This window comes from Thamnophis sirtalis, unplaced genomic scaffold (assembly GCF_051295495.1).
Source record: "Thamnophis sirtalis isolate CommonGarterSnake01/CBP01778 unplaced genomic scaffold, rThaSir2_p1.2 scaffold_2, whole genome shotgun sequence".
Lineage (NCBI taxonomy): Eukaryota > Metazoa > Chordata > Lepidosauria > Squamata > Natricidae > Thamnophis > Thamnophis sirtalis.
In genome coordinates, this window is record NW_028261382.1 from 27,771,286 (window position 1) to 27,893,181 (window position 121,896).

General features: G+C 45.4%; 2 protein-coding genes across 5 annotated transcripts; one reads left to right on the forward strand and one right to left on the reverse strand.

Annotated features, from left to right (window-relative positions):
- Nucleotides 1–8,710: 8,710 nt before the first annotated feature.
- PSMB7 (proteasome 20S subunit beta 7) lies at nt 8,711–42,388 on the forward strand. The gene is made up of 8 exons (XM_087704571.1): nt 8,711–8,843; nt 9,946–10,039; nt 10,136–10,233; nt 11,192–11,332; nt 12,581–12,696; nt 25,028–25,086; nt 40,699–40,850; nt 42,162–42,388. The coding sequence occupies exons 1-8, from the start codon at nt 8,770–8,772 to the stop codon at nt 42,271–42,273; spliced, it is 846 nt and encodes a 281-aa protein (XP_087560697.1). The 5' UTR covers nt 8,711–8,769; the 3' UTR covers nt 42,274–42,388.
- Nucleotides 42,389–44,176: 1,788 nt separating this feature from the next.
- Nucleotides 44,177–120,472, reverse strand: NEK6 (NIMA related kinase 6). Of its 4 annotated transcripts, none has more exons than XM_087704569.1 (10): nt 120,338–120,472; nt 88,487–88,605; nt 81,648–81,776; nt 79,295–79,357; nt 70,576–70,686; nt 65,200–65,308; nt 63,997–64,104; nt 60,904–60,998; nt 52,087–52,200; nt 44,177–45,014 (listed from the first exon to the last, which is right to left on the reverse strand). In XM_087704569.1, the coding sequence occupies exons 2-10, from the start codon at nt 88,571–88,573 to the stop codon at nt 44,904–44,906; spliced, it is 927 nt and encodes a 308-aa protein (XP_087560695.1). In that variant the 5' UTR covers nt 88,574–88,605; nt 120,338–120,472; the 3' UTR covers nt 44,177–44,903. The 4 variants fall into 4 exon arrangements, with proteins under 4 accessions (XP_087560695.1, XP_087560693.1, XP_087560696.1 ...); XM_087704567.1 differs by having other exon boundaries at nt 81,648–81,779; XM_087704570.1 differs by having other exon boundaries at nt 88,487–88,600; nt 120,338–120,471.
- Between the last annotated feature and the right edge of the window lie 1,424 nt (nt 120,473–121,896).

Below are 121,896 nucleotides of genomic sequence, written 5' to 3' on the forward strand. Positions count from 1 at the left end.
TCACGGGAGCCCACTCCGTTACGCGGAGCTCGGGATTCGAACCGCCGAACTGCCAGCTTTTCTGATCGACAAGCTCAGCATCTTAGCCACTGAGCCACTCAAAATGGAAAAGCCAATCCTCAATCCTGCTTTTAGCCATGAAGGCCAGCTAGGTGACTTTGGGCCAGTCACCAGGAGATGTGAGTTCTAGTCTCACCTCAGCCATGAAAGCCAGCTGGTTGATTTTGGACTAATCACCAGGAAAGATGAGTTCTAGTCCCACTTTAGACATGAAAGCCAGGTGAGTGACGGGGTCAGTCACCAGGAGATGGTGAGTTCTAGTTCTGCCTTAGGCATAAAAGCCTGCTGTCTCCTGGTGGGGCCAACCACCAGGAGACAGTGAGTTCTAGTCCCGCATTAGACATGAAAGCCAGCTGGGTGACTTAGGGCCGATCACAAGGAGACGCCAAGTTCTAATTCTGCCTTAGGCATGAAAGTTGGCAGGATGCCTTTGGGCCAGGCCCTCTCTTATTAGCCCAACCCACCTCACAGGGCTATTGTTGTAGGGAAAAGAGGAGCAGGAAGGAATATTGGATATGTTCATTTGCTTGAGTTATTGGTAAAAATAATACAAGTAGTGCTTAACTTACAACAGTTCATTTAATGACATTTTGAAATGACGGCAAATCAGTGACGGAAAAAGTGACTTCTGGCTATTTTTCACAAGCACCCCCATGGTCACTCGGTCAAAATTCAGACACTTAGCAACTGACTCATACTTACGACGGTTGCTATTTCCCAAGGTCATGTGACCCCCCCGACACACGGAGTCAAGGGGAGAATCCTGATTCTCTTAACAACCATGTGACTAACTGAACAGCAGCAGTGTTTCACTTAACAAATGTGGCAACGAAGGTCGTACAAGGGAGCAAAATTAAATTAACCACAGTCTCGCTTAGCAACAGAAATTCGGTGCTCGCTTGTGGTCGTACGGGCCGCACTCCAGAGTGCTGCTGGAGATCAGGGAGGTAGAAAATGGGCCACACGTGGCTCATTTGTCAGCGTTCCAAATATCAAGCAGAATTAAATCAGAATCCAAGGCAGAGCTATCCTTAAAGTTCAAATTTAATAAGACAGACATGTTGGCACAACTGTGGAATTCCAATTCTGCAAGTTACCCACCCAGTTGAAAGTTCATGATCTTGTCCCCACACCCACAAATCCATCACATGGTCCAATCTTCTTCAGCCACGCTGGCATTTCCACCCAGCTGGTTCCGGTCAGGTGCAGAGATGCAGAGTCAAAAGTTGACCTGGGCTTCTAGAAAAGAATGACAACAACACATTCCACAATTCTACTCCTTTCTATTCCCCCCTCCCAACTACTACATTAATGAAACAGCATAATGAAATAAGAGAGAGTGCGGCAGGCCAAAGATCCTAAAAGGAATATAACTGCAGGCCTGACATCATTTTTGGCCCATTTTAAGCCCGTTTTCGGCCAGCAGAGTACTGCAGAAGGCTATGGAGGGTGAAAACGAGGTGGGGGGATCTCCCTCGTGGCCATCCGCATGGCTCCCTGTGCTCCATTTTGGCCGCTAAAGTGCTGCAGGAGGCTGTTATAGCTGAAAACAGGCCAGAGGGAGCCATACACGGCTCCCCGGCGCCCCATTTTGGCCGGCAGGGTGCTGCAAGAGGTGTCCGTCCCATCTGCCCAGCACCACGCTTCGCCACGCCGGCCCACGGAGGAGAACTACAATGCTGATCTGGCCTTCAAAGAAATCCAGTTTGTCACCTGATTCCGGGGTAAAAGTCAGCAGGTTCTGACAGTTTCTGGAGAACCGATAGTGGAAATTTTGAGTAATTTGGAGTACCGGCAAATACCACCTCTGGCTGGCCCAAGAGTGGTGAGGGAATGGGGATTTTGCACTATCCTTCCCCTGGAGTGGGGAAGGAATGGGGATTTTGCAATATCATTCCCCCTGGAGTGAGGAGGGAATGGGGATTTTGCAATATCCTTCCCCTGCCATGCCCACCAAGCTACGACCACAGAACCGGTAGTAAAAAAATATTGAATTTCACCACAGCCTCGGTTGAATCGATAAAACCCCAAAATCAAAGTTTCATTCTTTCTCGCTGCAAGCACCAAGTTCAGAAGTGGTTTCCGCGTAGAAACAAAAGGATTTCTAGTCTTTTCTTTGACCAAAACAGTCAATTTTGCCATTTCGGCCAAACTCCCATCAACCTCTGCAGCCGTTTCATCCGTGCTAGGAATCGAAGGGCCCTTCCATTTCTGCAACAGTGCAAAAGTTTTGCTGCCAACGCAGAGTCTGTTTGTGAGGGCGTGTTTCACGGCTTGCCATGGGCGAGCAAGGGGGCAGCAGGGGGCGCTCTTGCCCAGCCGGGGAGCAGGCACATCCTTTACCTGCCCATCTGTTGGAAAGCATCCTTCCTCCTACCTGGGAGGATAGGAAGGGAGGTGAAATAATAATCCACCGGCATCTGCTTCCTTCTCCTGGACCAAGAGGGAAATAAAAGCCGTCATCCCTTCCAGCGAAAACCTGCTGTTTCTCTCTTCCCCTCCGGGGGTCTTGCCACCAACTGCTCAAATGTTTTGGATGCCAAGCTCTATCTGGTGCCCCTCGATCACCCCCAGGAGACGGCAGTTTAACTTCATCAAGTGAACCCCCCCCAAAAAAGAGGGTGGGTGGGTGGTGGGTGGGAGAGGAAGACGGTGAAAACACAGCACCATGTCAAAAAGAAAACGGTGTAAAAACCGGACAGCTTCTCGCCCAGCTGCATCTCCTCTGCTGAACTGGAGGTTTTTAAGAGGAGACTGGACAGTTGCTTGTCTGAAATGGTGTAGGTTCTCCTGCTTGAGCAGAGGGCTGGACTAGAAGACCTCTAAGGCCCCTTCCAGCTCCTATCCTATTCTATTCTCATTCTATTCTTATTCTACTCTACTCTACATTCCATTATTCTCTTCTCTTCTGTTCTAAATTCTTCATTCCATTATTCTCTTCTCTCGTTCTCTTCTGATTTATCTTCTCTTCCGATTCATCTTCTCTTCTCTCCTCTCTTCTACATTCCATTATTCTGTTCTGTTCTGTTCTAAATTCTTCATTCCATTATTCTCTTCTCATTTCTTTCTTTTCTTCTCTTCTCTTCTACATTCCATTATTCTATTCTATACTGTTCTGTTCATTCCATTATTCTCTCTTCTCTCTTCTTCTCTTCTACATTCCATTATTCTATTCTATTCTGAATTCTTCATTCCATTATTCTCTCTTCTCTTCTCTTTTCTTCTCTTCTACATTCCATTATTCTATTCTATTCTGAATTCTTCATTCCATTATTTTCTCTTCTCTTCTTCTCTTCTACATTCCATTATTCTATTCTATTCTGTTCTGAATTCTTCATTCCATTATTCTCTCTTCTCCTCTTCTACATTCCATTATTCTATTCTATTCTGTTCTGAATTCTTCATTCCATTAGTTTCTCTTTTCTTCTCTCTTCTACATTCCATTATTCTATTCTATTCTGTGCTAAATTCTTCATTCCATTATTCTCTTCTCTTGTATTTTTCGTGTGTCTAAAATACCTGCCCTTGGGCGAGGATAAGGGTGGGGGGGGGGGTAATTTCAGGAAAGAACTGGACAGGGGGCACAACCCCAGAGGCACCCCACCCCACCCCAAAAGGCAAAACCACCCATTGCAGCAGGATTGGCGTCCGGATTTAAGAAAAATGAAACGGCCCATTCTGGCAAGGTCAAAACCCACTGTGGCTCCTAGTTGTGAGCTCCTAATTCCAGAGCCCAGGGGTGACTTCCTGGGCAACCCCAGACCCCTCCCCCCCAGCTGCTACCGGTCAGCCAATCAAGGAAACACCAAAGCGACATTTCTGGAAAAAATATCCCATAATGCAAGACGGAGCTAGGCAGCTGCAAAACACACACACACACACACACACACACACTGAGCAATGCACTCCATTGCTCAGCGCCTGCCCGGGGTCCCTGTGGCTAAGAGAACTTCATCTCAATTAGGGAGGCTTTGCTATGTAATAAGCCGTGGTATTTCGAAGCCTTCGGCAAAGTAATTTAGCGGAGTAGCTGCTGATTTTGCAACCCACCCCAGTTATTCCCTGGGAATAGCTGAAAAAGCACTTGATTGAGCCTAGAATGTTCCGGTTGGTTCTTTGCCACCTGTCAAAAAGGCTTGGGTCAGAATCTGGGTCAGTCCCATTCCTGCCCCAAAGCACCAAGTTTGGGGGAAAGAATTAAAAGACACTTCTTTGTTGTTGATGATGTGTGTGTATATATATTGTATTACATGTTTGCTGATAAATAAATGAAGGGAGACTAGTATAGATCTATTTCAAGCTATCTAGCTCTCATCAGCTAGCTATACCCTTGCTGGGATTCAAACTTGGGCTGTTTTTACATATTAGGCAGTTGTATTAACCTCTAAGCCACAAGCTCTCCTCCCTTATCAGCTGAGCCAGGGGAATGATTTAGTGTGTTTTCTTTTGTCAAAGTACCTGGTGTGCCCAAATATGGGTGGGAACATACTGCTTCCTTTCCCCATTCCCCCCCCACGTGTGTGTGTGTGTGTGTGTGTGTGTGTGTGTGTGTAAAGGTACAGGTTCCCCTTGCACATATGTGCTAGTCATTCCTGACTCTAGGGGGCGGTGCTCATCTCCATTTCAAAGCTGAAGAGCCAGCACTGGCCGAAGACGTCTCCGTAGTCATGTGGCCAGTATGACTCAACGCCGAAGGCGCACGGAACGCTGTTCCCTTCCCACCAAAGGTGGCTCCTATTTTTCTACTTGCATTTTTAATGTGCTTTCAGACTGCTAAGTTGGCAGAAGCTGGGAGAAGTCATGGGAGCTCACTCAGTTACACGGCGCTAGGGACTTGAACCGCTGAACTGCCGACCTTTTTGATCGACAAGCTCAGCGTCTTAGCCACTGAGCCACCGTGTGCCTATATATATATATATATTCTTTATTTCCAAGGTTAAAATAAAGAATTAAAACTACAAGACCTCCACGCTCCCTTCCTGTTCAATTTGGGGACTTACAAACCTCTTCTTTCTACAGTTACAAGGAGCAGAACTTGACTTAAAAGTTTATATTTAAGTATTTATTTCATTTATCCTGCCATTGCATGAAAAAAGCCAACTGTAATGTGAAAGGTAATTATAATAAATATAATTTATTTACCAGGAATCTAGTAGCATTCCCCCCCTAAACAAACCCATGTTAATTTTTTAAAAAACAAAGATAGAAATCTGCTTCCAATGAAATCAGATTCCAACTGTAAAAGGCCCAGCTAGCTTTGACTCAGATTGTTCTGGGATGAAAAAAAAGTGGTGATGAATAGTACGATAGAGTTGGAAGGGATTTTGGAGGTCTTCTAGTCGAACCCCCTGCTCATGCAGGAGACTTTATACTATTTCAGACAGGAAGGAAAGGAGGGAGGGAGGAAGGAATGGAAGGGAAGGAAAGAAGGAAGGAATGGAAACAAAGGAAACAAAAGAAACAAAGGAAGGAAGGAAGAAAGGAAAAGAAAGGAAGGAAAGGAAAAAGTTGGAAGGGACCTTGGAGGTCATTTAATTCAACCCTCTGTTCAAGCAAGAGACTTTATATCATTTCAGACAGGAAGGGAGAGTGGAAGGAGGGAAGGAAAAAGGAATGGAAAGGAAAGGAAGGAAGGAAGGAAAGGAAAGAAGGAAAGGAAAGGAAAGGAAAGGAAGGAAAAGAAAAAAGGAAAGGAAAAAAGGAAAGGAAAGGAAAGAATTGGATGGGACCTTGGAGGTCTTCTAGTCCAGCCCCCTGCTGAAGCAGGAGACTTTACAGTATTTCGGACAGGAAGGAAGGGAGGGAGGAAGGAATGGAAAAGAAAGAAAGGAAGGGAAAGGAAGGGAAAGGAAGGGAAGGAATAGAAGGGAAGGAATGAAAGGGAATGAAAGGAAAGAAGGAAAGAACGAATGGAAATGAAAGGAAAGGAAGGAAAGAACGAATGGAAAGGAAGGAAGGAAAAGAAAAAAGGAAAGGAAAGAAGGAAAGGAAAGAATTGGATGGGACCTTGGAGGTCTTCTAGTCCAGCCCCCTGCTGAAGCAGGAGACTTTACACTATTTCGGACAGGAAGGAAGGGAGGGAGGAAGGAATGGAAAAGAAAGAAAGGAAGGGAAAGGAAGGGAAGGAATGAAAGGGAAGGAAAGGAGGGAGGGAAGGGAAGGAAAAGACAAAGTTGGAAGGGATCTTGGAGGTCTTCTAATCCACCCCCCACAGATATACTGTGCATATATGTACACACACATACCTCGCCTCCCTCCTGGATTAGTTCAGTTCCCATTCCAGTGAGAACGTCCATCTCCTCAGATACGGTCTGTGTGGCTTTAAAAAAAAACTGTCTGTCTGTCTGTCTGTCTGTCTGTCTGTCTGTCTGTCTGTCTGTCTGTCTATCTATCTATCTATCTATCTATCTATCTATCTATCTATCATCTTAGTGTTTCTCAACCTTGGCAACTTGAAGATGTCTGGACTTCAACTCCCAAAGTTGCCAAGGTTGAGAAACACTGATCTATCTATCATCTATCTACCTATCTACCTATCTATCTATCTATCTATCTATCTATCTATCTATCTATCTATCTATCATCTATCTATCTATCTATCTATCTATCTATCTATCTATCTATCTATCTATCATCTATCTATCTATCTATCTATCTATCTATCTATCTATCTATCTATCTATCTATCTATCTATCTATCTATCTTTTTTGCAGTAATAGATTTCTCAGGGAGCCAGACAATCGTTCCCAGCCTTGGTCAAATCCCAGAAGAGGCGGGAGGCCAACGCCAGTAGAAGTTGTGGCTATCTCTCTCTCTCTTTCTCTCTCTCTCTCTCTGGACGTTCCCTTCAGCCAATTAAAGCCTGGCTCGCCGTGGGCTGCGGTGGCGCTGAGGGCCCTGTGCTTGTGGCCATTCCTCAGGTGGGAAGACTTCAAGGGTCTCTGTCTCAGCCACCCGGTTGGACCCCATGCAAGATTTATGATCCGGTTTTCCGCCTGAAGAGGCAGCTGTCACTCACGCCCGAGCATTAAAGATGGTGCATAACTTGATCAGATAGAAAAGTCAAGTTAGTTTTGCCAATTGAAGACATCTCACTAAGGGCACGAAGGCGCCAGGTTCCCTCGGCCGAGACTGGAGAATTTAGAACAGAAGAGAAGAAGAGGATAGAGAAATAGAGTGGAATGGAATGGGATGGGATGGGACAGAAGAAGGGATAGAATAGAATGGAATGGAATAAGGGATAGAATAGAATAGTAGAGTAAGAATAGAACAGAAAGTAGAATAGAATAGAGAGTATTATCAGAATAGAATAGAAACGGAATAGAATATGAAATAGAATATAACAGAACAGAATATAAACAGAATAAGAATAGAATAGAGTAGAATAAGAATAGAACAGAAACAATAGACTAATAGAAGGTTAAAATTAGAATAGAAGAGAAGAGAAGAGTAGAATAGAATAGAGAAGATAATGTAGAGTAGAGTAGTGCAGAGTAGAATAGGGAATAGAATAGAATAGAATAGAATAGAAGAGTAGAATAGAATAGAGTAAAATAGAATAGAGAATGTAGAGTAGTGCAGAATAGAATAGAGAATAGAATAGAATAGAATAGCAGCCACCTGGATTTCCAGGTTCAAATGGAGGGGCAATTTGGGGTCCTTTTCCGAAATGAAGAGGTCCAGAGGCCAGCTGGTCTCACCAATCTGAGGGTTCTTTGGATGGGAACTTTGGCAGGAGTTGGGGATGATGGGAGTCCTGCTCTCTCTTCCCTTCGCCCAACATGGCCTTCGTCAGAAGAGGGCATTGCAGTTGAACACTTTCTCCAACCTGCTGCCTTCCCTTAGTGTGAGACAACAAGGTCCCTCCTCCCCAGCCAAGGACAGGAAGAATGTATTTGGGCTGGAGCTAATGGGAGTTGGAGAACTCTGTCTCAATCCTACCAAGCTTGGCCTTTCTCTAATCTGTCCTGGTCCAGTTCTTGTGGCTGGGGATGATGGAAACCTGGTCCAGCACCATTCCTTTCCCTGGACTCCTTGGGACTTGCTGAGGGAGCAGCTCCTTCCAATGGGGCTGGGGAGGATGGGCACTGAATGCAACAGCACCGTGGAAATACCCAATAGTACAACCCGCTCCTCTTGCGGATGGGGATGATGGATGTCCTGATGCTCCTTCTGTCATAAGGGGACATCTTAACCATGGGATGCTAGCAATGCAGCACCTGCAGCTGGGGATGATGGGCCCTTGCCCTACATGAGGTTGTGACACTCTCAGGTCCGGCTGGGGATGATGGCACTTCTTGCACTGCACGGGGCTGTGCGACAGCTCAGCTTTGCCTGGGGATGATGGGCCCTTGGCCTACATGAGGTTGTGACACTCCCAGACCCAGCTGGGGATGATGGATCCTTTGCCAATCCTCCCAGCATTGGCTGGGGATAATAGGATTCTTTGCCCTGCACGGGGCTGTGCGACAGACCAGCATCGGCTGGGGATGATGGGCCCTTGCCCCGCAGAGGTTGTGTCACTCCCAGCTCAGGCTGGGGATGATGGGGTTTAACACCCTGCACAATCTCCGCCCTTGGATCCGCCTTCCCAAACGGCCCACGTGCGCAGCTGGGGGAGAGGGGGCGTGGCCCGCCGCCACCAAGGGCGTGGCTAAGGGCGTGGCCCGCCGTCACGCTCGCCCCCGCCTTCTCCACAACCGGTCAAGATGGCGTCGCTGTCGCTGCTGAAGGAGGCCTCGATGCCGGCGACCGGCGGCTTCTCCTTCCACAACTGCGCCCGGTGAGGCCGGGGAGGCGGCGGGGAAGCGGGCTGGAGGCCCGAGGGAGGTGGCGGAGGGGCCGGGAGGAGGCGGAGGGGCCCTGCAGGCCCAGGCGGGCCAGGCCCAGGCGGCCGTGACTCAGGAGCCCGGCTCCCCTCGGCCAAGCGGGCCCGCAGCTGCACGGCCGGCCGGACGCCGCTTCCTGCCGCCCGGGAAAAGCCCCTCTCGCTGCTCCCCGGCCGGTTGGGCCAGTTGCCGGCGGCGGAGGGGCCGGGGCTTCCCCGGGCCCGCTCGGGACTACTACTCCCAGAGGCCCCCGCCCTTGGGGGCCACGCTGAGGCATGCTGGGAGTTGGAGTCCTGGAAGGGAAGGCGGGGAATGGGCATCGCACCCGGGGGACGGGAGGATTCCAGGATAGCCCCACCCCTCCAAATCCAGCCCCCCCTTGAGTTGATCTTGGGTTGCACCCCGCTTTTCCAGCCCCAGGTGGGGAGGGGGGCAGCGTGGATTTCATTTAAATTAAGTCGATTTAAACCATGATTAAAATCACAGTTTAAATCACTAGTAAAAAGGCTTGATTTAAATCAACTTCATTTAAAGCACGATTTAAAGCACCAGTAAAAAGCCTTGATTTAAATCAACTCGATTTAAACCACGATTTAAAGCACCAGTAAAAAGGCTTGATTAAATCATCTAAATCACGATTTAAAGCACTAGTAAAGAGGCTTGATTTAAATCAACTCCATTTAAACCACGATTTAAAGCACTAGTAAAAAGGCTTGATTTAAATCAACTCTATTTAAATCATCATTAGTGAAGAGCCACTGTCATCCCTGTCCTTCAGTGACCCACTGTTGATTCATCAACAGACCCAATGTTATAGAATATACAGTCTCATGCTACATAACTAAGCTCCATTTCATGCTGAGTTAACTAAATTATGAATGGATCTTCAATAGAAAATCATATTTTTTTTACTCCAAAAACATTTTATTTACAAAAATGTAATAAAAATACAAAAAAAATCTGATTTTTTACAAAAATCATTGATTCTTATCCATCCATCAATTTATTATTTGGGGATGCTAGCAGTGTCTCATGTTGGCTTCTCTTCCGCTGAAGGAATGCCCAGCTGGAATCAGAGGGGGCCCAGAAGGGTCTTCGGCTGCCCACTGCTCGCAAGACAGGCACCACCATAGCTGGCATCGTGTACAAGGTAAGGCTGGTGCTGCAGCTCTTGGGGGGGGGGGGAGAGAAATCTCCCTTGGTTTCGTGCCAAGATGCAACCTGAATCCTTTTTCTCATCCCCTAGGATGGTATTGTGCTGGGGGCAGACACCCGAGCCACCGAAGGGATGGTGGTTGCCGACAAGAACTGTTCCAAGATCCATTTCATCGCTCCCAACATCTAGTAAGTGGGGAGGGCTGGGGATTGTGCATCAGGCCGCCTCGTTGAAGGAGAAGATGTGTGTGAATTGTGTGGCAAGAGACACGTGATGACATGCTCACTATCCTCTCGAATGCTTTCGGATATTACAGAAGGCAAGAATCAGTTCTGTCATCTTTTGTCTTGCTGGCATCCTGCCATCAAAGGCTAGGAAGGAGGCGGCAACAAATGGGCAATGATGTATGGGGATGTGATGGGGAAAATAGGAAGGGGGAGAAATGACAGTTTGTTGAAGACCAGAGAAGCACGGAACCAGTTTGTGCTAGCATTCAAAGTCCCTGTGAATGGAATGTGGACTGCCGCAAACATCTCGGGGATTCTCAAAACTCTTTTCTGGCTCTTCATTGGCTGATGATGAACTGATCCTGCGGGGAGGGCTGGGACGAGGGGAAAAATTTGTAACATTTCATACGGGATACAAAATATAGCCTGACTTTACCACAGCCAGCAACTGTCAAGTTTCCGAAAGATGCCCTAATTGATTCACGAGTCTCGAGTTTCAAAAGATAACTACAGTAGCCATTTATTAGGAGCACCATTTTGGCAAAGAACTTTTTGCAGTTAGAACTGAGCCTCATTTGAATTATAGCTGAACTTTACCCATTCCTTCCCTCCCCTCTGTGTCATAAATCATATTTCCCCAATGAGGTGCACCCCTCCCAAGCCTGCTGCAGTAATCTGAGATCTGACTCTAGCGTAAAGTATGCGTGGAATGCGCTCCCCCCCCTTTCCTCACCATGACAACTTTATGAGTTGACAGCAACCTTCAGTAAAAGAACATCATTTCACTCCAGTGGAGTCGAGGGTCTTTCTTTCTTAAGAGCCCCGGCTCGGCAGGTCTGACAGTAAGGTTCCTTGGGTTGGAAGAGGCTGATCAGTGGGACGCAGAGACGCATAACATGACACTGTTTTACTCTTCTAGCTGCTGTGGGGCTGGAACGGCTGCGGACACCGAAATGACAACTCAAATGATCTCTTCCAACATGGAGCTTCACTCCCTTTCGACTGGCCGACTTCCGAGGGTCGTGACGGCGAACCGGATGCTCAAGCAAATGCTTTTCAGGTACCTAATTGTCGCCTGGGGGCGGGATTGTTAGCAGGGCGAGAAGGCTTCCCTCCACCCCTTTCAGTGGGGAGGAGTCAAAATATTCAAGATGGCAACTGTGAGTGCAATTTATGCCAGGGGCAAAAAAAAGGGGGGCAGGGTTTCAACTGCATAGTTGAACTGGAGGATACACGGAACTCACAGCTCTGTATGAAAAACGAAGGCAGCTTTTTTATTTATCCTTTTAGTTTTCCTTATTTAATTTATGTACAGCTAGTCCTCGACTTTACAACAGTTCCTCTAGTGACCTGTCAAACTTAACGTGGAGGGACAGGGTGGCTCAGTGGCTAAGAGGCTGAGCTTTTCGATCAGAAAGGTCAGCAATTCGGCGGTTCGAATCTCTAGCGCCGCGTAACGGAATGAGCTCCCGTGACTTGTCCCAGCTTCTGCCAACATAGCAGTTCGAAAGCAGGTCAAAAATGCAAGTGGAAAAATGGGAACCACCTTTGATGGGAAGGGAACAGCATTCCGTGTGCCTTCGGCGTTGAGTCATGCCGGCCACATGACCACGGAGACGTCTTCGGACAGCGCTGGCTCTTCGGCTTTGAAACAGAGATGAGCACCGCCCTCTAGAGTCGGGAACGACTGGCACAGATGTGCGAGGGGAACCTTTACCTCTATCTAAAGTTAACGGCACTGAATAAAGTGATTCATGACTCCTCCCATTGGAACATCCCCATAGTCACGTGTTCAAAATTCAGACGCTTTGGCAAATTGACTTGTACTTATGACGGTCCTGGAGTCACATGTTCCTTTTTTCTGACAAGCAAAGTCAGTGGGGAAGACAGATTCACTGAGCAACGGCGGTGATTTGCTTAATAACTGCAGCAACCACGATGCTAAAACTCACTCTAACCAATGTCTCACTTACAGCTGCAGAAATGTTGGACTCAACTGCAGTCGTAAGTCGAGGATTTACCCGTAGCCGCCCAATTCACACACTGGGCAGCGTGCAGCATGAAAAACCCACAGTGAAAAAAACCCCACATTTTGCCCCCTTGGAGGTCTTCTAGTCCAGCCCCCCGCTTAGGCAGGAAACCCTATCCCACTTCAGACAAATGGATCTCCCAACATCATCTTCAAAACTTCCAGTCTTGCAGCACTCACAACTTCTGGAGGCAACAATTGTTCCACTGCTTAATTGTTCTCACTTGTCAGGAAAAGGAATTTATCCAGTTTCTTTATTTGATTGATTTATGCTATCAGGTACCAGGGATACATTGGTGCCGCTTTGGTTCTTGGTGGTGTGGACATCACTGGGCCTCACCTGTACAGCATTTATCCTCACGGCTCGACCGACAAGCTGCCTTACGTCACAATGGGTGAGTCACGCTCCTTTGCACAACCGGCGTTGAAATGTCTGCGCTGCCCCCTAGTGGGCGACCCGGGGCATTTAATCTCCCCCCCCCACCCCGGCCCACGTGCGTCCTTCCGATGATTCAGCTAATAGGGCAGAAAAAGAAAGCGAAAATTCGCAGCTGCTTTAATGCTGCCTTTGATCCCCTCTGGAGACTCCTGAAAAGAATTGGAGGAAGCTGGAAAGGGGGATTTCCTCACTCAGATTGGAATTGTTTTATTTTCCAGTGTGGGGAAAAAACCCCTCAAAACACGATTTGTGGGCCAGCTTTCTAAAACGCTGACGGCAAACTTTTTTTAGCAGCGAGTAGCACGCCGTGTGCTCATCAGGGCTGTGCTCCGGAAAAGCCGAACTTCTAGGTTCTGGCGCGCAAGCGCACCCAACGATCAGCTGGCCAACACGCATGCGCAGAGTGCTTTGGTGACTCCATCCAGCCACCTCCTTCTCTGTCGTCCCCTTCTTCTTCTTTTGCCCTCTATCTTTCCCAGCATGAGGCTCTTCTCCAGGGAGTCCTCCTTCTCCTTAGGTGGCCAAAGCACTTGAGTTTCCTCTTCAGGATCTGGCCTTCAGGGTTGATCTCTAGAACTAGCTCTATTCTGATTGATTGACTGACTGACTGACTGGTTGGATGGCCTTGCAGTCCAAGGGACTCAATGCAGGAGTCTTCTCCAGCACCAGAGTCCAAAGGCCTCCATTCTTTGGTGCTCAGCCTTCCTTATGGTCCAACCTTCACAGCCATCCATGGCAACTGGGGAAACTATAACCTTGACTAGACCAGGGTTTTTCAACCTTGGCAACTTGAAGTCCACAGGACTTCAAGTTGACAAGGTTGAGAAACCCTGGTCTAGACACACGTTTGATTGGCAGGTTGATGTCTCTGCTTTTTAGTCTGCTGTCTAGATTTGCCATCGCTTTCCTCCCCAGGAGCAAACATCTTTTAATTTCTTGGCTGCCGTCCACATCTGCGGTGAACTTGGAGCCCAGGAAAATAAAATCTGTCCTTACCTTCATTTCTTCCCCATCTATTTGCCAGGAATTGAGAGGGCCGGATGCCCTGATCTTAGTTTTCTTAATGTTGAGTTTCAAGCCAACTTTTGCACTCTCCTCCTTCACCCGCATCCAGAGGCTCTTTAGTTCCTCTCTACTTTCTGCCATTAGAGTGGTATATCCTTAATTTCTTTAAAAAGTGTTGCCCAAGTGGGCACCAGGAAAAAGCCCCCCCTCATGTATGATCAGAAATAATATGCTCCAGTTATAAATAGAAATGATGATTGGATAATTGGATGGCGGACTATTTTCCACCTCTCGCCTTGTACAAAATTCAGATTTTGTTTGGACAAAGTCTTATCATCCCAAACCGGGGTGCCAAAAGATTCCACACAGGTGGTCCTTGACTTACAACAGTTCATTTAGTGACCGTTTCAAAGTTACAACGGCACTTGGAAAACACAACTCGTGGCCGTTTTCACACTTAACGACCGTTGCAGCATCCCCATCAAAATTCACATACTTGGCCACTGACTCACATTGATGATGGTCGCAGCGTCCTGGGGGAGTAACATGATCGCCCCCCCCTTTTGCGACCTTCTGAGAAGCCCACGAGGAAGACAGGTTCACTTAACAACCACATCAGTAACTGAACAACGGAGACGATTCACTTAACAACTATGGCAAGGAAAGGGTGTAAAATGGGGGCAGAAGTGACTTTTCAGAAATATTTCAGAAACACTACATACTCCCTAAAATTTAGAGTAGAATAACAGAGTTGGAAGGGACCTTGGAGGTCTTCTAGTCCAACCGCCTGCTTAGTCAATGTCTCATTGAGCAACAGAACTTTTGGGCTCAGTTGAGGTCGTAAGTCAAGGACCAACGACAGTGGCAGAATTCCTTTTTTCTGTGTGTTCTTTCAAGCAAGCGCAGGGATTGATAGCAACCACAGACAACAACTGCAGATCTGAGGTTTAATTGAGCGAGACCATTTTCAGGCCAATAGATGGTGCCATGATACCCTACAAAGTGTGACATTATTTATTCTGTGTGTAACGTCTCTCTCTCTCTCTCTCTCTCTCTCTCTCTCTCTCTCTCTCTCTCTCTCTCACACACACACACACACACACACACACACACACTCAGACATTTTTGAAAGAATGTTATTATAGGATTTATGATGTAATATTCTATTCTGCTTCTTATACGGATTAACATAAAAGATGAAATTGGATTAATATTTATAAATGTTGCCCTGAAACATATAAATTATTAAGCCGCTGAACCATAAATTACCTTGCTCTGTTTGTGTGTGTGTGTGTGTGTGTGTGTGTGTGTGTGTGTGTGTGTGTGAAGAGAGAGTAGGATGAGTGTACATAGTGATTAGTGAACCAAAACAGCAAAGATCTTGTCCATGGAGCTCTGGGTGTAGTTTTTTTTTTTTAATGGTTTTGAATCTAGCAAGACAAAACAAACTGTTTGAGAAAGGTTCTCGGGAGGGAACCGGCATCTCCTCCGCCTCCTAAGAATTCCCCTTGTGTCCATTGGCCTCTTTTTACCCAGCCATGCAAATCCTTTTAGCTTCCTTTTCTTTTCCTTCCTTCCTTCCTTCCTTCCTTCCTTCCTTCCTTCCTTCCTTCCTTCCTTCCTTCCTTCCTTCCTTCCTTCCTTCCTCCCTCCCTCCCTCCCTCCCTCCCTCCCTCCCTCCCTTCTTTCTTTCTTTCTTTCTTTCTTTCCTTTTAAAGGAACTTAAATGAGGTCTTTGAACTCCTTGTAATATCTGAGCAAAGGTATTCAGGTTGGGTGTGCTAGCTTTCCACCTTGTGCAAAGGGTTGGATGAAATGGACCAGCCCAAACCAGTTTGCCAACATATACATTCGAAGTAGGCTGTGAAGTTTCTCTGGGTCCCATAGGTGGGTGTATGTGGGTGTAGGCATAAGGGTTATCCTTTGAGAACTGAAGGCAGTGGAATTTCCTTTTAATGTGTGCTGATTAGTGTACATTTAAAGTGACAATAAAGTTCTATTTGGTTCCGTTCTATTATTCTATTCTATTCTATTCTATTCTATTCTACTCTACTTCACTCCACTGCACTCCATTTTCTATTCTGTTCTATCCTACTATACTCTATATTCTATTCTACTCTATTCTATTCTACTACTCTACTCTACTCTACTCTACTCTACTCCAGTGTTTTTCAACCACTGTGCCGCGGCACACTAGTGTGCCGTGACATAGTGTAAGGTGTGCAGTGGGAAAATTACTTTATATATAGTCAATATAGGCACAGAGTTAAATTTTTTTAACATTTTCTAATGGTGGTGTGCCTCATGATTTTTTTCATGAAAAAAGTGTGCCTTTGCACAAAAAGGTTGAAAAACACTGCTCTACTCTATATTCTATTCTACTCTATTCCACTCCACTCCATTTTCTATTCTATTCTATTCTATATTCTATTCTACTCTACTCTATTATACCCTACTCTACTCCACTCCACTCCATTCCATTTTCTATCCTATCCTATCCTATCCTACTATATATATTCTATTCTATTCCATTCCATTCTATTCTATTCTATTGTTTTCTGTTCTACTCGACTTGACTCTACTCTTTCCTATTCTATTCTACTCCATTTCACTCCATTCCATTCTATTCTATTCATAATTTTCATAGAGGTGGCCTTTGATTTACAACAATTCATGTAGTGACCGTTCAAAGTTACAACAGTACTGAAAAAAGTGACATGACCAGTTTTCATACTTACGACCATAGTAGCCTCCCCATGGTCACATGATCAAAGTTCAGCCATGTGGAAGTTGGGAAATACGGATTTAAAAGCCTGAAAAAGTTTAACGACACATGGAAAAAATGGATTGAGATCACCCAGGATAGCCATCCCTTAGTTCATTGTAATCCTACCCCAATGGGGGGAATTCTTGAAATAGAGCCAGAATTCCTGGAGAGTTACAAGTTGGGAAGGACTGGATTGGTGAGAGGACTTTTTCTCCTCTGTATCCAGAGATCTCTTTTCACTTCCTCATTACTGACCTGCTGAGAGATGATGATGTTGAAGAGAAGGACCAGGGGAGACAGGATAGCAGTCTTCTTATATTTGAGGGGCTGCCACAGAGAGGAGGGGGTGTGTCAAACTATTCTCCAAAGCACCTGAAGGCCAGACAAGGAACAATGGATGGAAATTAACCAAGGAGAGATTCAACCTGGAAATAAGGAGGAATTTCCTGACAGGGAGAACAATCAACCCATGGAACAGAAGTTGCCTTCAAAGGTTGTGGGAGCTTCATCCCTGGAGGCGTCCAAGAAGAGACTGGACTGCCCTCTGTTAGAAATGGTGTAGGGTCTCCTGCTTGAGCAGGGGGTTGGACTAGATGACCTATAAGTCCCTTCCAATTTCCAACTACTTCTGTTAATGATGCAGAACCAGAATGCAAACCGATAGCACGCGTGGCCTTTCCTGTTTGTCATCTGGATTTTAGGCACGTGAGCACGCATGATGATTGGCTGTCCTATGCACACAGGCCAGTGCCAAAAAGTGGCCTGCACATGTGTGCTGGCCAGCTGATTATCAGGTGCACATCAGGTGCCCCAGAACCCAGAAGTTTGGCTTTTCCGGAGCGTGATTCCTTCGCTTGCGCAGCAGTGCCGAAAACCAGCTGGCATATCATTGGGCATGCATGCGCGCTAGGAGCCGGAAGTTCAGCTTTTCCAAAGTGTGGCTCCGACGAGCGCATGGGCGACGTTTCCCTGCGACCTTTTTGGCACTCTTCGCCATCACTGATATAGAATGTTCCCCCCCCCTTTTTTTTTTTAAAGCAAAAAGCACTTAAAGAGTCCAAGTCTCTTGATTTTTTTTTTAAAAAAACCCTATTTTTGAAAACGCTTCCAAGCATTTGCGTTGCTCTTGTTACGATGATATTCTAAAGCATACGGATATTTAGATGATATTCTAAAGTAAAAGAGTTCAGACTGAAACGATGCTAGGGATCCTTCGTTTAGTTTCCCAGGGAGTTGCTTTCGAGGAATGCTGACTCAAAAGCCCAAGGAGGAAAAGTGAAATGCTACTTTTTTTTTAAAAACACGGTGTCATTAAAAACCAGTTTCCCCAAAGCTCATCGCAGCTCGTTTCAAAACCGCAATGCTGTTTAGTCCCAAATTTTGCCTTTTGCCTTTTCGAATTTCTGGGAAGACGGTCTTTGTGTGAGGCAACACGAAACCAGAGAGAAGTTTTCAGGCATTGATTGTGAAAAACCTGCCTATTTATTTCCAGGATCGGCAGAAAAATTCAGTACCACGGAGAGCAATCTCGCAGCAAAATTAATGACTTGTTATCTCTGCTTTGTTTTAAAGTGTTTGGCCAGGAAAATCCTTCGATTCCCAGATTTGCTATCCGTTTCCTTAAAGAGCCCGCATCCTTTAGCTTTTTCAGAGAATAGAGATCTGAGTAGTAAATGTGTCGGGTTCGTTCTTAGCAAAAAAAATTAGCTGCATTTCCCTAGAATTTGTGGGGTTCCAGAACTGCGGGGAACAGATGTCTGGAAAAGAATGGAAGCTGTTTTCTTCTTCTTAACACTGTTGTTGTCAGCTGAGGGGGCTGATAAATCTCTTGTGTATTGAAGTACACAACCAATCTCCCAAAGGTACTTTTTCCCCACCCAGAAGGCAACTGGACTTGGTTTTTCTTTGAAGACATTTCACTTCTCACCCAAGAAGCTTCTTCAGTTCTTCAGAAGGCAACTGGACTTGGGTGTATTTTTCCTTGAAGAAGTTTAGCTTCTCATCCAAGGAGCTGGAGAACTGAAGAAGCTTCTTGGGTGAGAATCCAAACATCTTCAAGGAAAAACTAAGTCCAGTTGCCTTCTGAAGATCTGAAGATGCTTCTTGGGTGAGAAGCGAAAGGTCTTCAAAGAAAAACTAAGTCCAATTGCCTTCTGAAGATCTGAAGATGCTTCTTGAATGAGAAGCGAAACGTCTTCAAAGAAAAACCAAGTCCAATTGTCTTCTGAAGATCCGAAGAAGCTTATTGGGTGAGAATCGAAACGTCTTCAAAGAAAAACAAAGTCCAGTTGCCTTCTGAAGATGCTTCTTGGGTGAGAATCCAACGTCTTCAAAGAAAAAAAACTCCTGAAAAATAGCACCTTTGGGACAACCATGACCAGGATGACTGAAAATCTCCATGGACATTTACACAACAAGTATTTTGTTACATCTGTGGTAGACGTGTGTGAGACCCGCATCTTTTGTTGGCACAGAAGCAGCGAGGGGGGTTGGCCTTGGTGGTTCCAGAGACTGCTTTTCTGGAAACCTGGAAACCTTCGACATACCAGGCATCCGTGTGACGAGATGCTAAATGCCAAACGTACGGATTTCCTGCTAATGATTTTCCAGCCGCCTTAGAAGCAGGATGCTAATTGCCTGCTTTCCTTTCCCGCGCTGTGCAAATCGTTCCAAGGTGCCCGGCGTGCATTTTATTCCTCGCTGAGTAAACTGGGCGTCCAAATTCCAAGCGCCTCGGAGAGGGCAGCCCGTCGCGCCCGTTCTCAAGAAGCAGCTTAAAACCTACTCGGTGCTTACCCAGGAGTGAAAACATCAAATTAAGGTGTTTATGCTGACAAAGGACAAATGTAGATTTCAGCAAATGAGGCAAGATCGTCTGATTGCGGGGCTGCCTAGCGGAAGCTCCCGGCCACATCTCCGTAATGAAATGCGTGCATAAAATTACGGCGCTTGGAAGTCTGGATTTGAGGCCTCGGGAAGCGGCGAGAGACTCTCTCGGGCGGCTCAGCCTGGTCTCTGGGCACTGCCGAGTCTCGTTTCATATTCATAAATCTCCCCTCCCTCCTTCCCTCCATTTGGCAATGGCTGTCTGCGAAAGAGCCAGTGCCACCAGGAGACCGGGCCTCTCCTTCAAGCAACTGGAGTGAAAAATGATACCGATCAATGGGTCTGCGGAGAGCCCCCGACTCGTATCGGGGAAGAGCTGAAAAATTGAATAACAATGAGGTCAGGTGAAGAAGTGCCTTGTCAGGCACGGCTGACACTGATGGATTAGACAAATCGCAGCCGCCTTACTCTTTCCGCGCGGCTGCGGATCCCAAGCGTGCAGACACTCCTGCGAACAGGTTCTCGGGGAGTTGAGGGCGCTGGGGTGTCTGTTTGGGGTGGGGGGAATAGATGGACCAGGAAATCCAGTTCTCTTAAGTGACTTTCCCTCAAAAATGAGAATTTTTCTTCCCAAGGAGCCGTGGAGATTTCAGGAAGGGGTTTAACGTAAGAGAGCGGAAGGATCCGAGGAAGAGGTTCTGACCTAGGCTTCCCAAAAACACGAAGCCGATTCCTCATCCCGATAAAACCCTTTTTATTTAGGTTAAAGGGAATTCCTCTCCAGCAAAGTTCCAGCCAACATTCTCTTGAGATTTCACAACTACAGACCTTTAGCAGGCTTGGAGAGCTGCCAGGCCGATATCTTCCAAACTCCACGCTGTAGCAGCAACTCGTTGGCTAGAAGTCAGGAACAGATCTTCATCCTCATGAATTGAACTAATGGTCTCCTGCAAACTCCCCTCCCCTTTCGCTCCTCTTTATTTTCTCTGGGAGGGGCCATTCACCGTCCCCTTGTGGCTTTACTCCCAAGTCGGCCCTTGTTCCTTAGCTGTTCCCTTCTCCTGGCAGCTCGGCCCATGCGCCAATTGGGAACAAGCTCCAGTTGTTGTTCTGCCCCACTGATCTCTGATTCCGAAAGCAGTTGATAACTAGCATAGGGCTCTGTCCCCCCCCTCTGCCTCCGACACAGAGCCCTCCTCAGAGCCTTCCCCAGACTCCAGGACTGGCCCAGGTTCCTCCCCAACCTCCTCACTGAGTCTCCCACCAGCTCCTCTGGCCGCTGGTGGGTCACAACAGAAGACTCTTGGCAAGGAAGCTCATCCTGTTGTCTCTGGAAAGGAGATACCTTAGGAACTTGATCCTTCCTTTCTTTGTCCCTGCATCCAAAACACAATTTTGTGTGACTTCTGTGTGTACTTCTAGACTGTTCTTTAAATCAGTCCCCAACCTTTGCGATCTCAGGGACAACTAAATTCATAATTTTAAATCCCGCGGACCACTAATATGATCTGCCTAACGACTGGCTTGATGAGCGTGGCAAGGTGGTCATGTGACTGGGTGGGCGTGGCCAACTCGATGTCACTCACTTCGAGGGGCACCTTGCCAGCCTCTACTCGCCCCCTCCTCCCAGCCCCTCCTCGCCTGCCCACCCGGGCTCCTTAGGGCCCCAACAGGAAGCCGTTGCTGGAGCTGAGCAGCCGCCAGGAGAAAGAGTTGGCAAAAGAGCTCAGCTCAAATTGGATCTGACCGAGAAGGAGGCCCAGCAGAAGCACCTCACTGAGGACTAGGAGCATGGGCTTTCCAAGCTGAGGGAAGATCTGCAGGAGTGCAAGGCCAGGTGCCGGTGCCTGGAGGCTCAGTGGGGTGAGATGGTCAGCAAGTTCCAGGCCACGATGCCGTCCCACTGGAACGAAGCCCTCTGGCTCTTAGCCACCAGCGGCTCTTCCCTCCAGCCTTCGCTCAAAGCCCCCCACCAGGAAGCTGAAGCAGACCCCAAGTTGGAATTTCTGCCCCCCTCCGACCTGCACAAAAAGACCCTGAAGGGGAGACTCTCTGCAGCAACACAAGCGTCCATTGCACATATCCGTCCCAGGGGCCATAGTTTGAGGACTCCTGATTTAGTGCAATATAAAAAATGCAAATAATTTTTCTGCAGACCACCAAAATTTTATCACCGACCCCCAGTTGTTGACCGCTGCTTTAAATGGAGTTACAAGATTGCTTTTTTCCCCTTCAAACTTAACTGATGGACCTTGGGACTTTAGGACACGGATAAAAGGTCCTTTGATCAGTGGCTTCAAACCAGATCAGAATTTCCTTGTTTCCAGGAAAGCATTTTTAGGGCATTCACAGGGTGGCCCAGCTCCATCCATGAATGGACACCCTGAACCATCTCCCCATCTTGTCCTAGTTAAGACAGGAGCAATAAAGGCATTGCACCTGGGCGGGTGTCAAGTTGGCTGGGCACCAGGTTGCCATTTTCTACCTGTACGATAGTGTCTTGTATTGCTCCCGACAAAAATCACATAGAAGTTTTTGCTCATATGTGAATGGAAAAGTTTCACTTTCACTTTCCTAATTTTTTCCTACCTCCTTAAGCTTAAAACTCCTAGTATATTTTCCCTGTTTCTCCCTCCTCTTTCCCATCTTTTGAATGGAACAGAACATAGAACAGAAGAGAGTAGAGATAGAATAGAAATAAAATTAGAATAGAATAGAATGGAACAGAATAGAATAGAACGGAACAGAACAGAACATAGAAGAGAAGAGAGATAGAAGAGAAGAGAAGAGAATGGAAGAGAACATAGAAGAGAGATAGAATAGAATTAGAATAGAATAGAACGGAACATAGAAGAGAAGAAAGTAGAGATAGAATAGAAATAGAATTAGAATAAAATTGAATAGAATAGAATAGAACGGAACAGAACAGAATATAGAAGAGAAGAGGGATGGAATAGAAATAGAATTAGAATAGAATGGAATGGAACAGAACATAGAAGAGAGTAGAGATAGAATGGAATAGAATTAAAATTAGAGTAGAATAGAATAGAACGTAGAAGAGAAGAGAGTAGAGATAGAATAGAAATCAAATTAGAATAGAACAGAACAGAACATAGAAAAGAGTAGAGATAGAATAGAAATAGAATTAGAATAGAATTTGGAATAGAATAGAATGGATTAGAATAGAATATAATTCTTTATTGGCCAAGTGTGATTGGACACCCAAGGAATTTGTCTTTGGTGCATAAGCTCTCGGTGTACATAAAGAAAAATAGAATACATTCATCAAGAATCATAAGATACAACACTTAGTGATAGTCATAGGTTACTAATCAAATCATATTAGGAAACATATAGAACAATATAAATTGAAAGAGACAAGCAACATGGTTATAGTTACAAGTGGGAAGAGATAGGGACTAGGAAGGAAGAGAAGAATAATAGTAATACATTCTTAGTAAATAGGTTGACAGTATTGTGGGAATTATTTGTTTAGCAGAGTGATAGCATTTTGGGGGAAACTGTCCTTGTGCCTAGTTGTTCTGTGTGCAGTGCCCTATAGTGTCGTTTTGAGGGTAGGAGTTGAAACAATTTATGTCCATTTTTAAAGGTTTTTTTTAAAAAAAAACCTCGCTAAAGAGATTATAGGGTGCTTTATCTCCCCCCCTCCCCGATAAACATTATCCCCAAGCCTTAATTCCCTCCATCTTCTCCCTTTAAAACTTCAGACACTGGACACCACCCCCCCTTCCTAGGGACGTTGCCATCCCTTTAAATAAAACAACCTTTTTAATTTCCCTGAACCCAACCGCCACTCTGTGCCCAAAGGGTGAAAAGATGCTTTGGGCTCCCCTCGACTTACAAAACTGGTGTGTTTGGTTTCCTGTAAAAGGTAATGGTGCTTAGCCACGCCAGCCTTGTATAATGGGAGATTCTGTCACATTTCCTGGGATTACTGTGTCCCTTGATTGGTGTCTGTAAAATCTGCTGCTCTCCTCTTTGAAACCTGATCTATAATTGGGCTCCCTTAAATGCTGGAGATAAGATTTTCTCCTCGCAGTGTCACTCTCAGCCCGCCTGCCTTTTCATTATGCATTCAGCAGACGTGTTGAAATCAGCGGGTCCCCTCATTTGAAACGGGTTTAATCGCCGTCTTTTTTCCTTTTTCCTTTTTTTAAAGCCCACCGTTGAGGTGGTCAAGCGATGTACACAAATCATTTTAAATAGAGAAGAGCGAGCTGACCCAGTTAAAACAGAAAGCCGGTATGCAAAACCAGTTAAAAAAAAAAGAGAAGTCATAAATGCCAAAAAACGTATCTCCTAATTGGGGGTAAAAAATTGCCAGTAACTTTGTTTTTTCCCCCCTCCCCTCCCTAAAAAACCCATGAAACGGGCTGAAAAATTGGCAAGAGGGCCAGCACACAAGACAGAATCACTTTGGGGGGGGTGGGGGTTGTGTGTGTGTGTGGGGGGGAACGAAGCAGGATTAAGGTGGTTGAAGGATTCTTTGCTGATTTTTTAAAATGTATGTTTGCTGGTGTGGACTTGCTGGAAAGAGAGAGGGGTGGCTTTTTTGGGGCCATTTTAAAGTTTTTGGGAGCTGGGTGTAGTCCATCCTTATCCAGTGTGTCTTCTCTGTTTTGTGGCTCAAAAGAGCAAAGGGTGAAGCTACCTAACCTCAACCTCCTGACCGCTTCGTGGGCCTGGAGTGTTGTGTCTTCTGCTGGTGTAGATGTGTTTAAAAGTCTGCGCTTAACTTATCTCAAAAGCTTCTAGCAATGGGGTTTTTTAATGCTACCTACCTGTAAAACCCCAAATTGTGACCCCAGAAACGACCAAAAACAAACCTAGATAGAGGGAGGGAGGGAGGGAGGGAGGGAGGGAGAGAGAGAAAGAGAGAGAGAGAGAGAGAGAGAGAGAGAGAGAGAGAGAGAGAGAGAGAGAGAGAGAGAGAGAGAGAGAGAGAGATGATTGATAGATGATGATAGATGAGAGAGGATGGATGGATGGATGGATGGATGGATGGATGGATGGATGGATGGATGATGATAGATGAGAGATGATAGATGATTGATAGATGGATCATGATAGATGAGAGAGTAGATAGATAGATAGATAGATAGATAGATAGATAGATAGATAGATAGATAGATAGATAGATAGATAGATAGATAGATAGATAGATAGATAGATAGATAGACAGACAGACAGACAGACAGACAGATAGACAGATAGATAGATAGATAGAGCTAAGATACAGGATAGATGATGATACATGAGAGAAGATAAATGATTGATAGATGGATCATGATAGATAGATGTAGATAATAGATAAAGATAATACAGGAGAGAGAGAATATACAGGATAGATAGATAATATATAATAGATATAGATAATTCATACAGGATAGATAGATGATGTAGATAGAGATAATATATAGATAGATATAGATAATACAGGAGAGAGAGAGAATAGATACAGGATGGATGGATAGATATATGTATATAGATATAGATAATATATGATAGATAAATAATAGATACAGGATAGATGATAGATAGATAATAGATAGATAGATAATGATGGGTGGATGGATAGATGATTGATTGATTGAAAGAGAGATTGAGATTGAAGAATAAGGGGGGAAACTACAAATTTATGGTCCTTCTCTCCTTTGGTGGGTTTCAGGGTCTGGATCCTTGGCGGCTATGGCGGTCTTCGAGGACAAGTTCAAACCTGACATGGAGGTAAATCCCCCCCACCCTTCCCCTCCACCCTTCCCCCCCACCCTTCCCCCCCCCCCACAAAAAAACCCTTTCTTTGTGTAACTCTAAAGCCCTTCATGGTGGCCAGTTTTCTACCTGATAAGGTAAACAGAATTTCCCAGCCTTGGGAGGGGAGCATCTTCTGGGACCTTCCACACCATCTCAAAGCAGAGCCCCCTCGGGTTCTTGATCCCCTCCCCACCCCACCTCACTCCCCAAATTGGTCACTGGGTGGTATGGTGGGAGAAGGCTTAAGACCTGCTTCCGTGAAAGCCGATGCAAAACCAGATCTCTACATTCGGTCCAGACGGAGCCCGGCTTTTTGCCCCCCCCTCCCCCCTTGCTAATTGTCAGGCGGTTTGGGTTAGCGCTCCGAAGCCCTCTTCTAAAGTCCATCACATCAGAGCCAGCGACTCAAAGGCGATTCAAAGGCTCACCGTCCCGCACCCTCTGGTTTCGACTCGCAAATTAGCATCTGGAATCTAATTAAAACAAGCTTAATGAAAGCCGCAGCTGAAGATTGCTGGAAAAGACAATCAACCCCCCCCTCCCCCCCACCCCCCCACCCCCCCCCAGTTCCCTCTGATATGTATTCCCTGCTCCTGAAGCCGCTCAGCAGAAGAAAAAAAAGAGAGCCTTCTGCGTTAAAAGAAATTAGCATTTATTTGAAGGCGAGGAAAGTGTGGGCTTCTCCCCCCCCTCTCCCCCCTTTCTTTGCTATGCTTTTGGCCTCCTCCTCCTCCTCCCCAGAGAGCCGTGCCACAGCAACCGAGCGCACAATATTTATAAAATCGGTGACAGGCAATAATAGCCAGTTGAAATTTTTTTTTTTCCTCTCTTTTCGGCGGAATTTCCCGTCGAGGGCTGCCAAGAGCTGAAAGGATCAAACCTAGCCTGGCAGCTTTGGGGTGGCCTACAGGGCGAAGAGCAGGGTATTTTTTTTGAAGGCGGCCGGCTGAAAAGAAAACGCAGGGCGGGTTGGGCTAAGCCAAGGCTGGCAGCTTTCGCCAGCCCTGGCGCTCTGCCGCTGCGTGAGAAGTTGTCGGAGTTTCTTTTTCTGCCTTGGGCAAGCTCACACACTGGCAAGGCCCAGGCTCCCCCATTCCTCCTCCCACCAAATCTGGAGTTTTGAGAACCAAGCGACTTGGCTGGTGCCAGGCCTGACAATCACACAGTCCCGAGGCTAGGAGGCAGCGAAACGCCCGTCTTCCTCCATCAGCTTCCCTTCCTGCAAAGATGGAGACGAAAGCATCTCCAGCAGAACGGTTGAGATGTTGCCAAAAACAGGCTCCCTCGGAGCTTCGGAAGAGAAGGATGCACACCTGCTTGCCGGAAGGCAGAAAAGGGCTACCTGGGAGATCCCTGAACGTCTCCGGAAACAGAGGTCCAGCTTTTCGATTTCTCCCCCTTGCTAGCGGGAGAAAACACGCCACCCCCCCCCCCCCAATATTAGTTTTCTTTTCCCTGCATCCCTTCAGTGGGCCGACGTCTTGTTCACCGAGGCTCTGCTTGGGGCGCGGGGAGAGGGTCCTCACAGCCGCCAGCTGGGAGGAGGCCAGAAACCCCTTCCCCAGCAACCCCCAAATAATTTTGGGAAGCCGGTTGTCTTCTCCATCTCGATCGAGACCTGTCAAGTCATCAATCTCATTTAGGCGATCCGGGGCTGCCAAGCGACACCCAGGAACGCTGACAAGCTGCATATGAATCCTGCCTTCATTAGTAGCGGGGGCTGATCAAAATGCCCCCCCGTCCCCACCAACGGGGGGCTCAGGTGTTGGGTGTCCTCTGCCTTAATCTCCGCAGCTGACACTCGCGTTTTAATGACTCCGCGGGAAGGTGGGAGGCTTGCTGGGAAGGCAGCCAGGAGACAGCCGAGATTAAGGGAGACTGTCCGCGTTAAGCTGGAGAGCTGCCTTCGGTAACGCACCGCCATTGGCAGCGGGCAGAGCTTAGGCAAATGCTGGAGGGAGGGGGGGTGCGGGTGCACTGCAAAAAACCCCTTTGTCCAAAAAACGTCCAGGTTTTATTTGTCTGCCTGGGTCAATTCTTGATTTTTCTCCACTTTTTAAGTTTTTCTGGGACAGCTTCTCCCCTCCCCCCCCCGGCCAAATTTGTGGGGGAAGCAGATTATTATTAATATATTTTTTTTTACTCTTGGCAAGTCAAACCAAAAATTCACCTTATTAACACTTTTAGTCATCTTTTAAAAGCTCTTCCGGCATTGGTCTCAGATTTGCACACTGACCCCTGCTTTTGTCTTGGTCTCTTGCACTTTTTTCACGTCGACCCGGAACTCACTCTTAGCTGGGGGGGGCTAAAGAGATGAGGGGAAAAACATGTTCCTGCACTGGGTTCTAATATTTGCGTTATTGGAATTTTATTTCTGCAAGGAGAAAGAATAATAAGAGTTGGAAGGGACCTTGGAGGTCTTCTAGCCCAGCCTCCTGCTCGAGCAGGAGACCTTATACCATCCCAGACAAATGATTATCCAACATCTTCTTAAAAACTTCCAGTATTGGAGCATTCACAACTTCTGGGGGCAAATTGTTCCACTGATTAATTGTTCTCACTGTCAGGAAATTTCTTCTTAGTTCTTTTCTCTCTATGGTTAGTTTCCAGCCGTGCTTTGGAAAATAGTTTGACCTCCTCGTCGTCTTTGTAGGAGCCCCTAAAATATTGGAAGACCGCTATCAGATCTTCCCTAGTCCTTCTTTTCACTAGACAGAATTGTTCTTTGTATGTTTTAGCCTCCAAAACGAACGCTCAACCTTGGCCATTTCTATGACTGTGAAAGTCCGAGCATTTTTCCAGAAAATAACAAAAGGAACACGTGAAATGTACATCCACCCCCTATAGGGATTGAACGGGAGTTTGATTTTTTTGACTGATAGAAGATAGAAAGGTAGTTTTGCCAATAAGAGAGCAAGAGACAAAATCAAAGGCGTTCGTGGGACTGAGCAGGAATTCCAGAATCACACATCGTTGCCTTGGCAGGTAATTTGCTATAAATTGTTAATATAAATTCAGGTTAGTAGAGAGGATTCCCCCCCTCTCTTTTTTTTTTACTCACCTCCCGCCCTCCCCGAAAAAAAAGAGAGACAGATAAACTGCTGATTAATTCAGTATAGAACTCAATTACAAATTGAAAGAGCCACAGCGGGATTCCCGAACCCTAAAGACAACAGATGTTGAATTGATACTCCAGCATATTTTACACCGGTATGAAATATTAACATGGTTTATTATACACTGGTATTGGAGGTTAGGAGAAAGGAGAGGTTTTTAGTCTTTCGAAAATAGCAGAGTCTCTGCCAATGGCAAGTGAGGGCTGTGGAAGATGGGTATTTTAAGTCTCTAGCAAGTTCTTTAGGTCTTTCTTTTTTTGTTACAGGCTGTCGAACATGCGGAAGGCGCTACCGTGTTTCCCCCAAAATAAGACTGAGCCTTATATTAATTTTTGCTCCAAAAGATGCATTAGAGCTCATTTTCCGATTAGGTCTTACTTTCAGGGAAATACAGTACTAAATGCATCCGTCTGGCTGATGAACTTAATTGGGCCTTATTTTGGAGGTAGGGCTTATATTATGAGCATCCTGAAAAATGCTAGGGTTTATTTTTCGGTTAGTGTCAGGCGTATGCAGAGACGGTTGGCCTTGACCAAACCCAACCACAAGCCTTCAGCATGCGCAGAAGAGGGTGAGAACAAAACTCCCTCTTTCGAGATGTCTCCACCAGCACGATTCCCCTCCCAAATACCATGAACCCCCTCCCTTCCCGTTAACCATGGCAGCTGATAGCAAGCAAGCGATATAGAGGCTGACATTCGGCCCTCCTGCAGAAACGATGTTATCCCTGAAGGGAGAGAAAACATAGAAAAACAGTAAGAACGAAAACATTTATACAACATATTTAGGGTTTATCAGGGTATATAGAATGAAACTTCTGCAAAGGTTTAGGAGCCCTGATATCAGACTTATTCATCCACTCAGAGTGGGAAGGAGGGAAATGTTTCCAAGCCACTAAATACTGTATTTTCCCTCTATGTTTCCTGGAATCAAGGATCTCCTTGACTACAAAATGCTGTTCTCTCTCAATGAGGGCCTATTTTCAAGAAAATACGGTACTAAATGTATCCGTGTGGTTGATGAACTTAATTGGGGCTTATTTTAGGCAATAGGGCTTATATTACGAGCATCCTAAAAAATGCTATTGCTTATTTTCCACTTAGTTCTTATATTTTCAGGGAAACTGGGTAGAGTCTTCATTTCGTAATGTTTGAAGAGAGGAATGCTGAGCCCAGAATCATGGTTTGCTTTTCATTGCGGGGTGAACTGGTATCTTCACTTCCAAATTAAAAGGATGAGTGTGAGTGGTTTCTCTCAGATCATTTAGGAAGCGAGATACTATCTCACCCTGACATGAGGGGTAGAACATGCATCTGAGTAAAGGAACCCAAACAGATTTTTCTGAAGAACTACCGTACCAGGAGACACAAAGCCCAGCGCTGAGGCCGCCATGTTTGAATGGTGATCCCTCTGCAGCTGTGGACAACGCAAAATACCAGCAGGCAAAGTCTTATGTGTAAATATGTTTTATTTCCATTTCATTTCGTACAGTCACATATATACTGTGCATAACTGGGGCATATAACATTGAACAATAAACACAGCCCTCCCTCTTGTCAACAATACCCCCCAAAATAGAAACCCAATATACCACTTCGACCCTCCAAACACCCTTTCTTTCGCCCCCCTCCAACTTTCGTTCTTCCTTCCAACATTCCCCTCTACCCTACTTCCCCCCCCTCTATCACTCCTCTCTCCCAATATACTCCCTCCCTTCCTTCTCCTCCTCTCTCCAATCCTCTCTCCCACCCTCTCTACCCCTCTTTCTTCTTTCCCTCTACTCCTCCCTTCGGTGTATTTCTACTATCTATCAATATATTCAGCTTGTCCTATTTTTACACTAAAATTAAAGAGCAACAGTCAGCAGGCAAAGTCTTAAAAGTGTGAAGTTCGTGGCAGAATTAAATCTATTCCGTGGATGTGAAGTGATGGGCAAGTCATTTCCTCAAGGGAGAAGTCAGCGTGTGTTATTGGGACTCCTCAGTTGCCTGGGGGTCATGCAACACTTCCTTGCAACTTTCTTCTTGGTGTGGAACCCTCCCCACGTAAGAAAAGTATTGACTAAGTTAATGTGAGAGGGCAGAACTCTCCGATAGTAATAGAATAGAAGAGACGAGCATTTGTGCGCTGGCCAGCTGACTTCGGCCTTCTTTTGAGGCCATTTTTCACCCTCCGGAATCCAGTTTGTCCGTAGGGCCGTTTTTAATCCTCCAGAGGCTTCAGGGAAGCCTCTGAAGGCTCCAGAGGGCACAAACCGGAAGTCCGTTCCCAAACTTCCGGTTTGCCTGATAGGCCAGTTTTTCATGCTCCGGAGGCTTCAGGGAAGCTCCCGAAGCCTCCGGAGGGCCTCTGGGGGTGCGGGGGAGGCTCTTTTCGCTCTTCCCAGGCTCCTATAAAGCCTCTGGTGCCTGGGGAGGGCAAAAAAAGCACGCCAAAAAAGCATGCGTGCCAAAAAAGGTTCTCCATCACTGGACTAGAGAATAAAATAGAATAGAATAGAAAATAGAGTAGAGTAGTAGAATAGAACAGAATAGAATAGAAAATAGAGTAGAGTAGTAGAATAGAAAAAAATAGAATAGAATAAACTAAAAAATAGTAGAGTAGAATAGAATAGAATAAAAAGTAGAGTAGAATAGAATAAGAAATAGAATAGAACAGTGGTAGTCAACCTGGTCCCTACCGCCCACTAGTGGATGTTCCAGCTTTCATGGTGGGCGGTAGCTGTAACTCTGCTTTATAAATTTTATAAAGTAAAGTTACTTCCCTATTTTATAAATCACCATTACTGTGGAACCGGTGGGCGGTTAGGAAATTTTACTACTAATAGAGATACAAAAGTGGGTGGTAGGTATAAAAAGGTTGACTACCCCTGGAATAGAATAATAGAGTAGAATAGAATAGGTAAAAGAATAGAATATGGAACGGAATAGAATAACAAAAGTTGGAAGGGACTTTAAGAGTCTAGTCCAACCTCTTTCTTAGGCAGGAGACCCTACACCACTTCAGACAAATGGTTGTCCAATCTCTTCTTAAAAACTTCCAGCGTTGGAGCATTCACAACTTCTGGAGGCAGGTTCTTCCACTGGTTACTTGTTCTCACTATCAGGAATTTTTTTCCCCTAGTTCTAGGTTGCTTCTCTCCTTGATTAGTTCCCATCCGTTGCTTCTTGTCCTGTCCTCCTTGTCAAAGTTAGTGGACAGCGAGTCTAGGAAAAACCTTCTCACCAAAATCCAGATGGAAAAATGGGACTTGAGAAGGTCAGCTCTCCTTCAGATGCACCTATGAGTCTCCTGGGTTTCTTGGGAGCCTCCAAAAAGATCTTGCTTAGCTCAAAAAGAAAAGCTTAGCTCATGTAGACCTCAAAACACCTCTTGGTGAGCTCTCCTTTTAGATCAGCAGAAAGAAATGTGACTCTTGGGGTTACCTTAGGATAGACGAACAGATTTGGAAGGAACCTTGGAGGTCTTCTAGTCCAACCCCTTTCTTAGGCAGGAAACCCTACACCACTTCAGACAAATGGATATCCAATTTCTTCTTTAAAACTTCCAGTATTGGAGCATTCACAACTTCTGGAGGCAAGTTGTTCCACTGATTAATTGTTCTCACTGTCAGAAAAGTTCTCCTTAGTTTTAGGTTGCTTCTCTCCTTGATTAGTTTCCACCCATTGCTTCTTGTCCTGCTCCCAGGTGCTTTGGAGAATAGCTTGACTCCCTCTTCTTTTTGGCAGCTCCTGAGATATTGGAAGACTCCTATCCTGTCTCCCCTAGTCCTTCTTTTCATTAAACGAGACATTCCCAGTTCCTGCAACCGTCCTTCATATGTTTTAGCCTCCAGTCCCCTAATCTTCATTCTTCTTATTTGATTCTACCTTTCTTAAGAAAGCTGGAAAGAACATTTGGGCAGGTAAAGTGGTTTGACTTCCCGCATTCCCCTTTCTAACCTATTTTATTTCCCCCCCTTTTTTTGGGGGGGGGGGCGCAAAGAAATGACCGAAAGGATCTTTTGGAGAAAGAAATGAAAATTGCTTTGATTTTTAGTCTATGTGTCGGGTCGGTTCTCCTTTGAACTTCCCAGCAGATTTAGCCCTTGCTCTCAGTTACATATTGATTCGCGCACAATTTCTCCCGGAAGACGGGTGTATCCACATTATTCTTCCACGCTTTAATTATCCTGCCCTGGGTTTATTTAGCCTTCAACAACGATCATTTTCCTAGTCTCGAATCCCCTTCTCTATAGATTTTTACAGCTGGCCTGACCTCCCTCACGCTGCCCTTTCTCCAACCCAGTTATTTCTCTCAGATTCCTGCTTAAAAAGTAATTTGTCTTTTTATCTCTCCTTTTTGCCTTTATTTATCCCCCCCACACACACACACAACTTTTCTCCCCTTCCCCGATTTTGTAAGAACTGGCCGGTCTGTTTGGAAAAAGTCATAAATAAGGATATCTTTTTTTTAAAAAAAAAAAAAGCAAGTTGTGGATACAATCCTTATCACAGCCGGTGAATTGATAGGCCTTCTTTTGAAAAGCGGGAATTGCTTCCTGACAGTTTTGCGTTTTAAAAAGAAAGAAAGAAAAAAATAATAATGTCGAATTATGTGTTCTCAAAGGATTTCATATAAGGGAAAGGCTACGGAGAAATAGAACTCAATAAAGGAGAATATTTGGAGCTCGGGGTTGAAATGAGGTGTCCTTAGTGCTCTCTGAGCTTGGTAGTTTTCTTGCAGGCTTTTGATGGCCCAAATCAGGTAACATTAACAGATTAACAGAGTTGGGAGGGACCTTGTAGATCATCTAGTCCAACCCCCTTCCCAAGCAGGTACCACCATTTCTGATATATGGCAGTCCAATCTCTTCTTGAAAGCTTCCAGTGATGAAGCTCCCACAACCTCTGTTCCATTGGTTGATTGTTCTCACTGTCAGAAAATTCTTCCTTATTTCCAGATTGAATATCTCCTTGGTCAGTTTCCATCCATTGTCCCTTGTTTGGCCTTCAGGTGCTTTGGACAATAGCTTGACCCCCTCCTCTCTGGGTCAGCCCCTCAAATATTGGAAGACTCCTATCCTGTCTCCCCTGGTCCTTCCCTTCACTAGACCAGCCATGCCCAGTTCCCGTAACCGTTCTTCATGTTTTAGTCTCCAGATCTTTGATCATCTTAGATAGATTCAGTTTAACAGAGGTGGAAGGGACCTTCTAGGTCATCTAGTCCAACCCCCAACCCCAGCTCCTCAAGTTTTGGAAAGCTGCTATTCTGTCTCCCCTGGTCCTTCTCTTCACTAGACTTGCCATGCCCAGTTCCTGCAACTGTTCATCGTAGGTTTTAGCCTCCAGTCCCCTCATCATCCTGGTTGCTCTTCTCTGTCCTCTTTCTAGAGTCTCAACCTCTTTTTTATAGCATGGTAATCAAAACTGGGTGCAGTATCCTAGGTGTGGCTTTATAGAGCGGTATTAGTACCTCCCTTGATCTTGATTGTATCCCTCCATTAATGCAGCTTAGGATTGCATTGGCTTTTTTGGCTGCCGCCGCACACGGCTAGCTCCTATTTAGCTGGTTGTCCACTAAGACTCCAAGATCCCTCTCAGAGTCACAGCTATTAAGCCTGGTTTCACCCAGTCTATATGTGTCCTTTGGGTTTTCTTACCTAAGTGCATGATTTTACTTTTGATGAGATCAACATCAGATGACAAGCATCGATAACATTACCTAATTTGGGCCATGAAATGTCTTCAGGAAAACCTCCAAGCTCAATGCAAGCTTTCTCCAGCTTGGCAACCTGAAGATGGGTGGACTTCCAATGCCCAGAATTCCCTAGTCAGCATGGAATTCTGGGCGTTGAAGTCCACCCGTCTTCAAATTTGCTGAGCTGGAGAAATGTAAAAGGTGGTTACTGTCTTGACCTTGTCCAGCGTAGAAGCGAAGCTGGGTCAGATCTGGTTAGCACTTGCTTGACAGGATATTCCAGCTTTGTGTCTCCAGCTGGTTAAGCTGGAAAAACATCTGGAAGGAAGAGGATGTGGACAGGCCATTTCTATATCATGTCCAGGAAAATCAGATGGTGTTGGACTTGAGTTGGGTCAAGTGTTCTGACCCAGGCTTAACAGAATCATGAAACACACCCCTTGTCCCGAAAACACCCCCCCTCTTATTTGGTTAAGAAAAGTCCCAGCAATAAGCCTTTCAAGGTATAATTGCAACAACCGACCTTATCAGGCTTTGGATATTTGCTAGATCGAGAACTTCCAGTCACAATGCTGTACAAGGAAATGCTTGGCAAGGACTCTCTGTGAGCCCGGAACTCAGATAAGCAAATCTTCACAATAATAAGTGAACTAATTGCCTCCTGCAGACTCCACTCCCCTTTCGCTCCTCTTTTATCTCCTATGGGAGGGGCCATTCACCGTCCACCTGTGGCCTTACTCCCAAGTCGACCCCTGTTTTTTTAGCTCTTCCCTTTGTCTGGCAATTCTCCGTATGCGCACACTGGGAACAGGCTCCAGCTGTTCTTATGCCTCACTGATGTCTGACTCTGAAGGCAGCTGAAAACTGTTGGATGGCCCTGGCCCCCTCTCTGCCTCTGACACAGAGCCCTCATCAGAGCCTTCCCCAGACTCCAGGACTGGCCCAGGTTCCTCCCCAACTTCCTCACTGTCTGAGTCTGTCGCCACTGGTGGGCCACAACAAATTCTTTGCTTCTTGGAAGAGGAAGGACTCACCAGCTCAGGACCATTGCAAGTTGTTTGGGGTTCCTGAGGTGCTCCAAGCTTGGTGGGTTTTCCTACAGTGCTCTGATGAGGTTGCCTAAGGCTGGTCACCAAGCATCTGCAGGAGAGCCCATCAAGGTCAGAGAACATCACGAAGGATTCAATCTATTCTCTTGTAGGGAAGCTATGGGTTTCTCCCTCCCAAAAATGCTCTTTTTTTTTCCCCAAGAGGCAACGGGACTTTCTGGTTTTCGTTTGAAGACACTTCGCTTCTCATCCGGGCAGCGTCTTCAGCTCACTCGCTTCTCTAAATGTCTTCGGCGAAAAACCAAGGAAGTCCTGTTGCCTCCTGAAAAAAGCACCTTTGGGACAACCATGACCTGGAGCACTGAGAATCTCTACAGACTTTTAGCTATGCAATTTGGGATGGAGACTCTTGGAATGGGGTGGAAGAAGGAATCCTCTTTTATTTCCTCTGGGAGGGGCCATTCATCGTCCACCTGTGGCCTTACTCCCAAGTCGACCCTGTTCTTTAGCTCTTCCCTTCGTCTGGCAGCTCTGCACATGTGCACACTGGGAACAGGCTCCAGCTGTTCTTCTGCCTCACTGATGTTTGACTATGAAGGCAGCTGATAACTGGCATATGGCCCTGGCCCCCTCTCTGCCTCTGACACAGAGCCCTCCTCAGAGCCTTTCCCAGACTCCAGGACTGGCCCACGATTGTCCCCAACCTCCTCACTGTCTGAGTCTGCCGCCAGCTCTGCTGGCAGCTGGCGGGCCACAAGAGCCGGTGGTTACCGTATTTTTCAGGGTATAAGACGCACCTTCCCCTTCCTAAAAGAGTGTGGAAATGTTGGTGCATCTTATACAGCCATTTTAGCCTCCTGAAGCCCTGCCCCCGGGGGCATTTTTGCCTTTTCCCAGCCCTGCTGAAACCTGCTGGGGGCTGAGGGAAGGCAAAAACTTTTTTTTTCTTACTTACCATATTTTTCGGAGTATAAGACGCAGCAAGATTTTGAAGAGGCAAATTTAAAAAAAAAGTTTTTTGCACTCTGCAGACCTCCCAAAAGAGGCCTGTTTTTTGCCAAAACGAGCCCATTTTTTGTCAAAAAAAAAATGGCATGCATAGCCTTTAGGAGTGCTCCTAGGGGCTGGGGGGGAGGCAAAAATGAGCAATAAATGGGCCATTTTTTGCTCATTTTTGCCTTCCCCAGCCCCCAGGAGCACTCTGGAAGCCTCCTAAAGGCTGTGCACGGCCATTTTTCCGAAGGGGGGGTCAGGGTTTCAGGAGGCCAAAAATGCTGTATTCAGTGTATAAGACGCACCCAGATTTTCATCCTCTTTTTTGCGGGGGAAAGGTACGTCGTCTTCTCCAAAAAATACGGTACCTCTTCAAAATCTTGATGTGTCTTATACACTGGTGCGTCTTATCATTGAAAAAATATGTTAAGTTTGGCCCTTGCATTTTTTTTTCTTCTGAAAATCCTGAGTTGGCCGTTCTCCTGCCCTCCTTCCCTCCCCGGCCAGATTGACCCCACATCTCCAAGACAAAGGCAGAAACGTTTGAGTGGGGGAAAGGAGGAGACTCCCAACCGTTTGGGCCTCTTGTCATTAGAGCTGGAAGGAGGCAATATATCAAGTTTTGGCGCGGCAACTCTCCCGACAGCGGGTTTAAAGTCAAGATTTAATACGGGCCTCTCCACGATGATGCTTGCAGTGACACTTTTAAAACCCGCTCTTTAAATCTCAGCAGACTTTATAGCCAACAGAGGGCCAATATAGAGTTTAATGGCATTACAAGACATAAATCATATTTTAAAGATGCTACCAGTGGCTCCAAAATTAAATGCAGGCAATCTCTTCCGCGATAAATAATTTATCAAACACCATTTCGGACGAGCTCTCCGCGACGCGTTATTTATTTTAGCCTTTACCGCTCAATTCCTCCGGCGCCCTTTCGCGGATCCATTACTGGTCAGTTTTAATGAACTCGGGGAGCTCTGGCGTGGCCTCTTCCCGCCGCTTGGCACAGCTGCGGTGACCATTAGGCGGCTGGCCCGGTCCTCTTTGTGCCTTTTAACGAGCACGGCCCATTTGTCTTGCGCCGGTAAATGACGGAGCACATCGGAGCCCGGGGACACATTACGCGATATAGCAACGCCGCGCAAGCCCGCCCGCCCGCCCTGGAAAGAGTGTCTTGTCGCAGCTGACTTCAAACGCAGTACATCACTCTTACTGTATCATCTCATTTATGGGATATCTCTGGGGAGGGGTGGGGGAGGTGGGGAGGGCTGACTTCCCAGGTAGCTTAGATCCTGCAGCCTTCAGGGTGGATCTCCTCTCTTTGGCGTGATCCCAAACTTTTAGGAGACTTTTCTCTCCCCCCCTGCCACCCCCAATCCCAATTATAACGCCACCTCCTTGGCAGTACCGTCGTTAAATCTGTATTTTGAGTTTTTCATAGACGGGCAGTCAGCATTTTCCCATTCCTTAAAACTTTTGGTGGGGCTAAGTCGGTCTGGAAGACTTCACCCCCAGGTGGGTTTTTCCTCCCAAGGAGGTTTGGGGCAGGGTTGTCTGAATTGATATCCCGGGTCTGGATCGTGTTCCTGCCGTGTAGCTTGCCTTGTGGATCTGCTGGAAGGATTTAAGAAAGGAGAGGGTTGAAATACCCCCACCGTCTGATTAGGGCTGGGGTTAGCCACTTGGAAGATCTGTGGAGTTCCAACTCCCCACGAGAATGGTATATAGGGCCTCCTGCATGAGCAGGGGGTTGGACTAGAAGACCTCTGGGGTCCCGTCCTACTTTTGTTATGCTGAGTTTGCTGCCTGGGGAATTCTGGGAGTTGAAGTCCACCCAGAATTGGCCCAGTGGCCAAGTTTGCAAAACATTGGCTTGGTAGAATTAGGTTGGGCGTATTTGATCTGACAAGCCAGGTCCTGAATTGAGAGCCAGCTCGGTGTGTGAGAGAGAGAAAGAAACAGAGAGAAACAAAGAGAAAGAAAGAAACACAGAGAAAGAGAAAGAGAGAAAGAAACAGAGAAAGAGAGAAAGAAAGAGAGAAAAAGAGAGAGAGAGAGAGACAAAGACAGATGAAATTAGGAGTAACCAGGTTCCTGTAAATGAGCAAACAGGCCATTTGCACGGAGGAGATTTGGAGCCGAAATAATTGAGCTGTGAAAATCCGGGCCTCTTGTGTGGAGGGTCTCTGGAGGGTCTTGAACATGTGCTGGGAACAGGCTCAATTGCCCCATTGGGGTCCTCTTGAGCGCCACGCATGGCAGCTGCTGCTGGGGAAAAAATTGGGAGAACCTTTAGGGTAAAAGAGGTGGGTCTGTTTTTCAAACCACACTTTGACAATGAGGATGAGGAGCGCGCCTTCCCCCCCTCACTCAGCCTTGTAGAGTGAGAGGCTCTGGGGTGGTCTAGGTGGTCTGGATGGGGTCTACGAGACAGGGAGGGCGAGAGGTGCTGAAATCCATACAGTTCTTCTAAGATTTGGTCCTTGGACTGTCATTTTTCTCTCCAATTTCATATCTGACATGGCATTCTTTCAAGGCCCCCTGCCTAAATTCAGGCTTTCTCTCTTTTCTTTTAAGAAATTTTTATTAATTTTCTATTAATTATATTCCTTACATCTTTACATTCTTACTCTCCACCCCTTTTCCCCAACCACCGATAAAGTAGATTCCGTGTTTGTTTGATAATATTCGGTGCCTTCTTTCTGTTTGATTTTCGATGTCCGCCTATCCATTTCGGAACAGTCTTAGCATCTTCTTAATTACCTCTTCATCTCGCTGCATTTCTTTATTTTTCCAATATTGTGCAAAGATAATCCTGGCTGCTGTTAAAACGGCTTCTTCTCTTCTTCTTGTGCCATATCCATCATCGGACCTTGGAGATCATGTTGGCAATCCAATTTTTGTCAGCAGCCGCATGAAAAAAATATTACTTAGTTTTGTCTAAACCAGTCCCTTAGATTTTGAAGCCACGGTGTCCTTCTTCTCCCTGGACCTCATTTGCCTTCAATTTTTCCCTGCAGGATTAAGTAAAGGATGGCGTGTTTTTCTCGGTGTCGCATCCCATGTCCAAAATATTCTAAGTTTTGCTTTTTAATGGCTTTTATTATTTCCCTTTGCTTTACCAGGTGGCTGTTAAGACATGTAATATTGCCACGTTTCCCCGAAAATAAGACGGGGTCTTATTTTCTTTTGACCCCCGAAATAAGCGCTTGGCCTTATTTTCAGGGATGTCTCATTATTTTTGAGGTGCAGGAGGCGGCGAGTGTGGTCACCTCATGGCTGCTGCTGTGTTGCGGTATTTTTGGGGTGGGTTTATTTTCAAGGGAGGGCTTATTTTAGCACATGGATCAAAAGCCTGATTGGGCTTATTTTCCAGAGAAACAGAGTATCTATCTATCTATCTATCTATCTATCTATCTATCTATCTATCTATCTATCTATCTATCTATCTATCTATCTATCTATCTAATCTATCTATCTATCTTATCTATCTATCTATCTTATCTATCTATCTATCTTATCTATCTATCTATCATCTATCTATCTATCTATCATCTATCTAATCTATCTAATCTATCTATCTAATCTATCTATCTATCTTATCTATCTATCTTATCTATCTATCTATCTATCTATCTATCTTATCTATCTATCTATCATCTATCTATCTATCTATCTTATCTATCTATCTATCATCTATCTATCTATCTATCTATCTATCTATCTATCTATCTATCTATCTATCTATCTATCTATCTATCATCTATCTAATCTATCTAAGAGCCGAGGTGGCGCAGTGGTTAAATGCAGCACTGCAGGCTACTGCTAGATCAGCAGTTCAGCGGTTCAAATCTCACCGGCTCAGGGTTGACTCAGCCTTCCATCCTTCCGAGGTGGGTAAAATGAGGACCCAGATTGTTGGGGGCAATATGCTGACTCTCTGTAAACCGCTTAGAGAGGCCTGAAAGGCCTATGAAGCGGTATATAAGTCTACTGCTATTGCTATTGCTATTGCTATATTGCTATCTAATCTATCTATCTAATCTATCTATCTTATCTATCTATCTTATCTATCTATCTATCTTATCTATCTATCTATCTATCATCTATCTAATCTATCTAATCTATCTATCTAATCTATCTATCTTATCTATCTATCTTATCTATCTATCTTATCTATCTATCTATCATCTATCTATCTATCTATCTATCTTATCTATCTATCTATCATCTATCTATCTATCTATCTATCTTATCTATCTATCTATCTATCTATCATCTATCTATCTATCTATCTATCTTATCTATCTATCTATCTATCTATCTATCTATCATCTATCTATCTATCTATCTATCTATCTTATCTATCTATCTATCTATCATCTATCTATCTATCTATCTATCTATCTATCTATCTATCTATCTATCTATCTATCTATCTATCTATCTATCTATCATCTATCATCTATCATCTATCTAGTCATCTGCCATAGAAGCACTGTGGTTAGACTGCAGCATTGCAGGCTAATTCTGCCCACTGCCAGCAGTTTTATTCTGACCAGCTCAAGGTTGACTCAGTCCTTCTATCCTTCCGTTGTGGGTCAAATGAGGACCCAGATTGTTGGGACAAGAGGCTGACTATGTAAACCACTTAGAGAGGGCTGTAAAACACTGTAAAGCAGTATATAAGTCTAAGGGATATTGCTATTTTTTCCCCTCTCCTCCTTCCCCCTCCCTCCCCCCAGGAAGAAGAGGCCAAACAGCTTGTGAGAGACGCTATTGCAGCCGGCATCTTTAATGACCTGGGCTCGGGCAGTAATATTGATATCTGTGTCATTAGCAAGAACAAGCTGGACTTCCTCCGTCCGTTCAACACACCCAACAAAAAGGGGGAAAGGTGAGATGTGTGTGTGTGTTTGTGTGAACCAGAAGGGTTTCTTTTGCTTAGGGTTGCAATGGATGTGCAAAAGGCCTCCTTGGGGACAGTGGTCTGGAGGCCTTGCAAACGGGGGTGAAAAACCTTGGAGCACAATAATAACCAAAGGTAGTTCTCGACTTACAACATTTCAGTGACCGAAGTTAGAACGGCACAGAAAAAAGTGACTTACAACCGTTTTTTCCCCACACTTAAGACGGTTGCGGCATCCTCGTGACCAAAACTCAGATTGTTGGCACCTGACTTGTATTTACGACAGTTGCATTGTGTCAGAGGTCGTGTGATCCGCTTTTGCGACCTTCAGACAATGAGGAAGCCAGATTCACTTAACAACTATGTTCCTAACTTAATTACAGCGATTCGCTTAACAATGGTGGCAAGGGAAGTCGTACAATGGGGCAAAACTCACTGAACCCATGCCTCGCTTAGCAACACCCATGTCGGGCTCAATTGTGGTTGTAACTCAAGGACTTGCTGTCTAAGGTAGCCTGCAAATGTCTACGGAGATTCTCGGTCATCCGAGAATTTCGAGAGGCGACTGAACTTCTTTGTGCGTCCTTGAAGACCTTTTGCTTCTCAGTTTCTTCAGTTCTGACTGAACATAAATCCTTCAGTCAGAACTGAAGAAGCTTCTTGGATGAGAAGCGAACTCTTCAAAGAAAAACAAAGTCCAATCGACTCTTGGAAAAAAAAGCACCTGTGGGATAGTCTGCAAACGATTAATCGATGCATCGACTTCATTGCTCAAAGGCTGCCACGGAGGAATTCAGGCTATGGGACACGAGGCTGAGTGGGCCACGCGAAGGTTTCAGCTCCTGTCCAGGATGCGGCCTGAAAACTTTTGCAGTGGTATCAACATGCCCTTTTTTTCACGACCCACCTTGCAAAATCTGGCAGAGGAACTTTCTTCGTTTTTGCTTGAAGATGTTTCGCTTATCATCCCAGAAGCTTTCTCAGTTCTGGCTGAACGGTTGGGGGCGTGGGAAAGTTCATGTTCCGTCAGAACTGAAGCTTCTCGCATGAGAAGCGAAACGTCCTCAAGGGGGGGGGAAGCCTTTTGGGAGGGGGGGGAAAGCCTTTTGGGAGGGGGGGAAAGCACCTTGGGGATAACCACAAGCCCATGGAGAATCTCCCCAGGCACAAGAAGTCCACACGTGGTTATAGTCCTCAAGATTCCCTAAATTCTCAGGGGGGAAAAGTCTTGCTTGCCAGCCTGGTAAGTTACTCAGACCCGCAAAGCTTTTGTGACGGTGCCTTTTTACTCCTCGACAGGCAAGGAAAATACCGTTGTGAGAAGGGCACGACGGGGGTCCTGTCGGAAAAGGTGATCCGTCTGGAACTGGAAGTGGCTGAGGAGACGGTGCAGACCATGGACACATCCTGATTCCCCGCCGGAGAGTCCGGTGACACGGTTAGGGGACCGAGAGTATTCCTTCGAAGTCGAAATCATTTTTTGAGAATGTTACAATTAACCAAACGAATAAAACAAATAATGAGAACAGGATGGGTTGGTTCTTGCAATTTGGAGGAGGGCAGGGAAGAGTGTCCAAGCCCATCATCCTCTACCTGTTGTGATGTAAGCTTTAGGGGTTTGAATACAGGGGGGTCCTCCTTGACTTACAACTTTCGCTTAGTGACTTTTCCAAGTTGGGTTATTGTTCTGACCAAGGCTTCCCAAGAGCATGAAGCAAACTCCTGGGCCCGACAAAAACCCCTTTAATTAATTTATTGTGAATTCTGCTCATTCACATCCAGCAAAGTCTTTCAAGGGAGGATTTACGGTCACAAACCTTATCTGGCTTGGAGAGCTGCCAGGCAGAACTTGGCAAGGAGTCTCAGAAGGTCACAAACCCATTAAGCAAACTAATGGTCTCAGCAGCCAGAGAGGTAATTATTTTAACGGCCTGGACTTATGACGGTTTCAGGATCCTGGAGGTCACATGACGGGCCCAAGACAACGGGGAAGCCAGATTCACTTTACAACTGTGTCACTCACTTAACCCACTGTAGTGATTCATTAACCAACGGTGGCAAGAAAAGTCGTAAAAAAGGGGACAAAGCTCCCTTAACTGAAAAAGGCTCCCTTCGCCACCATCTTTGCTTAGCAACGTAAAATTTGGGCTCCATTGTGGTCGTAAGTCAGAGAACTACCTGGCTTTAACTATGCTCTCCGACCGAGCAAAGTAGACTGTGAAAGGTGCTAGTTTTAAGCCCCTCGTCGACACCAACTCAATGCCGGGGACCGTTTTCTTTTTACGAAGGAAACTTTTATTTGGTAAATCATTTTAAATCTTGCCTAAAAATTTACAATTGCCTCCCCCCCCCCCCCTTTCGCCAAAAGGATGACAACTTAAGCACAAGAGGAGGCCTTAATGGAACACGAGAAAGAAAGCAAGAGAGAAAGAGCACATAGTCAGGTGGAGTCGAAATCCCCCAACAGCCTAAAACTTTTCCAGAGTTGTTACCCCCAAGGCTAGGTAGCATCCCCCCACCCCACCCCCAAATATCACCTGCAGATATCTACAGTTGGGAGCCGGTTTGCAAGGTCTTCACGAATAAACTTTTCCTGGGCCTTTGGTCATCCCCACATCCCACCTGCCCTACCTCTCAGTTTGGCCCTTCTTAAAACCCTTCGTTCCAAACCGGTGGCTTAAGTTTGCTTTTTTCAAAGAACCCAGAGATGCAAAAAAAAAAAAAAAAACCTGCCGGTAGGAGGTATCTTTAATCATCTTTCCAGAAGAAAAAAAACTTTTCTGCCTCTTCCTCCTGCTCTAATAAAGTGGCCTGCAGAAAGCAGCTTAAGACTACCCCTTCCCCCCCAATGGTTGCATGGTATGGTGATCCCAGAGGTAAGGCTCCGTCAAATTTTTAAAAAAACTTAAGCCGTACATCTCCGGAACGCTTACATCTGGATATTTTTTTTCCCGTTTTGTTTTCCTTCAGATCAGCTTGCTTAAAAAGTATTCACATTGGTAAATGAGTTTTCACAGTAAAAAAAAAAAAAAATAGCAGGCCACACCGCTCTGGGTATTCAGCATCATTTTGCTTCAGACTTACACTTGGTTCCGAGGCCCTTAGGGGGGTGGGGGGAGTGCCCTGAATTTTATTTAGGGGTTCAACCCTGGCGGGAGATGGGCTTTAGAAAACGGTATCCCCAGCGGCTGTAGTCAGATCGCTCCCCGGCCGCAGCGATCTTGAACCGGGAAAAAAAACGGTGACAAAACGCAATGACATTCCCTTTGGTTTGAAAGTCCGCCTGGTCTCAGCTGACGACACACGCTGCAAAATAAATCATTCTAGGGTTTATTGGAAAATAAAAATTCAGTCTTCTCCTCCTCCGTCATACCGTTCTCTTGCAACGGAGAGAAATAACGAACGAAAATTAAAAACGCAGGTCGGATGTCTTGTTTGGTGTTTTTTTTAAAAAAAAAAATACACGAACTTAAAATCTGAACTTGCTAATAACCACTGCTAGAAGAAGCAAAGGAGCAGTTATACACATTACGCCTCCCCCCTTCCCCGAAAAAAAAAAATCTATTGCAATTCTTAACGTTAGGATTAAAGTGATTTTCCCAAAGGGATTCATTGCCCCAATATTTCACATTCGTTAAAAGATACACAAGGGGTACGTCAAAAATACACCAACCAGAAAACCTTTGTTTTACAAAGCCTAACTTAGATTACACACAAAACAGTTTGAAGAAAGGATCTTTTAAAAAAACAACAACAAAACAAAACACGAGATCTACATCGGTAACATGTTATCCGTTTTCGGAAGAGGCAACGCAACTCATGCTGGCTGCCGCACTGTACAGCCTGTGGCTGGGATCAGATCCACCCGCTGGGCGCCTGTACAGAAATGGTGGAAGGATCTCCCTAAATTGGCGGCTCGACTCCACTCAAAAGCCGCTTGTTTTGAGTTCGATGAGGCACCGCTTGGTTTTCGTCTGAGACAAGAAGTTAAGTAAGACTACGCCGGGAACGGTTCTCCTCGCGGGACGCCGGAGCCGCGCTTCAAGTGCTGGACGTCCAGAGGTGCATCTGTTTCGCTAACTGGTGCACGTAACCAATATCGGGCCTCTGGTCTGGATCCGGGTAGATACACATGCTGACCAGCTCCCGCAACTGTGAGGAAAGAAAGAAGGGGGGGGGGGGTGAACACACAATTCGCTCAAGTTTCCATCTGGACCAGGGGTGTCAAACAACGCTTGCGGGCCGGACCCAGTCGGCTGGTAGGGCTGACCCGCGGTACCTCTGCTGCCAAAAACAGGCTGAAAATGGGCTGTGTATCTATATCTATCTATTAATCTATCATCTATCTATCATATAGCTAGCTATCCCCCCATTTCTCCTATCTATATCTATCTATCTATCTATCTATCATCTATCTATCTATCTATCTATCATCTATCTATCTATCATCTATCTATCTAATACATCTAGCTATCATCATCTATCATATAGCTAGCTAGCCTCCCTCCCTCCCTATGTATTATCTATCTATCATATAGCTATCATCATCATCTATCTCATATAGCTAGCTATCCTCCCTCCCTCCCTCCCTATCAGCTATCTACCATATAGCTAGCTATCCCTCTATCGATCGATTGATCGATCTATCATCTATCTATCTAATCCATCTATAGCTATCATCATCATCTATCATATAGTTAGCTATCCTCCCTCCCTCCCTATCTATCATCTATCATATAGCTAGCTATCCCATCCATCTATCTATCTATCTATCTATCTATCTATCTATCTATCTATCTATCTCCATCCATCCATCATTATCTCTCCATCTCTCTCTCTCTCTCTCTCTCTCTCTCTCTCTCTCTCTCTCTCTCTCTCTCTCTCTCTCTCTCTCTCTCTCTCTCTATCTATCTATCTATCTATCTATCTATCATCTATCTTCTGTATCAGGGACCAGCAACTTGTGGCTCTGGAGCTGCTCTCTGGTGGGGAACCGGACATCCAGTCGGCTTCAGAATTGAATGGGGGGCTTCCGGTTAGGACCTTTGTGGCTCTGAGTGTTTAAGGTTGCCAACCCCTGCTCTTTCTATATATGAGAATTTCCAGGAGGGAGCCCAGAATGCTTGGAGAACACCCAACGGAGGTCCTCCAACCCAAGGAATACTTGGCTGGCATTTCTGTCGGGATTTTGGGCCATTTTCCAGAGAGTTATTGGGCCGGAGCCATGCGGTGGGATGGTAAGAAGAAGAGAGATGTTTCACCAGCATCTTCTTCTGACGGAGCCCAACTTGTTCTCCAGAAACTTCTTCCTGCCGAGAGCTTTGCTTTCTGGCCCAGGGAAGCTCCTTGAGATGGACAACCTGCCCCATGGTGAACCACTTGCTCCTTTGCTCGCATCATCAGCGGGCCACTCGACCCCCTCCGACGCTTTTCATTTCACACTTGAAAGACCGGGCGCTTTTAATTACAAGCCCCGGGAAGCGGTGCGTATACCCTGTGGCACCGAGGAAAAAGAGTCATCGACCGCTTGATCTTCTATCTCGCCCTCCCCCCCTCAGCAGCCAGAGAGGTAATTATTTTAACGGTAATTAGAAGGATGGTTGTCCCACATCCAGGAGTGGTGGATGGAGCAATGCTTTCCAGGGAGTGGTCAATGGCCTGGGAGGGCCGAGAGCAGGGGGGGGGGGGAAGGCTCAACCCAGGGTAATTTTTTTTTTTTTTAAAATTTTTAATTTTAAACACTTAAAACACATCAACCAAGACACGTAACGTTAAACAACTCGGGAACTAAAAGTTCCGTCTTATAGCAGTTACCGCATTTTTCGGACTATAAGACGCACCGGTGTATAAGACGCACCAAGATTTCGAAGACATAAGTAAGAAAAAAAAGTTTTTGCCTCCCCCCCTCCAGCCCCGAGGAGCACTCTGCTGGCTTAAGCAGGGCTGGGGGAAGGCAAAAACGCCCCCGTTTTTCACCCAAATGGGGGATTTTTATCTTCCCCTAGCCCTGCTGAAGCCTGCAGAGTACTTCTGCAGGGTGGAGGGAGGCAAAAACTCCTGGTTTGGTGAAAAAAACGGCCCATTTTTTGCAAAAAAATGGAGCCTCGGGAGGCCAAAAATGGCTGTATTTGGTGTATAAGACACACCAACATTTCCACACTGTTTTGGGGGGGGGGAACGGTGCGTCTTATATTCCAAAAAAAAAGGTACATATCGGTGAGTCTTTGCAGTTATTGTTCCCCTTTGTATACATTTTAATTTTATATTTGTGGCCACCTTGTTTCTTACTCTTTTTCATGTCCAAGTCCTTAGTTATTCATATTTAGCCGTTTATATCAGACAATCATATTGCCTATGTCATACCGTATATACTTTTCTTACATTAATATATCTTAACTTATCTTTCCTACTCCCTATCTTATCTCTATAACTTAGTTGATCTACTATACTTTAATTTTACATTTTCCCAATTTCTTTCTTTCAATTTCTTTTCTTGTTTTAAAATATATTTTTATTGTTTTTGCATTTTTGCATTTAAAATAATGCAATGCAGTGAAGCTGTTGTGGCCACACAGATAGTATCAGTGGTGGGTTTCACCTACTCTGTGGGTGTGGCCTCCTTTGTGGGAGTGGCTTGCCAGCCATGTATTCTCTCTTTCTCTCTCTCTCTCTCCTTCCTTTTGTCTCTCTGTCCCTTTTTCCTTTTTTCCTTTCATCTCTCTCACTTTTTCTTTCTTTTTTTCTTTCTTTCTTTTTCTTTCTCTTTCTCTGTGTGAGTCTGTGTGTGTGTGTGTGTGTGTGTCTGTGTGTGTGTCAGTGGTGGGTTTCAAAAATTTTTGGAACCTCTTCTGTAGGTGTGGCCTGCTTTCTGGTGGAACCTCTTCTAACCGGTTCGGTAGATTTGATGAACCGGTTCTAACGAACTGGTGCGAACTGGTAGGAACCCACCTCTGGATAGTATATACCAGTGGTGAGATTCAAATAATTTAACAACCAGTTCTCTGACCTAATGATTTTTTCCAGCAACCAGTTCACCAAACTGTTCAGAAAGTTAACAACCGGTTCTCCCGAAGTGGTGTGAACTGGCTGAATCCCACCACTGGTATATACACATAACCTCAACCATTAGTTGTCAATCTACTTAGTACATTATCCATCCTTTTATCCAATCACATTATTTACAATTTGTTCCAGTCTCATCATCTTGTCTTATACCAATAATAAAATCTGTTCCCAAATTCATAATATTCCAACTGTTTTTTAATTCTCAGGTGAGCCTATCTGCTTCGGCGCAGGCCAAAATTTTTCTAGTTATATCTAACTCTGATGGGATACGTTCTTTTTTTCCAATGCTACGAATAGATTATTCGTGCCGCAGTCAATGCATGGATAACTAAATAAAGCACATCTTTCTTATACCCCTCTCTGGTATTATGCCTAGGAGGAAAATTTCTGGTTTCCACAGAATTTGATCTCCCACCATTTGTTCCAGCCATAATTGTACCATTCTCCAGTATCTTTTTGCCTCCTTGCTGTCTACCACATATAGGAAAAAGTGCCTGGTGTTTTTTTACACTTCCAACACTTCTTCTTTCTATCATCTAGCCAGTTGTACCATTTCCCCCAAACTAAGTCGTAATCTGATACCTCCTTTCCTTGTATTTCCGTTGTCAACTTACTCATCTCTGCACATTCTAAGATCTTCCTTAGCAACTTCATCTTCCTTTGTGTACTGTGTTGCTTTCCCATTTTTGTGCGTATCTTATTCTGCCCGCAGTTGTAATATATAGGATTAGGTATAATATTTCTCTACTGTATTTTGTGGTGGTTAGCCCTAATAAAGGTTTCCAATCAAGGCAAGTTCCCCGTTATTTCTTCAAACCGCTTTTTGAATTCTGGTCCAATAAATTGCCCAGGGCAATTTGGATGGAGCTGTGAAGAGGTTCAACGGGATGCCGGATTCTACGCCTGCGCTCCAGTTCCTTGGATTTGAAGGCATGGAATCCAGATGGTGTGAAGTATTAATACCTCTTGATTAAAAAAAAAAACACCTGGAATCCTGCAACCCATTTTCATCACCACAAAAAAGGATGTGGTGACTTTGGAGAAAGTGCAGAGAAGAGCAACCAAGGGGACTAAAACATATGAAGGACGGCTGCAGGATTTGGGGTTGGATAGTTTAAAGAAAAGCATTAGCAGTATTCCAGTGTTTGTGGGGCTGCCCCAAAGAGGGGCGGGGTCAAGGAGAGAAGAAACTTGGAATGAAGGAGAAACTTCCTTCATTAACCCGTGGAACAGCTTGACACCGAAAACTGTGGGCGCTCAATTGTGAGCCAAAACACTGGGGAGTTTAGCATGCTTCACAGCAAAGATTCTGGTCCTTCCTGGCCAGAGATGAGCAGTTCTGGAGAACGGACTAGATTAGAACAGAACAGAACTTATCTAAGATAGAATTGAATAATATGAATGGAATAGAAACTAGAATAGAATAGAGAGTAGAGTAGACAACTCTGACAGTTAGAACAATGAATCAGTGGAGCAGAATTTTCCTCCAGAAGTTGTGAATGCCCCAACACTGGAAGTCTTTAAGAAGATGTTGGATAGCCATTTGTCTGAAACAGTATAGGGTTTCCTGCCTAGGCAGGGGGTTGGACTAGAAGACCTCCAAGGTCCCTTCCAACTCTGCTATTGTATTAGGTTGTATTAGGAATAGAATAAATAATTTGAATAGAATAATATGAATAGAATAGAGTTGGAAGGGACCTTGGAGGTCCTCTAGTCCAGCCTCCTGCTCAAGCAGGAGATCTTATACCATTTCAGACAGAAAATCAGTGAGGGAGGGAGGGAGGAAGGAAGAAAGGGAGCTTGAAGGTCTTCTAGTCCAACCCTCTGCTCAGGAGATACTATTTCAAGACAAGGGGCCACTCAGTCTCTTCTTAAAAACCTCCAGTGATGGGAGTGCTCACAATTTCTGGTGGCAAGATGTTCCACTGGTTAACTGTCCTAGCTATTAGGAAGTTTCTCCTTAATTCCAGGTTGCTTCTCTCTTTAATTAGTTTCCATCCATTGCTTCTTGTCCTGCCCTCTGCTGCTTTGGAGAATAAGTTGGCCCCATCGTTACTATCTTTTCTCTTTCCTCCAGAGACAAGGTGGGCAAGGATAGTTGATGCGCAAAATATACATTGCAACGCTTATTGCAAAGCCTCTCAACTATCAAACGACAACCCGGCCTTCACGTGGTGCCCCCCATTCCCACCAATCGGGCTCTGTCGACCCTTGGGACTGGCGTCCCCTTGGGTATATCCAGCCGAAACAGCTTCCATGGATCGCCGTATCCACAGTGGCGTCAAATTTCCATGGAAGTCGCCTATACCCACGATGGGTGAAGAGGCGTCAAGTACAAATACAGAGACAACCTGCATTTTGCCTCGGGTCCCCTCGCAGAGCCAGGTTCTCCTAATGGGCCAGGTCTATCCAAGAGGAACAGATGGGTATAGGTTCGAATCCCTAGCGCTGCGTAACGGAGTGAGCTCCCGTGACTTTGTCCCAGCTTCTGCCCACCTAGAAGTTCAAAAGCAGGTAAAAAACGCAAGTAGAAAAATAGGAGCCACTTTTGGTGGGAAGGGAATAGCGTTCTATGCACCTTCGGCGTTGAGTCATGCCGGCCACATGACCACGGAGACGTCTTCAGACAGTGCTGGCTCTTCGGCTTTGAAATGGGAGATGAGCACTGCCCCCTAGAGTTGGGAACGAGCAGCACATCTGTTCGAGGGGAACCTTTGCCTTTATTTTTTTGTTGTGTGTTTCCTGGGCACGGAGAAGAAGCTGACAGGCAGCCAATTCCCAAGCGTGACCTCCCCGCATTCCCTTTTCACCTGGTACATTTCACAAGCGATTAAGATCAAGCAAAGCTGGGCTCTTTGAACTCCCTTAACAAAGCCATTCCTGCCTTGAAATGACCCAAAAAACTTAACGAGATTATGTTAGATATCAAAACTCCCTGGACCGTGAGCGGCTGGGGCCAGCCACGCTAGGCAAAACACCCGGGGGGAAAAAACCCGTTAGGAGTCCCCCGATTGGGGTACTTCAAAAGGCTTTCAAGAAGAGACTGGACTGCCATCTGTCAGAAATGGTATAGGGTCTCCTGCTTGGGCAGGGGGTTGGACTAGATGACCTACAAGGTCCCTTCCAACTCTAATTTATCTAAGATGATTAGAGGACTGGAGGCTAAAACACACGAAGAATGGTTGTAGGAAGTGGACATGGCTGGTCTAGGGAAGAGAAGGACCGGGGGAGACAAGAGAGCATCTTCCAATATTTGTGGGGCTGCCACAGAGAGGAGGGTGTCAAGCTATTTTCCAAAGCACCTGAAGGCCGGACAAGGAATAATGGATGGAAACTGACCAAGGAGAGATTCAACCTAGAAATAAGGAGAAACTTTCTGACAGGGAGAAAAATCCACCCATGGAACAGAAGTTGCTTTCAGAAGTTGTGGGAGCTTCGTCCCTGGAGGCTTTCAAGAAGACACTGGACTGCCATCTGTCAGAAATGGTGTAGGGTCTCCTGCGTGGGCAGGGGGTTGGACTAGATGACCTACAAAGTCCCTTCCAACTCTAATTTATCTAAGACGATTAAAGGACTGGAGGCTGAAACACACAAAGAATGGTTGCAGGAACTGGGCATGGCTAGTCTAGGGAAGAGAAGGACCAGGGGAGACAGGATAGCAGCCTTCCAATATTTGAGGGGCTGCCCCAGAGAGGAGGGGGTCAAGCTATTTTCCAAAGCACCTGAAGGCCAGACAAGGAATAATGGATGGAAACTGATCATTCAACCTGGAAATAAGAAGGAATTTTCTGACAGGGAGAACAATCAACCCATGGAACAGAAGTTGCCTTCAGATGTTTCACCATTGGAAGCTTTCAAGAAGAGACTGGACTACCATCTGTCAGAAATGGTGTAGGGTCTCCTGCTTGGTGGTGTTGAACTAGATGATCTACAAGGTCCCTTCCAACTCTTTTCATCTGAAGTCCCCCTACCCTCCTTCTCTCCCTGGCATCCTCGAAAACCTCCTGCTTTCAAAGACCCCCCAATCCAGCCCACAATTTGGACCCAATATGAAAATCCAACAGGAAATCATTTTTTTTCCCCTAGCGTGACTTTGCAAGCTTCTTCCTGCCCCCCCACCCCATCGAGCAGAAGTTCTGCACTTCAGCCAGGTTCTTACCTTCTCGGAGTAATGTTCGGTGGGCAGAGGTGGGTAATCACACTGCTCGATCTTCTGGCAGAGGGAGAAGAGGTTCATTTTATCGCCGTAGAAGGGGCTCTGAAGAGCTGCCATCTGGAACGAAAGCATTTGAAGAGTGAGGGGGGGGGCTTCAAAATGTAGAGATTTTGTATATATATCCGGACCAAAATGTCTCTTGATCTGTGTCTGGGCCAGGGGTCAGCCACTTGCAGCTCTGGAGCCGCAAGTGGCTCTTTCCTACCTTGGCTGCGGCTCCCTGTTGCTCAAAATATGTGTCATAATCGCCAATGGATAAATGGATAAATCCAAGAAATGAAAAGTTTCAGAAGAAAGGTAAAAGGTTCCCCCCGCACATCTGTGCCAGTCGTTCCGACTCTAGGGGGTGGTGCTCATCTCCCTTTCAAAGCCAAAGAGCCAGCGCTGTCCGAAGACGTCTCCGTGGCCATGTGGCCAGCATGACTCAACGCCAAAGGCCCACGGAACGCTGTTCCCTTCCCACCAAAGATGGTTCCTATTTCTCTACTTGCATTTTTTTTTTAATGTGCTTTCGAACTGCTAGGTTGGCAGAAGCTGGGACAAGTCACGGGAGCTCCCTCCACTACGCAGTGCTAGGGATTCGAACCGCCCAACTGCTGACCTTTCTGATCAACAAGCTCCGCATCTTTGCCACTGAGCCACCATGTCCCCCCGCCCTTTTCCAAATACATATGCTAGTTTTGTGGGCGCCCAGAAAATAGCCAGGCACGGGAAGGGTTTTGTCGCTCCCGGTGTTTTTTTTTCACTGGGAAATGGGTCCAAACGGCTCTTTAAGTGTTTAAGGTTGCCGACTCGGGTCTGGGCACGAGCAAATGGGTGCCAAGATCGAGAGACAGTTCAGTCGGGGCATTGAGCTAACAAAATCTCCACGTTTTTGAAGTCTGGCTGGAACGGATCCCCTTGCTGGGATCCACATTGGGACCCATTTTAAGCCTGCTGCCCCTTGGAGACAAAATCGAGAGATTGAAGCAGGAAAAGGCACTCAGCGTACAACTGTAATGGAGTCCACAATTTCTGATTGTTATAAGTGAGACCTTTGCTAAGCAAGTTTTGCCTTTTAAGTGAATCGCTGCAGATGGCAAGTTAGTAACTCACTTGTGAAGTGGATCTGGCTGTACCCTGGCTTGTCAGAAGGTCGTAAAATGGGACCATGTCACCCTGGGACACAGTAGCAGTCATAAAAGGATTAGGGGACTGGAGACTAAAACCTATGAAGAACGGTTGCAGGAACTGGGTATGTCTAGTTTAATGAAGAGAAGGACCAGGGGAGACATGATAGCAGTCTTCCAATATCTCAGGGGTTGCCACAAAGAAGAGGGAGTCAAGCTATTCTCCAGGGCACCTGAGGGCAGGACAAGAAGCAATGGGTGGAAACTAATCAAGGAGAGAAGCAACTTAGAACTGAGGAGGAATTTCCAGACAGTGAGAACAATTAATCAGTGGAACAGAAGTTGCCCCAGAAGTTGTGAATGCTCCAACACTGGAAGTTTTTAAGATGAAGTTGGATAGCCATTTTTCTGAATGTTATCTGCCTAAGCAGAGGGTTGGACTAGAAGATCTCCAAGGTCCCTTCCAACTCTGTTATTCTATTCTATTCCATATTCTATTCTATTCCATATTCTATTCTATTCCATATTCTATTCTATTCCATATTCTATTCTATTCCATATTCTATTCTATTCCATATTCTATTCTATTCCATATTCTATTCTATTCCATATTCTATTCTATTCTATTCTATTCTATTCTATGCAACTGGAGGCTAAAACATATGAAGAACGGTTGCAGGAATTGGGTTATGTCTGGTTTAATAAAAAGAAGGACTAGGGGAGACATGATAGCAGTCTTCCAATATCTCTGGGGCTGCCACAAAGAAGAGGGAGTCAAGCTATTCTCCAGGGCACCTGAGGGCAGGACAAGAAGCAATGGGTGGAAACTAATCAAGGAGAGAAGCAACTTAGAACTAAGGAGAAATTTCCTGACAGTGAGAACAATTCATCAGTGGAACGACTTGCCTCCAGAAGCGGTCTCTCCTTCAACCCAACCCAGCAAAGGAGGCAATGGCCAGCTCTCTCTCTCTTCCCTCTCTTAGGTCTGGGTTCAAAGCGAATGCCGCAAAGCCACACCAAGCTCAGTGGGTGAAGCAGCCCCCACCCCACCCCCATCTCCTCAGCAGACCCAGTGGCTTATTAATCCTTAATGCCATTCAAGGGCTCCCTGTCAGCCTTGCTATCCTACGCTGCCCCAGACAATGAAAGGCCCCCTCCTCCCCCCTCCTCCTTATTAAGCACTAATGGATAATTGTGGGTATTATCCACTCTGGCTGGATAATCCTTTTTGCCCCGACGCATTTTGAGGCCAGGCGGGACAAATCGGGGACCTTTGTCTCCTTCTGCGCTCCCGGCTATTAATTAAGCATTTTGATCGTGGTCAAGTCATCGTCAGTTCAACCACTGAGCTACAAAGGATCCTCTTCTATTGAAAGGTTAAATTTTGGGGGAGAAAAGGGGGATTTCCAACCCCGCAAAGCCTCGCTTGATATCCACTCCAGGTGTTGTGGCCCACCAGCGGCAAGCAGGGTCAGACAGTGAGGAGGTTGGGGAGGAAGATGGGCCAGTCCTGGAGTCTGGGGAAGGCTCTGTGTCGGAGGCAGAGAGGGGGCCAGGGCCGCCTGACAGTTATCAGCTACCTTTGGATTTGGAGATCAGTGAGGCAGAAGAACAGCTGGAGCCTGTTCCCGATATGTGCATGCGCAGAGCTGCCAGAAGAAGGCAACAGCTAAGGAACAAGGGCCGACTCAGGAGTAAAGGGATAGGTGGATGGTGAATGGCCCCTCCCATAGGGAATAAGAGAGGAGTTTGCAGGAGGCAATTAGATCAATTCATTAGGGTGAAGATCTGCTGCTGACTTCTTGTCAAGTACCGTATTTTTCAGATTATAAGACACATCTTTTCCCCTCAAAAAAGAGGCTGAAAATCTGGGTGTGTCTTATACACTGAATACAGCATTTTTGGCCTCCCGAAACCCCGCCCCCTTCACCAAAATGGCCATGCATAGTCTTTAGGAGGCTTCCAGAGTGCTCCTGGGGGCTGGGGAGGGCAGAAACCGCAAACTGCGGTTCTGGAACTGCATGTGGCTCTTTCATCCCTCTGCTGCGGCTCCCTGTCATTCAAAATATGCGTCACAGCTGCCAATGCGCGACACCCGCCAGAATGTGATTATTGAGCTCCCTGACCTCGGAAGGCCAACCATGGATAAATCCAAGAAAAGAAAAGTTGCAGAAGAAAACAGAACGTTTAATTCAGCTATATATGCTAGTTTTGTGGCCGCTCAGGAAATAGTCAGGTTTTGTGCCTCCTGGTGTTTTCATTTCTGTGGGAAACGGGTCCCAATGGCTCTTGGGAGTGTTTAAGGTTGCCGACCCTCATTCTAGGCAAACACCTCAAGCTCTACCACGAGACTACTGGCTGGAACCTGGGTAGACTCCCCCAAACCACGTTCTCGATCTGAAATTTGAGTGAGGACCCCGCCAGATCCTTTCTGCCAGCAAATGGGATCGTCTGGTTAAGAATCGCGAAAGCTGTCGACGCTCCCAGCTATTCTCTCTCTCTCTCTTTTTTGAGAAAGGAGAGAGAGAGAGACAGACACAGAGCGAGAGAGTGAGAGAGAACTTTGATCTCTTGAAAGTTATCTGGATGACACGTCTCCAAGTTGGGGGGGAGCTTCACACACACACACACACACACCATTTTGATCAGCTGCGTCCTTGTACATCAACGGTGGGCCCCCGCAAAAAACGTCAAGATAAGGTGGCATAATGTGAAATCATGCCTACACAACCTCCAGCTTCAAATAATAATAATAAGGAAGTGAATTCCGAGTGGCACGTCTGCCTCCCAGCGATCTGCAGATTATATATATATATCCCTCTGGTTATCGGTTTCGCAGGGAGGGGAGCGAAGGAGAAAACAGAAGAAGGAAGATAACTCCCCCCCCCCGCTAAAGCTGATGCTTCTTTAAAAAAAGCCAGACTCGAGTTTCAAGGATGAGAAGAGAGAATTGGGGGGGGGGGGGGCTGAGACCCATTGAGGAATGGAGAGGACTTGGAAGAATCCTTGAAGTACAAGTTTGTTTAGTGACCAAAGAGATGTCATTGCTGAAAAAAGGGGCTCACGATCATGTTTCACACTTACGACCATTACCGCAAGAGCAAAATGAAGACGCTTGGGAAAGGACTCAGATTTAAAACCGTCGCTGTCTCCCGAGGTCACGCAATTCCCCTTTTGTGACCTCCTGACAAGCAGAGCCCACGGGGGAAGCCAGATTCACTTAACGGCCATGTTACTAATAGAGCAAACCACGGCAATTCGCTTAACGAACGTGGGGGGAGAGACGTCGTAACGTTGGGGCAAAACCCACTTGACGACTTAACTCACTGGAATGAAATTTACTTAATTGTCTCACTTAGGGACAGAGGCTTTGGACTCCATTGTGGACGTAAGTCGAGAGGTTGGCTTCACATCATTTAACAACCGGTTCGGCCTAGTGCAGAACCAAAAATTGTGAGGATGAGTTGACATCAGCAAGGCCCATTCTTAATTATCAACAGGATGTTGTAGGCCTGGAGTACCAGCCACGGAGTTTACTCCAAATGCTACTTGATTGCTAAGACAACATTGGCCCAACGTGAAGCCCAGGTCCAGTTAGGAGACGTTCCAGAAGAAGTAGGGCATCTCCCCTGGGGCCCAGACGCATCTGGCCACATTAGGGGAAACCTACATCTGGGCTTGGTGGCTCAGTGGCTAAGACGCTGAGCTTGTCGATCAGAAAGGTCAGCAGTTCAGCGTTCGAATCCCTAGCGCTGCATAATGGAGTGAGCTCCCGTGACTTGTCCCAGCTTCTGCCAACCTAGCTTTTTCGAAAGCAAATCAAAAATGCAAGTAGAAAAATAGGAGCCACCTTCGGTGGGAAGCTAACAGTGTTCTGTGCCCCTTCGGCGTTGAGTCATGCTGGCCACATGACCACGGAGATGTCTTTGGACAGCGCTGGCTCTTCGGCTTTGAAATGGAGATGAGCACCGCCCCCTAGAGTCAGGAACGACTAGCATGTATGTGCGAGGGGAACGTTTACCTTTGGTTAGATCTGGCAAAGACAACGCTGGACCTGTCCCCAGATGAGTAGAAGACCGTTAAAGTCACGTTGTGACTCTCTTCCCTTAATCCCAACCGCCGTATCGCATTGATTTTGTGTTATCGACTTCCTGGCTGCCCGCTGAAGCTGGCGTGAAGCTTTGGTGTATCGTCAACAAATTAATCAGCACCTATCGAACCGCTGAATGATCGGGCCTGAGAACTGCACAACGGCCAGCACATGGCCTTGTTAAATGAGCGTTTGTTACACCTGGGATTTCTGCCCACAATCAAACATCGCTTTTACCAACAGAGTTCCTCCTAGGAATGTCCCAGTCTCAAAAATCAGCATGAAAAGGTCTGTGTTTTTTTTTTTTTTCTTTCTTGGACAGATCTGTCATTCTTTGTCCAAATTATGTGCATCAGCAGAAACAAAAAAAAGTTGAAGGTAAATTGCACATAGCTGCTAGTCGTTCCCGACTCTAGATGAGCGCTGCTCATCTCCGTTTCAAAGCCGAAGAGCCAGCGCTGTCCAAAGACGTCTCCGTGGTCATGTGGCCGGCATGACTCAACGCCGAAGGCGCACGGAACGCTGTTCCCTTCCCACCAAAGGTGGTTCCTATTTTTCTACTTGCATTTTTTAAACGTGCTTTCAAACTGTCAGGTTGGCAGAAGCCGGGACAAGTAACTGGGACTCACTCCGCTACGTGGTGCTGGGGATTCGAACCACTGAACTTTCAATCGACAAACTCAGCGTCTTAGGCACTGAGCCACCATTTCCCAAGCATAATTTGGGACCAAAAGAAACATTTGTCCAGAATTTAAGATCCATCTTAAAGATCAGGAACGTGTGTGTATGATTGCAGAAATCGCCGCTTGGATTTGAACCGCCTCACCGAGCTGCAAACTTTCAATTAAACCCTAATGTGGTTAAACATTAAACAACTCTAAATTCCACTCCTTCAAGGTGGCTTATTCAGGGTGAGCCCTTCCTTTCTACAACAGTTAATTTAGTGACGTTCAAAGTTACAGACGCCACTGAAAAAGAGTGACTTAGGACCATTTTTCACACTTATGACCAATGGCAGTACACCCATGATCACGTGATCAAAACTTTAAAAGGCTTGGCCACTGACTCGTATTTAGGATGGTGGCAGCGTCCCGGGGTCACGTGATTCCCCTTTTGCGACCTTCAGACAAGCCAAGCCAATGGGGGAGCCTGATTCATTTAACAACGGTGTTACTAACTTACCAACCACCGTGCTTCACTTAAAAGCTGTGGCAAGAAAGGGTGTAGAATGGGGCCAAATTCACTTAACAAACATCTCACTTAGCAACGTAAATTTTGGGCTTAGTCTTATGTGTTGAAACAATCCCGACATTGGCCGAGTAATGTGTTAAGGGGCCCTTGTGCTGGCTGTATAGCTAACTGGTCATGTCATCTTATATGTTATTTAATTGGGACTTGTAGTATTTTTAATCTATATACAGCCAAATACCACTCACTCATCAAGAAATCTCCAGAACCGTAAAGCCTACAAATCTGGGCTTCTCACTAAATCTGGGCTTCTCACTTCTTCACTAAGAAAGGATTTTTCAAAATGACCATCGGATCATTAGCATTTAATTATAGCATTTCTTATACAGTCATTAACACGCTCTGATGTTAAGTTCTACTCCCCCTCCCCACCTGAAAAGAGCTCTGTTCCAACTGCCAATTGCCTCACATTCCATTACCTCAGTTCAAACTGGCAGACATTCCACTCCTTCACTCAGGAACAGCCTGGGGCTCCTTACAGTACTAAACATCGGTGTACCTCACCAAAATGTCGACACCTTCCACCTATGGAACTGCTTCCGGACTCAAGGTGGCAGGAGTTATATTCAAGTGTTTCAATCACCGACCACCACTGAGCCAACGGATTGTGAACTGAATTTCTCCTGCATAGCCTAATCACATAGTTTCATCACAAAGCATGGGTATCCAGTTACTGTATTTTTTGGAATATAAGACGCACCTTTTTCTCTCAAAAAAGAGGGTGAAAATCTGGATGCATCTTATGTACTGAATACAGCCTTTTTGGCCTCCCAAAACCCCACCCCTTCACTAAAATGGCCGTGCATAGCCTTTAGGAGGCTTCCAGAGTGCTCCTGGGGGCTGGGGAGGGCAAAAAATGAGCAAAAACAGGCCATTTTTTGCTCATTTTTGTCCCCCACCCAGCCCCCAGGAGCACTCTATAAGCCTACTAAAGGCTATGTGTTGTGGGCCAGCAGGAGCCGTTGGAGCTGCCACCAGACTCCGACAGCGAGGGGCCCTATGAGTCGGCTCTGGAGGATATGGAGGACCCTGGTCAGGGTTCCAACTCCGAGCAGGGCGCAGAGAGACTGGTTGGTCACCAGGTGGCGCCTGAGCCTTGGACCAGTGGGGAGGAGACAAGGGAGAGTGATCCAGAAGCCAGCAGTGAGTTGTTCCTGGATGCCTGGAATCGAAGAGCTAATAGACGTCAGGAACAATTATGCAAATACAGGAAGTGATTGTACTCAGTTGGTGGTCATTAGGCTCCGCTACAGACTATAAAAAGCTACTTGTGCACACGGCCCTCTCTGTAGAAGTCAACGCAGGATTGAATGTCGGAGGACATTACTGTGAGCTTGGCAGGCTGGATTGCTGCCAAGCCTTATCTGTGTTTATTGCTGCCTGAGTTTGTCTGAGTTGCTGCCAAGGTCCTTATCTGTTTGTTTTGCTTGGCTTTCAGCCACCGAGGTTTTGGTGTCTTGCTATTAAAGGACATTCCAGTTAAGCTTGTCTCGGCATTCATTACTCGACGGAGGAGAGGGTCAGAACAGCTTTTTTGATGAAAAATGGGCCTGTTTTCACGAAAAATGGGCTGTTTTGGGGAGGTCTTTTTTTTAATTTGCCTCTTCAAAATCTTGGTGCATCTTATACTCCGGTGCGTCTTATACTCTGAAAACTATTCAATATATATATATATATATATTGAACTGTAGGCCACCTAGAACTATTGACTAATATAGAGGCTATATGAATTGAATGGATGAATAAAGCCAATGATAAATGTAAAGCTGAAAGAGGAATATTACTGCTTTTTTTACCTGCTAAAAATTCAAATAAGTTGTAAAAATGCTCAGCGCTGCTTGTTAAAAACAGCCTCAGAGTTACATATTATCTGGCTGAATTGCTAACTGCTTATGTATATTTAACCCCAATGTTTTTAGTGCTTGTGTTTTAAAACAATTAAAACCATACTCTGGTTTCTCTTCAGATTTGTATAAAACCTTTAACAATGATTCTACTGCTTTTCATTGTAATATATCTTTTCCCCTCTGTATTGAACTGTAAGCTGCGCGGGGATATTTTTAATTGTAATATCTTCCTTTCCGTATCGAATTGTTACGTTGCACTGAGGTATTGACTCAAGATAAAAATGGGAAATTAATGACCACTCGAAAAAAGGTTGTAAAATCGGACCGGGCACGCGGGCGGCCTCATTTTACGACTGTCATAACTTAGGGTCGTGGTGGGAAAGATACATCACGGTTGTAAGTTGAGTGCTACTTTTTTTAATATCCCTGGTTCCATATGATTGAAAAGCAGTTAACGGAAGCTTACCTCGTACAGTAAACAGCCCAAAGACCAGATATCTGATTTAAAATTATAACCATTTTCATGTATTCTTTCCGGGGACATATAGTATGGTGTTCCCACTGAAATAGACAAGTCGAGACAAGGAAATTAGAATCTGCAAAGTTTGGCTTTAAGGAAAGACGAGGGACATGGAAGCCTGCATGCCAAACGGCATTGCCCCGAAAGGGTACGACAATGCCTGTTCTTTCTAGGGAAAGCCTGACTTTTTTTGTCTTTTGGCCTGGCTCCAAAAAGGAGAAGACTGGGGGCAGTGGGGGAGGCTTAATGCTGCACTCCAACGACGTTGCCCCCAAAGTGCACGACATTTGTCTCTTCTTTCCAGGGGGAAAAAAATCTGGCTTTTTTTGCCCTGGTGATCAAAACCGGATCAATCGGAACATCTGTAGAGGCTCACTTCTCGCATGATACTTGTCTGAGATGGGATGGGTTCTCCTGCTTGAGCAGGAGGCTCGACTAGAAGACCTCCAAGGTCCCTTCCTGTCCTGCCCTGTCTTGTTCTCCCTCTCCTCTCTTCTCATTCTATTCTATTCTATATTCTCTTTTCTTCTATGTTCTGCTGTTCTATTCTATTCTAATTCTCTCCTATTCTATGTCCTGTCCTGTCCTAATTTTAATTCTATTCTAATTCTATTCAATTTTAACTGTTCTATTATATTCTATATTCTCTTCTAATTCTCTTCTCTTCTGTTCTGTTCTATTCTATTTTATTCTCTATTCTATTCCTATTCTATATTCTCTTCTCTTCTATGTTCTGCTGTTCTATTCTATTCTAATTCTCTCCTATTCTATGTCCTGTCCTGTCCTAATTTTAATTCTATTCTAATTCTATTCAATTTTAACTGTTCTATTATATTCTATATTCTCTTCTAATTCTCTTCTCTTCTGTTCTGTTCTATTCTATTTTATTCTCTATTGTATTCTATTCCTATTCTATATTCTCTTCTCTTCTATGTTCTGCTGTTCTATTCTATTCTAATTCTCTCCTATTCTATGTCCTGTCCTGTCCTAATTTTAATTCTATTCTAATTCTATTCGATTTTAACTGTTCTATTATATTCTATATTCTCTTCTAATTCTCTTCTGTTGTGTTCTGTTCTATTCTATTTTATTCTCTATTGTATTCTATTCCTATTCTATATCCTCTTCTCTTCTATGTTCTGCTGTTCTATTCTATTCTAATTCTAATTCTCTTCTATTCTATGTCATGTCCTGTCCTATTCTAATTCTATTCTATTCTATTCTTCTATTCTATTTTATTCTCTACTCTATTCCTATTCTATATTCTCTTCTCTTCTATGGTCTGCTGTTCTATTCTATTCTAATTCTAATTCTCTAATTCTCTTCTATTCTTTGTCCTGTCCTATTCTAATTCTATTCTAGTCTTCTATTCTAGTCCATTCTATTCTCTATTCCTATTCTCTATTCCTATTCTATTTTCTATTCACGTGGAATTAAGGAGAAATGCCGTAATTGCGAGGACAATTAACCAGTGGAGGAGCTTGCCTCCAGAAATCGTGGGTGCTCCCATCACTCGTGTTTTTTAAAGAAGAAACCGGACAGTCACTTGTCTGAGATTGAATAGGTTCTCCTGCTTGAGCAGGGGGCTGGACTAGAAGACCTCCAAGGTCCCTTCCAGCTTGATTCTATCCTCCTGATTCAAATGATTCAAAGCTCCAGAGTTGACAAAGCTTTCGAAGTTTCTCCTGCCAGCTTTCGGCTGAAGCCGGGCCTCACCCCTGGATATAGGCGGGTGGCACATGGTGCTCCCCAGCCGTCTGTGTAATTTGCTGTGCCGTGCCGGAGACGTCTCCCCATCTCCGTGAAGAACGCGGCGGGCAAATCTTCCATTTTTTCTTTCATTACCCCGGCATGTCCTGTCACTTAATTTTTATGTATGCGATCCTTCCTGACAAATTTGATCCACCGGCAGGTAATGTGTTTGACGTAAATCCTCTTCCTTGCTCTAATTATGGCTTCTGTTTCTGACAAGGCGGCGTCTGCCCTGCCGGAGCTGGGAGTACACCTGTCAGACAAGTTGTGGCACTGCCTAATGCCCTTTTATGCCGGTTTGATGTTGGCAAATACGAAGGAGGAGGAGGAGGGAGGGAGGAAAGGTATGTGTGTGGGGGGGAGGGGAGAAAAATAATAAAATTAGGGGCATTTATTTGCATAAGCTCTATGGCTCCGCACATGGGTTGCCAAACCTTCGATGTTAAGAGTTCGGGATGGTTGCCGAGGCAACAGGGGAAAATAAAAAGGAGTCAGGATCATGGACAAAAATCCAGGCCACGGAGCAGGGGTGAAATTTAGCAGGTTCTGGAGAACCGGTAGCAGAAATTTTGAGTGGTTCGGAGAACCGGCAAATGCCACCTTTGGCTGGTCACAGAGTAGGGTACAGAGTAGGAAAGGGAGAAGGAAGGGGGGAAGGGAAGGGAGAAGTAAGAAATGAAATGGAAGAGTGAAGATGGGAGAGGAGAAGGGGAAAAAGGAAGAGAGAAAAGAGGAAGAAGGGAGAAAGAAGAGAAGAAGGGGGACGGGAGTAGTGAAGGGAGAAGGGAAAATGAAAAAGAGAAGGGAGAAGGAAGGGGGAAAAGAAGAGAGAAGTAAGAAATGATATGGAAGATGGGAAAGAAGAAGGGAAAAAAGGAAGAGAGGAAGGATAAGGGAGAAAGAAGAGAAGGGAGGAGAAGAGAGTAAAGAAAGAAGAGGGGAGGGAGAAGTGAAAATGAAAAAGAGAAGGGAGAAGAGAGAAGGAAGAGGAAAGTGAAGGGAGAAGAAAAAAGGGAAGAGTGAAGGAAGAAATGAAATGGAAGAGGGGAGATGGGAGAGAAGGAGGGAAAGGGAAGAGAGAAAGGAGGAAGAAGGGGGAAAGAAGAGAAGGGAGGAGGAGAAAGTAGAGAAGGAAGAGGGGAGGGAAAATGAAAAAGAGAAGGGAGAAGGAAGAGGAAAGGGAGAAGGAAGAAGGGAAGAGAGAAGGAAGGGAAGGGCTAAATGAGGACTACCCACAATGCAGGCCAAACCAAGTGTTAAGGAGGGGGGGGGTCTCCCCTGCCTTACCTAAGGAATGTGCTGCAGTGGTTTTAGAGCTGAAGAAGCGTCCCAGGCCGAGGTCCCCCAACTTCACGACTCCAGTAGCTGTGATGAACACGTTAGCTGGTTTGATGTCTGGAAGAGGAGAGGGAAAGGGAAGAGAGAGAGAGAGAAATCAGAAGTAGCGATTCCTGGATCCGACAGCTTCCCGTTTCTTCTTGAGAAATCGACCTGCCCTGCGGGCTGCTTTGATCCCCGCACAAGATATATGCAGGCCCTTCTTAGCCTCTTTATCAGCTGTCCTGAAAGCTTTATTCATTTTATCGATTTGTTATATTTGGATGACGTCCTGCTCGCAGCTGAGCTCGGGAAAAGGGCCGCCAGGCCATTCAAAACGTCCCCGCAAAAACGGGGAAGAACTCAAACGGCTTAAAACAGCGTGATTCCACCAAGCGTTAAAATTGCTCTGAAGATCGCTTTTATCTCCCACACACACACACACATACCACAGACTTTTAACTTTTCCAGAAACCTGAAATCATAACTGCGCAGAATACTTAACTCCCCTACTTAATTCCGATAACGTCCAGAAGGACGATGGAGAGAAACAGGGCGAGCTTTTCTGGCACTCATATCTTCCTAAAAATCTTTTTTTTTCCCCCCTAGGGTCCAAAACCTGCAAGGTAAAAGGTTCCCCTCGCACACACGTGCTAGTCATTCCCGACTCTAGGGGGCGGTGCTCATCTCCGTTTCAAAGCCGAAGAGCCAGCGCTGTCCGAAGACACCTCCGTGGTCATGTGGCTGGCATGACTCAATGCTGAAGGCGCACGGAACGCTGTTCCCTTCCCACCAAAGGTGGTTCCTATTTTTCTACTTGCATTTTTTACGTGCTTTCAAACTGCTCGGTTGGCAGAAGCTGAGACAAGTCACGGGAGCTCACTCCGTTATGTGGTGCTAGGGATTCGAACCGCCGAACTGCCGACTTTTTACCCCCAACACGACCCCCCCAATGTATGCCACGGAGGGGGGCTGCTCCTGAGTTTTTGGCCCAACGGCGGGTGGAAATTCACCTCCGTACTTATTGTGGTGGTGGCCCATTCAGACGGGATGCTTTGCAACTGCCCCCCCCGCCGCCGCCTGCACATCAGTGTAATTGTTTGGCAAGGCAGAATCGCTTCATAATTGCCACCGTTATTCCGCCAAAAAAAACCCCCACCAAATTCAGGTTACCTCTGTGCATCACCCTGCGGGAATGCATATGTTCCACCGCGCTGCACAACTGCACGAAATATTTCCAAACAGTCCGTTCTGGGATGAGCCGTTTCTGCTTCTTAAAATACTGGAAGGGGGAAAGTAAGACCGAAAAATAAATTAAAAAAGACAAATGAAACAGAGCACATGCCAGATGAAAGAAGCAGAGCTCGTACACGTATGAGACACAGAGAGACAGACAGGGGGAGGGAAAGAGAAAGAGAGAGGTAAAGAGAGAAGGGGGAGTGAGAGAGAGAGACGAGAGAGAGAGAGAGATAAAGAGATAAAGAGAGAAAGACAGAAAGAGGGAGGTAAAGAGAGGGAGATAAAGAGAGACAGGAGAGAGACAAACACAGAGAAAGGGAGGTAAAGCGAGAAAGAGAGAGAGGGAGGTAAAGAGAGAGAGACCAGAGAGAAAGGGAAAGAGAGAGAGAAAACAGAGAGGGGGGGAGGTAAAGAGAAAGAAAGACAGGTAAAGAGAGAAAGAGAGAGATCAAAGAGAGAGGGAAAGAGAGAGAAAAAAGAGATAGAGAAAGAGAGAGAGAGAGAGGGAAAGCAAAAGATAGAAAGAGAGAGGGGGAGGTAAAGAGAGAAAGAGAGTGATAGACAGAGAAAGGGATGTAAAGAGAGAGAGACAGGTAAAGAGAGAGAGAGAAGAGAGGGAGGGAGGGAAAGCAAAAGAGATAGGCAGAGAGAGGGGGAGGTAAAGAGAGAGACAAGAGAGAGAAACAAGAGAGACAGAGCGAGAGAAAGGGAAAGAAAGGTAGGGAGAGAGAGAGGGAGAGAGAAACAGAGAGAGGGAGAGAGAAACAGAGAGGGAGGGAGAAAGAGCGAGGAAGAGAAACAGAGAGAGAAACAAGAGAGAGAGAGAGAGAGAGAGAGAGAGAGAGAGAGAGAGAGACAGGTAAAGAAAGTGAGATAGACCAGAGGGAGAGGGAAAGAGAGAGAGAAAAGAGATAGATAGAGAGGGGGTGAGGTAAAGAGAGAGAAAGACAGGTAACGAGAGAGAGAGACCAGAGATAGAGAGGTAAAGAGAGAGAGAGAAAGAGAGAGAGGGAGGGAGGGAGAGAGAGAGAGACAAGAGAGAGAGGAGGAGGAAAAGAGAGTGAAACACAGAGAGATCCCTCTGGCCAAAGTCCCAGAGCCCACCAAGAAAAGGATTTCGGTCCATTCCAGATTTTAACCCCTTTTGCCTCTTCAACCCCCCCCCCTCCGAGATGAGCGAGGGGCTCATTAAAAGCATTATGGAAACGAAGCTTCAATAGGTTTGACATTTTGCAGTGGACACCCATTATAATTAGCCTTCGTCTTGTTAATTACCTTGCCGAACATATTTAATGCCGGAAAACAACAAATGCCTGCAGAGCTATGCCTGAGGAACAAAGGACGCGAGGGTTTTCCTGTGTGCGGGAAAGGGGAAAATAAATAAAGCCGAGTCCTGGATATTCATGGTGATTATTAACGTCGCCGGGAATCTTCTCTGCCTGTTTGCAAGCGAGCAGGTTGTTGCGATGAACTCCGCTTTCTCCGCCACTCAGAAAGAGACTTGCGTTGAGCATGCAAACACCGTGTTAGAAGCTGGAGAACGTGGGCTACAGGGGGACCTTGGACGTTGGTGTCAAATTAACCAAATCTCTGTATCTCTGTCCAGATCTGACCTTAACCCCAAACAATATCCTCTCTGGAAAATCCAGAATTCCGCTCTTTTTAAAAAGTTGCAGATCTGCGTGGCGTGAACCAAATGCTTCCAAGTCACACGTATATTTCTCCCGCGCGGACAATGGAGCTGGCCAAAGGCTGCAGACCTCCTCCTGCCCCTGCTATTTTCCAGGGCTTCCCCCCACCCCAACACTGGTGCAGCTCTCAGCCCAAACTGGGTTACAAACGAAGTGGGAAGCTTTGACGTCCCTGTTTCCCAAGCTTGGCACCTTTAAGGTGTGCGGACGTCAACTCCCAGCATTCCCCAACCAGCACTTTAAGATGGGTAAACTTCAACTCCCAGAATTCCCCAACCAGCACTTTTAAGATTTGTGGACTTCAACTCCCAGAATTCCTCAGCCAGTACTTTTAAGATTTGTGGACTTCAACTCCCAGAATTCCTCAGCCAGCACTTTTAAGATGTTCCAAGGATTGGATACAGAATAATAAGAGTTGGAAGGGACTTGTAGATCATCTACTCCAACCCCTCCCCCCAACCAAGCAGGAGACCCTATATACCATTTCCGACAGATGGCAGTTCATGGGTGGACTTGAACTCCCCAGAATTCCCCAGAGAGTACTTTTATGAGGTGTGGAAATGGGATGGAAAGCTGGGACATCAGAAAGTTCCTGGATCTACCATTTACCCCAGCGGTCTCCAACCTTGGCAACTTTAAGACATGTGGACTTCAACTCCCAGAGTTCCTCAGCCGGCTGGAGGTTGGAGACCCCTGATTTAGGGCGCGCCAAGATCACTGAAATGACCTCCTTTTTTTAGGATGTGTTCATTTAGTTTTAGCAAAGGAAAGTATGATCTTTTCTACAAGGGGATGTTGCCAATTTTACTCGTTCACCTAGTATTTTATTTTGAGCTGTTTTCAAAATCAGACTCCTTCTTTTATGGCCCAAACCACAGAGCCATCTCCACTTCCAATCTATTTTTAACGTTAAGCCACTACGCAATTCTTGGTGGTTTTTATCTCTGTCTCTGAGAAGAGCCATCCCAATGTCAGGGCTGCAGCCATCTTTTCTGTTGGATCTCTGGCCTGCCACACTTTCTATTATTCTACTAGGCATTTTCTATGGTGGGAAAATGGAAGGGGGGGTTGTATGGAGTTAGACACTATGCAGCCATAACAACATTCTTTCTAGAAAGCCAAGGTCATCCTTTGTCTTGACACCTCTGCACCTGACCGGAACTGGATGAGTGGAAGCTGTCAGAATGGCAGTAGGAGATTGGACCACGGGATGGACTTGTGGGTATGGGGGCAGGATCTTGAACTTTCAACTGGGTGGGGAAAACCTGGAAGCTTTCAGATTCAGGTTTTCCCAGATGTGCCAACATGGCTCTCTTCATAAATTGGAACTTTGAGCAATACTTTGCCTTGGACTCTGATTTAATTTTGGGTGCTATTTGGAAACACTAGGGTTTATTTTCAGGGGTGTCTTGTTTTTCCCATGCATGGGAGGCATACTTCTGCTTCCTCGTGGTGGGGCAGGAGGCTGCATGGTGCCAGGGCCACCCCCACAAGGCAGGGGTGTGGAGCTGCCCCATAAACCCTGCACTGGCTTACTTCAGGGCACTGGAAACCAGGCCACCCATGTCCCAGCGCCTGCCTCGGCTCTAGAGGCTCCCACCAAGCAGGACCCGGTGTAACCACCAGCCCACTTTTTCCGTTCGCTCATGGCCCCTGCCTCACCACGTTGCCGCATCTCCGACACCCCACTCGGCCTCCTGCTCCACTATGGCCACACACAAGCAGAAGACATAGGTCAGCAGGTGTGTGGGCTTCTGCTGTACCTGGCTATTGATGCTGCCGCAGCGAGGCAGATGTTGGGGTGTGGATGGCCTGGCTGCGGGGGCACTGAGGTAAGCCAGTGCAGAGTGCGTGGGGCAGCTCCACCACCACCCTGCCTCACCTTTAGCAATCAGACAGGTGGGTGGCCAGTAGTGCAGGCTGTTAAGTAGGTCTTATTTTGGAGGTAGGGATTATATTAGGTGCAGGTGTAAAACATGCTAGGTATTATTTTCAGGATGGGTCTTGTTTTCAGGGAGACAGACAGACAGACAGACACACACACACAGCTTCTATTTCTTGACAAAAGAAAAAAACACTTAAATCATTCCCCTGGCTCAGCTGATAAGGGAGGAGAGCTTGTGGCTTAGAGGTTAACATAACTGCCTAATATGTAAAAACAGCCAAGGTATCCAAGCCCAGCCCAGAATCCAAGTAAGAGTATGGCTACCTGATGAGAGCTAAAGAGCTTGAAATAGATCTATACTTGTCTCTCTTCATTTATTTATCAGCACAAATGCAACACAAAATAGTTTCCTGCCTGGAAGGCTCCTAGGGTGGAGCTGAAAGGCAAAAGGGAAGCAGTATGCGCCCTCCCATATTTGGGCATACCAGGTGCTTTGAAACAACACAATATAAATAAATAAATATATAAATACATAAATAAATACATAAATTTGAATCTGGGCTGCTTTGACATAACACTAAATCATTTCCTTGGCTCAGTTGATAAGGGAGGAGAGCTTGTGGCTTAGAGGCTAATACAACTGCCTAACATAAAAACAGCCCAGGTTTGAATGCCAGCAAGGGTATGGCTGGCTGATGAGAGCTAAATAGCTTGAAATAGATCTATACTAGTCTCCATTTATTTATCAGCAAAAATACAACACACACACACACACACACACAAACACACACATACACACACAGTCTTCTCCATGACACTGTTGGAGAAGAGAAGAAAGTCTAGCCGTTATTTACTAAAAATTGTGGGTTTGCTCTTGCTTGAAGTATCTAGAGAAGACGACTCCAGACCACAATTAACAATCTTCTTAAATGTCATGTCCAACAAGATTTCCCTGACATTTAACAGTAAAGCCCATGTTCTCCAATGGGTAGTATAGTTAGCAACCCCAAGTTACACCGGTTTTATAATGCTCATAAATAAGGAGAGCGACAGGGCCTCCGCTAAACAGGGGCTGGGGCTTGGCAAATATATGAATGTGTTCGCCAACTGTTCGCAACTTCTTCTGAATCTTTTGGCTTGGAAGGAACGAACGAAAGAAGGAAGGAAGGAAGAAAAAATGGGTGTGAATTAAGAAAAGGAAGGAAGGAAAATGGTTGTGAATTAAGAGAAGGAAGGAAGGAAAGAAGGAAGGAAGGAAGGAAAATGGGTGTGAATTAAGAGGAAGGAAGGAAAAATGGGTGTGAATTAAGAGGAAGGAAAAATGGGTGTGAATTAAGAGAAGGAAGGAAGGAAGGAAGGAAGGAAGGAAAAACAAATGCAAATTAAGAGGAAGGAAGGAAGGAGATGGAAATGACAGGAAGGGAGGGAGGGAGAGAGGGAGATATGAAAAATATCCTGGGTGTGAATTAAGAGCAGGAAGAAGGGAAGGAGGGAGGGAGGAAGAATGGAAGGAAGGAATGGAGGGAGGAATGGAGAGAGGGAAGTATGAAAAATATCCTGGGTGTGAATTAAGAGCAAGAAGAAGGGAGGGACAAAGAATGGAAGGGAGGGAGGGAGGGAGGGAGGGAGAGGGGGAGGTATGAAAAATATCCTGGGTGTGAATTAAGAGCAGGAAGGGAGGGAGAGAGGGAGGAAGGGAGGGGAGGGGATCACAAACCTTCAAGCTGACCTCACCTTAATCATCTGAGAGAGATCCCCAGCATCTGCAAGCTCCAGGACAATGTTCAGTTCGTTGTCTTCGATAAATGAATCCAAATACTTGATTATGTTGGGATGATTCAATTGCTGTCAAAGCAGAAGGGAGAAAAAGGGTGCATGAATGAAAGGAGACCTGAGAAGCACCGAAGAACTCAAGGGCCTGAGATTGAACCCAAGGAGAACCCTCCAAGCGGAAGAGACCATTCAGGCGAGGGGAAGATTCAAAGGAAGCAACCTCGACAGATAGCTCTCTAGCTGCACCAACCCAACGAAGGGAATTCATTCACTGCTCTCTGGATCACCGGCTCCACTACCCTACTGGGGAAGCTCTTCAGATGTTTCTCCTAACCTTCGAGGAACGTTGGTCTGAACCAGCCTTAGCAGAAGCAAGAAACAAGACTCCCCGGCACGAAAAACCCCTCTTTATTTACCTCTTGTGAATGAATGGCATGCACCCACCGAAAAGTCCAGGCAAGAGTCCTTCTAAGGGTTAACTGCAGCAACAGACCTTATCAGTTCCTTGTGATAATTGCTAGGCTCTCCCAGCCGAAATTAAGACTTTGTGGCACGAAACACAAGGAGCAAACTCTTCAGAAATACGAACTGTTGTCTCCTACGACAGTCGCTCCCTTTTCCTTCTATTTATTCCCCAACCAAGGCAGGGCCATTCAGGGTCCACGTGTGCTTTGCCTCCCGAGTCGACTCCTCATCCTCCGTTGTTCACCTCTCCTAATTGCTCTGCACATACCTGCATCTGGAACAGGCCCCAGCTGTTCTTCCTCCCCACTTATCTCAGCCTCCAAAGGCATTTGCCTCCGGGAAATGCCGGACGGCCGTGGCTCTGTCTCTGCGTCTGATGCAGAGCATCCACCAGAGGCTTCCCCAACCTCCTCGTCATCTGAGTCGCCTGATATCCGATGTCCAACAGATATGTCCTTGCACTCCAGCAAAGCCTTCTCCTACGGAAGCACCTTCCACTAAGTCCATCCAGGGCTTCATCTCTTAGTACCCGGTTGTCAACCTGGCAACCTCCGCTAGTTGGCACCCTTCAAACTTTGATCAAAGCCGAAGAAAGAGGAAGGATGACTCCTCCTCTTGTAAAAACAATACCCCAGTTCAGGCGGCTTCAATTTGCATTCCTGTTTTTAGTAATCCTGTCGCACTGCTGACTCATTTATGACCTCCTGTTATTCTTTTTGAAATGTGTTTCTCTTTCTTCCAGAAGGGTTATTGCCGAGGCCCATTTTTCTCCCCTTGGCTGCTGTGCTCCCAAGTGTGGAATTTAGCATTTCACCTCCGTTAAATTTCCCTGCCGTTCTTCCCCTGCTTGTCTTCAACTATCAAAGGTAGGAAAAAGACGCATCCTCAGGACACAGGTGTCACCAATGACCTCAATGCAGGAAAAGCCTTTCCCCCCCCAAAATTATCTGGAAAATCAACTCTGCCCCCAAGCCCACTGTACCATTCTAGGCGCAAGGTGCAAGCAAGGAAAGATATCTCTCTCTCTCTCTGTCTGTCCATCTGTCTGTCTCTCCCCCTCCATCTATCTCTATCTCCTATCTATCTATCTATCTATCTATCTATCTATCTATCTATCTATCTATCTATCATCTATCTATCATCTATCTATCCATCTGTCTATCTATCCATCTGTCTATCTATCTCTCTTTCCATCTCTCTCTCTTTATATCTATCTATCAATCTATCTATCTATAATCTATCTATCTCTATCTATCTCTCTTTCAATCTCTCTCTCTTTATATCTATCTCTCTTTATATCTATCTATCTATCTATCTATCTATCTATCTATCTATCTATCCATCTATCTATCTCTCTTTCAATCTCTCTCTCTTTATATCTATCTCTCTTTATATCTATCTATCTATCTATCTATCTATCTATCTATCTATCTATCTATCTATCTAGCTAGCTAGCTAGCTAGCTAGCTAGCTCTATGTCTGTCTATCTCTATCTTTCTATATCTCTCTATCTCTCTCCCGTGTCTGTCTGTCTATCTCTACTTCTATCTTTCACTCACTCGCTCTATTTATATTTATATATATCTATATATCTATGTCTCTGTATCTCTATCACTCTCTCTCTCTCCTGTCTATCTCTCTATCTCTCTCTCGTCTGTCTCTCTCTCCCCATCTATCTCTATCTTCTATCTATCTATCTATCATCTCTCTCTCTCTCTTTCCATCTCTCTCTCTTTATATCTATCTATATCTATCATCTATCTATCTATCTATCTAATGTCTGTCTATCTCTATCTTTCTATATCTTCTCTATCTCTATCTCTCTCCTGTGTCTGTCTGTCTGTCTATCTATTTCTCTTTCTCTCACTCTCTCTCTCTCTCTATATATATATATATCTATATCTATATATCTATGTCTCTGTATCTCTATCACTCTCTCTCCTGTCTGTCTGTCTATCTATATCTCCTATTTATCTCTCTCTCTCTTTCTCCCTCTCTCTCTCTCTCTATCTCTATTTAATTTGTGTGTGTGTATGTGTGTGAAAATCTTTATTTTCCCAAGAAAAAAAATGAACTTAGAGTTTGCTTGGAATCTCTCTTCCCTCCCTTGCAATTATCTTTCTCTTTTTGAGATTTTGCAATTATTCCCGAGACAGAATTAGAGCCACAATTGTCAATCTAATGTCCCCCCCTCCCCGAAATTTCACCCTTGAGTAAAAATCTCTCTCACAAGGCACAAAATAAGAAATTGTGCTTCATTTACACTTAGGACCGTCCTGTGGTGAAGAAGAAATGGAAATGAAATACACTTTCACAACTGCAATGACTGCGTTTCTCGTTTTGCTGCCAAAAAGGAACTTCGCAGCTTCTGTTTTCTGCCTAAAAGCCAACAAGAGAGAATTGGGGAAGAAGGACAAGGCTCAAAACAAACTGACTTTGCGCTGGCACTAAGCCATGGCTTCCCCCGAGTCAACTGAACTGACATCATCGTCCTTATGACCTACCATCTGAGTCACTCACGAGGAGAAACATACTTGGGGAATGAAGAATTCTTGCCAATGAGAATCAAGTAAGAACAACAGGTACCCTCTGAACATGGGTATGGGCCCCAGGGGATTCTGGGACCTGTAGTCTGGAGGCAGGGGCGGGATTGAAAAATGTTAGCAACTGGTTCTCTGCCCAGTTGCTGGGGGCGTGGCCATGGGGGTGTGGTCTCCTCAGCCTTCTCACGGCAGGGGGGCATTTTCGCCCTCCCGAGGCTCCAGAGGCTTTTTTTGAGCCTCCGGGAGGACAAAAACTGTTTCTGGACTTCCAGAACTTCCAGTAGGCCCATTTTTCACCCTCCCCAGGCTCTGGAGGCTTTCTGTGAGCTTCCGGGAGGGCAAAAACCTCCTCCCGGGACTCCAGAGGCCTTCTGGAAGCCAGAAATGGGCCCGCTTCCAGACTTCTTACCTTCGGTGGTGCCGAAACCATGTACTCAATGAAGTTTTGCACAGAGACATTGGCAGCCTCGAGTGTGCTCATTTTAGGTCTGGCTTGTCCTTCAGGACGGCAACCAGTGGTGGGTTGCAGGCGGTACGACCTGCGTACCGGAGCCTGCCCGGAGCGTCAGATACCGTTCTGGTAAAATGCTCCAGAGGGCCTGCCCGAGCTCCTTACCGGTCTTTTAAGTCTTCAGCGCTTCCGCGCGCGTCCACAGCGTGTACAGCGCCTGCGCAACGCTCGGCTGAGCAGCTGGAGCGTTGCAGAGGCTCGCAGAAGCGGTAAGACAACGCCGGGCCCCTTCCAGAACCCACCACTATTATTTTCTGCTCTTCCGCATCCAGTTGAAAACCATCGGTGGTTCTCCTACAAACAGAGCTACGCCAGCACGTTTTCGCCGCTGTCTCAAACGCCCCCAGCCCGACCCCAAGAGCCCTCAGCTGCTCTTCACCTGTTCTACCAACATCTCCAGGAAAAATAAGGGCGTCCAATCTGTGTGCCCCCCTCCCCCTCCCCTGCCAGCTGGGAGGCTGGAGGAAGCAGGATGGGACCTTTGCATCAGCCCCATCTTAAGTGCAGAGGAGCCCACCAGACTCCAACTTAGGCAATCAAATGCCTTCTTATCTTATTTTTTTTTTAATGCCGTCTAAAAGTCGGAAGGCCTGGAATGTCTGATTTGTATGCAAAGAATGCGCTGGTGGAAAAAGCATTCAAAACAATAAAGGCAGCCACTAAATAAAAGCCGGAATGCTTATAGGCAAGTTGTCGATTACAGCTACATTACGGCTTTCCCTTTCTTCTCCCGCCTTCCAAATGGGCTACTTTCCGTATCTTCAGAGGCTTCAGCGCCTCTTCAAATGAGACAGAGGCTTCGGCCTCTGAGAGACATCATGTTCCGATGCCATTTTGCCCCTCCAGTTCCCGAAAGTGTCGTGTTCCCGAGCAGGAATTGGGGAGAAAGACAAAAACATGACAGACGTTGGAAGGGAGCTTCGAGGTCTTCTAGTCCAACCCCCTGCTCAAGCAGGAGGCACTATAACTATCTGGGGGAAATGCTTATCCAATGTCTTCTTAAAAACCTCCAGTGATGGAGCAGCCACAAATTCTGGAGGCAGGTTGTTCCACTGGTTAATTGTTTTCAGTATTGGGAAGTTTCTCAGTTCCAGGTTGCTTCTCTCCTTTGATTAGTTTCCATCCATTGCTTCGTCTTGCTTACTGGTGCTTTGACCCCCTCTTGACTCCCTCTTTTTTGTGGCAGCCCCTCAAATACTGGAAGAATGCTATCATGCCCCCCCCCCAGTCCTTCTTTTCCTAACGGTGAGGACAATTAATCAGTGGAGTAACTTGTCTTCAGAAATTGTGGGTGCTTCATCACAGGAGGTTTTTAAGACTGGACGGTCAGTTGTCTGGAAAGGTATAGGATCGCCTGCTTGACCAGGAGGCTGGACTAAACGACCTCAATGCCTTCTAGTCCAAGTCTATTCTGATTTCGATTCTTCGCTTCTCCTGCGACGTTTCCACCATAATACTAGAAGGCTGCTAGTAACTTGGCCGTCTTCAGTACGTAGCTTGTGGCTGAAAGCTTTGGTGGTGTTGTGGCCCACCAGTGGCCTGCGGAGTTGGCAGCAGATTCGGACAGTGAGGAGGTTGGGGAGGAACATGGGCTAGTCCTGGAGTCTGGGGAAGGCTCTGTGTCGGAGGCAGGGAGGGGGACAGAGCTGTCTGACAGTTATCAGCTGCCTTCAGAGTCAGACATCAATGAGGCAGAAGAACAGCTGGAGCCTGTTCCCAGTGTGCGCATGCGCAGAGCGGCCAGACGAAAGGAACAGCTAAAGAACAGGGGTCGATTTGAGAGTAAGGCTACAGGTGGACGGTGAATGGCCCCTCCCATAGAGAATAAAAGAGGAGCGAAAGGGGAGGGGAGCTTGCAGGAGACAATTAGTTCCTTCCTGCATTCTTGCCAAGTATGGCGGCGTCTGAAAGATATCGGCCTGGCCACTCTCCAAGCCTCATCAAGGTCGGCAATTGTGAACTCTCTTGAAAGGACTGTGGGAGAGGAAAGACTTTCCTGGAGAGGAATTCACTGTACATTAAATAAAAGGGGTTTATCGGGGCGAGGACTCAGCTCCGTGCCGCTGGGGAAGCCTCGGTCAGAACAGGTGGAAGTTACGCATCTCTGTCCTTCATCCCTAGTTCACAGGAGCATCGCAAGAGGTTGGTTTATACCTGCAGAATCTGCATAGAGGTGTACTTTTTTTTATCTTTTGCCAAGGGGGCCCTTCAATTATGAGTGATGAGATGGAGTTATTGATTTGACAAGCTATTAGCTGCACGGGAGCTGCAGAGAGCGAGCGAGCGAGCAAGAGCGGTCCAGTTGCTGATGCAAACAGAACTAGCCATCCACTTAAAAAAAAAAAAACACCGAGTAAAACCCCCAAATAGCCTTGCCCTCCCAGACCCGATGGGAAAACTCTTGGCACCTGCATCAAATTATCAGAAAGTGCTGACCTAACACACATCGTTAAAAAAAAAAAATGGCTTCCCGGGCTTGGCGCCAGGAGCTTTCGCTTGGATGTGGCTCGCCGCTCAGACGAGGGATTTACGGACATCTTGGCCAGAGATCTGTCAGGTTCGATCGGGATGCTCTTTCGAAAACTGGGATGGATTTGAAAGAAATGCCCAATGGGCAGAGAAGGGACTAATGGATCCCGGGAAACATTTGTAACACAATATGACTTCCCCGTTGCGGGTCGGGCGACAGCTCTGCAAGGATTTGACCGGCTGAGATGACACACTCTCTAATGCTTCCTAACAAATTGGGCAAGGCGCAGAAAGAGGCCGGTTGAAAAAAGGACCCTATAAAAATTGAGAAAGATCTTCTGAGGCAAGTCCAGAGGTCTTCTACTGCAGTGGTCTCCAACCTTGGCAACTTTAAGACCTGTGGACTTCAACTCCCAGAGTTCCTCAGCCAGCAAAGCTGGCTGAGGAACTCTGGGAGTTGAAGTCCACAGGTCTTAAAGTTGCCAAGGTTGGAGACCACTGTTCTACTGGATCTTCAAATGCATTAAATGGTTGTCTCACTTGGATAGAAGATGAGCTCGTGTCTTGCTTTCTTTGAGGCCCAAATGGTTTTCTCCTAGTTCCCATTTCGGCTACCTGAAGAACAAGCCATCTAATGAATTCCCTACCATAAATTACAGATTAACAGAGTTGGAAGGGACCCTGTAGGTCATCTAGTCCAACCTCCCAACCAAGCAGGAGATCCTACCCTACCCTATTTCTGACAAAGGCAGTCCTTCTTGGAAGCTTCCAGTGATGAAGCTCCCACAATTTCCGAAGGCAACTTCTGTTCCATGGGTTGATTTTTCCCACTGTCAGGAAATTTCTCCTTATTTCCAGGTTGAATCTTTCCTTGTTCAGCTTCAATCCATTGTTCCTCGTCTGGCATTTGAGTGCTTTGGAGAATAGCTTGACCCCCTCCTCTCTGTGGCAGCCCCTCAAATATTAGAAGACTGCTATCATTTCACCCCTAGTCCTTCTCTTCACTGGACTAGCCACACCCAGTTCCTGCAACTGTTCTTCATATGTTTTAGCCTCCAGTCCCCTCATCTTCTTAAATAAATTAGATTAACAGTTTCCCCCAGCTCAGATACAGACACAGATGAAGAGTTGGAAGGGACCTTGTAGGTCATCTAGTCCAGCCCCCTGCCCAAGCAGGAGACCCTACACCATTTCTGACAAATAGCAGTCCAGTCTCTTCTTGAAATGGCCCAATCAAGAGACTGCGAAAAAAAACATACGGTACACAACAGCCTAATCGAGGAAACCTCGGAAGAATACTCCAAACGCACACTAACGGGGCAAGCCATTTGAATATAAATAGCGTAACAAACCCAACCCCACTGCCTTCTAGCACTGATGATGTTACCTAGTTGGGTCACGAAACGTTTGGAAGTAAATCGCCAAGCGCAGAGAGCACCAAAGGACCCCACAGTTGAACCCTGAGCTATGAAAGATTCCCAGGGTCTATTGGTATCGATTTCACAAACCAGATGCAAACAGATGTTCAGCTCTTCCTTTGTTCCCAGAGATCTAGGTCAAAGTCTTGACTCTGGCCAAGCGAGGACATTGCTCAGATATGGGGAGGCCTTAATTAAATCCAAAAGTGTAAGGGAAAAAAGGCCCATTAGAAAGTGTACAAGGCATTCGAGAGGAATGTGCTAATTAGCCCCGTATCATCTCTGTACGTTTTTCTCTTCACAGCCCGGCTAATGCAATATTCACAACTTAACATCTGGTTTCCTGGTGAGATTGACACGGGGAAGATCTGTAGCTGCCTTTGGGCGTCTTACACGGGTGGGAAGATCTTGATTCCCTTGTCACCCCGAGCGCTCCCGGTTTCGCCCACCCCTTGATCCTAACTGGTGTGGACATCTTGGCTGGGCTCCATCTCATACCATCTGGGGAAGCCTCTCCCCCGCAGCTTTCTTCCGAGGAAAATTAGCACCGTCATGCTGCAGCTCCCCATCCCCATCTTTGATCTGGCAACCTGCACTTTCCCGTCAACTTCCACTTAGCGCCTCTCAGAAACCGGCTCAGATGCGGCCTCCTCCTTGGGCAAAATGGTGCCGGTGGAAGGTTGCATTCTGTCCTGAAACTAAGCAGGAAGCCCACTCCTCGTCCCGATAAAACCCCTTTTATTTAGGCTAAAGGGAATTCCTCTCCAGCAAAGTCCCGGCCAGCAGTCTTTCATGAGATTTCACAACTACAGATCTTTATCAGGCTTGGAGAGCTGCCAGGCCGATATCTTCTAAACTCCACGCTCTAGCAGCAATTACTTGGCAAGAAGTCAGGGATAGATCTTCACCGTAATGAATTGAACTAATTGTCTCCTGCAAAATCCACTCCCCTTTCGCTCCTCTTTATTCCCTCTGGGAGGGGCCATTCACCATCCACCTGTGGCCTTACTCCCAAGTCGACCCTTGTTCTTTAGCTGTTATCTTCATCTGGCAGCTCTGTGCATGCGCAGATTGGAACAGGCTTCAGCTGTTCTTCTGCCCCACTGATCTCCGACTCCGAAGGCAGTTGATAACTATCAAATGGCCCTGGCCCCCTCTCTGCCTCTGATGCAGAGCCCTCATCAGAGCCTTCCCTAGACTCAGCTGTCTAGGTAACAGTACAAAATAAATGCATCTCCGTTTCAATAAGCATTCAGGTTTGGAGGGATTCTTACCTTCAAAAGATCTATCTCTTTAATGCAATCTTGTCTGGCCTTTGCGTCCATCATCTCGAATATCTTCAGAAAGAGGAAGGGAGGGGGGGAAAGTTGCACGTTTAAAGGCACACACAAAACGAGAGTCTCACAATTCTCAAAAAGCTGTAACCCAGGAGTGAAATTCAGCAGGTTCTGACAGGTTCTGGAGAACAGGTAGCAGAAATGTTGAGTAGTACAGAGAACCGGCAATTACCACCTCTGGCTGGCCAAGGAGAGAATGGGGATTTTGCAGTATCCTTCCCCTGGAGTGGGGAGGGAATGCAGATTTTGCAGTATCCTTCCCCAGGAGTGGGGAGGGAATGGGGATTTTGCAGTATCCTTCTCCCTGGGGTGGGGAGGGAATGCAGATTTTGCAGTATCCTTCCCCAGGAGTGGGGAGGGAATGGGGATTTTGCAGTATCCTTCTCCCTGGGGTGGGGAGGGAATGCAGATTTTGCAGTATCCTTCCCCAGGAGTGAGGAGGGAATGGGGATTTTGCACTATCCTAACCCTGCCATGCCCACAGAACAGTTAGTAAAACAAAATTGAATTTCACCGCTGCAATAACCTTTTTCTTTTTCAAACTTGCCTGCACTGCATTGCTCATGTTTCTTCAGGCTTAAATAACACCCGCGTATAAAGCAAACAACAACAACAACTAGCAACCAATAGAAAAAGTGAAAACATGAAAATCCGAAGCAACTGCCATCCATAAACTGAGTGCAAATTTCGAGAGAAGATGCTGAATGTACCAAGAAAAAAACATTTACAAATAAAGACCTAGCAGTTTTTGTTTTTTTTAAAAAATCACATTACGATGGTGTTTTTTTTTTGTTGACTAAATAAATTTGTTTTCTTCGGCATGTAACACCTACTAATTAGAAAACAAAAAGACTCTTCACGCCGAAATCCATTTTTGGAGCTCAGCCGATTATATTTTATGGAAGGGGAAGTACCAGACTCACGGTAGGCCTCGGCTGGATTGGCGGTGATTTGTTCGATGGCGGTTTGGAGTGACAACGGTTGTTAGGGATGTAACCCTAGTCTTGGCTTGACAATGTATATAAGCCATGATTGTAACCAATGTATCTGTTACTTTAAATGCTAGAGAGATGTAATTGGATGCTATTGCTTTAAGCAGCCATATAAGGAAGTAGGAACTAGTACGGATGCTCCTTGATGCTCCTGATGTTTCCTAAGTTTTACTGATTCTACTGTTGTTCCTGATAGTTACTGACTGTTACTGTATGAGCTTAGTATTTTGGAGAGAAGACCGTGTATTGGATGGTGGCTAGTCTGTAGTATGTTAGTTACCTGTCTACATAGTGAATTGTGAGTTGAGCAACTGCAACTTCAACGTATTGTAAATAGACTGTGTACATAACTCAAGACTGTTTATAGTGCATACCCGAGAGTTGACTGGTGGAATTATACATCATTGAAAACAGTGATAGACAAATATAAATGGTTGGTAAATCCCTTTCATATTGGGATCTGGGATTATATAAAGGTATATTGTTATTAAACAGACAATCAAGAATGTAAGGGAATTAGGTTTATTGGGAAAAAAATTAATTGTAATTGAATATACGTTGTACAATGAAAGTGATGTATTTAGTTATATTAGATGAAAAATCTGGGATTGTAAATGTAATTGAGAATATGGATGCAAAAACACTGGTAACCAAACGACATGCTGTATGTAATGGATGAGATCATTTTTTAAATATTTTTTTTCATGTTTAAAAATAAAAAAAAAAGCTATGAAAAAAAAAGACTGCTTATAGTCTGTTCTGGAGACTGACTATTCTATTTTTGTTACGCAAGTAAAGCTATTATTTGTTTTACCTTCGGTGGCTGTGAGTGGCATCTTATTCGTTACTAACTTCTGCTGCAAGAACTCTAGTCTCCTAACGGGGATAGACTTAGCAACGGTGTTGGAAAAAGTGACCCATGACTGGTCCTCATGCTTATGACCATCACGGCCTCCTGTTGTCACAGAGTCGTCAACCGGCAAGGACTTGGGCTGACCAGGCTGACAATGAATTTGGTACAGTTTTTACCTGTATCAAAGGTGCTCTTTTTTTTCTTCCAAAAGGTAACTTGGACTTTGTTTCTTTTGGAAGAGGTTTCGCTTCTCCTTCGAGAAGTTTCTTCAGTTCTGATGGAATGGCTTGATATTCAATCAGAACGGAAGAAGTTTCTCGGAGGAGAAGTGAAACCCCTTCAAGCTAAAACAAGAGTCTGGCTGCCTTTTGAAGAAAAACCGAAACACGTTTAGAACAACCGTGACCTGGACGAGTTAAGAATCTCCTTAGAGGTGGAGTCTTACCTGCACTTTTTTTAACGCCACCGGTTTCCTGTCCAGGAGGCAAGTCGCTCTGTAGACCTCGCTGAATTGTCCTCGCCCAATTTTCTTCTCAATCTGAAAATCTGCTAAAGTGCAGCGATAGAAGTGTCTCTGCTTGAGAGAGGGGGAAAACAGCAATTAAATCCGTGCATATTTTACGTGGGACATGACAAGGACAAGGCATTTGCGCGAGGCCCATTTGGCGCTGCCTTATTCTCTGTTCAGGTTTCTTTTTTTTCCTAACACCCCCTGAAAAATATTATATCTCGCTCTGCCGAGACACCAAAGGCTTCCCTGCTCCAAAGTTCAAACGAATTCAGGATGAAGCCTTAAATAACTACAAAGGTTATGGCGGGGGTCAGCAACCTTGAGCCACAAAGGTCCTAACCGGAAGCCCCCCGTTCAATTCTGAAGCCGTCTGGAAGTCCGGTTCCCCCCACCATAGAGTCTCCTCCTAGCACGGCGTCCTTTTTCCTGTACCTGTCCTAACCGAAAGCCCTATCAATTGTGGCGCTGACCAGCGACAGGGAGCCACAGCAGAGGGATGAAAGAGCCACATGCAGCTCCAGAGCCTTGGGTTATGGGTTCATTTTATTGTGACCTTTGTTAATGTTTCTTTCCTAGGACAGAAGAAGGAAAAGAACATTTCTTTCTGACACAAGATATGATGTTTGTAATGCAGAAGGAAATATTCTGGGCTGTGGCCTTTTCTATTGTTCTGACCTAGGCTTACCAGAATCACAAAACAAACTCCTTGTCCTGCAAAAAAAACCCAACACTTTTTATTTGATTTATGTGAGTGCCTGGCATTCACATCCAGAAAAAGTCCCGGCAATAAACCTTTCAGGGTATAATTGCAACAACAGACCTTATCAGTCCTTGGATAGTTGCCAGGCCAAGAACTTCCAGTTGCAATGCTGTACAATGAAAAATATCTGGCAAAGAGTCGTTGTGAGGCACAAACTGAGATATGCAAATCTTCTCAATAATAAGTGAACTAATTGTCTCCTGCAAACTCCACTCCCCGTTTGCTCCCATAAGGAATGGGCCATTCAACATCCACCTGTGCCTTTACTCCCAAGTTGGCCCTTGTTCCTTAATGGTTCCCTTCTCCTGGCAGCTCTGCGCATGTGCACACTGGGAACAGGCTCCAGCTGTTCTTCTGCCTCACTGATCTCCGACTCCGAAGGCAGCTGATAACTGTGGGACGGTGCTGGCTCCCTTTCTGCCTCTGACACAGAGCCCTCGTCAGAGCCTTCCCCGGACTCCAGGACTGGCCCAGGTTCCTCCCCAACTTCCTCACTGTCTGAGTCTGCCGCCAGCTCTGCTGGCCACTGGTGGGCCACAACGTCTATCTCCAATTGTGTTGTTTTGGAATTTATGGAAGTAGTCTTCTGCAGAAAGCCCTCTTCTCAACGGATTTATAGGGAATTGAGAAGGACATTTGACGTTCCACCACCAGAAAACCATTAAAGCTAATATGGAAAAGCCCTGAGCAGTATTTCTCAACAGGGAAAGATGCAGAACACTCTTTCTCAACCTCAACAACTGGAAGATGTTGGCCTTCAATGTCTAGAGTGGGTTGGTTGCTTGGAGAAATTCTGAAAGTTGTAGTCCACATATCTTCAAGTTAATGAGCTTCAGCATATAGCGTTGAAAAGAGTTAAGGGAAATCAGTGATCCTATAGAAATCTATCGGTCTAAAAAGGGTATTTAAAAAATTGCTAGGAGGATTCAAAATCCCTTTTTAAAAAAATTGATAGGAATTATGGAATAATTGGAAATTCCGGCTAATGCCAGGAATTTCTCCTTTGACACCGGTGGTGGAAATGGAGAAATTTCCTAAGATTGGAATGAAAGAATGGATTAGTAAACTAAAAGAAAGGGAATAAACCTACTCAAGAATATATGTTGTTTTGGAGGGGATAAGGGTACAATTGGAATATATTGTATATATTTTTAGTTGTTATAGACAAAGAAATATAAGGGGGGGGAAACAAGGTCTTTGGGGGTGGGAGTGAACTATAATATTAGTTTTTTCCCCTTTTCCTTTTTTCTTTCTATTTTTTTGTATTTAGATGAATATGTCTATGTTTGTATTATTTGCATTTTTTTAAAAAAATAATCACAGGAAGCTTTCAAAATAATAATAATAATTTAAAAACCCCATCAATATTCCGGTACAAATCAATTAATTTAATTTAATTAGATTTATAGGCTGCCCAATCCCGGATCAACATGTTATCCGAAGAACTTCTCCATCCGAAAAAACAAACCATGGTGGCGGGAGCGTGTTATTTCCTGCACGGTGGTTCTAAAATATGCCTTGAAATACATCTTAAGGAAAAAGTTGGCTTGTTGAGCCCCGTTAAGATTGGGTGATGATTGAGAGCTTCGGAGGACAAATATCCCTAATTAAACCCAGGCAGCCACAGAAAGGAACTTCCGTTGCGGCCCGAAACAAAGGGAACAAATCAGGTCAAAACATGCACAAAACGCCTCCGAGCGATTAGGATAATCCATGTTCTGGCTGCTTTCGAATACGTACGGCTAATGTGGGTTTATACAGTGAATTTCTTAAGAGGGAGAACATTAAAACATAGTAGGCAATCAAGGTACGTTTGACAAGCTTAAACTACCTCTCCACGCCCTTCTATTGTTATAGAAAACACTAGTGGGTGGTGAGGAAAAGGGGTGTATGTCCCCTTGGCAACTTTACAACTTGTGGACTTCGACTCCCAGAATCCCCCAGGCATCATGAAGATTTCTGAAGGCACCAAAACAGTCAACAGATGGGGACGAATCTTTTTTTTTTTTAAATAGAAACAGAAGGATTTACTGCCGTAAATGACCACATTCCGTCATCTCACTTGAAATTACAGCATTTTCCGGGGTGAAATATACTGGAGTGTAAATTTAAATGTTTTCGTTTTTTAAACTTAAGATGTTTACATTGAAAAGTTTATCTGGGAGACAAGGAATCCTTCAGAAGTCAGTTTTTATTGCCTCGCTGGTATAAATCTAACACAAGCCAACGTTTGACCAAAATCAATTTGGTAGATTAATTGCAAGTCCTAAAAAAAACCTAAATCTCCCCCCCCCCCCCCCGCAGCCAAACAATATAAGCAGGTGAAAGTTTCTCATTTGAGTTACTGGCAGCCAATAAAATTTCGACCATCCTACACCATTGCAAGGCTGGTAAGAAATGACACAGGCAGCAATTATATACCACCCCATATATAGTTACATCCTCGTTTTCTCTAATTAGAAAGTCCCGTTTGTCACAATGAATAGGCTGGCTGAAACACTATATATATATATAAACAGGAAATGAGGAAGGTGCAGTTATTAATCCTCCTTGAAATCTGGGGACACATCGTCCAAAAAAACTACAAACACAAAACAAACTTGGTGACACCCAGCGAGTTTTTCCAAGCTTAACTGCAACCAGCCTTTTGTGACTGTGAAAGTTGTGTTTAGTCTCCCATCCCCATCCACCATCAAATGCATCATCTCGTTTCCCCAATTAACACTTTTTTCTCCTGCTTAAAGACTCACTCGCAACTTAGAAAAAATTCCTTAAAGAAACACGTTCTAATATTTCGATTATTTTCGCTGCCTTCCTTTCAAAACTCCAAGAGGTGCAGATTTAACCCAGGAGGAGAGCAGTCAAAATTTCATTTTATATAGATAGATGATAGATAGATAGATGATATATAGATAGATAGATAGATAGATAGATAGATAGATAGATAGAGATAGATAGACAGACACACAGATATAAATAGATATATAGATATATAGACAGACAGACAGACAGACAGATATAGTAGAGATAGATAGATATAGAGATAGATAGATAGACAAAGACAGATAGATATAGAGATAGGTAGGTAGGTAGGTAGGTAGGTAGGTAGGTAGGTAGGTAGGTAGGTAGATAGATAGATAGATATAGTAGAGATAGATATAGAGATAGATAGATATAAATAGATAGATAGATAGATAGATAGATAGATAGATAGATAGATACAGAGACAGACAGACAGACAGATAGGGATATAGAGATATAGATAGATAGATAGATGATAGATAGATAGATAGATAAATAGATAGATAGATATAGTAGATAGATAGATAGATAGATAGATAGATAGATAGATAGATAGATAGATAGATAGATAGATAGATAGATAGATAGATAGATGTGTTCTTACACAACAGACACACAAACATGGCATGGAAGAGGGCATGCTGTTATTTGTAATAACATGGTTAAGGGTAATTATCAGTTGATAAGTCTGGCTTCTCGTAGGCTTGACTCTTATAGTCTTATAGTCCGAAAAATACGGTATATATTCTCAACGTGTGTGGGGGGGGAAGGGTTGAGAATATATACCGTATTTTTCGGACTATAAGACGCACCGGTGTATAAGACACACCAACGTTTCCACGCTCTTTTGGAGGGGGGGGAGAAGGTATGTCTTATAATCTGAAAAATACGGTATATAATACATATATATGTGGGGGGGGGGCAGTGTTGACAATAAGAGTCAAGTCAACGAGAAGCCATAATTACCAACCAATAATTACCCTTAACCATGTTATTACAATTAACAGTAGGCCCTCTTCAATGCCTGTTGTGTAAGAACACATCCTAATCTCATTCGTGGAATAATTACACAAGTGCCATTCTGCCAAATGAGGCTGTAATTAACCCTAATTGCTCACAACGTAACTCGGCTAATTCAAGGAGATCAATTACTATTAAACAACTTAATAAGACAAATTGCCGCCTTAGAGAAGGGGTCTGGGCACAAACCCACCACCCCCGCATTTACAGGCAACTGATCGTTGGTGCAAATTCCATAGCTGGGCCCAAGTAGATCAGCCAAAAACTCTCCATGTGCACATGGTTTTTGCACAACTTCTCAGCAACGATCAGTTCACAACTAACACTGGTGTTTTCGGGGTCAATGAAGCTGAATAATTCAGCTATAGACAACAAATGGATGGCATGCAGGGATGGCATTCACTTAAAAGAGTAAAGGTTCCCCTCGCACATACGTGCTAGTCGTTCCTGACTCTAGGGGGTGATGCTGATCTCCGTTTCAAAGCCGAAGAGCCAGCGCTGTCCGAAGATGTCACCATGGTCATGTGGCTGGCATGACTCAATGCCAAAGACGCACAGAACACTCTTCCCACCAAAGGTGGTTCCTATTTTTCTACTTGCATTTTTTACATGCTTTCGAACGGCTAGGTTGGCAGAAGCTGGGACGAGTCATGGGAGCTCCCTCCGTTATGCGGCGCTAGGGATTTGAACTGTCAAACTGCTGACCTTTCTGATCAACAAGCTCAGCATCTCAGCCACTGAGCCACAGCGTCCCTTTCTTTCCCTACCAATTTGCAAAAACGAACGTGTGCCTTCCGCACATGCGCTTTGATTGCACACATAGCTTGCACGCATGTGTGTGGCTTGAAAATGTGCCTAAATAGGACGGCATACAGCTGGGGCTGGTGGGTGGGCCCACCTGCAATTTCAACTACCGGTTCAGGCCGGTCTGAATCAGCTGAATACCACTTCTGATGGTATGTCACCCATCAATCAATAGAGAAAGAACAGTGTTGTTGTTGTGTTTCAACCCAGAAAGGCACAATTGCAGGTGTTATGACATCCAGGGACCAAAGAGCTGTGAATGAAACACATAGGAGAAGAACCGACCTTAGAGAAATGAAGAAAACATGGTGGCCACTCAACAGAACTTGGCCAAGAATGGGAAAGAAAGCGGGTGGGAAAAGAGACGTCCAGCTCTTTCTAAGGCAACATCACAGCAGGGTTGGGACTCATCCATATAAGGTGTTAAGATAGAATTGATGTGATACATGATAGAGGAACTCCTGATCAAATACAATCTAGGACACGGGTCTCCAACCTTAGCCATTTTTAAGACTTGCGGATTTCAACTCCACAAGTCTCGAAGTTGCCAAGGTTGGTATGCAAAGGTTCTTTTTCCAAAAGGCAACTGGACATCCGTGGGTTTTTTTCCCCTTGAAGATGTCTCACTTCTCATCCAAGGAGCTGCTTCAGTTCAAGGAGTTCATCCAAGAGGTTCTTCATCCAAGAACTGAAGAAGCTTCTTAAGATGAGAAGCGAAATCTCTCCAAGGAAAAATCCAAGGAAGTCCACTTGCCTTTTGGAAAAGCACCTTTGGGACAACGATGGTCTGGATGATCGAGAATCTCCATAGACAATTTAGGAAACTGACTGTTCTTCCCTAGGGAGGGAGGGGGAGAAACGGAGAGAGAGACACACACATAAAGAGATACAGAAAGACACACAGAGAGAGAGAGAGACTGATAGAGAGACAGAGAGAGAGACAGAGAGAGACACATACACAGAGAAACAGAGACAAAACAGAGAGAGAGAGACTGAGACATAGAGAGAGAGAGAGAGACATAGAGTGACAGACAGACAGAGAACGAGACAGACAGAGAGACTAACACAGAGAGACAGAGACAGAAAGAAACAGAGATAGGCAGAGAGAGAGACTGACAGACACACACACACACACACACACAGAGTGACAGACAGGGTGACAGAGAGAGAGAGAGAGAGACACTCATACACACAGAGAGAGACAGAGAGAAACAGAGAGAGGCAGAGAAAGATAGAGAAAGAAAGACAGAGACAGAGAGAGACAGAGAGAGATGGGGGAAATACACACACACACGTGCTTAAATCCTAACTCTGGATACATTTTTTGTTTCAGCTGCTGACGTGAATGACCTTCATACCCAAAAGAGAATTCAAAATGGCTGCTTACTTGTGTGTCATGCTGATATTCTGGGCTCGCCACTTTGCAGAGCAAATTCTGGTCTCCCAGGTGTGGGTGGTTGTGCTGTCCTTCCATCGTAACATGCCAAGCCGTGTCCTTCAGCTGTACTGAAACAAGAACATCAGAACGTCAAAGAAAAGAGACTCACAAGACCGGGTACCAATGAGCCGAAGGAGGGCATCACCCCTTCCTTCCAGATCTTTCCTTGGCAAAGCGCTGGTGTTTGAGTTCTTGATGTTCTCAGAACTTTCCTGCAGATGGTTCATGACTAATCAATGCAGGGATGATGTTACCTAGCTGGTAACAAACCGGCTGCTGGACAACATCTAAAGCAGGGTGTCAAACTCAAGGCCCAGGGACCGGATCCAGCCCATGGGATGTTTACACGGAACTGCCCTGGAAACAGCGAATGACAGGCTCGTGGTGCCTCTGCTGGTGAAAATGAAGCTTGCGAGGGTCACATGCTCTGTTTTCAGCTGCGACGTTCTCCTGCAGTGCTCTGCTGGTGAAAATGGAGCTTGTGAGGGCTCCATGCTCCATTTTCAGCTGCAACATTCCCCTGCAGCGCTCTGCCGGTGAAAATGGAGCTCATGACGGCAGCACATGGTCCTCCTGGACTCCGTTTTTGCTGGCAGAGGGCTGCAGGATGCCTCGCAGCCGAAAATGGAGCTTGGGAGGGCAATATCTGCCCTCACGAGCTCCATTTTCGCTGACAGAACACTGCAGGGTAACACTGCAGCTAGGAGCCCAAGAGAGCTGCACGCGGCCCTCACGAGCTCCATTTTCTCTGGCAGAGTGCTAGCAAAACAAACTAACGCAAAAGTTTGATCACCCGTGACGTGGAGTTGTCTCCACCCCCAGGTCAAACACAACCCTGACGTGGCCCTCAATGAAATCGAGTGTCAGGGTTCCAAAGAGCATCCAAAAGTAAATCAAGAGTCCAAGGCAAAGTATGGTTCAAAGTTCCAATTGATGAAGTGAGCCATGTTGGCACATCTGGGAAAACCCGAATCTGAAAGCTTCCCGGTTTTCCCCACCCAGTTGAAAGTTCAAGATCTCGCCCCCCACACCCACAAGTCCATCCCATGGTCCAATCTCCCACTGCCATTCTGACAGCTTCCACCCATCCAGGTCCGGTGAGGTGCAGAGGTGCAAAGAGAAAGGGTGACCTTGGCTTCCTATGTTGTTATGGCTACATAGCATCTAACTCCGTACAATCCTCCTTCTCATTTCCCCACAATAGAAAATGCATAGTAGAATAATAGAAAGTGTGGCAGGCCAAAGATCCCAAAAGAAAAGATGGCTGCAGGCCTGAAATTGAGTTTGACACCCCTGATGGAAAGGGCAACTACCAAGAAATATCTGCAGAAAATAAGTAATGTTCGCCAGAATGTCTGAAAAGAACCAAGTGTTGTTTTCCCAACAATTCAACCTTAGCTCCTTCTCTTTTCTCCCAAAAGCTTTGATGAGCAGCTAAACATCCAAAAATGCTCCTTAGAAGGTCAGGAACGGGGACATCGGTTCCTTGCTTTCTCTTGGTGCTGTTCCCTTTTGGGGCTGGGAGAAACCATCCATCAAAAACCTCACAGAAGTTAAGGGTGGTTGGGATAGCACAGGGATCGGCAATCTGCAGCTCCGGAGCCGCATGTAGCTCTTTTATCCTTCTGCTGTGGCTCCCTGTCACCGGTGGGCTTCACAATTTGATAGGATTTTAGGTTAGGACAGGTAGAGGAAAAAGGGCACCGCGCTAGGAGGAGACTCTATGGTGGGGGAACCGGACTTCCGGTCAGCAGAGGAAAAAAGACGCCGTGCTAGGAGGCGAATCTATGGTGGGGGAACCAGACTTCTGGTCAGCAGAGGAAAAAGGGCGCCATGCTAGGAGGAGACTCTATGATGGGGGAACCAGACTTCTGGTCAGCAGAGGAAAAGGGACACCATGCTAGGAGGAGACTCTATGGTGGGGGAACTAGACTTATGGTCAGCTCCAGAATTGAACGCGGGGCTTCTGGTTAGGACTTTTGTGACTCTTTGAGTGTTTGCCGACCCCTGGGACAGCACAAGATAAGGAGAATCAGGCAAGTAGCAAAACAAAAAATAAATTGTTTCCCACCTACTGGATGACAACTAAGGACTAGGAAAGCATTTCTCGGGGTAGAAGCTGGCAAACACAGTATTACAGCTACCCCACCTCTCGTGTCAGCCAAGAAAGAAAAAACCACACCAATATGCCTCCTACGCAAGCCGAATGTCTTTGATGGAGAAGCCACCTTCTCATCAGGGGGAAGGAGAGAAAGAGAGAAGGGAGGAAGGGGAAATGGTCAAATTTAACCAAGTTCCAGAGAAACGCAGCCGAAACAAGAATTGAGATCTGCTTCTGGCATTTCCTCCACCGCTGTCAACTATATGAGCAACGGTGGCACAGTGGTCAGAGTGCGGTACTGCAGGCTACTCCCGCCTCCTGACTGCTGCCTGCAATTTGGCAGTTTGAATCTCACCAGGCTCAGGGTTGACTCAGCCTTCCATCCTTCCGAGGTGGGTAAAATGAGGACCCAGATTGTTGGGGGCAAGAGGCTGACTCTGTAAACCGCTTAGAGAGGACTGTGAAGCACTGTGAAATGGTATATAAGTCTTAAGTGCTATTGCTATCTTCCTTCCCTTCCGTTTACTTTCCTTCCTGTTAGAATCCAATATTGCAAACTAATTCTGCCAATTGCCAGGAGTTCGATCCTGACCAGCTCAAGGTTGACTCAGCCTGTTCCTTCCTTCCTTCCTTCCTTCCTTCCTTCCTTCCTTCCTTCCTTCCTTCCTTCCTGTTAGAATCCAGTATTACAGGCTAATTCTGCCAATTGCCAGTAGTTCGATCCTGACCGGGTAAAGATTGATTCTTTCTTCCTCCTTCCTTCCTTCCTTCCTTCCTTCCTTCCTTCCTTCCTTCCTTCCTTCCTCCTTCCCTCCCTCCCTCCATGTGCAATAGCTAGAAAGGAGTCTTGCAAGCTCTGCTAACTGCCAAGAGTTCAATTCTGACTGGCTTAAGGTTGACTCAGCCTTCCATCCTTCCGAAGTTGGTCAAATGAGGACCCAGATTGTTGGGGGCAAAAAGCTGGCTCTGTAAACCACTTAGAGAGGGCTGGAAAGCACTGTGAAGCGGTATATAAGTCTAAGTGCTATTGCTATTGCTATACGGAAATCAATTTTTCCTGAAGACAGAATATTTTGGGGTGAGACAATTATGGGTCCGTGCATGTATTAAGCCTTTCAGGGCATCTTCCAGATAGGATCTGGAGGACAGCTTCAAGAGGTCTTTTTTTTTTAAGTGAACTTCTTAAACAGAAGCATCAAAACTGTAAGCCTTTTCTCTTCCTGCTCCATCACGTTTTCTCATTTTTGCCCCTAACTAAACCATCATCTGTCAAGATGCTTTGCAAGACTCACAAAAAATTTAAAACCATGCCCCCCCCGACTTGAGCCCGTCTTCTCTGGATGGGGATCACAAAACACACCGCCTATCCCCGGGCCTCTTATTCCTGAGTGACTTTCAGAGTCTGTGATCTCGCGGCATTTACGCCACCAGATCTTGTAAAGGAAATTTCACCTGTCATTAGTGTTCTCGTGGCAATTTCATAGGCTCAACCTTTAAATCTCATCACGCAATGAAAGCAATAGTAATATATACCCTTCCTCGTGGTAGAGCCCAATTACTAGCTACGTTCTTTTTTTAAAATTAGTTTACTAGCTGATAACCAGGGTATGCATAGATGTTGAAGTGTTTATCTGACAGGAAGCCATTGGGAAGAGTTTTTTTCCCCCCTACTCCCACGCCCATCATCCCTGCCCCCTCCTCTTTTCTGCCTTGCCTACGATCCTGGCACTTTGCCCTAAATCCATCAAGTGCTTCTCCATTGGTCACTTAGCTTTCCTTAATGGGCCAGGCATTCCAAAGTTATGCTGGAACACAGACACACACAAACACACACCAGGGGTGTCTTACCCCTCCCGCTCCCCCCAGTATTTGTCTCCAGAGGGTAAGTCACCTATGTAGCAAGTTTGGTTGAAATTGTTCAAGGCATTCCAAAGTTATGCTGGAACATACAGTACATACATATATACCGTATTTTTTGGAGTATAAGATGCACCTTTTTCCCACAAAAAAGAGGGTGAAAATCTGGGATCGTCTTACACACTGAATACAGCATTTTTGGCCTTCTGAAACCCCACCCCCTTCAAAATGGCCATGCATAGCCTTTAGGAGGCTTCTAGAGTGCTCCTGGGGGCTGGGGAGGGCAAAGCTGAGCGAAAAATGGCCTGTTTTTTGCTCGTTTTTGCCCCCCCAGCCTCCAGGAGCACTCTAGAAGCCTCGTAAAGGCTATGCATGTCCTTTATTGACAAAAAAGGGCCATTTTTTGCTCGTTTTTGGCCCAGCCCAGCCCCCAGGAGAAATCTATAAACGTCCCTATAAGGCTATGCATGCCCTTTTTTGACAAAAAATCGGGCTCCTTTTTGCCAAAAATGGGCCGTTTTGGGGAGTGCAAAAACTTTTTTTAAAATTTGCCTCTTCAAAATCTTGGTGCGTCTTATACTCTGAAAAACACAGTACATACATAAATATACATACATCCTTTTTTATATAGATAGAAAGAATAGAATAGAAGATAGAACAAAATAATAATAAATGATAAAAATATTATTAATAACAATCAATGTCATTAATAAAATTATTAACTTATTAATTAAATAAATATTTATTGCTTTCATTAATGAATTATTAATTTTAATTAATAAATAATTTATTTATTTAAAAAGTATTAATAAAATGCAAAAGGAAAAATGGGAAAGTAAGGGAGGGAAAAGGGAAGGGGAAAGTGGAGGGCAAAAGGAAAAAAAAGAAAGGCATTGACTTCCGACTTCCTTTGGTGCAGATAATAGCATCAAAAACTCCACTTTTTTTACTTTTCCATAGTAATATAAACTAGCCATTTCTATAACAGCAGACCTATCTGATCGGCAAACCGCAAATCAAAGTTTCGATTTTTCCTCCACCTCAAGCACAAAGTCCAGAAGTGGTTTCCAAGCAGAAACTAAAAGTAATTGTGCTTTCCCCCGCCCTTTAATCAAAGCCGTTGATTTAGCCGTCTTTGTTACCTCCGTCAACTTTTGCAGTCGTTCATCCGTTGTGGGAATCTGATTACTAGCTTCGTTCAACCACTTTCTCCCTTCCTCTTGCAAACTGCAAGCGAAGAGTAAAGATGGAAGCAGTGGCTCTCTTCCCCGCCCTAACCTGTATGCCAGAAGCAGACGGATGTTATTCGGGAAAAAGCCAGATAGCCCTGAACTGAATAATTAAGTGTCGGATGGCCCTTTTCAAACACAGGGATCTAGTTACTGTAAACGCTCTGAAGTCCTCGGCTGGGTTTTCTCGGAAGGCAATCCAAGGTGACTCAGTGTAAACAGAGCCACTGAACAGGAAGGGCATCAGAAATAAGGCAAACACACGTTCCTTGAAGATAGCGGGCATTTTCCAAAGAAAAGCCACATTGGCACATTGGGAGAACAACATCTTGAAAAGCTCTAGAACAGGTGTGTCAAACTCCAGCCCATGCGGGGGGGTTAGATCTGGCCCATGGGGCCGCCCTAGAAACAGCAATGGACTGGCCCACCGTGCCTTTGTCAGAAAAAAATGGAGCTCGGTTTGCAGGAGGCTGTTGCAGCAGAAAACGGAGCTTGCGAGAGCCCCAAGAGGCCTTCCTGAGCTCCATTTTTCCTGGCAGAGGGTTGCAGGAGGCTGTTGCAACAGAAAATGGTGCTCGGGATCCTGTTTTCTCTTGCAAAGCACTTGGGCCCTCACAGCTGCTCCCCCCCCGATACGAGTGATGTCGAGCTGGCCACGCCCACCCTGACCACACCCACTCCATCCCACCTCCTGAGGTCATACACAATCCTGGTGTGTTTCCTCAATGAAATCAAGTTTGACACCCCTGATATAGAACCTCACCCAGATCCGAGAAAGACCTTCATCTAAGGTTCCTTTGACCAATGTAGTAGAGACAGAGAGAGTTTTGACATGAATAACAACAACAACAACAAGAACAAGATCTTGTGGGACTTTTGAATTCAGACGGATCGTCATTTGGAACACAACATGCCAGATATCACAGTTGTCGAGGGCCGAAATGTACAGTTTATTGATATCGTTGTAGCAGGAGAAAAAGAACTGGAACAAAAATCACAAAATATCACAACCTGGCCATAAAAAGTACGCAATTAGGGATGAAACATGTAACAGTGATACCCATTGTCATCAAGGCACTTGGCACCATGTCCAAGACTTTTATAAGATACATCAACAAATTTTGCAGTTTCCTGCAATAACATCAGCGGAACTGCAAAAAACTTCTCTATTCAGAACATCTTATATTTTAAGAAGGTACTTGGTTGATCCCTAGGATGCTGGCAGCAACCCGTATCAACCATCAGCACCAGTCAATGGTATTTGTGACACATCTTTAAATGTTCAGTTGGCTGAGTTTCATGTTGAATGAATAAAGTATATAATAATATTAGAAGGAGGGGAGGGAGAGGGGGGAGGAGAAGAGGAGGAGGAGGAGAAGAGGAGGAGGAGGAGGGAGAGGAGGTGGAGAAGGAGAAGAGGAGGGGAAGCAGAGGATGAGAAGGAGAAGAAGAGGAGGAGGAGGGAGAGGAGGTGGAGAAGGAGAAGAGGAAGAGGAGAAGAAGATGATCATACATATTAAGAATGTAAGGATGCTGGCAGCAACCTGTATCAGTACCAGTCAATGGTTGTGAAGTTCCCGTGGTGCGCCCATGAGGCCAATGTTGAGAAAAGACAGGAGACAACCTTTCTCGGGATGGAGCGACGACCCAGATTGGGGGTCTGGTAGCCCCTTTTATTGAGATAGGACAAAGGCAGGAGGAGCAATAGCATGTGGGTAAAGACAGCCTGTAAAAGTACAATTTCTAATCTACTGCTCAGTCTATATATGGTCAAATCCTGGACGTCAATGGTAGGGCACATCTCAGAATGTTATGTTATGCCCTATCAGGATGTTATGGCGTTCTAGGAGTTTGTTTTCTCCTGTGTGATTCAGCGTGACTCTGCAAGCCCTAGTATGAACTGGGCCATGGGGGGGACACACACCTACACAAGGAGCTATATTACAACAAATGGTATTTGTGACACATCTTTAAATGTTCAGTTAACCGAGTTTCATGTTTAATGAATAAAAGAAATAATAATAATAGGGGGAGGAAGAGGTGGAGGAGAAGGAGGAGAGGAGAAGGGAGTGGAGGAGGAGGAGAAGGGAGTGGAGGAGGAGGAGGAGGAGAGAGAGAGGAGGAGGAGAAGAAGAGATGGAGGAGACAGAGGAGGAAAAGGAGGAGGGAGAGGGGGTGGAGAAGGAGAAGAAGAGGAGGAGGAGGAGGAGAGAGAGAGGAGGTGGAGAAGGAGAAGAAAAGGAAGAGGAGGAGTAGAAGGAGGAGGGGGAGGAGAAGAAGACCATCCACCTTAAGAAGGTACTTGGTTGATACCTAGGACGCTGGTAGCAACCCGTATCAACCATCAGCACCAGTCAATGGTATTTGTGACCCATCTTTAAATGTTCAGTTGACTGGGTTTCATGTTCAATGAATAAAATAAATAAATAAATAAATAATGATAATAATAATAATAATAATAGGGGGAGGAGGAGGAGAAGGAGAAGAGGAGGAGGGAGTGGAGAAGGAGAAGGAGGAGGAGAGAGAAAGGAGAAGGAGAAGGAGGAGAAGAAGAGAGGGAGAAGAGAAAGAGGAGGAAAAGGAGGAGGAGGAGGGGGTGGAGAAGGAGAAGAAGAGGAGGGGGAGAGAGAGAGAGAAGGAGGAGAAGAAGAAGGAGAAAGAGGAGGGAGAGGAGAAGGAGAAGGAGAAGGAGAAGAAAAGGAGGAGGAGGAGAAGGAGGAGGAGAAGAGGAGGAGGGAGTGGAGAAGGAGAAGGAGAGAGAAAGGAGGAGAAGGAGAAGGAGGAGAAGAAGAGAGGGAGAAGAGGGAGAGGAGGAAAAGGAGGAGGAGGAGAAGAAGAGAGGGAGAAGAGGGAGAGGAGGAAAAGGAGGAGGAGGAGGGGGTGGAGAAGGAGAAGGAGAAGAAGAGGAGGGGGAGAGAGAGAGAAGGAGGAGAAGAAGAAGGAGAAAGAGGAGGGAGAGGAGATGGAGAAGGAGAAGAAAAAGAGGAGGAGGAGGAGAAGGAGGAGGAGGAGAAGAAGATCATCCACCTTAAGAAGGCACTTGGTTGATACCTAGGACGCTGGTAGCAACCCGTATCAACCATCAGCACCAGTCAATGGTATTTGTGACCCATCTTTAAATGTTCAGTTGACTGGGTTTCATGTTCAATGAATAAAATAAATAAATAAATAAATAATGATAATAATAATAATAATAATAGGGGGAGGAGGAGGAGAAGGAGAAGAGGAGGAGGGAGTGGAGAAGGAGAAGGAGGAGGAGAGAGAAAGGAGAAGGAGAAGGAGGAGAAGAAGAGAGGGAGAAGAGAAAGAGGAGGAAAAGGAGGAGGAGGAGGGGGTGGAGAAGGAGAAGAAGAGGAGGGGGAGAGAGAGAGAGAAGGAGGAGAAGAAGAAGGAGAAAGAGGAGGGAGAGGAGAAGGAGAAGGAGAAGGAGAAGAAAAGGAGGAGGAGGAGAAGGAGGAGGAGAAGAGGAGGAGGGAGTGGAGAAGGAGAAGGAGAGAGAAAGGAGGAGAAGGAGAAGGAGGAGAAGAAGAGAGGGAGAAGAGGGAGAGGAGGAAAAGGAGGAGGAGGAGAAGAAGAGAGGGAGAAGAGGGAGAGGAGGAAAAGGAGGAGGAGGAGGGGGTGGAGAAGGAGAAGAAGAGGAGGGGGAGAGAGAGAGAAGGAGGAGAAGAAGAAGGAGAAAGAGGAGGGAGAGGAGATGGAGAAGGAGAAGAAAAAGAGGAGGAGGAGGAGGAGAAGGAGGAGGAGGAGAAGAAGATCATCCACCTTAAGAAGGCACTTGGTTGATCCCTAGGGTGCTGGCAGCAACCCGTATCAACCATCAGCACCAGTCAATGGTATTTGTGACCCATCTTTAAATGTTTGGTTGACCGGGTTTCATGTTCAATGAATAAAATAAATAATAATAAGAGGAGGAGGAGAAGGAATAAAGTATATAATAAACTAAATAAACTAAACTAAACTTCTCGACTCAACTCCCAAATCTATTCAGAATGAGGTAGTGCAGACGACCTCAAAGCCCCCGCTCACTTCCTTCCGGCTCTTCACCACAACTGGTGTTGCTTCAGGAAGGTGTGAAGCCTCTGTTCCCTTCCTTGGAATCCCCCCTCCCCACACACAGTGCACCCACCGATGCCATGTGGTTCACAACAACCACACCGCCCACTCGCCTTCGTTTGGAGCATTGGTGGCACACTTCCCGTTGGAAACCGCTCGTGTTTATGTTCCTGCCTTCAGTCGGCAAGATTCATCTTTCGGCAAAAAGACAGCGAGATGTTTCCACGCGGCCCTCATTCACAAAAAATAGAAATAAAAACCCCACTTGGATAAAAGTGTCGTAAATCCCCCTCCCCAGCCTCACTTTCAGGGGCCAAACCTTGCAACCAAAAACAAGGAGAAATATTGAAATCAGCATTTGTGTGTGTGTATGTGTGTGTGTGTGTGTGTAGGGGAGGGGATTCATTCTCTGGCCTAGAACAGTGGTCAACAACTGGGGGTCCGCAAGAAAATATTGGTGGCCTGCAGAAAAATGATTTGCATTTTTGATATTGCACTAAATCCGGGGTCCTCAAACTACGGCCCCCTGGGACAGATACGTGCAATAAACACTTGTGTTGCTGCAAGACCCCTTTGGGGTCTTTTTGTGGGGGTCGGAGGGGGGCAGGAATTCCAACTTGGGGTCTGCTTCGGCCCCCTGGTGGGGGGCTTTGGGAGAAGGCTGGAGGGAAGCGCCGCTGGTGGGGAAGAGCCGGAGGGCCTCGTTCCAGTGGGACTGCATCATGGCCTGGAACTGGCTGACCATCTCAGCCCACTGAGCCTCCAGGCGCCGGCACCTGGCCTTGCACTCCTGCAGGTCTTCCCTCTGCTTGGGAAGCCTATGCTCCTAGTCCTCAGTGAGGTGCTTCTGCTGAGCCTCCCTCTCGGTCAGATCCCATTTGAACTGAGCTCTTTTGCCAACTCTTTCTCCTGATGGCTGCTTAGCTCCAGCAACGGCTTCCTGTTGGGGCCCTAAGGACCCAGGTGGGCAGGCGAGGAGGGGCAAGTAGAGGTTGGCAAGGGACCCCTTGACGTGAGTGACATTGGTTGGCCACACCGGCCCAGTCACATGACCACCTTGACACGCCCACCCAGCCACTCAGTAGGCAGAGCATATTAGTGGTCCGTGGGATTTAAAATGATGAATTGAGTGGTCCCTGAGGCCTTGAGCTAGAACAGGGGTCGGCAAACTTAAAACACTCAAAGAGCCATTTGGACCCGTTTCTCACAGGAAAAGAAAACACCGGGAGCCACAAAGGTCCTAACCGGAAGCCCCTGGTTCAATTCTGGAGCTGACCAGAAGTTCAGTTCCCACACCATAGAGTCTCCTCCTAGCGTGGCGTACTTTTTCCTCTACCTGCCCTAATCGAAAGCCCTATCAGTTGTGAAGACAACTGGAAAACCTTCCCTTTGCCATAGAGTCTTCTCCTGCCACACTGTGCTTCTCTACCCCCCCCCCCCACTGGAAGCTCCTCTCAAAATTGTGCCGAGGACCGGTGACGGAGCCGCAGCAGAGGGAGGAAAGAGCCGCATATGGCTCCAGAGCCGCAGTTTGCTGACCCCTGGCCTAGAAGGTCCAGATCCAATGGCACACCCAATCCGCAGGGACATCTTGCCCAGAAACATCAGTTCAGTTGATGCTCGGAAGGATGTGCACAAGGAGGTTTTGGTGGATGTGGGGTGAAAGATGTTTTAGTTGCCTTTTCTTTTCGTTACCCCCCCTTCTGAAACCTGCCACCCTCCCCCTCAAAAACCCCGATTTCTCCTCTGCAACAAGGAAGTCTAGAAGGATGCCATGCGCTAACCTTTATGGTCTCCACTCTATTTATAAATTCGCTTTTATCTGCTGGCGTTTTTTTTCTCACTGTTGGTCTCCAGCTAGCATTAGTCACTGTTTTCCCCTGTTAAATGGGTTCTGAATGGATCCTTTGATCCTACACTTCCCAAGGCCACCACAATGGTAAACAAGTTATATTTTAACTAGGTGCTTGCAAATTTGCATCATCAAAAGCCACGGTTCATTAAAGAGCAAGGTTTTCCCATCTGTAGGCCACGCCTTTTTTTCCCATTAATAAAAATTTCCGGGCACTGAAACCAAGGGCTGTTTAATTAACTAATTGTACAAATTATTGTTTGGCATCCAACTCTGCCAAAGGACAGATTCTAGTTCTTTGAATACCAGCCTGGTCTGTGAAAGCAGAGAGAGTCCTCGCCTTACAACCATTTGTCGAGTTCAAAGTTACAATAGCAGTGGGGAAAAGAAATTGCGACACACTTACTTACTCCATTTCCCGCACTTACAACCGTCGCAAATTCAGATGCTTTGGCAGCTGACTCATATTTATGACGGAGGGAGGGGAATGTCCTGGGGTCAAGTGGTCCCCCTTTTGGGGTGAGCAAATTCAGGGGGGGGGAGCCAAATTTGCTTAACAACCAGGCTACTGACTTAATAATTGTGGCGAACCGCTTCACCATCTGTGGCAAGAAAAGGTTGCAAAACAGGGCAAAAGCTCACTTAACAGCTTTCTTGCTTAGCAACAGAAATTTTGGGGCTCAATTGTGGTCATAGGTCAAGGACTAGCTGTTATTGACAGAGAGCAGCTGTAACATTACTTGCCTTCAGAAGTTGCAGATGCTCCAACATTTTAAGTTTTTAAGAAGATGTTGGATAACCGTTTCTCTGAAGTGGTGTAGGGCTTCCTGCCTAAGCAGGGGGTTGGACTAGAAGACCTCCAAGGTCCCTTCCAACTCTGCTACTCTACTCTACTCTACTCCACCACTCCATTCCACTCCGATTTCTCTTCTCTTTCAATTTCTCTTCTTTTCAGTTCTCTTCAACTCTACTCTATTCTGATTTCTCTTCCAAACTATTTTGTATTCCATTCCAATCCATTCTTGTAATCTATTCTATTCTGTAACCTGTTCCATGTTCCGTATTCTACTCTACTCCGCTCCACTGATTTCTCTTCTCTTTCAATTTCTCTTCTCTTCAACTCTACTCTACTCTGATTTCTCTTCTCTTTCCAATTTCTCTTCTCTTTTCAGTTCTCTTCAACTCTATTCTACTCTATTCTGATTTGTGTTCTCTTCTCTTCCAAACTCTTTTGTATTCCATTCCATTCCAATCCATTCCATTCTTGTAATCTATTCTATTCTGTAACCTGTTCTGTGTTCCGTGTTCTATTCTATTCTACTCTATTCTTTCTGGTCCATTATTCTATGCTGGTATGCTATGCTGTGCTATTCTTATTCCTATCCTATCCTATCCCAACACCTGGAGGTCTTCCAGGAGTGAGGGTTGTGGTCTCCAGCCTTCACTCCCCCTGAACAAAAACTTGAAATTGAAGATGTAGAGTGAAACCACCGTTTCTTCAAGCTACTGACGGGTTAAAAATGCACCAGAGTCTCTCTTGATGCTTAACCTGGGTTTTACTTCACAGGAGAAAGGATTTTCAAATGTCCGAGATGAGATTTGGCACATGCCAAATGAGATTAGGGAATATTTTTGCTTCCAGACAAGGAGCTTATCCTCTTATTTTCATATTTCAAGGATGGGAGACGTTGCGCAGGCTACCTGAATCTGGGTAAAATCTCCCGATTCATTATTTTTTCAGTTTGGGCACCATGCAAATGCTGAAATGGGGGGCTCAAAATATGTCTTGAAAGGCTCCTGTCAATTTAAATCTTCCGGAGGAATTTATGGAGGCTGATTGGAGCCGCCCCATGGACAGACATAGATAAGAGTTATATGAATAGAATATTGAATCGTAAACAGTGCAACATATACGAGCAGATATAGTGGCAACGAAGCGTCAAGTTTGCATTTTTAGGGATAGTTATTTTGAAGGGAATAATAATTAGATGAGAAGAGGGAATAGGGAATAGAGAAGAGAATAGGGAAGAGAGGAGAAGGGAAGAGGGTATAGAAGAGAAGAGAAGAGGGAATAGAAAAGAAGAGAAGAGGGAAGAGAAGAGGGAAGAGAAGAGGGAATAGGGAAGAGAAGAGGAAAGAAGAGAAGAGGGAATAGGAAATAGAAAAGAAGAGGGAATAGGGAATAGAGAAGAGAATATGGAAGAGAGGAGAAGAAAGGAGAAGGGAAGAGGGAAGAGGGAAGAGGGTATAGAAGAGAAGAGGGAATAGGGAATAGAAAAGAAGAGAAGAGGGAAGAGAAGAGGGGATAGGGAATAGAAAAGAAGAGAAGAGGGAATAGGGAATAGAGAAGAGAATATGGAAGAGAGGAGAAGAAAGGAGAAGGGAAGAGGGAATTGGGTATAGAAGAGAAAAGAAGAAAAGAGGGAACAGGGAATAGAGAAGGGAATAGACAAGAGGAGAGAAGAGAAAAGAAGAGAAGAGGGAACAGGGAATAGAGAAGAGAAGGAAATACGGAAGAGAAGAGGAGAGAAGAGAAAAGAGAAGAGGAAACAGGGAATAGAAAAAAGAGGGGGAGAGGAATAGGGAATAGAAGAGAAGGGAAGGGAAGAGGGAATAGAGAAGAGAAGAAGGGTAACTTCTAAAGAAGAATTAGGGGTGACATGATAGGAGGATTCCAGTATTTGAAGGGCTGCCACAAAGAAGAGGGGTGTCAACTTATTCTCCGAAGTACCAGAAAGCAAGAAACAATGGATGGAAACTAATCAAGGAGAGAAACAACCTGGAATGAAGGAGAAACTTCCTTACAGTGAGAACAATTAACCAGAGGGAAAACTTGCCTCCAGAAGTTGTAGGTGCTCCAACACTGAAAGTTTTTAAGAAGATGTTGGATAACCATTTGTCTGAAGTGTTGCAGGGTTTCCTGCCTACGCAGGGGGTTGGACTAGAAGACCTCTAAGGTCCCTCCCAGCTCTATTCTGATCCTGTTGTATTTCTGTTCTCTTCCATCCCATCCCATCCCATCCGAATTTTTTTTCCTGCAGTCCTAACTACCTGGTGAACTCTGAACCTGTCCTGTTTGTTTGCTGGACCAAACCAGATAGTTATAAACACGTAGAGCGCTCGGAGCAACCACAACTTCCGGAGGCAAGTTGTTCCACTGATTCTTTCCTCATTGCAAAATTTAATTTTAAGTGTCTCCTCCCGCTTTCAAAACCGCCACCACCATTTCCATTCTCGGTAGCATCCAAGAGGCAGGCCCAAAGCAGGGGAGTCTTTTAAGACCTTGATTCAGCGGGCAAACCATGAATGTTAGGCTAGAACAGGGATCAGAAAACGTAAACACTCAAAGAGCCATTTGGACCCATTTTGCACAGGAAAAGAAAACACCGGGAGCCACAAAGGTCCTAACCGGAAGCCCCCTGTTCAATTCTGGAGCTGACCGGAAGTTCAGTTCTCCCACCATAGAGTCTCCTCCTAGCATGGCGTACTTCCTCTACCTCTCATAACCGGAAGCCCTATCAATTGTGGAGCCAACTGGAAAACATTCCCCTTGCTGCAGAGCCTTCTCCTGGCGCACAGTGCTTCTCTCCCCCGTCCCCACACTGGAAGCTCCTCTCAAAATTGTGATGGAGCCACAGCAGAGGGAGGAAAGAGCCACATGCGGCTCCAGAGCCGCAGTTTGCTGACCCCTGGGCTAGAACAGTGTTGGCGAACCTTTTCAGCACCGAGTGCCAAAGCAGGAGTATGTGCCGGCTCATGTGTGTGTGCCAGAAACTGGAAGAGCAACCGCATGAATGAGAAGATGATCTTCTGGTTTCCAGCCCATGCTGGTACACTGGCCAGCTGGTCTTCCAGTTTCTAGCGTGCATGCACAGGCGAAGACCAGCTGGCCGGTGCACATGCGCCCACTGGAAACTGGAAGATCATCTTCCCAGCTTGTGCATGCGCACCGGGTGGCTGCTCTTCCCGTTTCTGGTGCTCCCGCGAACGGAAAGACTAGCTGGCTAACATGCCGGAACCAAGAAGAGCAACGTGCGACACCTTGCATGCCTGGAGAGATGGTTCTGCGTCAGTGGTGGACTTCAATTTATTTTACTACTGGTTTGCATGTGTAGAAGTGTCCGGGGAGGTGGGCAGAGCCTCCTGCCACCGCCACTGTCTAGAAACCCACTGTCAGGGTTCCAAATAGCGTCCAAAAGCAAATCAGAATCCAAGGCAAAGTATCCCAATTTATGAAGAGAGCCATGTTGGCACATCTGGGAAAACCCAAATCTGAAAGCTTCCTGGTTTTCCCCACCCAGTTGAAAGTTCACAATCTTGCCCCCACACCCACAAGTCCATCCCATGGTCCAATCTCCCACTGCCTTGCTGGCAGCTTCCACCCATCCAGTTCCGGTCAGGTGCAGAGGTGCAAAGACAAAGGATGACCTTGGCTTTCTAGAAAGGAATATTGTTATGGCTACATAGCGTCTAACTCCGTACAATCCCCCCTCCCATTTTCCCACCATAGAAAAGACATAGTAGAATAATAGAAAGTGTGGGAGGCCAGAGATCCAAGAGAAATATGGCTGCAGGCCTGACACCCACCCCCCACCACGGCAAAATCGTGCCGTTCGCCCAGTACGGCGAGGAAGGGGTGGGGTGGGGAGTCTAAAGCAGCAAAATTATGAGCCAGGCTAAATAAGGATTTGCTGCTAAGATGCATTTCTTCAATTATCGGAGCGTCCAATCTTCAGGGTGCCCTGGCTGAGCTTCGCATCCATGTTAAGATGAATAGTTCTGCTAGCAGAGCCGGCCTCTTCAAGGATCTAATAAGTTCCCTCAGGATTTGGTTCTGTAGTTACTTTCCTTTCTTTTTCCACGGGAAAACAGATTCTTCCTCGGCGAGCAACTTCTCTAATATTCTGAGGTACAACAGACCACAGAGGCCGTTGTGTCGGTTAATAGGACGACATTTATAACTCAAAGGAGGCCTTGTTCCTCCGGCTCCAGCGGCGGGGTAAACAACCCGCTGATGAAGGGGAGCGCGGTGAATTTGTTTTTCCATGGATCTTTGATGCCAGGGTGCCTTTTTCCTTTGGCTCCTGGTCTTCAGATGAGACAGGAAGGAACTGGGCGCAGGGCTGCTTTCGTTTTCTTTTCTACGACGGAATTTCAGAATCAGAGTTGGAAGGAAGGAAGGAAGGAAGGAAGGAAGGAAGGAAGTTGTAAGGGACCTTTGAGGTCATCTAGTCCAGCCCCGTGCTCAAGCAGGAGACCCTAGATCATTTCAGACAGCCAAGGAAGGAAGGAAGGAAAGGTGACGTGAGCCAAATCCAAACACTCGGCAACTGACTCCCATTTATGACAGTCGCAATGTCCTGGGGTCATGTGATCTGCTTCTGTGACCTTCTGACGAACAAAATCCATGGTGGAATCCAGATTCGCTTAACAACCATGTCACTCATTGAACAGCTGCAGTGATTCGTTTAACAACCGTGGCAAGGAAAGTCCAATCAAACGGGACAAACTCACTTAACAAACTTTCTCACTTAAGCAACATAAATTCAAGGCTCAATTGTGATCATTAAGTTGCTTGTACCTGTTATCACTTTTATCCTTCTCATCTTTTCTTTACCTTCTTCTACCCTTGGTACCTTATGATTAAGTGGCTTTGTTGTTTGTATGTACACAGAGAACTTCTGCGCTGGAGACAAATTCCTTGTCTGTCCAACCACACCTGGCCAATAAAGAATATTCAAGAACATTCAAGAATCACTGGAGGTTTTCAAGAAGAGACTGGACAACCATTTGTCCAGAGTGGTATAGGATCTGCTGCTATGGGCAAGGGGTTGGATTAGAAGACCTCCAAGGTCCATCCAGCCCTATTGTTCTAATAAGCAGAAACCCTAAATAACACGAGTCCTTCCACTGAACTCTTTACTCCCCTCTCATTTACTGAAAAGACAGGGCCATGTCAGGGTAACAATTACAAATAAAGCAAAGACAAAGAAAAATCAATATCAAATCTATAATCAATCTATCTATCTGTTATCTATCTATCTATCATCTCTCTTACCTCTTTCTTTTTCTAATCATCTCGCTCTCTATCATCTTTATCTCTGTCTATCATCTATCTATCTATCTATCTATCTATCATCTAATCTCTTTCTCTCTAATTGCTCTATCATCTTTATCTCTATCTGTCTATCACCTATCATCCATCCATCCATCCATCCATCCATCCATCCATCCATCTACCTACCTACTTACCTACGTAACCTACCTATCATCTCTCTCATCTCTTTTTCTCTCTAATCATCTCACTCTTATCATCTTTATCTCTGTCTATCACCTATCATCCATCCATCCATCTCTCTTTCTCTCTCTTATCTCTTTCTCTCTCTAATCATTTGCTCTCTATCATCTTTATTATCACCTGTCATCCATCCATCTATCCATCCATCCATCCATCCATCCATCCATCCATCTATCCATCCATCTATCTATCCTATGTATACATAGCAATATATTAACAGTGATTATAATAATACAACCAATTTGGGGGGGGGGGGGGAGAGAAGAAAAGAAAATTAGCTTTAACTAAATTTCTACTTACATTAACCTATTTACATTTTTTCCGTATTATATCTATAATTCTATAGCATCTTTATTATCCATACTAACAGTTATTAACATTCGTCAACTTCCCTCTCATTTCTACCTCTTGTCTCTATCCATTCACAAAATTTATCCCATGTCCTATATTATTTCGAGTCTTCTTTTATCTTTAATTTTTTTAGGTTCATCTATCCATTTCAGCACGGTCCCAGATTTTCCTAATTATATCGTCATCCGATGGGGTGTTCGCATTTTTCCAATATTTAGCATGTATGATTCTTGCTGCTGTCAATATATGTGACACTAAATATAGGATTGCTTTGCCATAACTTTCTGACAGTATACCTAAAAGGCATGTTTCTGGTTTAAACTCAATATATATGAACCTTCTACTGACTCTTGAAAAAGGATTTTTGTCCAGGCATGCAGAAAATTTATAAGACATTCTCCAGGGGAGAAGGATGAAATTCCTGCTACGCTCACAGATTCCCACATAATACATATCTAGTCGGGAACAGAGAGAGGTAAAGATTAGTGCAGCAAATAGATTTTTGGGATGATTTTATGAGTGGTTGGAAAAGAAATATGAATAAAAGAACATAGGTTAAGTTTATCCAGATGACACACTGTTAAAGGAAGGAGGGGAAAGAGAGAGAAAAGAAAATACTATTAATATACAAATACATGTTTCAAAGATTTTATATGTGGAATTATTATAATGTAAAATAAGAGGAGGAAGAGGGAACTTAAAGAGTGTTATGTAAATATAGAACTGGTTTTGTTCAAACGCCAACCCGAAAAGACATCAGATCGAATAAAATATGAAAATGCAACAACGGAAGGCGGGAAAGGAGAGAGGAGGACAGGGAAGAGGAGAGGAGAAGAGAGGAAAGGAGACGGGAAGAAGAAAGGGTAAAGGAGAGGAAGAAAGTGAGGGGTAGCAGGAGTAGGAGAGAGGGGAGGAAGAAGGGAGGAGTAGTACAGAGGAAGGGGAAGAAGAAAAGAGAAAGGAGAGGAGGAAAGAAGAAAGGAGAGAAGGGAGGTTGGGAGGAAAGGAGGAAGTAATAGGGTTGAAATATAAGAACAGATGTAGGAAAGCGATCTCGAATATATTATTATATCGTACGGGGAAGAAATGAATTATAAATGCTAAAGGATAACATATAACACTAACAATATCTATGAGAAATGTGTATTTGTGAAATGTAAGCATGTATGAGTTAAAAAAAATAAAGAACTTTACAAGATGTTTTATAGATGGCATTTAAAACCTAAAAAATTAGCTTGTATGTATCCGAACTTACAACATAAATGTTGGACATGGGATTGTGCTGATGCTACGTATTATCATATATGGTGGACTTGTAAAAATGTTAAAGGATTTTGGATAAAAATATGGTGGATTATTCAAAATATTCTTAAAAAGAGGATAAAGTTTACTCCTCAGTTATTCTTGTTAGGTATAATTGCAGATGGTACCGTTATAGAGACTAATTTGATTCTGATCTTAACAACGGCAGCAAGACTATTGGTGGTGCAGTATTGGAAGAAGGAAGAATTGCCTACCATTCAAGAATGGACGTTAAAAGTAACAAACTTAGCAGAGATGGTTAAAATATCAGCAGACCTTAAGGACCACTCAGATGAGAAATACAAGTTGGAATGGAGAAGATGGATTGACTATATTCAAAATAAATATGGGACTAAGAAATTTCAGTTAGCTTATGAATGAATGAACAAGGAATGTTACAACTTATCTAAAGTTAGCTTTGCAAAAGGGGAGTTAAAGTACAAGCGAAGGGACGATACTAACGTTTGTTAGTTTATTATAGTTTATGATTGCTAAATGTTTATACCCTGTATTTGTTCTGGGAGGTTGGGGGTGGGTGGGTGGGAGGGTGGGAGGGGATGTGGGACTGGGGGGGGGAGGGAAGGGGAAAGGTTAAAAAAAATAAAGAACTTAAAAAAAACATTCACAGAATTGCATTCGTATGCTACATTTTTTTCCCTTCCCAGCAACCACCTAATGTAAAAGTTTCTTTGTTTTTCCTTTTTTTCTAATCTGTGCTAAGGCAATAGTGATCCTCATTATCTCAATGCAATCAGTATATCCTCTCTGGATGGGTTGGACAATCTACGCGGGGGGATGTCAAACTCAAGGCCCATGGATCTGGCCCACGGGGGTACTTAAATGGCAAAGGACCAGTCCATGTGTCCTTCGGCAGCCAAAACAGGATGGGAAGGGGGGCATGCAATGCTGCATTCTAACCACTGTGCCACCCTGGCTCTTAGATCAATATAGAGATAACAGAGAAATAGATAAGTCAGACAGACAAAGCATACACAAGAATAGCAATAGCATTTATATACCGCTTCACAATGTTTTATGGCCCTCTCTATCTATCTATTCCAGTCAGTTTCCAGTCAGCCTGTTGCCCCCATAACAATCTGGGTTCCTCATTTTATCGACCTCGGAAGGGTGGAAGGCTGAATTAATTTTTGAGCCGGTGAGGTTTGAACGGATGGCAGTGGGCAGAATTAGCCAGACATACTGAATTCTGACCACTGTGAGATAGATAGATAGATGAGAGAGAGGTGATATATAGAATAGATGATAGATAGATAGATAGATAGATAGATAGATAGATAGATAGATAGATAATTAGATAGATATAGATAGATTAGATAGATAGATGGATAGATAGATAGATCATTAGAGAGAGAGATTAGAGAGATTAGAGAGATTAGATAGATAGATAGATAGATAGATAGATAGATAGATAGATAGATAGGAGAGAGAGAACAGGATAAATAGATAATTAGAGATAGATTAGATAGATAGATAGATAGATAGATAGATAGATAATTAGAGAGAGATTAGATAGATAGATAGATAGATAGATAGATAGGAGAGAGAGAACAGGATAAATAGATAATTAGAGATAGATTAGATAGATAGATAGATAGATAGATAGATAGATAGATAGATAGATAATTAGAGAGAGGATAGATAGATAGATAGATAGATAGATAGATAGATAGATAGATAGATAGATAGGAGAGAGAGAACAGGATAAATAGATAATTAGAGATAGATTAGATAGATAGATAGATAGATAGATAGATAGATAATTAGAGAGAGATTAGATAGATAGATAGATAGATAGATAGATAGGAGAGAGAGAACAGGATAAATAGATAATTAGAGAGATTAGATAGATAGATAGATAGATAGATAGATAATTAGAGAGAGATTAGATAGATAGATAGATAGATAGATAGATAGGAGAGAGAGAACAGGATAAATAGATAATTAGAGATAGATTAGATAGATAGATAGATAGATAGATAGATAGATAGATAGATAGATAATTAGAGAGAGATTAGATAGATAGATAGATAGATAGATAGATAGATAGATAGGAGAGAGAGAACAGGATAAATAGATAATTAGAGATAGATTAGATAGATAGATAGATAGATAGATAGATAGATAGATAGATAGATAGATAATTAGAGAGAGATTAGATAGATAGATAGATAGATAGATAGATAGATAGATAGGAGAGAGAGAACAGGATAAATAGATAATTAGAGATAGATTAGATAGATAGATAGATAGATAGATAATTAGAGAGAGATTAGATAGATAGATAGATAGATAGATAGATAGATAGATAAAGAGAGATAATAGAATAGATAGATAGATAAAGAGAAATAATAGAATAGAATAGAATGATAGCTAGATAGCTAGCTAGCTAGCTAGCTAGCTAGCTAAATGATAGATAGATAGATAAATAGATAGATGAGAGAGAGGATAGAAGAGTATATATATATATATATATATATATATATATATATATATATATATATAGATATAGATATAGATATAGATATAGATATAGATATAGATATAGATATAGATATAGATATAGATATAGATATATAGATAGATATAGATAGATATATTGATATAGATATATAGATATAGATACAGATATAGATACAGATATAGATAGATAAATAGATAGATAAATAGATAGATAGATAGATAGATAGATAGATAGATAGATAGATAGATAGGAATGAGATGATAGAATAGAATAGAATAGAAGAGAGATTAGATAGATAAATGGATAGATGAGAGGATAGAAGAGAAGAGAGAGAGATATATTAGATAGATATAGATATAGATATAGATGTAGATATAGATAGATAGATAGGAATGAGATGATACAATAGAATAGAATAGGCTAGATGAGAGAGAGAGATGGTAGGATAGAATAGAATAGAGTAGAATAGATAGATAGAGTTTCCAGCCTGATTCCAAAAAAAGATCCCCTCCCCCCATTCAGCAGTCTTGTTTAATATCAGCTGCAAAATAAAAGAAGATATGAAAGCAGATTCCTGAGCAGGGAAAAATAAACATTTCCCAGGATCGGAAGCCAGGTGGGCGAGAGCTACACCACCATTCGAACTGAGATGTTTTTACATATCCATCCGCTGCTTCCCCCACCCCCACCAAAAGCCTCATTCATGAGAAGACCGCCCTGGGCACTTTGGGGGAAAACTTTTATTTCATTATTTAACTTGTTGATCAGATTTGGACCCCGCCCCTCTCGCTATCCAAGCAACTTGGAGCAGCTGACAGATACGGAAGGATAAAGGCCTACAACAGACAGATAATTAAGGGAAAAGGAACTAAAATCGGAGTGAAAAATAAAAGAACGTAGAGAAAAGGCAAGTTGAAAAGGCAGAGGGAGGGAACATCCTCAAGCCATTTTATTTATTTATATCTATATAAATATAATATTTATATATCTATATTATCTATATCTATCGATCTATATATCATCTATCATCTATCTATCTATCTATCTATCTATCTATCTATCTATCTATCTATCTATCTATCTATCTATCTATCTATGTTTAAAATGTTGTCATCCTGTACCTTCTTCCTCAGCTTACAGACTCTTCTGTTAAATCTTTTTTCTTTTCTTTCCTTTCTTCTTCCTTCTCTTTCCTTCCTCTTATTCCCAGCTCTTTTCTTCCTTCCTTTCTTCCTTCCTCCCACTTTCCTTTCTTTCTTTCCTTTCCTTCTCTTCTCATTCCCAACTCCTTCCTTCCCACTCCCTCACCCCCTCCTTTCTTTTTTCCTTTCTTTCTTTTCCTTTCTTTCCTTCTCTCTCTCTTCTTTTCTTTCTTTCTTTCTTCCTTTCTTTTTTCCTCTCTCTCTCTCTCTCTCTTTACTGTAACTGACCCCTCCCCTTGGCAGGCAGATACTCTCTGCATGCTCAGAGTCTCTCTTGGATACACATCCAAGTAGCAGAGGCTGAGGGGAAATTCTCAGCTTGAGCAATCCCCTGGCCCGCCCCCCCTTGTGACAGAGGGAAGCCTGTGACTCACAAACAGGCCTGGGCAAGCAGAAGCGCCTTGTCTGTTCCCATCTTCCCCACGTCCCAGGGAAAAGGTTTTTGGGTGCACAATGACAGCCCACCCAATTTCTTTCCTGGAAATGCACAATGGCTGCCTGTTAGAAGCTGACAAGCACTTCTCGTCGAATCAACCAAGAGATGAAAATAAAAAAATAATAATTAAAGAGACGAATCAGCAGCACAGTTTTACTAGAAAATGGACCGCCTGCAGCCCTCAGGAGGGGTGGGGGGTTTCTACCTGACTCCCCCCAGGCCCCACCCCAGCCCAGGCTAGGCCAGGAGTTAAACATCCTACCTTGATTCCCACAACGGCTGCAAAAATGGAGTTAGCACAGACGGCTAAAATGTCTGCTTTGATTAAAGCAAAAGAAGACAAATACGGTACTCCCCCCCCCCCCCTTACTTGGAAACTGTCTAGGATTTTGAGCTTGAAAGTGGGGGAGAAAAAAAAATGAAACTTCGGTTTTTGCTAATGAGATAGGCTTCCTCTTATAAAAATGGCTAACATATATTATTACATAAGAGTAAAACATTGAAGTTGCATGTTATTCACTTATTCTACTCCTCCAAAAGGAGTTGGAAGTCAATGCTTTCCTTTTCCTTCTTCTCTTAGAAAAGAATAGAATAAGAGAGTTGGAAGGGACCTTGGAGTTCATCTAATCCAACCCCCTGCTCAGGCAGGAAACCACTTCAAGCAAATGGTTATCCAATCTCTTCTTAAAAACTTCCAGTATCGGAGCATTCTCAACTTCTGGAGGAAAGTTGTCCCACTGGTTAATAGTTCTAACTGTCAGGAAATTCCTCCTTAGTTCTAAGTTGCTTCTCTCCTTGATTAGTTTCCACCCATCCTTCTTGTCCTGCCCTCAGGTGCTTTGGAGAATAGCTTGACTCCTTCTTTGGGGCAGCCCCTGAGATAGTGGAAGACTGCTATCATGTCTCCCCTAGTCCTTCTTTTATTTAAATTAGATATACCCAGTTCCTGCAACCAGCAAGAAGTCAGGAACAGAACTTTACCCTAATGAATCGGACTAATTGTCTCCTGCAAACTCCACTCCCCTTCGCTCCTCTTTTATTTCTTCTGGGAGGGGCCATTCACCATCCACCTGAGGCCTTACTTCCAAGTCGACCCCTGTTCTTTAGCTATTCCCTTCGTCTGGCAACTCTGCGCATGCGCACACTGGGAACAGGCTCCAGTTGTTCTTCTGCCCCACTGATCTCCGACTCCGAAGGCAGCTGATAACTGGCATAGGGCCCTGCCCCCCTTTCTGCCTCCGACACAGAGCCCTCGTCCGAGCCTTCCCCAGACTCCAGGACTGGCCTATGTTCCTCCCCAACCTCCTCACTGTCCGAGTGTGCAGCCCGATCCGCTAGCCACTGGCCGGCCACAACAACTTCCTTCTTCTGTGCTATCCACTCAAGCAAGAAGAAAAATTTGCAAAATTACCCTTTGCATATTTTCCCCCACCCCACCCCCCCGGGCAGGAATCTGCCTGGTCAGATGGCTTAGCCCACAGAATCCGGGAAGCCGTATTTGTGTGTGTGTGTGTTTGTGTGTGTGTCTTTGTGTGCCCCGCGAGAATGTGCAAAATTTAACACGTACGCTTCGCATCTCCTGCTGAGAAGGCTGAGAAGTAAATATGAAATGAGTTTTCTCCAGAGATCTTTTTCACAACAAGTCATCACAACAGAGCCGGTCTGGTTTACTCCTGAGAGAGCCAGGAGGGACTCCTTTTCTGGTGGATGGAAACTGAAAACATTCACAAGGAGAGAAAATCCGGTGTGCTTTGAGCCTTTGCGTGGAATAACCGTGGCTTGTTGGATTGCCGCTTTCCAGGAAGTGGCACCATAGGTCCCTGGGTGGCTTTCCACCCTGGGAGGCGTAGGAAAGAAAATCTCTCCCCCCGCGCAACTCTGCTGCCATCCCAAAGGTGCTTTTCCCATCTCGAGAAGTTTCAACAGAGGTCTAACTAAACCCAGGCGGGCTTGCTAAAGCAAGACTAACAGACAGGGCAGATTTTGGAGCTGAAGATCCGGGGGCTTCCTTAGTACTTCCTCACACCTCTGTAAGTGCAAAGGAGAGGACGTTCTTCGTAGCTCAGGGTTGAAATGAGGGGGGTCCCTGGTGGTCTCGGAGCCTGGTTGTTTGTTATAGACGTTTCCTTACCCGTCTAAGTAATGTAATGCTGGAAGGGAGGGAGGGAGGTGGAGCAGGAGGAGGAGAAAGAGGAGGAGGAGGATGGTAGGATCCTTGATGGTCTTTTACCTTGCAGACATTTCATGGCCCAACTAAATAACATCATCAGTGCTAGAAGGGAGGGAGGAGCAAGACTGTGGGTTTCTTGATACTCTCTGACCTTGGCTGTTTTCTTGCAGACGTTTCATTACCAATCTAGGTAACGTCATCAGTGCTATTTGAATGGCTCTTGCTCCCTGTTTATATACAGTAGCACTGACCTTGGATGTTTTCTTGCAGGTGTTTCATTACCCAACTAGGTAACATCAGCAGTGCTAGCAGGGAGGGGGGAGGGAGGGAGGAGGAGGAGGAGGAGGAGGAGGACTGCATTTCCTGATGCTCTCTTGGTTGTTTTCTTGCAGATGTTTCATTACCCAACTAAGTAACGTCATCAGTGCTAGAAGGGAGGGAGGGAAAAGGAGGAGGGTTTCCTGGTGCTCTCTTGGTTGTTTTCTTGCAGACGTTTCATTACCCAACTAGCTAACGTCATCAGGGCTAGAGAGTGTGGCTTGTCCTCTATTTATATCTCGTAGCTCTGAGCTTGGTTGTTTTTTGCAGACATTTCATTACCCAACCAGGTAACATCATCACTACATTTCAGTCAAACCCAGGACAGGTTGCTTTGTGCTCTCCTTGTGCCAATGCACAACGCCTACCATAATCGTATTCATGGGGGCAGCTAAGGGGAGCAACCAAGGCTGATCCCTAATGATCACAACCAAAGACACAACAACCACACACAAACAGCCTACACAGGATCCGTAGATCCCCACTTTGCTGGAAAGTTAAGATAGAGAGCTCCAAAACACGTAGGGGAATCTCCAAAGCTTAACTTCCCTACGTCTTTTATTCTGAGGTCTTTCAAAAGTGGAGACAGTTAAGCACCACTTCCAAATTATTATTATTATTCCTAAAAATAGTGCACTCTGATACAAAACCCACATGAGTTGGTGAGCAAACGTGAGTGACATTTCAAGCACACACCTTGCCATCTCTCCCACGGACCTCTGCATGCAGCCTCTGCAGGGAGTTGCAACAAAGAGATGGTCTCCTACACCAGAGCTTGGCCACTTTTAAGACTTGTGGACTTCAAATCCCAGAGTTCCTCAGCCAGCAGCTGAGGGATCTACCGTCTCCAATTGGGATAAATTTACTTGGAGAGCGCCGTTTTACCACATAAATTAGAGAATGTACAATGGAATAGAATAGAATAGAGAATGTAGAATAGAATAGAGAATGTAGAATAGAGTAGAATAAAATAAAAAATGTAGAATAGAATAGAAAATGTAGAAAGAATAGAATAGAGAATGTAGAATAGAATAGAAAATGTAGAATAGAATAGAGTAGAATAAAATAAAAAAACGTAGAATAGAATAGAAAATGTAGAATAGAATATAGAATATAGAATAGAATAGAATAGAATAGAGAATGTAGAATAGAGTAGAATAAATTTTTTAAAAACATAGAATAGAATAGAAAATGTGGAATAGAATAGAATAGAAAATGTGGAATAGAATAGAGTAGAATAAAATAAAAATGTAGAATAGAATAGAAAATGTAGACTAGAATAGAAAATTTCTCAGTACTTAAGATTGTTGTCTTTAACTACTGTCTTTCCCCTAAAATAAGACAGGGCTTTATTTTCTTTTGAACCCCCCCCCCAAAAAAAAATAAGCGCTTGGAGGTCTCATTATTTTGGAGGTGCAGGAGGCCCCTCAATCTTGGCCCACGGATCAGCTGATCCAGAGAGGGCCAAAGGTTCTGACTCTCTTTCTGGCACACTCTTGCCAGCTTAGGTCACTGGGCCTACCGCTCTTTTCACAGCCGCCACTAAGAGAAGGGGCGCTTCAACGAGGGTTTGCGGGAGCAGCCTCCGCGAGGCCGTTCCGTGTGAATGGCAGGTGCATATGGGCCTCGTGGGGCATGTTCCCTCCCTCCCCCCCAGGAAACGGCGGGAACTGGCTGTGCATGCATTTAAATATTTTCGGGGGAGGACTTATTTTGGTGCATGCACTCAAAAGCCTGATTGGGCCTATTATCCGAGGAGGTCTTATTTTCAGGGAACCGGGGTAGACCTGCCTAGTTCAGGGCAAACAAGCTTTAAGAGGATTGTGGGCCTTTCGGAGAAAGAGGAATTTGGGGAAGATCTGATTCTGGCCACCATTAATTCCCAGAAACTTGCTGGAGACGGTGGTGCAGTATCCATCGGCCGACCAATCGAGCCAGCTGCCTTCAGATTTGCAGAGTTACCTCTTCGGTTTATTTAAGGATCCATGACTATCACTGTATCGAATGTTTTCTGATGAATGCCTTTTTACCATGACTGGCCACTAATTATTGTATGCCAGGACTGGAGAACCTTTTCGGCAAGGTTTTATGCACACTGAGAGCTTATGCACCGGAGACCAATTCCTTGGGTGCCTCAAATCACACCTGGCCAATAAAGAATTCTAATTCTAAATGATCAAGCATCGTTTCTATTTTGGCCTAGAATTTAAAAGAGCCACCGTGGATAAGATTTATACCAGGGGGTGTCAAACTCAAAGGCCCGCGGGCCGGATGCGGGCCGTGAGGTGCTTAGATCTGGCCCATAGGGTCGGCCTGGAAATACCAAAGGACCATCCCATGGTGTCCTCTGCTAGCAAAAATGGGGCACGTGTGGTGGCCCCCTTACCCCATTTTGGCCAGCAGCGAGCTGCAGGAGGCCGTCCAGGCTGAAAATGAAGGGCTGTAGGCCCCCTCTGCACCACGTTTTAGCCAGCAAAGTATTGTAGGAGGCTTCTGTCCTGTCCGTCATCCGTCCCGTGTCCCCCCCCACTCCTGGCCGGCCCACCGAAGATAACTACAATGCTATCCTGCCCTCGAAGAAATCCAGTTTCACACCCTGATTTATGCTATGTGGAGATGAATTATGTACATGGAATATATATTTATCTGTTTACAGAGTACGCACAAGGAGAGAGGAAAAAATTACAGTATTCCTGCTACTACCCGAAATGAGAATAATTATAATGAAGATGGGTTCCTGGCAGAGGCGCGTTGCAAATCCCTGCGCTACCCGTTCACTCGTGCATGCACAGAAGTGTCCGGGAGGGTGAGCAGAACTTCCCACCACCGCCTCTACTGGTTCGCCCGATGCGGGCCGACCGAGAGCAACCCACTTCTGGTAACTGCAAAACAGAGGTGGCATTCAGCAGGTTCTGACTGGTTCTGGAGAACTGGTAGCGGAAATTTCGAGTAGGAGAACCAGTAAATACCACCTCTGACTGGCCCCGCCCACATCTATTCTCTGCCTCGAGTCCCAGCTGATTGGGAGGGAATGGGGATTTTGCAGTCTCCTTCCCCTGGAGTGGAGAGGGAATAGGGATTTTGCAGTCTCCTTCCCCTGGAGTGGAGAGGGAATGGAGATTTTACAGTATCCTTCCCCTGGAGTGGGGAGGGAATGGGGATTTTGCAGTATCCTTCCCCTGGAGTGGGGAGGGAATGGAGATTTTGCAGTATCCTTCCCCTGGAGTGGGGAGGGAATGGGAATTTTGCAGTATCCTTCCCCTGGAGTGGGGAGGGAATGGAGATTTTACAGTATCCTTCCTCTGCCATGCCCACCAAGCCACGCCCCACAGAACCGCTAGTAAAAAAATTTGAATCCCACCACTGCTGCAAACTCATTTTAACCTCAATCCCTGGGGAAGAGCGGCTAACTAGAGCACAGATGTGACTCTTTATTCCAGCGAAATGGCTTTATTGAAACTCCAGAGTAAATTGCCGAGTCCTCTTTGGAGGCCTGTTGGCTTCCTTCCACCTATCATTTCTGGTTTTACAGGATGGTCCTACTGGCACGATCCACACGGGGAGGTTGGAAACTGGTTGGCATGAAAATTCCAGAAGGGTGGCTGCCCACAACCACATTGCTAAAACCTCACCTTAAGCTGGTTTATTGCTGAGAAGTTTGTGGTTTTAGCAAGTGATGGTTCTGTTAGTCAACAGCCAAGCCCAAGATAGATGTGTGTGTGTGTGTGAGAGAGAGAGAGGGGGGGGGGAGGGAGAGAGGGGGGGAGGGATAGATAGTTTAGATAGGCAGAAGACAGACACATAGATACAAGAGATTAGACAGACAGGCAGACAGAGATTAGATGGACAGAAGACAGATAGATTAGATAGATAGATAGATAGATAGATAGATAGATAGATAGATAGATAGATAGATAGATAGATAGATAGATAGATAGATAGATAGATAGATAGATAGATAAGACATATAGAGATTAGGTAGATAGATAATAGGTAGATTAGGTAGGCAGAAGATAGATATAAGACAGACAGATAAAGAGATTAGAGATAGCTAGATAGCTAGATAGATAGCTAGATAAGATTAGATAGACAGAAGACAGATACAAGAGATATAGATAGTCAGATTAAAGACAGATAAGAGATCATGATTGATAGATAGATAGATAGATAGATAGATAGATAGATAGATAGATAGATAGATAGATATAGATAGATATAATAGATAGACAGACATAGAGATTAGATAGATAAATAATAGGTAGATTAGGTAGGCAGAAGACAGATGCAAGAGATTAGACAGACAGACAGATAATAAATTAGATAGAAGACAGGTAAGAGAGAGAGAGAGAGATACAGATAATAGACAAAAGAGATTAGATAGTGATAGATAGATGATAGATAGATAGATGATAGATAGATAGATAGATAGATAGATAGATAGATAGATAGATAGATAGATAGATAGATAGATAGCAGATAATATAAAGATGAGATAGGTACAAGAGATTAGAGATAGTTAGGCAGGCAGGCAGACAGACAGACAGACAAACGTGGAGATAAGAGATCCAACAGACAGACAATGTTTATAGCAATTTAACCTGAGGGTTTTCTCCCTGCACTTGGCCAATCCAGAAAAAAACAGGCATGTAAACAGATCTCTCTTGCAGTGTCACATGTGCATCCATCAAGACCCAGGAAAGGTATCCTACCCCAACCTTCCTTGGGTGAGAGGAATGAAGAGAAACCTGTCCCAGCATGGCGAAGGGAAAACCCTGCATGTGAGGCCAGGGGGCCTCCTAGAGACACGGTGGCCTAAAAATTGGAAATCTGTATTTAACCAAAAGGCAGCGGGGGGGGGCTCCCTCCCCTGGGGGGGGCATTCTAGGTGCAGTTTTAAGGGCCACCTGGGCACCAGCCCACTCCGCTGAGTCTCCCTTCCTGCTTGCCGATTCTTTAGTTAGTTAGTTTATGGTCACTGCATGCCGTACAACGAAATTAAATGCGGTCTTTCTAACTATAAAAATAAAAACACGCATCCTTCACATGCCATACAATTGAAATTGAAAACCCCTGATATTGCATTAATGTTGCACTATATCGTAGAATTCAATATCGTTACTTGCCCCAGGATAGAAGCTGTTTTTCAGCCTATTTGTCCATGTTTTTATCGTTCCGGTACCGGCTGCCAGATGGTAATCGTTCAAAAAAAGAAAGGGGTGCCCAGGATAAGATGGATCTTGAAGGATGTTTTGAACTACTTTCTTCTGGGGAAGAAGAGGCGAAACTGGGCTCCAGAGAGGAGGTGGGGTTGTGCCAGTGTTGACTGGCCCCCATCACCAAAATGTCTGCAGGGAGGGGGTTATGCCAAAGCAAGCCCCCCCAAAACCAAAGACACCGTCTCTGCTGCTTGGCTAATTTTCTTAGCCAAAGACTTCCCACTCCAAACTGATGAAATATTTTGATTGTGGGTGGGTGGGCTCTTTTCCCTCGGGCCGGACCTGAACTCGGACCTGGCTGAGGATAGGAACCTCGTCCTGGAAGAGGATCCAAGCAGGACCAACGGGCAGCCCTGTCCATCCTCCCCCTCCGTGTCCCGTCCCCCACGCAAACCCGATATCACGCCCCACTCCCTTCCTCGGGAAACCCCCCCTCCCCGAGCGATTTAGGAGGTGGCGGGGAGGGGGAAGCCCCTTCCCCCCGGCAAACCTTCCAACCGAAGCCCAAAGCAAGCAAGTCCGACGTGGAAAACCCCTCAAAGGCTGGAGAGCCACGCGCGTTGCGTGGAGAGGAGAAAAACAAGGAGGAGAGGCATGGGGTTTATTTGGGGGGGAGGGGCGTGGAAGACCCGAGGGCCACGCTGTTTCCAGGGGGGTGGGAAGCAAAGGCCGTCCTGGACGAGCCACCCACGCCGAGGGCCGCGCGGAGACCCGCTGTAACGTTCACTCGGGGAACTCCGCACGCGGCGGTCGCGCCAACGGGAGTCTCTGGGCTTGCGGGGGAGGGGAGAGGTCAGAAGAAGGGACGGTGGGGCGACCCCCCCCCAGGGATGGGGGGTGGGGGCGTGGCTAGGTCGCCTCTGGGTGCTCCAGCCTCCCCCCCACGGGCCTCGAGCGTCCCTGCCCCGCCCCCACCAGCCCGGGCTTGCTTACCTGCCAAGCGGGCGCCCTCGGGCCCCCTTCGGCGGTGGCGCCTCTGCCCGCGCTGCGGCTCCGTTTGCGGCTCCCGCTGCTCCGGCCGGGGCTCTCCAGCTGTCCGACGCGAAGTTGCCCCACTCCCGCGCGCGTCCCCGCGCTGGCTGGCTGCTCCCTCCGTCCTGCCGACCGCGCGCCGCGTTCCCGCCCCCGCACCGGGGAGGGGGGGCCGGGCGGCTCACAAGCCACGCCACGCGCGCTCCCGAGGCCTCTCCGGGGGCCCCCAGCTGCCACGCAGGCCGCTGCTCGCTCCTCGGGAACGAGCGCGCACGCACCAGGAAAGCGGGGGGAGGACCCGAGAGGAGGAGAAAGAGGGGAGGGGAGGAGTCTTGCGCGCGCGCTCCCGCGCCTTCAGCCACGGCGGTTGGCTGGGGAGGGGGGGGCTCCCCTTGCGCGCCTCCCCTTGCGCGCGGGCCCCGGAGTCGCGGCTCCTCCGCGGTCTCCAAAGCCGCGGGCGCTAGGCTGGGAAGTGGGGGGATCGGGGTGGTGTGCCCCCTCGCCCGATGGAGGTCCCCCTTCTGGCCCGGGAGCGTGGGGGGTGGGAAGCCCAGGGGGGGGGCGGGATTTGGTGGCCGGGGTGTCTCCAAGGTAGCCCCCCCTCTTCTAGGGGACGCACCGATCGCCGCAGCGCCCCTGAACTTCGGTGCGCAAAGACGGAATCGGCGCGCTGGAGAAAGTTTCGGCCAAACAAAAACAAAAAAAGCACCAAGAGTATCTTTGGAGCGTTGTTGTTTCCGTTTGTTGTGGTTGTTCTTTCTGCAACAAATGTTGCCTTTTGGACTTCCGGAAAGAGTTAGCCAAGATGAATGAAAGATTGACACTTGTTGTTGTTGTTGTTGTTAGATTGTTTGAGGGATTCGTTGGGGTGCTTTGAGTTTTTCCAGGAACAGAAGACGCAAATCCCAGAAAAAGTTTGGTGAAGTGAATAGAATAGAATGTAGAATAGAATAGAGAATGTAGAGTAGAATACAAAATAGAATAGAATAGAGAATGTAGACTAGACTAGAATAGAGAAAGTAGAATAGAATAAAGAATGTAGAGTAGAATAGAAAAGAATACAATAGAATAGAGAATGTAGAATAGAATAAAAAAGAATAGAATAGAATAGAGAACGTAGAATATAATATAATAGAGAATGTAGAATAGAATAAAGAATGTAGAATAGAATAGAATAAGGAATAGAATAGAGAATGTAGAATAGAATAATAGAAAGGAATAAGAGATAGCATAGAATACAATGGAGAATATATAATAGAATAGAGAATGTAGAATAGAATAGAGAATGTAGAATAGAATAAGGAATAGAATAGAGAATGTAGAATACAGAATACAGAATAGAATAAAAATAGAATAGAGTAGAGAATAGAATAGAGAATGTAGAATAGAATAGAATAAAGAATAGAATAGAGAATGTAGAATAGAATAGAGAATGTAGAATAGAATAGAATAAAATAAAAAAGTAGAATAGAATAAAAAATGTAGAATAGAATAGAGAATATAGAATAGAAGAAAAACGT

What these genes read in the sequence shown, in the direction of transcription:
- PSMB7 (XM_087704571.1), top strand. Translation starts at nt 8,770, where the DNA reads ATGGCGTCGCTGTCGCTGCTGAAGGAGGCCTCGATGCCGGCGACCGGC. An exon ending in CTCAAGCAAATGCTTTTCAG is followed by an intron (nt 11,333 to 12,580) that starts GTACCTAATTGT and finishes TTATGCTATCAG; the next exon opens with GTACCAGGGATACATTGGTG. An exon ending in GCTGCCTTACGTCACAATGG is followed by an intron (nt 12,697 to 25,027) that starts GTGAGTCACGCT and finishes GGTGGGTTTCAG; the next exon opens with GGTCTGGATCCTTGGCGGCT.
- NEK6 (XM_087704567.1), bottom strand. Translation starts at nt 88,573, where the DNA reads ATGGAAGGACAGCACAACCACCCACACCTGGGAGACCAGAATTTGCTC. An exon ending in AAGAGATAGATCTTTTGAAG is followed by an intron (nt 70,687 to 79,294) that starts GTAAGAATCCCT and finishes CTGCTTTGACAG; the next exon opens with CAATTGAATCATCCCAACAT. An exon ending in CCGAACATTACTCCGAGAAG is followed by an intron (nt 45,015 to 52,086) that starts GTAAGAACCTGG and finishes CTTTCCTCACAG; the next exon opens with TTGCGGGAGCTGGTCAGCAT.